The 144179-nt window shown below is 41.6% G+C and overlaps 1 protein-coding gene and 1 long non-coding RNA gene across 4 annotated transcripts; one reads left to right on the plus strand and one right to left on the minus strand.

The window, feature by feature from the left end:
* Nucleotides 1–5408: 5408 nt before the first annotated feature.
* On the minus strand, nucleotides 5409–15695 carry LOC116493043. 3 transcript variants are annotated; one of them, XR_004253713.1, is made up of 5 exons: nucleotides 15370–15695; nucleotides 13988–14194; nucleotides 12227–13222; nucleotides 10809–10961; nucleotides 5409–6119 (listed from the first exon to the last, which is right to left on the minus strand). It is a non-coding gene; the product is annotated as an uncharacterized LOC116493043 (long non-coding RNA). The 3 variants fall into 3 exon arrangements; XR_004253712.1 differs by lacking the exon at nucleotides 5409–6119 and having other exon boundaries at nucleotides 7454–10961; nucleotides 12227–12476; nucleotides 12860–13222; XR_004253711.1 differs by lacking the exon at nucleotides 5409–6119 and having other exon boundaries at nucleotides 7454–10961.
* An 18659-nt stretch (nucleotides 15696–34354) lies between these two features.
* On the plus strand, nucleotides 34355–70318 carry WNT7A (Wnt family member 7A). The gene is made up of 4 exons (XM_032193933.1): nucleotides 34355–35015; nucleotides 35901–36127; nucleotides 47022–47293; nucleotides 66762–70318. Exons 1-4 carry the CDS (start codon nucleotides 34945–34947, stop codon nucleotides 67239–67241), a joined length of 1050 nt encoding a protein of 349 aa, XP_032049824.1. The 5' UTR covers nucleotides 34355–34944; the 3' UTR covers nucleotides 67242–70318.
* The last annotated feature ends 73861 nt before the right edge of the window (nucleotides 70319–144179 follow it).

The raw sequence follows: 144179 nt of genomic DNA on the forward strand, positions 1-144179 counted from the left end.
ACAAAACAGCGGCGTTATCCAGAAAGCTGTGAGGTCAGACCGTTTCATCTCTTTGTTGCTCTGATCACTGAAAACAAGGCCCCATCCTCCCTTCTCATATTTGTGAAGTAAGATGGGACAGCACACTCGTGAGACTTTACCATATGAATTCTAAACTTTTACGGAATTGTCAAGCACTCACAAAAGCTTCATTATTTACAGAATTTCTCAGAATAGAAAAGTGTATTTACAAAGGCTGAAAAGACTTCTCTGTGCGCATGCACACTTTAATATATCCCTGTTTTACTGATCTTGTCAGAACCGAGACACAGAAGGTATCTGTGTTTAAAGGCTGTTTTTAAGCACATTTTCCTCCTTGAACTTTTACTAATCCAGAAATCTGGCACTGAGGTTGAAGGACCACCTCTCCTCCTCTGAGAGACTACTACATGCCCTACAGGCCCTGCATATCCCCACAACATCAAGAAACTCATCAGGAATATACCTCAAAAAGATACTTTGATTAATTAACAACACACTGACATAACACTTCCAAGTCAGATTGCTTCCTTACAATAAAACCAAAAAACAGAGGAGTAGAAAGAAAAACACAGGAACTTTGAAATAGTGCTGAAAGCAAGCTAGAGGTTTATCTTATCCAACTGTAGAGACAAGTAACGTGAAAACAGGAATCACCTACGAGGGTGGCAGGTGCAAAAGACCTGTCTCAGCCCCTTTTCAGCAAGGAGCAGCACAAACTCCTTCCTTGAGGAGCTCAGGGCAGGCAGAAGGGGTAGGAGGGTGAGGAAGCGTGACTAAATGCACCATGACTGGCTGGGTGTGTCCTGGTCACGGGGTGTCATTTATCAGTGAATGTTATCAGCACACCAAGTAAAACATCCGTTCTGATGCTTGTTCAACCATCTACGCAGAGAGATTATAAAAACTTGACGAAAACAAAGCCCATCGGGGCCGTGAGGGAGAGGAGCTGCTGTTGAGCCCCAGGGGGCTGCCAGCAGTGCCTCAGGGAGAGCCACCGCCCTCTGCACGCGCCAGCCCCGGCCCGCGCCAAGATGGCGGCGGGGAGGCCGGGGCCGAGCGCACAGCCTGAGGGCAGCGCCGGGCCCGGGCACCGCCCGGCGCACCGGGACATCGGGCAGCGCGGCGGGGCCGGGCTCGGGGAGGCGAAGGGGAGGGGGCGGCGCGGCCCGGCCGGGCGTTACCAGGGCCCAGCGGCACCGCCCGGCCCCTCCCCGGGCCGCGGGGCCCCGAGGCCCAGCCCCGCGCTGCGCCGCCGGGGGGCGCCATCTTAGGGCTGCCCCCGACCCCCTTCAAATAAATGGCGGAGGGAGGCGGGGCCTCTGCGTCCCGCCGCCCAATGGCAGGCCAGCCCTCCGGGCGGGGGCGGTGCCGCGCGGCTCGCCGCCCAATGAGCGCGCGGGGAGGCGGGTGATGGACGCGTCGGCCGGCGGCGCCCGGGGGCGGGGCTCGCGGCCCGCCAGCCAATGGTGCGGGCGGAGCGGGGCGCGTCGCGCCTTCCCGTGGTGCCCCGCGGCGAGCGGCGGCAGGAGCGGCCGCGACTCCATCCGGGTCCCGGCGCGGCTCCGGGTCACCCCGCCGCAGGTACCGGGCGGCGCCGCGGGGCGGCCATCGCGCCGCGGGGCCGGGCGGGAGGGGCCGGGGAGCGGCGGGAGCCGGGCCCGGGCCCCGCTGGGCGCTGCGGGCGGCGGAGGGCCCGGCCCAGCCGCGCGGGCCGGCGGGGGGCGGGGCGCGGCGCCTCCCGGGGCCTCCCCGCGGGGGGGGCGGCTGCGGGCGGGCCCGTCCCCGCCGGCGCTCCCCGTGCCCGGGCCGCCCCCGCCCCGCGCCCCCCGTCCGCAGGCCCCGGTGGCAGGCCCGGAAGTGCCGCCCCCCGCCGCTGCTGATTGGCGGCCCGGGCTGGGCGCCCGCCGCCCATAGGCCGCGGATGCCGTCAGCGCGCGGGTACGTCACTTCCGCTCGCAAGGGCGTGCGGGCGGGGGGCGGCGGGGGCAGGTCCGGGGGGGGGGGCAGGGCCGGGCCGGGGCCGCGGCGCCGAGCGGGGAGGCTCCGGGCCCCTCCCGGCTCCGGGCCCTCCCTGGGCCTCGCTCGGGTGCCGGGGGAGCGCCGCCTGCGGGCCCGGGGCCGCCGCCCGCTGGGAGCCGCGGCTCGGGGTGAGGCGGGGCGGAGCGCGGGGCGCGGAGCGGCCCCCGGGGATCGGCGCGGGCAGCGCCTGGCGGCGGGGTCCGTGTAGTGAGCTGGGGCCGAAGGTAACGGCGCGGCAGAGTGCCGGGAGGTGAAGTTGGCCCCGCGTAAACAATGACGGGTCCCCGAGGGGTGTTTAATACATAGAGCATCGCGTTCCTGCTTCCAGTTCGTTCTCAGCCCCAGCTGCCAGGGGGACGTCGCTGAAGCAGTTGTGTAGCTGCGAGGCTCCCCATCTGCAGAGCCGACCTGTGCTGCTCCAGTGTTGAATAGACTGAACTTAGCCCGGGGCTTACCTACGGGGACTCCTCAAACTTCCCAGTCCAGGCAGCTTTATGAAATAATTCAGTAATTCTCTTTTTTTGCCCTACAGTAGCCATCTTCATGAAGATGGACTTATTAAACAGCTGTGTGGCAGTTTATATTTTTCTAAATTGTTGGTTGCAACTTCTCTGCTGCACTTCTCACCAAGTGCCTTGGAATGCAACATCAATTTCTGTGGTCACGCTAAGAAGTTATTTTGTGTAATAAGATTAGAGACTTGGCAAAAAGAAACAAAGACAAATCAAATTACTTGCTTCGTTTCCCTACTACTGCTACTAATGCCACCAAGGAGAATCCTTGTTTTTACCTTCCTTTTGATAAATGAGTTCTGTGTCTTCCTCTGTTGCTTAGTAGTGGAAACGTTTCATTCCTAAATAAAAGGCTCCCATGACTTATAATAGGCAATAGCTAATTATATTAGCAATTAATATAACACAGTATTCTTGAAAACATTATGTGCATTAGCATCGTTATTTGTTGAATTCGTGTACTTATATTAACATGCAAACTGTAAGCCAAACAAGTTGTCTGTAACATGCTCTCTTAATAGGTAAAAGGGATTTTTTCCTTAATTGCTCTTCTTTGGGAGAAAACTGATATTAACTGTTTGGGTAAATTGAAGCAGTATCAGTTAGGTCTATTTCTTCCACTTTTTTCCCCTCAGTAGCCTACATTCTGATAAGTTAACCTGCCTTGCAGGAACAAAAGCATAGCTTACTTACCACTAGTAAATGCTAAGAGACAAATACAGTGAATAAATGCACGTCTGTGTACTGATGAACGTACACTCGTGTTTGAAGCAGGAAGAGCTAAGTGATGGCTTCCATTGAGAAATGCCTTGAGACCTACGTGGTGTTGGCAGTTGTGGCTAAACCGAGGCATACTCACTTACATATTTGTATTGCCAAAGCACTGGCTGACAAACATACATTCAACAGGATTTGTGAAAAATAAGACGTTTTAGGGTAATCGTTTTCTTACTGTGAAGTGTTACCTAATGTTACTGAGGCTTTAGCCAATGTTCCCACTATTGTGCAGGGAATACTGTATGCTGAATGTGAAACATGAAAATGATTCTTCTGTCATGTAACATACTCTCAGTCAACAGGATCCAGAATTAACGTGTCTGCAAAAGGTGAGGTCAGTTTGCATACTGTAAAGAAATTCACTGGCTTATTTTTCAATAATCTCTACTTCCAGCATCTTTATGTAGATAAATGTGCATGTATACGTACTTACAAAGTATTTATAAAAGCTTAAAAGCCTCCAGAGGCTTTTCTTTAGTCTGGTTTGTCAAGTGAAGTAGTGCTCTGCCGTGGTGGTGCCATAGTAAGTAGTCAACCTTTTTTCTGTGCTGGAGCACTGATTATGCACTGATTTAGACAGACTACATCTGCTTTTTTACTTGTCTTTATTAAACAGTAAGCTACTTCTCCAATGTGATTACTAATAGTATTTTTTGAAGTGTTGCTGTATATGGATACAGCAAGAGGCAATTTGTGTAAGTCACTGAAATACGTTAACGGTACTTATTTTTGACTAGCATAGAAAGAATTAAACTAGGCCTATGAACCATTCATTTATATAGTCTAAGTCCAGAACTAAAGAATTACGATCACTTACATATAGATGGCTTATTACAGATGTAAAAATTTGAGAAGATGCTGCAGTTTGCGTTATGTTCATTCTTTGTTCATGTTCAAGAGTTATTAATCATGATCACAGACTTTACTTTTCTGCAGATTTGCTTCATTCCGTGCATGAGCAGGGACTTCAGATTTCTTTCAAGCTATGGTTTTTGGATATCTATATTCTTTCTGTAACTGTATGATCAGAATAATAAATGAAAATTAAACATAATTGAAAATGGAACAAACCAGTAATATTTCACGTTATAATTATTTAAAATCAGGATATTTTATATTAAAGCAATTAAACATAAGTGGGGAATGTAGATTTTGTGAAAATCTTTGTCTAGTGTCTCAATCAGGAATGTCAAAGATGTTATTGATGACAGAGGCATTAATCTTATGCTGCTGTATGAAAAATACAAAGAAATACTGTAGTGGATATGAATCCTTTTCCAGCTGTATTGACTTTGCTGCTGCTCATGCTTAGAGTTTGAGCCCACCTATATCTTAGTATAGCGGGCACTGGAACTGCTCGTGTTCTTTTCTCCCCTCTGTAGAATTTGCCAGTTCAAATGAGTATTCTGGTATTGTTTAGTTACACTTAATCCATTGTATTGCTGCTTAATTGACTACTGCGTCCAAATAAAGGAACTAAATTGTAAGTTTTGGAGAACTCCTGAGAAGGCCTCTGGCCTTCGCTTGGCAAGGCTTATGTTCTGATTAAACAATGTTTACTTTCTTTGTCAGTGCCTCGTTTCACTGTAGGTGAATTTACGTGGCATAACAAAAAAACCAACGCCCTTCACCTGTTCAGTTTCAATCTTCACATAGTTTTATTTTATTTTAAGCTTACAGCTTTGACTTTTCTGCTACATTTAATTTTATCTTCTGAGTTTTAAAGTTGAAATTAAGCATTAGAATCAAAGTCTATTGTAACAAGCCACTTACGCATTTACAGTTGCAAAATGGTCTTTTCATTTAAGGAGGTACTATAGCATTCATTATATGCCTCAAAGCATCTGTTTATATCACGTATAGATGTCAGTAAAGGATAGTTAGGGTAAGAAGTATTGGTTTTACAAACATGCTTTCTGCTTTAGGTTATTTCTCCTGTGCTGTGAATTGGACAAAATCAAGTTAGAAGATAAAGAATTCATCAGGAGTTTTTTTCCTGTACAGTTTAGGAACGTTTCAGAGGTTTCAAGCACATAGTTCAAAAAAAAAAACAAAACACACCAAAAACTTAAAGTGTGCTTCAGAAAGCTAGAGCCCATTTAGATTCTACTACTGTCACTTGTCTTGGATGCAAATGGCAAGATGAGCACTGTATTAATAAAAGGAAGGTACAATCAAAATGCGAATACAGAAGGGTTGACTTTAGTTCACACTAATTAAAACTTTAATTTCAGTAACTATGTGAACTTAAACTCTTTTGGAGAGAGCGATGATGTATGGACACAGTATGTGATGGCACCACAGGGTCGGTGGAAGGGAAGCAATTCGAAGCCTAGTTAAGTTTGTGTTACTCACACTGTTGTATCCCCAGCCCCCAAACCAGTGAAACCGACCCAGGAAAAGTGAGTTGTAAGTCTGGGTGCAGCCAGCGGGGGAGCTTGATGGGCAGGACCATGGAGAAGGAGGCAGAAATGCACTCACCGAGAGTTGGTGCGAGCTGAAGTGTAGCTCCAGTGCAGACGATGAAGTTAAGGGGCGAGGAAGCGGTGTTAATGCTTGTAACGTAAACGCTGGAGCTCCATCGTGTGGTTAGAGCAGAGCACAGGCTGGGGCCTCAGCCCTCGGCTGGCGGAGGCAGCGGCAGTGCACTCGTTTGGCAGCAAACGCAGTCGTCCCTGTGGGTGCTGTGGGAAACTTGCACAAGTAGTGGTGTTCTTTTCACTTTCACTGCTTCGGGGATGTTTAAATAAAAGCACACGGTGACTGGAAAAATATCCTTTGGACACAGCGCTGCAAGGGAAAAAGAGTTAATTACGTATTTTTAAAAGCTAAAAAAAATTAATTGTCTAAGTGTTCATTGCTGAAGTACAGAATGAGCAGGTAGTCAGCCCTGAAACTCCTGCCTGTATGCTTGGGCATGATGTCACCAGCAGGGTGACTTCAGCAGCAGGGCTGTGTGCAGGAACAGATTCACCTCAAGCTAAGATGATACCAAGTCAGTAGAGGCTGTGCCAGGAGTATAATTTATCCAGTGTGCCGCACCTCAAGGTTCTCTGCTTGTGTGCCTGCCAGGAAAGCATGATGTATCGTGTCAGGGAAGAGGCATACAGCGGACCTGCAGGGAAACCTGGCGGCTCCCTTTCCTTGAAAGGACAGTGCAACTTAGGTGATAGGGTTTTTAGAAACTGTTAGAAATAACCTGTGTGTTTACTTCTTATAAACCCCAAAACGTCAGGACCATCATGAAGCAAACCACTAAGAGCTAGACTTTGTGTGAATACACTTTTAATAGACAATTTCGACTAGAGCTTGGGTTCTTTTAATTCTATACCCTTCTAGCATTAAGGGAATTAAAAATAGTAGGTACCCTATCTGAGTGATGTCAAGTCAATAAAAGTGCTTTTCTCAGGTAGTTAAAAGACAGGATACATGATGATCCTTCATAAGGCATATCTGTTACAGAATGAGGTTTTTCTAGTGCCCTGTGTGCACTTTATAATCAATCTCAAGCCAGACTGCTGTATGTAACAACAGGTTAACAACTGGATGTCATTCAAAATATTTTTTCAAGGACATTTATGACCTTAAGGAACACATAGCCCTTCCAGACTGGTAATAGATGAACGGCTCTTGTTTCAGGCAGCTGAAAGCAGACAAATGCGTATGGATTGAGGAGCTGCAAATAAGAAAATGTCATGGTGGCAGTAGAAAATGATTTAAAATGTCTTATAACAGAACTTGATTGGGAAGTCGTACTGTCAGTAGAAATAGACAACTACAAAACAGAAAGGATGCATCTTCTCAAGTTGGTTAGGTTTTCAGCTAACTTCTATCTAGAAGTGGTGAAACAAGAAAGTAATCTTAATGCCTTTCAGGGTTCATTTAAAAAAGGTAACTCACAAGTGTCATGCATATTTAATACATTTTATATTTTTGGCATACCTTGCTCTTGCTGGGTGTAGGAAATCAGCAGCTCCGTCTTAAAGTTCCACCTGAAATTAAAGATCTTGGACTTCATGGAAGCATTGAGTAACGAGCAGCGAGTCGATGCTCCCTGTAGCTAGGCTCAGCGCACTGAGGTCTCAAGCAGGCTGTGTTTCCCATTTAGGAACTGGATCTTTACATGAATTTTGCAAGTCAGTTGAAGGTTTAGGTACAGAAACAAGGAACTATGAAAGGACTGCCAGCAACTCCATTGAATATTTGCTTGACAGCAGGACCTCTGCCTGAGCTCACAAAAAGGATGTGGTATGTGCCAGTGCTTCATAGCCATTTGACTTTGTCCCACTGCTACTGTTCTAATTTATTTGTTTTGGACATGGGGACCAACTGCTTGTGTCCATCTGTGCATGGTAAAGTACCCGTTCCAATAGGCATGTAAGTCAACAAAAGCCAATAATGGGATTTCTAACCAGTTACAAGCAAGATATTAGGAGTGATTCACCAAATTTTGTCGTCAGTATTTGTCTAAAGGTTTCTGGAGTAAAGCACTGAGGGGGTTGGAAAGTACTTTTATTTTTTTTCTCCGTTCAAGGAATAACGTCATCCCTTTGTATATTAATGCATTGGATCACGCGTTGTGTTTTTTGGCAAGGACATTAACATGCATTAGGAGCTCTTGTTCTATCAAGGCTTTGTTTGATGACTGGTCTGAAAACCTCAGCTTAGAATTGGGATGAAGTACTAGTACGACACGTATTTAATGTTTGAAAAACTGTGCATTTCTGTAAACACTTTCAGCAATCTTATAAATTACACTGACAAAACGATCAGTTTTCCTCTTCAGCTCTGTTCTCAAGATGTCCTTGCTAAGAAGGGGATTGTAAGTCACACATCAGTCTGGCAAGTATTTTTATTTCAATATTTTAAAATCTTTACTTCAAGGTCATGTTGAGCTATGGTAATGTAGATGGCTTTAAGGTTCTGTTGGGGCAGTGAGAGAAACGCATTGGTTTCTGACGTAAAAAAAAAAAAAGTATATTTTAAGTGGCCTTTTGGTAAGGCAGTTTAACAATTAAGTGTCAGAGTATGGGCCTTAATAAGTTTTGTTTATAATACAAGAAGCCCTGTGCACAGAACCATACGCCATTTCAGACTAAGAGAAAAACCACAAAACACTATTTTAGAAAGTACGTGATTTTCTTTGAGCTATTAACAATCCTAGATTTTATTACTTTAAAGTTCTAAAGAAGAAGAAATTTAGGTCTGTGTGTGATGTTTCTGATAGGCATTGTTTTCTAACCTCAGACGAGAGGTTACATCTGTGGAACACTAACAGTGCTTTTCCTGTAACAGAAAGGTTTGATGACTGTAGTTGCTGTAACTACTACAGCTTGCTAAGTGTCTAGAGTTTAATATATTAAGACCAAACAGTTGGTAAAATTTTGAAATTAAGTAATTTACATTTAAGATAACTTCATTGCATGACTGGGGAGAAAGAGGAATGTTTTTTCTGTAATCGGTATCCTCCATTGTAAATGCTGTTTGCAGCTGTCTTAACTTGTCTCTGTTAAAGCAACGATCTTCCGACGTCACCTGTGAAGATGCCTGCACTGTGGGATGAGGTAGTAGGTTGTATAGTTTTAGGGTCATACCCACAACTGGGAGATAACTATACAATCTACTGTCTTTCCTAAAGCGGCAGAAAGTCAACAGTGGAAACACTTCACTTTTAAAGTTCAATGTCAGATTCTACTGAGCTTCTGTACTTGGATTTTTTTTTATAGGAGAAATATTTCTGCAGCACCTACAGGTAATTGCATTTAGATTTCTGTAATTCTTAGAAAAATCTAGGTTGTCATTCTTTAGAGGAGAAAAATTAATATAGAATAAAAATAAAAATAGATTGATTCCTTTAAGGTTGGGTAATCAGCTACAAATGATTGATGTTCTGATAAGTTGTTCTTTAACGTTGCTAAATGAAGCATCAAATATCAATACTCTTCAGAATGAGGCTATGGTTAGCTACTTCAGCAAAGATCTTAAGTACACGCTTCTCTGTCAGAGTGAGGTAGTAGATTGTATAGTTGTAGGGTAGTTATTTTACCCTGTTCAGGAGATAACTATACAATCTATTGCCTTCCCTGAGGAGTAAAACAAACTGCGGTCCTTTGTAGTCATTCGTTTCCACGTCGAGTGAGTAAATATAGTTTTGTTGGATAAGTTCTGGGTTGTAAAGTATGAAATTAATCCTGTAAATTCTGTCACTGATTAACAATCGGTATGGATGGTGCAAACCCTAAATGGTATTCGACTGCTGTGACATTTCTTCAAAGGTGAGTGGCACGGTGCTGACAGGATATTGAAAATGTATCTGTTACTAGCTATGGAGTGGAATACCCCACAGACCAGAAATTATTCTAAAACAGTTTGGTGTTTAATCTAAAAGTTCTGGTGGCTCAGGCACGTACACTGTGACTTGAACTGTTTTGAGACCCAAATTCCTGTAATGCATTAAAATTCCACTACTTCACTTGTTTAGTAGATGTTGGAAGGAAAACTTATAGTTATGCTTTATTAATATGTCTGCTTATTTTTCTCTAGCTCTTCTAGCAAGTGAGACTTAAACAATGTAATACAAAGATTCAAGTGTTGAATGGCCAAAACTCACCCCTGAGCTGTTTAGGAGTGTAAAACTATGAAGTTCGGGTGCCCAAGATCCAGAATTGTAAATTTTCTCTGAAGTAGTTACGTTTTTATAAAAGAGATTTAAAGCTTACTGTATTCTTTTTTCCCCCCGTAAGTCTTAGGTGTACTCAAGTCTAGCTGCTTCTGCAGCAGAGTGAGCAGCTAGTATCTTGCTCTAGCAACAACAAAAGAAAAAAGCATGAAAATACTTTTGGGACTGAAAATCTAGCATAGTAAGAGAGAAGATGGAGCCATTCAAGAGTATTTAAGCCAGGAGCGGTGAACTGGTTAACCACTTAGTGAACAGTGCAGACTTACAGGACATGCCCTGGCCTAAAAATGCAGGAGACCAAAAGCAGCTGGTAAGCTAAGGTGACTTCCCAAAGAGCTGCTACATAAGAAGAACTGCAAAAAGGAAGCATTGGGCTCCTAGGAAGAGGTAGTAGGTTGCATAGTTTTAGGGCAGGGATTTTGCTCACAAGGAGGTAACTATACAACCTGCTGCCTTTCTTAGGGCTTTATTATAACACCAGGACCATTTTGGCTCCATCCTAACCTCTGCAGCTTTGGCATGTGAGGAGAAATGACCTCTAAGCATATTGAAGTTTACTGAAACTGGTGTGTCAGCATAGTTGGTACCGAACTCAAGCATAATACGGAATTCCAGCTAGCAGTACGGGGAAATATTGCATTTCAGGATACCATTTTAGCAGCATTAGGGTTGTGATAGCCTGCAAAGAAAAGGCCGTGTTTGGAAGAAAACTCCAAGAGCAAGATCGAATTCCCTTACAATGAGGACAGAGGTGTTACACACTTCTTAACAGAGTTGAAGTACTAGAACTGGGTACTTACGAACAGGCAACTTTCCTCTGACTTTGTGGATTTTAAGTTGAAAAACTGAAGTTTCCAAGGATTGACTCACCACTCCCTTGAAAGCTGGTGGTTTCTAAGCAGGTACAGGCACTCCCGATAAAACATGCTCTCAGACATGGATTACTTCCAGTCCTACAAGAGAGAAATTTTCAGTGAGTGAATGATTGCATGGCCATTATGGGATTGTAAGTTACGAAGTAGTTGATAGCTTTTTTTTAATGTAATTACACTGCAGTGCTGCGATGGTTCTGGTAGGGTTTCGTCTAGACACCCTGTACTGTAGGATGTGGAAACTATGTTAAGTGTTGGACATCCTTACAGCATTGATATATTAGGCCCACATCAGGCAGTATTTAAACTTCTGACAATAAGACGGGATCCTAGATATAAACATGTTAAGTATGCTTGTATTGAACATTCGGTATGAATTTACTTGTACACATTTGATTTACTTAATAAAGCAATTTAAGCAACTCTTATAGTGAACGGACTTTACTTTCTCCAAAATAAAGAACTGAATTTTACAGGAAAATAGTACCCATATTGAAATAAAGTCAAGACCACGTTTAAAAAAATAAATTAATTGTGATTAAAGTTAAAGTGATTAAAGATAATAAAAAGCCATCATTAACTGTGATTTTTGATAAAGAGGTTTGGTGTATACAGGATGTCACTGCTGGGGAAGGGGGGCGTCCTTACTTAAAACAATACTGATGAACATGCAGGAACTTGCTTGCTCTGGAGCTGGTTTCTGAGCTTAAGTTTTAATTGCTGCTCCTAAGTCTGGACGTTCGGGAGGGTGGTGTCTACTGCTCTTAAACACCTCATTTCTTGTGTAAATACAGTTGGTAAGGTGTCAACAGATATGATTTGGGGAGATACCCTGAAAAATTACTTTTAGCATTACAAAAAACTTCAAACTTACAAAACTTCAAAAATAAAATATGGCTTTGATCATAAAGTGTTAAAAGCAGAACCTCTGTTCACAGGGTCCCAAGTGCTACTTAAGCAAAAGTACCTGAATTTTGTCGTTAATGTCTGTGTGCTTTCACAATATATTGTGATAAGCAGATGCTGGAGAGAGATACTGCAGCATCTGTTCTGCCATATCCATATAGTCCCTCTCACACAACACTGTAAGCAGCCTTGATCGTGTCTCCATGGAGGAAGGCAGTAATGCTCAGTTCATTTAAAAAAATATCAATACTGGATAATTAGTTTTTTATCTAAGGGTGCTAACCCAGTTCCATCTTTCCACTAGTGACTGCCTTACCCATGACAGGTACAGGCATTTACTTCCTTGTAATTGGAAGCAGCATGATTAAGTGACAAGGCTCAAAGCAGAAAGTAATTATGCTGTGGTTTAGCACTCGTATAACGATCAGATTGTTTCTTACCTTGACTATCCGCAGGCTCCACCTAGTAAATGGCATCTGTTCAGCAAAGCACATTGTTTGCTTTTTTCCATGTGTATATTCAGAGAGGGGTCCAAGGATGAGGTGGCAGCAGAGAGAATCCTTCCACTAAAGCAACCATGGTTAAAGAATGCACAGCAAACAGTGCAGAAAAGTTTGCAGTAGAGACATGTTTACCACCCATACTGAAGGAGTTGTGTCATGGTGGTCTTGGAAACATTCCAGTAGAGCTCTGAAAATAGAATACTGCTTCAGTGCTGATCCGCATCCCAGGAGAATTATTTCTGTTCTGTGCCCTTCCATGCAGGAAGGTGTGCTTTCAAATCTTCCTGATAGTATGAAACCTGAGACCTGCTGAGATTTCTCTGTAAGAGAAAACAGGACTAGCCAAATGTTCATGTTTCTAAATGGGACTCTGAGCACTTGGTGCCACGCTCACAGCCTATTAGCTTTATGCATTAAAAATGCTCTCCACTGTGCTGCGTTACTCAGATCTAGGATTGTGGCAGACACCTGATTAAAATAATGTCACAAGAATTGCTGTTTGTCGTTTCTATGCTTTACTCTATGCAGAAGGTAATAGAGCTCCACCATAGGTACATACAATAGTTTTACCATAGCTCAAGAGGTGTTCTGTGCTGGAGTTCTTCTGGTTGGCAGAGGGTTTTGCGTTCTTAACCATTAGTTCCCCTTTGTGCTTTTGTGTCCAGCGTCCTTCCAACCAGAGGGAACAGATGCAAAGAAAAACCTCTTGCTGTCAAATGCATATAAAGAGATGTTAGGAACACACACTTAGAATTTCCATGTTATTTATATTTACACTGCTGGATTTCCAAATCCGATACGGTGGCGATTTGAAATGCCATACCATCCTTCTTCCAAAAGGCTGCTCTTGCTGTCTCTTTTGGTAACCAGCAGACTGGACTCCTCAACAGGTACAGACAGCTGGTGCAACATCTCCTGGTTTTACAAAGTAGTCTGTATAGAATACGTGATATGTGCAAGAAAAAAAGAAGGAAAAGGAAGAAAGTCTCAAATGTACCAATTAAAACAGACAAGTGTGTCAGGTTCAACTGAACTTCAGTGGGAACATTCCCCTGAGTTTCCTAAACAAAGTTCTTCAACTCCAGAAGCATCAGTGCCTGGCTTGGCTTTCAGACCCCTGCTAAGCTTTGAGTCCAGCAGATGAGACAGCTGGATTTAGTCAAGAAAGCAGATTTCATCTAACATGCTGTTGTATATTTTATGAAATCATTCTGGGAAGATGAGCTGTGATAGGAATTATTGGAAGCATCAGATAGCAATGCATGGTTTGTTGCAACACAAATCAGATTTGTTCTTATTGCATGTATGGAGTTACTGAAATTTGATTTTTTTTTTTTTTTCCTACTAGTTTGTTTCAAACACTTAAAACCACTATGTGAAGAAGGTTTATATGCACTGGAAAACTAAACTATTCTATTTCAGGCTGTTGTATAAAAGCATCCTTAAAACAAAGCTACCGCAAGTCATACTGCTGCTAAGGACTGTATTTTGGTGACTGAAATAGGAGAATGTTACTGGAAAAAAAAACTCATTGGACATAAGAACTTTTGTATAAATGTTGTTAGGCTGATTATTTTAAAATTATGTATTACATAGCTGATTATAAACCAGAGCAGAGAGAAGGATCAAATCTGCAATTCCAAGTCCCAGTTCTGTGAGGGGGTTCAATACTCTGTGCATACAGTACTTTATGCTTACCTTCATACATGGCCTTATACGTCCTGCTCCCTTTTAATAAGGTGTCCTTAGAGAGGTATCTGTCATCGCAGTAGTCCCAACAGCTACCCACAGACTGCTAGGTGAGACAGTGGTAAATCGATCCTGGCATCCTGAAATACTGTCACACGAAGCCTGATTCACATCTGGACTCTTCAGTGCACAAGTGGTTCCTCCTGCAGAAGCTGCCTAAAGTGAGGAGAGGGGAGGAGGGTAAAGAGGAGGGATAAGAAAGCAAGGTAGAGTCTGAACTTCCCAACTCCTACGAAATTTGTAGGAATGTCAAAGAGCTGGTACTGTTGACTAACATTCTACCCATTTAAGCCATGTTTGATGCTGTTAGGACCCAGCGTATAAAACTAAAATGTATCTTTAAACCAAACTGAGCACAAAGTTTTTCCCTAACACTTGACTTTTTTGACCTAAAAAAAAAGTGAAGTTGTTTTTTAGAGGTTGATGTAATATGATCCTGATTATTACTTCATCAGCTGGCATACACTGCCTAAATTGCTGTAAAATATATGCGGTAATGAAAGACGTGATGCATAGCTGCTGAAACAAATGCACAGAACAGTTTTTCCTCAGCTCTTCATGTTTTGAACAAATGCAATGTACTTCCATTTTCCATTAGTGTTTCAAGTTAAATGCAGTTGCCGTGAATAGCATAGGAGAGCCAGCAGTTAACTCTACCACTGCAGAGCAAATAAGGAAAGTCAACACGTCTGACTAATCTCTTTCTGTTCCAGTGGTGGTGGCAGTGATCAAAACAGTGTTTCTACTGTTCTCTGCTCCAGGCCATCACTTCTGTACTTTCAGATGCTGTGCTGATACAATAGTCTCAAGCTAATTCATATAGAGAAGTGAAAGAGGTAGGTCAAAACTAATCAGCACAATGGGGGAAAAAAGGTAGTTTAAACAGTTGGAGCACTAGGCATGAGAATAAGTAATGAATAAATAAATAGCGTGTGAAATTAACTAGAGTATACAAGTACCTGAAGGATGCAAACGCATTGATTGAAGAATCGCATTAGGATGCGATTAAAAAGTTTCAGCTAACTGTCACAACAAAAAATTGCCATCAAGTGTGTAAAGCTCTATTGCGGACATGCTTTACGTGAATGAATTGCCAGCAACAGGCTCTGGAAAGCTATCCTTTGACAGGAACAGGCATGTTTGATTCAGCTCAAGTGCATGGAAATCCTTCCCTTAATCTCTGCACAGGATTTCACATTGAGCCCAAGCACGTTTTTACTAGTGATTGAAAGGAGGTGAACAGCTAGCTCATTATTATGCAAAATCAAGTTATTTAGATAATAAGAGATTAATAAACATTAGTGTATATATATATATATATAATTACTCACAGATAGGAAAAGCTCCTTGTTTACTGAGTGAGTAGTCGAGCACTGTGAAAGCGGCGATGTGGAAAAGCAGCGAGCTGTTGCCCAGATTGCCCCTGCCAGGCTCTGCAAGCAGCCATCGTGAGCCTGTGCTGGGGCTGTGATGGCTTTCGGATGTGGTACTGCCTGCAAGGAGCCTGACCGCCTCTGCTCACCCTGGTCACGAACAGTAAGGTGCCCGTTAGTAACAGAGTTAATTATTACAGTATTGTTTGTTCACATCAAAGTGAATTAGGCTATGTGAAATTCCCAGAAACACTTCAAAAATTACTCCTCAGGTGTGCAATGAAGATTTTCCTCAAACAAACAAACAAAAAAAGCAAAACAAACAAAACCAAAACCAAAAACAACCACCACCAAACAAACACTACTTGTTTTCTAATTTGCATTTTCTCTGGTTGGACCTACATCCCCCCTGGATTACCGTGACTCAGCACGCTCCATTGTGTTTCTGCATTTCTGAAACAGAGCCAAGTAGTTCCTTCCAAAGATTACCTTGTTAAAGTAAAAATATCCGTTGTATTGCTTGCCCTTCAGATCTCATTCAGTGACTGCAGATTGTGGTACTTCAGGTCAGGGCAATGCAGTTTTCCAGTCAACTTCTCTTAAAACACAGAAACCAGAATTCCTTCACCAATCTTCCTTACATTGCTTTTCCTTCGTGTTTTGGAGTAGCTCCGTGGTCCCATGAAATCCATAACCCATTTCTGGATCTACATATTGCACAGCTGTACACAAAGTTTTCTACCTTTGCCAATTTGTTTCAATGCCGACTCACAGAAGGATATCCCAGGCATTTTAAGACTGCATTTATATAAAACTGTGACAGTAATCAAAAATAAGCTGCTTTTGAATAATATTTAGAAGTTTTAGGGCAACTAGCCTAGACAACAGTGTTCAGGAACTAACTTCCAAAAATAAAAATAAAAAACGTCTGAAGTGCTAATCAGCAAATCTGGTAATGAACAACAGTATGTGGTTGATCATTGCATAGTCCCTCTACAATCCAAAGTTCCCTCCATCAAAATCAGCAACAGAAAATAATCAAAAGCTACTCTTAGATTCAGTACAAATTGGGTGGATTGGGTAGATGACTACTAGACCTCTCAGTTGCAAAGAGACTTCAATAGCAGAAGTGAATTGTCTTAGAATTGCCACATTTCTTTATTCCTTTTGTTATTTTCAGACAGATCAAGAAGCAATAAAATATGTGTAGATCCTTGATGTGCCTTTTTTTTTTTTTTTTTTTTTTCCTGCAGTGGTTAAAACTATGTTTTTAAAAAAAGTGATCAGCAACCCAAATAGGTGGAGATTTCTGCACAAGATAATTTTTAATTATATGAAAACATAGAAAACCTGAATGACGGGTACCTTTGCATACTTCCATACAACAACTCCGCCATCTGTGTTTCAAGCAGAGTTTACTATGTCTGAGTTGGAAAGGGTTCAGCATGCAAAATACTGAGCAGGCTAGCTTTCAGCAAATAGAGCACAACAGTTGTTTACAAAGTGGAGTAGGAGTCTGTAAAACCAAACAACAACAACAAAAAAAACAACAGAAGAACTAGAGGGCATAAATACGGTAGGGCAGATTTGGGCCTTAAGTTCACATTTTTCTTTTCCCTCAGAAATGAAGTTTATGGATTTTCTCACCTCTTGCACATTTCAGGCTGTAACTGTGCCATCAGTACAAGCAACAGACCTCAACTTTCCACCCCAAACACATTCATTGCCTGATAGATAAGCCATGACAGATATTTTTCCTACAGTAAAAAAAAAAAAAAGTTAAAAAACAAAATGTCATTCCATAGGACTGAAAAATTTGATTCTCTGCAAGCTCAAGAGTGTTTAAAGTGTACACATGGAAAAATAACGTGCCCTTTAGATGGCATACTACTCAGTAATATTTAATGACTGCATGTATAAGAGAGTTTCCCTCTTAAGGATGATTAGGGATTTAGATCTTGCTATAGGCTCAATAAGCACATTTGCAGTATTTATAGGTAGCTAACATTTTCGTCAAATCTGGTACATGGTCAGGGAAGATGGGTTAAAGACTAAAAATAATGCTCTTTCTCTACCTTCACTGCTGACCTGATGAGATATGCCAACAAGATAAGGTTTTGCATCATCATCTTGTATGTAATTTTATTTTTTTTTAGGGCTGGTAAGGGAGTGCTACATTTGCTACTTCATGATGAAAGGATAATCCAGGCACAGCTCTATTTTTAGTCTGAGAGCACAACACACAAATGCCATTTTTCCAGAGGTGATTTGTTTCCACATTTATGCTGATGGCCAAAGCTTTAAAAAAAGAATTATGGTTTTGTGTTCTGAACTCCTGCAACAGTTGCACACAAAATCTTTCAAAGTACTGCATTTCATCTCTAAATAAAACTTATCTGCAGCTTCTGGTAATATTAGCCCTTTTGAGTGTCATCAAAGATCAGTTAATTCCAACTGAGCATTTTGAAAACTGCTGCCTTGAGGCAAGTACCCAAGCAAAATGCTATTTTCTCTGCTGCCATGTGCTTCATTAGCATGTGCGTATAATCAGCTGGTGGCCAGCCTGACACCATCTGATATTTAAGTTGGGTATGCTGAAGATGCTTCTTCTTCCCTGGCTGAAAACCATGAAATCACATTTAAGATACTGCAGAGATCCAGTGACGTGGGCACTCTTGTGTGAAATGAGCATGACAATGGCCCTGCATGCAAGAGTTAATGAAAATAGAATTAATAGCACATTAAGTTTGAAAATCACTAGCTGTGTATATTTATTGCATATTCAAACCAAAATATTCAATATATTTGCTTGAGACCACAGACAAAAGCAGAAACTTTTGCTCTCAGTGCAGCCCAGTGAGGCTCAGCAACATCCCCATCCCACCTGCCACAGAACTGCCCCCAGCCCCCTCCCCAGCAGTTCTTCGCTGGCCATAACACTGGCTGTTTGCATTGCATAGTCGTAAAAAAATAATATTTATTTTTAAAATAATATTTTTTTTAAATAATATTTTTTTTAAAAGGCTAAATAGATCAATACGAGATGTACCTGTACAGGGTGAATGGTTTCATTTTAATGCTGTACAACCCAGCTTTGATAGTTTGGGCATTGAAAGAAGCACTGCTGCCCAGGAACTGCTCTCTGAAGTGCTGCTCCAGGACTGTTTGTGCCAAAAAAAGGTGTTTAGATACACTGAAACTGATTCAAAGCATTTAACAGCTTTTGCTGTCAAGTAAGGATTACCAGATTGGTAAAGAGTACCAGATTGAGCCTGTTCTGCCACGAAAGCCTCAATTCTTTGAACCATTGCTCTGAAACATTCAGAGAAACTGTAAGTGTAAGCATAGGCTTGTGGGGGAATTTTCAAAACAAATCATTTTGGTCACTGTTTATGTTAACTTTTTTTTTTTTTTTTTTTTTAAAAAAAAAGGAAATGTGAGGATAAAAATCACTAGTATTTCACTTTTTTTCCCCCCACTGGAAAAAAAGATGAAGAGGTTACATTTGTAACGGTATACCATAGAATTAAGGGCAGTAAGACAGCCATCGCGTACAAAAGAATTTGGGATTGAAAATAGTAACAGTTATGAGGAACCACCCCATCCCATTTATTCTGCATGATCCCACAAACTCAGCAGTAGGGAGTCACTGAACTAGACACAGCACCTCACACAACACCGTGGAGGGAGGGAGTGTCACACCTCCCATGGTTTATGGGCTGGCAGTTGCGGTAGGACAGCTAGCTGGACTCGCTAGGAGCGCGGTACCAATCGGTTGACTGCTGCTTGCACAGGTTTTCACTCTGTGGGCATCACTGGGCGTGCTGCTTGTCACTTCTTGATACCAAAAGCTGTACACCCGTGTTTGGAGACAGCTGTTGAGCTCCACCTGTGCAGGAAGGGTGCACGGTAAAAGCGTTTTACTGCTAGAGTCTATTGATACAGGGATGTTAGAACGCACTGCCTAATTAAAAAAAAAAAAAAAAAATGAAAGAAGAAAAGCAAAGAGTTTTAATGCGAAGGAAAAAAAAAAGAAAGAAGGAAAGTTACAAGGACAGGATTAAATGGAGCCTTAAAACAACAAGGCCACGTGTGGCAGGGAATCCCCTCAGGATTCACAGGATGAGGGTGGGTGAAAGCAGATGGGCAGGGGCACAGCTCAGAGCAGCCAGGGGTGCACAGGAGGGCGATGGCTGTGCAGACTCCATCCCTCCCTGCCACCATCCCCTCAGGCACCGCTTCTGTGCCCTGCGAAGGAAGCCGAGATGGGACAGCTCCTGTTAGCAATGCCTGCCCGCTACCCAGCGAAGTGGTCTGCGCCCAAGTGGGATGTAAAGCAGCTCACCCAACAAGCAGGAGCGGCCAAGCCCAGGCCCTACGAGTGGTAATCCTGCCCGTCGGGCATATTGCCTTCCTCGCAGCCTCTGGGCCACACAGAACTCATGTCAAAGCCTGCACAGGTTTATGTTCATGTTCAGTAAGAACTGATTCAATTTGTGCCAAAACCTTTCAGGATTCTCCCGCCCCTGTCCCCCCATGAGTTATGTTTCCTCGAGAAACCACAACCCTCTTCAAGTACCTCAGAAATGCACCATAAGCATTCAGCCAATGCTAGATGATAACAAATGAGGCAAATTACATGCCAGGATGTGCTGGTGATAATGCTTTCCACCAAAGACAGGAGCAGGGAGGTTTTCCAGCACAGCAGCAGCCCGGGGCGGCCCTGCCCTGCTGCCCGGCGGTGTCCTGTGGGCGACACAGCGCGCCGAGGCTGGCCAGCCCAGCGGAGGCTGACCTTTAAATCCATCGCTTCTTGTCTGCATGCCCAAGAGGAAGTCACATGTGTGGCACGAGCCTGACCCAGAAATATTGCAGGCAGTAGGATATTTTGCGCGAATAAGGAAGGGCAGGGTCTGCAAGATGAATCACTGAAACAATAATTATCCTGAGGAAAAACCTTGGAGGGTGGATTAGCTGTGATAACTGCCCTTTCAAGGTAACAACAATGCAAGCCGTCAGCTCTTCTCAGCTGTGAGGAACAGAAAATGCTTTAGCATAGACCATAAAAATAAGAATTATGGAAGTTTGTAAGAAGAGATTGGCCAAAGATGCATCCTTCACTTCCCAACCACTCCAACTTCAGCCTGCGATTGTTATACAATCTGCAACAATAATTGCTCCCAAAATTATTTTTAGCATGCCAGTGGCTTTCAGTGCAAATAAATAAAGGGACAGACAGTTGCTATAAAGGCAGGAAATAAACTTTAGAAAGTACTTAGCTTTTGGCGAAGCAGGGCAACTGGATTACACAGTTCCTGAGTGTGCATGATACTCTCAGATAAGAGGAGCTCCGAACTATAGTTTTCTTTTCTTGCCCCTGCTCAGCCCAGCTGTAGTGCATCCATCAGAGCTTTGCCATTGCCCTGCACCCAGGGCAAGCACCAGAGCCCCCCACCACAGGGCTGCAGCACTCACCCATGTATCGGGTGCGTTGCCCATGGCTGTACCAACGTTACAGTGATGTGCGGGCACAGTGTTTGTGGCAAGCAGCTCCCACCAACAGCACCCGCAGTGCTCTGAGGAGCTCAGAAGCATCCCAAAGAGAGGCAGTAGCACAGAGGGAGGCAGGACACGACCCCACCAGACACACGGTCACTGCAGGGCTGAGGTGTGGGAGCAGGGCCAGGCAGGAATGCTGCCCAGTGCCCAGTCCCAACACCGGTCCACTGCTGGTCAAGCACTCACCACACCACGGGAGGACAACATAAAGGCCTTGTTCTTTCTCCCACAAGAAAGAATAGTTAAATTTGTGTTAACAGGCTAGCCTTGACACTCTGATACCTTTACTAAATACTGCTGGCTACCTCAGTGTTGGTCAGAGCCCTAGTGGAGACAAAGCTTTGCTGCTGTTTGCTTTTTTCTACCATTATCTCCCTTCTGTCTGCTTCAGGACCAGGAGCTGCCCCAGCCTTGCCTTGGCTGTGCTATGCTCCCCACCTGGGCACTTGGGTAAATAAAGCAAAATTTGGAAGACAAAAAGGCAGGGAGTCCATGAAGGATGCCAGGCTGCTCTGTCTGTGCACGCTCCTCTCTGGACTCAGGAGAGGCTTCTCCTCGCAGGCAGCCCGTGCTGCCGAGGAACACCCGACCAGCTCACAGTGGGGTGAGCCGAAGCACTGCTCTTCTCCCAGTCCAGCTGACCGCATGCCAGCAGCAAGCTTGAGACAGCCCTGGAAAGCAAAAGTGCTCTGCCGAGGGGGACACAGAGCCTGGAGAGGGTGCTTCCTGGCACTGCTCCCTCTCTCCCAGATGTTGAGGGCTCGAACTTGCCGTTACCACAAAGTTCTTGTGCCCTTTGCAACAGAAAGCCAATTTGTGAAGTAATTGTAATAATGCTAAAATAAATAAAGGCATTTCCTTGTCCCAGCTTTACATGGATGCCTTTCCATCTCACTGCTCCTGGATTATGAGAAAGAGCAAACACTATGCTTGCAATTCACCATCGCTAAAACTATCAGCAGCTTTATGTACTTCCTTCTCAACTAGGCAGCCAACATCCCTTCGTTTCTCCCCACAAGCCTTCCCCGAATGTCTTGGATGCCTGTTGTCTGGAGACAGGTCTGTCAGCACTCGAAGGGTGGTCTGGAGGGAAGGTGAGGTCAAGTTACTTAAACATCCTACTGGTTTATTTGCTTGTTTAGCTGTACGTGGAGTTCCCTCCTGACCACTGGAACATCCCTCCCCTCTGTTTTTAATTTAAGGTTTCACAGAAAGGTTTTCATATTTTTATATCCCCCAAAGCCTAAAAAAAACTCTTTAGCCACAGCCCTTCAGCTTGGACTTGGTCATGCCTCTCAGCGACAGAACCAGAGTCAAACATGTTATCAATTTGACCAGATCGGTTTCCTTTATGGTGGAGTTGTTTTCAGCGCTCTGTGATGTGTACTACAGAAGCCAAAGATATAAATGATCAACTGGAAGCTTGAATTAATTTTTCCTCATGTCTAAATTAGGAGAGTGAGTAATTGCTGCAGTAATCACAAGCAGAGCCTGTTTATCAATGCCAGTGAATAATTGGCTATTAAACAATAGTGCACTTTGCCTTTGAAAATTCACAACACTCTAACAGGAAGCACGCTGCCAGTTTTATATTAGCCTGATGATTGATGAGAGGAGTGGCAGGATTACAAACGCAGTTTGGGGACAAGCTCTCTGACATGTCTCCCCCAAAATCATCCCTATGCTCGAATCGTTATCCACACTGAGGATAAGCACATCGTGGGCCTAGATTACAGCATCTGAAGTCAGAGGGCTGAAATAGCACACATCTAACTGTAATCAATCACTTTTGACTGCAGGCAGCCAAACACTGTACCTAGAAGCCACAGGCAGGAGCTGCCTCTTGTTTTCTGTTTTTGTACATGTGTCTGTCTGCCACTCGGCCATTGCTCTGACCTCACCCTTTGTTCATAGCAGCATCTGGCCCCGTTATCTTCCTTATGCTCTTCCATTTTCCGTGCCAAGCCTATCCTCTTCCCACCATGCCCCTCATCCCTTCCTTTGACAACCCTGGATCGAGTCCCTGTCCTCCTGGTGTCCTGTCCTTCCCACCCAGCTATATCCACCCCTTGCCTCCACTGAATTTCTTTCCCCTCCTGGCCATTTCTGGGCTCACCCCAGCCACCCGCAGCTCTCAGGACCTCACCTGTGCTCCCTTCCTCTCCTGAGCATCTTCCTTTTTCTGAGCTCCCTGGATCAGGAACAAGTTTTTCTGGGGGGGGTCCCTCCTCTCCCCACTGCTTCCAAGCACTTTCTCTCTCCTTATTTGCCTCTTCTACTCTGTGCCCAGCCTCTCCTCATCCTCCATTCTCAAGCCAAAGCTTTCTCCTTGTCCCCAGTGCCCACATCCACTCTTGGTGGTGTCAGGTTCTGACTCGATGACCCAACCAGTTATACTGCCAATTCTGCCTGCTTGGGCCTCCAAGCTGGCCTGCAGACCTCATCGATTCTTTCAGTCACTCTGAAATGGTTAATCTGCTGTTTTTCACCTACTACTGCTCTTCCTCACCTCTCCACTTTGCAGATTCCTGCTCTGATCACTGCTCAACCAGACCATTCAATTAGTTTTTTTCCTCTTCTGTTTGCAGACTTCTCCTCCCTGTCCTCTTCTCAATTTGGAAATTGCTGCTTTTCTTTCAAGCTTCATTCCACTCCAGTCTAGACTACCTACCCAGAGTTTGGCCTACTGACTACTCATTTCAATTTTTGTTTTCTTCCTTTTTCCCCCCAAAGCTATTAACACAACAAATTCATTCTTTCTGCCTCTCCTTATTGTCCCCTTCCCAACTAAGCAGCTGTAAGATCCACCTGAGTCTGAAGAAGTACATCTGCAGCTCTCACTGATGCAAATTCTGACTTGTCAACCACTTGCTTTTCCTGGCTCCCCTGTTCTCTCTAAGTGACGTATTTTCCTTGTCTCTGTGGTAGAGCACTGGTCTGTCCTCCCTTAAAACAGGGCACTCTCACTTTCCTTCACCCTTTCTATTTTAATTAGCCTTAACCATTTTCATTTAACATGATATTCTTTATTTTCCTCCTCACTAGTATCCTTTAGCACATCCTTTCCTTAAAATGCACCCTAGAATCCTTGATTTTCTTCTCACTCTTCTGGACGCCACTCCATCTCATAGCTTACTGCTGTTCATACTATCTTGATGTTCCTTCAGAAGCTCCTGCCCCTCACATCTTACCCAAACTTCTCTGGCTAATATCTGTCACATCTTCTTACTCACACACTTCATCTTTATCCCTCTTCATTTACTGTTGATCAAGCTCTTGAGATCTTGTTCTGCATTCTTCTGGATTCTGGACACTTGCTAAGGGGTCTTTCTCACCAGGCTTGAACAGATCCTAGTCTCTTCCACATGGGGGGAAAAACAAACAAACAAACAAAAAACTCCATACACAAAGTCAATGACTGCCTCCACAGAGATAACTTCTGGTTTACTGCTCAGCTTCAGACTTGTCCCCTCTTAAATAAGAGTTATAAAATAATTACAATAAGAAGTATCCATCTCAGAGGTCATCTCTTATTTAGACCTACATGTAACTCAGGTTCTTCCTGGCTGAAATGAGGCTCATAGCCATGCTTCCATCCATCCCCACCTTCTCGCATTGCTGACAACATGACACCCCACAACAAATTACAGCCTCCAACTCCACATGAGGTTTAATTCTCTTGAAGACTTCCTGCATAGAATACTGAGAAGTGACAATTATCCACCTGGCTGAACTGTCACCACATCATACCTTGGTCAGACCGCCAGTTTCACTCTTGCTTTGCTCACACCAGTCCAGTATTCTGCAGCAGATTTGGTCTCCTCACTGGCATTTTGACATCGCCTCATCCTTTCACATCCATGTCATGCGATCAATCTACTTCGCATCAAGCATAAGTCACTTGTCTTTACTTTTCAAATAAAAAGCTGTTGTAATGATGGTCTGCTGCATTGGTCTTTATGCCTCACCATCTTATTTCCAAGGAAGCATCCTTCTTTCTGGGTGCTGAATTTCTGCTTAGGACTCCCTATGAATACTTGCAGAAGCACTTTGTTCTTCTCCTACACTTCTTAATGCTGCAGTGTCCTCCTTGCCAGCAGCTGCCTGCCATACTGACCAACATGGTTCCTTTTTTACTCCTTTATCTTCCACACTCATCTTCTACTCGATAATGTTTTTTTGGGATGAAATCCATGTTCTGCATTTGTAGATGACACTGCAGAATGCCATCCTATTGAATAGATAGGTATGGACCTATCAGGAAGCCCTGACTTGTGGAGTGTTGCAGTCTCATCCTATCACATATCCTTTATCAAACACATAAACCTTCCTAAGGTCACTTCGGTCTGCAGCCCCTGCTCAGTTCAAGCACAATGCTGACACCTGTCAAATGGCCCTTACTGTCTGGTCCATGTGAAAGGCATTTCACAAGAGCTCAGCATACTGCTGAGCTGCCCATGGAGTTTACATGCACTTACACACCCCAGCCATATCTCCCAGAATGCTTCCCAGGAACACATCAGTGAAAGCTGTTCCCCTTTCCAGGCCTTCACTTGGCAAGCAGCACAGCAAACACCCTCACTGACAAGAGCACACACTTGAACCAGACCAACGAGAACACAGGTGGAAAGCTATTTTAACCCGATCCACGAGTTAAGGATATGTCTGGAGGTCATTTCCAGCTCAGAGAGCAGACACCAAGTATTCAGTTATCCTCTGTGTCTATATGGAGGCATCGGATCAGCACATGAAGATTATCAGAAAAGTTAGCAATTTTGGTAGATTGGCACTAGAACTACTAATTCAAGCTGATGAGTGTCCTCACCTGGCTGTTAGAGAGACAACCCCACCTCTGGCTCTGGTCTCAGACAGCGACATCTGTGTGGCAGCACAGGAGGACAAGGCAGCATTGCTATGCCACCCTCTAAGTGCACAAAGAAGCATTAGCTTCCTGTGCCATGGCTATTCACCTGGCTTAAGGCAGCAAGCTTGGCTGAAACCAGTGAAGGCAGAACAACCAGAACCCAGTCAGAGAGTTTCAACCAGTCCCTAAGTCTCGTGGTCTAGCACTGATTCATCTCCGTGTTACAGCTTCTCAACCGTATCAAACACGTGAAGACTCAATCAGTTGTCTTTGCTATCATTAGACACTCAACAGTTTACAACTATATATTTTATACCTTTAATTTATTTACTGCACAGTTACTGCTTGGGAACAACTGGAAGACTGAGTGGACCATCGTGAAGGCATTAGCAGGCCTCTGCTCCACAGAAGTGCTTGAAATGTCTGTGCAGGCAACATTCCCAGAGCACGACCTAGCCTATTCAAGCATCTTCCACGAACATGCTTTTAGACAGATCAGCTAATCTTGTTTACATGATTTAGAGTAAATGTTGAATGCAAACCTATTTTGTCTTGCAGACATAAATTTCTGTGCATAGGCAGATAGGAAGAAGTTCCTAACTTTGCAAGGAGATAAAAAATTATTAGTAAGAGCCCCAGTAGCCACAATACGATTCCCTTTCGTAGGATCCAAAGAATCCCCCTGAAGCTCTCCTATTAACAAAGGCTGTTTGAACAAGTTGGCTGAAAATAAATAAATAAGTCTAATTCAGTACTTTTCCTTTTTTTTAAAAAAAAAAAAAAAACAAACCTGCAGTGCTATTTTAAGAACAGTTTTATGGTTACAGTTTAGGCAATGGCTAAAACGGAAGGGAGAAAAGTTACAATATATTTCATAAAGTTTATGTGCCTTGCCCATAACTGTCTCTCACACCATGATATCACCATGCCCTCCCACATTTCTAGTGACATCTTGACATCAGCCTTGTAAAAAAGCATTTGAAACCTTTGAATGGGGGGGAGGGGGAAGGGAACTTCCTTCTGGAGGAGACAGGTATTCAGTTCTATTATTTTAATTAAAGCTATAATTTTAGTAAGATTAGACTCATTGCTAGCAGTGATAGCTTCAAGATTTCTTCTGCTGATTGTCAAATTTACAGATGCATCCAAGGTCAGCCTTCATCAGAACAAAAAGTAGACCTGCGTCTTTCTGTGCCTTCCTCTCCATCATTCCATCATTCCATTTTCTCCACCCTTTCTCTCCTTCCTGCCATGAACATGAGTTTGCTTCCCCTGATCTCCACATGATTTCCTCATGCTATTTGTTACCCCTTCCCATACACAATTTTTGTGACTCCGCCCTGCGCACATTCAGGGAATAGACAACACCCTTGTTGTCCACGCTGCTGCTCTCCACCCAGCCACACGTGCTATCTGCTTTGCACATCACTGTGCACACAAGCACTCTGTCCAACAAAAAGCCTGCCTTACTTTTTGCAGTGACTGGCATCAGGTACAGCTCCGTCTCACCCATCCCCTCAGCTCATTGCCCCAGCACTGTGAACAGTTGTCAGAGCTCAGCATATTCTGTGGCAAATCACTAGCATCCAGCAGGTTTTGTTACCTGAAGATATACCAGCAGGACTCACATATTCAGCACTGGCTGGCTATGGCTAACCAAGATGCGTGTTTGACATCCAGTTTTACAACACATCTCTTATCCCTCAATGTGTGCTGTTGCTACTCCACCTCTCTGTAGACCTGGTATTTCCAAAGCTGTCAAGTTCTCCTCTTCCTTAGCATCATCTGTAGCTCTCTGGAGGACTGTCACATTTGCTGGATCACATCCATGGTGCTTAAGACTTTTCTTTGGCAACAGATAATCTGCTCTGCCAGTTCATCATTTTACATCTGTGTCCATTAATAAATATATAAAGGAAATGTAATTTTTACCTTAAAAAAAGACAAAAATGGTATTTGCCTAAGTGCACATTCTGACAAACAGGGAGTATTATTTTTTTTCCAAATGCAACAGACGCCCCACTACATTTGATATGAGGGTAGAATCAGGAAAATCTCATAGAGAAACTATGCAGGAAAGAAAAAAAATAACAACAAAAACGTCTGGATGAGTAGCATCCCTCTACACAAGTAGCCATGTTTATACCTGTCAGGGGACAAGAGATCTAAAGAGAAAAAATGCCCTGTTGTAGAACTGGAGGTGCCCGAGTGGTGGTGCAACTGGCACCCAGTGGCACTTCCACATCACTTGACCACAGGACACACAGACCAGTGGGATTCATGTACTTAGCTCAAAGCAACTGACAGGATATGCCTGCTTCTCCAGTCCTGCTACTGCCATTTCAGATTACTGCTCGAGAGCAGCTTACTTCACGTGCATTAATCATTAGCTCCTTCTGTGGTATGTGCAACAACTGCAGGGTCCAAACTCCAAGCCGTCAGGATGGTCCCAGGGAGCCGCAGCCCATGGCGGCGTGCAGCCTGAAGACCGATCTGCTTTGGGACGCAGCCCCCACCAGGCCTGAGGCGTGCACACACACCTGAGGGGCAGAGGAAAGTCCCCGAGGTGCAGCAACAGTTACCCAGTCCTTGAGACTGTGCAGGGGGAAAACAAACAAACAAAAGAACAACTTTGAGAAAGTTTCAAAACAGTGGATAAACAGCCCTTGAGTTCTACTTTTTTTTTTTTTTTAATTATTTTTTATTAAACACTCAGCAAGGTGAGGATCACGTCTTTACCTGAGGAAATAGCCTTGACTAAGTCCCCAAACCTGAAGACAGCTTTCTCCCCAAACATAGCTGGGTGCAAGGCAGCAGTTCAAGCTTAGAGCAGCTTCACCAAGGTATTACTTTGCCTTTAATGTATTCTTTTCTGCATAGTTGGATTCAAGAGTTCAAGCAAACCTAAGCTTTGAGAAAACTTGGGCTTCCAAACTTTAGTTTTAGAGCTCCTTCAGCCACATCCAGCTCTAAAAACCAGCAGACACCACAGAGACTACAGCGATGAGTGCCTGCACACAGACACAGCTCTACACTAAGTCACCGTAAAAAAGCGCATCGTCCAAGCTGGTAGACTCTTAAATCACAGAAACATAAACACAGCAATGTTTTCCTTACCCCTAAAAACTTCCAGCAGTTTCTAATGAACCAACTCCTGCCAGCTCCAGCTCCTCTAAAGCTCTGAGCAGTCAGTTACTGTCTGTGGAAGCTGCAGGTAATTAGCTCCCAGGTACACCTGCCTGCCCGAACCACTGCTGTCTCACATTAACCCCTGAGGTCACCACCAGCCTGGCTCCACCTGGAGCCCCCTGCCCATGGGTCTGGGGATTGGGGTTTCCCTCCCACAGGCTGCAAACCCCCTTGAGCGCCCTGCCCTGAGCTCGTCAGACCCAGTTTTGCATCACCAAGCCCATGACGGGGTGACCGATCGCAGGGCACGTGTTGCCCCTGTGCTGCCACGAGCGCTCCCAGCCAGCCGAGACCCATCCTGGAAACCCAGCCCGGCAGTGAGGGCAGCTCTCGCCCTTCCTGCGCCCTGACCTGCTGCAGCTTCTACGTCACCGGCTGCTCTCGGAGCAAAAACTCTGCAGCAGGCTTCTTAGTGCTCGTCTGGCAGGCCTGCAAATGCATCTGCAAACTGAGAAGTTGCCAGTGATACGACATATTGGGGAGCAGGTGAAGAAGGACCCAGGAAATAAACTGCCTTTGTGAATGTTATTTATATTTATTGTGTATTTTCAAGCGCCCTTTTAGGAGTTAGGAGATTTGTAATACAGGGAGCGTTGGTATATTAAGCTCACATTTCTGCTACTGAAAGGACTCTCTAGTCTGACTTTTACAGAGCTGTTTTGACAACAAAACTGTGCAGCTATGATTAGCCTGATAAAAGGGAGCCAGAGTTGGAGTATTGATGGTATGTGCATCTAGGATCTAGTTACAAAATGGGCTTTTAACCACATTCTCCCTTGTGAATTCATGTTATCAGAGGCCATCTTAAAGAAAAAAAAAAAGACAGACAACCTTTCTTTTTTGTTTTACGTGGATATTTTTCTTGTGTTTCTTTATGTTTATGAAAAATGAGACATTACTAACCTTGACCAGAGCCACACACCGAGCAGACGGGCACTGTGCAAACTTCCCCCCATAGCTTCACTCACCTCGCTTGGTGCAGAGAGCAGGAGCAGCCGTGAATCCATTCAGCTGGAGGAAACCACAGGGTCCAGTTCTGGCCTTGTGAGCGCAGTCCAAAAGTCCAGAAGGATTGCATCGAGACCTACAGGCTTTTGGAGCTTCTTATTCTTTCTAAAATATAATTTATTTTGAGAATATATTTTCAGAGCTGATTAGCTAGCCTACTAAATCATTGCACTGCCTAACCCCAAAAAGCAACCCTGACAAACAATTAACAATAGAAACACCATTGTGGCAACAAGTGATGGATGGTTCAAGGGTGTAGCTTGGGCCTGGCCTTTGTTCAGAAGAAAGTTGCTGCTGCTAAATAAAGAATTGGGTAGTAAAAGGTGAGAGTGAACAGATCATATCTAGAATAAAACTATTTGCTCTCCTTCAGGGTATGTTTCCTCATAGCAGCAAGCATCTCATGAGAGGCAGGCAGGCCCCATCGCTCAGGGCGGACGTGTGACAGAAACTGCTGCACACCAGCCCTACTTCTGCACAGCCTGGGACAAAATGCTCTCCCAGTTTCCCCTCTTCTGGGTGGGTGCAGCACGGCGCCTGCTTGGCTGGGCTGTAAGCCGGGCTGCCTGGTCTCTGCCCTGCGTGCATTCAGGACGTGGTGATTTCAGGCCTGCAGAGCCCCCAGCCTGGCTCTCACCTCCCTGAGTCTCTGCAAGAGCTGCCCCTGGCCCCCCAGGCTGCCCCATACCTGCTCCGGAGGCTGCTGCACCGGGAAGATCCCCGGGGGTGGTGGGTCTGAGTCTCCCAGATGCTTTCAGCTCCCTCCCTTGTAGAGTCAAATGCATTTGGAACGGGTCCGCCACCGTCTGATGGTGTTGGCAGCTACTTTGGCTTTGTGGACTTGCAACAACTGTCTAGGTTTTGAGACCGCAGAGTCCTTTTAAGTGCTGGATAAAAGGACTGCATTATCAAAAGGAGAACATCTGGCACTGTAAGAAAGTTCGTTTCTAAATCCCTACAAGAGCACCACACAGCCCTGGTTACGTTGGCTTAAAAAAACAGGGAAAACTCTGACTTCTACCCATTTGTCAGTGCACCAAATGATAAAACCTGGGGGATCCTCACCGCTAACAGAAATGCTGGTTATTGCTTCCTTACGTTACGAAAGGAGCAGGCTGGTTCTGACTGTCCGGGTTCAGTCCCAGACACAGTGCTGGTCGGATACTGCTAAGAGCTGGATTTTCACCTGCAGACAGCTTCTTGTAGGTCGGGAGTGCTGGGATTTCTTTTTAACCCCTTGAAGACCATGGTTCCAAGTTCATTTTAATTTCCAAAGGCAATTTCCTGATTCCTACTTTTCTGTCATGAATTTCTAATTGTTGTGTCAATTTACCAAACATCCTGTAACTCTGCTATGCTGTTAAGAGAAATAGAATAATCTGTTGTAACGTCTCACTCTGATTTTATTGTGCAGAAATTAAAAAGTAGTAAATAGAAGGACAAAAAAGAAAGCTGGGTACGTATGGACTGTAAAACAGGTGGTAGGTAAATATTAGTTACTGTGGACCACCATAAAAACCACATGGTTGCAAGGACCATTTAAGGTCTACAAACATTTTAAATGGTAATCAAAATGTTTTAGAAACTTTGCCAAACTAGACAAACTACCTACCTGTAATCTGCACTGGAATGTTATTTTATGTATGCTGCACATGCGCATGTGCACACGCACACACACGCTCACACATATCTAGGTCACAATTTTTTTAGGAACAGAGTAAGAAAAAATCATTGATTAATTCAGTAAATTATTTATCTTTTTTTTTTTTTTTTTTTTTTTTTTTTTTTTTTTTTTTTTTGAGGAGGAGGAGGAGGAGGCTTTGCCGTTTTCTGCTCTTACTGAACCTTAAGACAACAATTTACTTAGCCTTGACCTAGCCTATGCTGTGTTAAACAGCCAACCTGTTGAAGTCGGTTCAGACAAAACGACCATAGCTGCAGCACCAGAAATACAGAAAAAGCAAAACTGCAGCCTAAGGAGCTCACAAGCAATGCTTGGTGTGACAGATCACTATATCAGGGAACGTGGGCTGAAATTCTGAGGCACATTTAAAATGATATCCCGGTATTTTTGGTGTTCAGAGGCTAACTTGGGGAGTGGATTTGTTCTTTGGAGAGCAGGTTTTGTTTCAGAATGGGACTCCTGAGCCTGTTTTTGCCCATTTCTGCTCAAGGGCTATTGAAACAATGTGACTAATTGCACTAAAATCAGCAGAAAATGCAGCTCCTGTGCCTATCCACCCCTTCTCTCCCCCTCCTCCAATCTGCCACTGATGCCTCTTCAGTAGCAGCTCCATGGCCCACTTGCAGCATTTTGCTTTGCTTTACCCTAACTCTTAGGAGCCCGAGTGGTGGATGAGGGCGTCATTGTACCGAGCAAAAAGTGCATACCTTCATTCTCACTTCTGCACGGGCAAAATATGTGCTTTTGTGACCGACAGGAGTGATAAGGCCACCTGGAAAACATCAACTTGATGTGCAAGGGGGACAGTGCACGGAGCACATCAATGTTCCCTTACAGAGCTGAGAACAAACGTGTGTTATATTGCTGCCTCATGCTGCGCGATCCCTCTGTGCCTGAACTGCTGGCCTGTACACCTCAAAGACCCCGATGAACATCTCAGTGGGGATTTGCTGCCGTTCCCTGACAGTCTCTGGCTATGACCCACCTGTTCGGCTGCTTCCCCACACGCACAGCTGCCGCGATGCCTGTGCCGGTGCGCAGCGCCAGGTGCCTGTCCCAGCACGATCTCAGGGCTGGGCTCACTTTTGGTCTCAACACAGCGTGTTCCTCGCTGATCTGAGGAGATGATAGATAGACAGATGCAACTTGGAATAACGCCTTTCTGCCTCCCTCTCACCTCTTTTTCGGGGTGGGTTCCCTCCCACCCCAAGAGGCTGTGTGCCCTAAGCCTGGGATTTACTTCCCATTCAGACATCCCCGCGGCTGCCCGAAACCCTCAGCAACCTGTGCGCCCGGGGCCGCCCCTCGCTCCCCGGAGGCCGCGGAGCCCCGGGGGAGGCCGCGGAGCCCCGGGGGCCGCCCGCAGGTGCCGGGGCCGCGGCTGCCGCTCCGCGCCGTGCCCGCCAGGTGTCGCCGCGACAAAGTCTCTGCGGGTGTCGCCGGGCTCCCGGCCCCACCTGCCAGCGGCCGGGCGCCCTCCGCCGCCCCCAGGGGGGCTCTGACTCCAGTCCCCCCCGCCCCGGCCCCACCGCGTTCCGCTTTCCGCAGGCGGCCCCGGGCCGGCAGCCCCCTCCCCAGGGCGGGGGCTGCGGGGCGTAAAGGTGATGGGAGGGCAGCCGGTGTGCCGGGAGGCACAGGGAGACGAGGGGAGAGGGGCACGGGGGGACGAGGACGGGGAGGTAGGGGAGATCCCCCCTCCCTGCCCCTATTCTCACCCGCGACAAGGTCGCCAGGACCCCTCTGCCCCTCTGCGCATCCCGGCGGCCGCCCCCCCTTTATCCCCCCGGTTTGGGGCTCACCGGGGCCGCCGCTCGACCCGGGGGGCTTCAGAGCGGCTCTCCGGCGCGGATCCCGGGCACGTTTTATTGTTTTCTTTTTGTTTTGTTTTCAGCAAAACACTATCAGCAGAACAATTCCAGCACCACACCCCTGTTATCATTTAGGTAACCTCCCTGTTTGAAATATTTCAAGTGGATAATAAAATAGTCATCGTATCCGCGCAAATTCCCGCAACGCGGAGCGGGGATACTCCTCTCGACCGCCCCCGGTGCCCCCCCCGCCTGTGCATCCCGTGGGGCCGGAGCCGGCCGCGTCCCGCAGCCACCTGGTCCCGGCCCGTTCCCCGCTCCGCCCCTCGGGGCTCCACGGCCCCATCCCTGGCCGCGGCAGAACCGGTGGCAAAATAAGTGGGGAAGGCGCTCCAGGGGAGCGCCGGCAGCGCGGGGGATTTTCCGTGCCCCCGCCGCCGCCGGGGATGCTGCGGGTGCCGGGGGCTCGCCCCGCTCCGCCGGCTGCTCTCGGCTGGGCAAAGCCCGGGAGAGAAGCGGCACGTTGCATGCGGGGAGGCAGAGCCAGGGGAGGAGCGTCGGGGCCGGAGCGAACGCATAAAACCGGCCCCAGGTGCTGCGCAGCCCCGGGAGCAGGCGACAGCCGCGCCGTTCAACTTCGGTCCCCTCCCGGTGCCGGCCGGCGCGCAGCAGCGGTGCTGGTCCCGGCCCCGGTGCCGGTCCCGGTGCCGGTCCCGGTCCCGGCACGGCGGCCCCATGCCGCCCGGCACCCCGGGGCCAGCCGGGCGCCCCGTCGGTGCAGCCCCGGGGGCGCCCCCCGCCGCCACCCCGCGGGGTCCCCGCCGCTTGCCCCCGGGCCGTGCCCGCAGGAGGAGCCGAGCTCTCCGCCCGGGGGGGATCGCTGTGAGCCTCCTCGCCGGCAGGTGATCCGTTTGCCATTTCTTGTTACCCTGCTTCCCACCTCCCCCGCCTTTCTTCCCCCCCGGCTGGACAACTCCCTCCTTTGGAGAACACGCCCAAGTAGCTGAAGAAGAGAGAAAGGGAGGAAAAAAAAAAAAAAAAAAAAAAAGGAGAGCGAGCGAGGGAGATAGTTAACATTGAACCTGGGGGGAGCGCCCGGAGCCGCCGGCGCTCGGGAGGATCCCGCAACCCCATACATCGCCGGCAATAAAGCGCTACGTGTGACAGGCATACAAATCCGGGCTAGAGGGAAAAAGAGCAGGCGAGAGGGGCAGAGCCGGCGGACGGGCGGTGCGGAGAGCCCCGGCCGAGGGCCATGGTGAGCGCCCCCGGGGGGTCCCCAGCGCGCAGCGGCGGCGGCGGGCGGCGGGGGCTGCGGCGGGGGCTGCCCCGCTCGGCCGCGCTGCCTTGACCCGGCGGCACCCGGAGCGCACCCCGGGCATCATTTCGCATGTTGGGCTGAGCCACGGCAAGCTGGGAATATGAACAGGAAAACAAGGCGCTGGATTTTCCACATCTTCCTGAGCCTGGGGATTGTGTATATCAAGATCGGGTAAGTAACTTTTTTTTTCTTTTTTTTTTTTTCTTTTTTTTTTTTTTTCTCCTTTTATAACAATTGCGCTCTCTCTCGCTCTCAGCCCAACCTGCCCAGACGTGTTACTATTTAACTCGGGAAGTCTCAAAAAAAAAAACACCACCCGATGCTGGTGATCACGATTATTTTTTAAGAGACAGGTAGAGCCCCCGCGCCTCACCGACCCTTGGGGGCGCAGCCTCCGCGGGGCAAGGCGGCCCCGGCGATGCGTGGCCCCGGCGGGGGGGACACCTGGGGGCAGGGGGACACCCGGGCTTTCGGGGTACACCCGGCAACTGGGGGGGACACCCGGGACTGTCCGTAGCCCCTTCTCCGTGCCCGGCTCGGGGTACCGCGGCCGCTCTCGTCCCGGCCGGCTCACGCAGCCACCTGCCGCTGGCGACCTCCGAGCTCCACCCCCCCAATGCCCCTGGGCCACCGAAGGGACACAGCGGGTGCCCTCGGGTCCCCCTCAGGTCCCGCAGCATCTCCGGGCCGGGCCAGGTGCGCTCGGCTGCGGGGAAAGCGGCGCGGCCAGGGGCAGGGGGCTCGGACTCTTGCCCTCGCTCCGTCTGCTGGACGGGAGGCGAAGCCCCCCCTGCCCGCTGCCCGTGCCCGGGCACGCACCGCTGTTGCCTGCGCTTTCATTGACGAATGAGGAAGTTGGGTCCCGTTTTGGCAGGAGCCCACGTGTTCCTTATCTCTGCTCGGGCTGCGGAGGGAGAGACAGGGAGAGGGAAGAGGCAGGGGGAAAAGGCGGCTGCTTGCCGGGGGCACCTGCCGGAGCCGTCCCAGCGGGGTGCTGCCGCATCTGCCTCCGTGCCGAGCCTCCCCCCGGCCACCTTTGGTCTCTTGTCGTTGCAGGGGATTTTCCTCGGTGGTGGCCCTGGGAGCCAGCATCATCTGTAACAAGATCCCGGGGCTTGCACCCCGGCAGCGGGCGATCTGCCAGAGCAGGCCCGACGCGATTATCGTCATCGGGGAAGGGTCCCAGATGGGCATCAACGAGTGCCAGTTCCAGTTTCGCAACGGGCGCTGGAACTGCTCAGCCCTGGGAGAGAGAACCGTCTTCGGGAAGGAGCTGAAAGTGGGTACGTTGCCTCTCTGCTAGCTACTGCCGGCTCTCACCTGCATGACACTGAAAAGGGGCACACGGGGGGCCACGGGGCGCTGGGAAGGGGCAGTTTGTGCACGCCGCCTGTGTCTGCGTACTTAAGGATGTGAACAAGGTTAAAAGCAGCGCTCAGAGACTGAATGCTGAGCGGGGTTTGCATTACACGTCTGTGTGTAGAAACATAACAGTGATACTGCCCGATGTTTGTACCTGTTAGGATGGAGGTCCAGCAGTCACTCACCGCACAGAACAGTTGCTCTGCAGTAACTGCTGTAGTGACCCCTCTCCCACCAGGAAGAATGGGTGAGCTGCAGTTTGAGATGTCAGGGCATTTACAAACAGATTGTTCCAACTAACAGTCAGAAGATTCCATTTCCAGCTTCCATTTTTTTGCAGTACAAAGTATATTGAAATTCTTAACTAAACTGGCATCAGTAATGATGAACACATTTGAGGAAATGGAACTGAGGTTGAAACTCTCATGCCCTTGGACTGCGGAACACACAGTAGTGGAGCTTACTCAATGTTTGTTGATTCCACAGCACTTAAAGAGAAAGGAAAAGAGTTTTCCAAAGAACGGCATAACAATTTTTAGAGCCGTAGTTGAAAGCTGATCACTCACAGTACGCCGTTCCTTGTCCAGAAAGTGAAGCTGGGACCTGTGGTTTCCAGCCTTCGGGTCTCTCTGTCTCCTCCCCATCTGGAAGGTAGATAGGAAAACCACGAAATCAGTCAAACAATGCTCAGTGTGATAAAAAACATGGGTGTTTCATGAGAACCCCAAACAACAGCTATGACTGGCTTCCAGCTTATGGGGAAACCCTCTGGACTGGACTGGCTTCCAGGTGCCATTTAGTTGGCACCTAGTACCCCATTCCTCACATTCTCATGGAGAGAGACGGTGTTGCCACTCTGCTTGGGAAAGCCCAAGAATGCTTGGCATTAAATGAACATCATTTTATCACGTGTGCGTGTTGATATGCGTATTTTACAATAACTTGAGGTATTTAAGGAGCAGAAAGAGAACAAACCAACCAAATTTTAAAGTCCAGTGTGAGTAACAGGTCTTTCAACACCTTTGATAATCAAACACAGTAAGTCAAGTAGGGTACGTGAAAACCACACTGCGCGACATTGTGAAACACCTGAAAATGGACCCTTTACTCAGATTAGCTCATTGTTTCTATTCCTTGATCTGGGCTGTTCCTGTCAGCAATCCATGCAAGTGTTTGCCACTTATGTCAGTGAAGAGTCCATTTGGATGGCTGACAGGTTTGGGCTCATTTAGCCCAAGAGTAACATTTCCTTAAGCACAAAATGTGAGAAGGATTTCTTCTCCAACAAATCATAAAAGTGCAGAGTTATTGTGGTCTGTTGTATAAACATGCACTCAGTTCTTCTACCCCTCCCAAAATTGAATTATTTAGCTAGTGGGTTATATTTAGGTCCTTTTAAAGAAAGTCAATATTAAAGGAAGTAGACTTTGATCTGTCTTTGAGGTGATAACTCTTAATACGTTCTATCTACCCATTACGATGCTAAGATGGATAGCGCAAATTCATCGCTGGTTTCAGAACAGAATCAAGTGTTGAATATCATCCAAATTATAAAAGTTGTTCAAAGAATAACCAAAAACTTCAAATTTAAACAGCTTTGGCATTTACATTTAAAAATAACCTTCAAAAAATCACACAGGTTCTGAGATCAGCAATAGTATATCCTACATGCATGTAAGATATGCAACGGTGTCTCAAGGATAAAAATACTCAGGCCCTCAATCGTCATGAAATACTACAGTGTAACTGCTTGGTTCAGGTTGTCACCTTGTTCCTCTGCTTCTTGTCTATCGGCATGTACAGAGACCTAGAATATCTGACACAGCTCATCTTTCTGTGGCTGTTAGGAAAAAGCACCTTTCCTTGATTTCCCTCTCCTCCCCTAAGATCTCTGTGTAGAGTTGTGCTCTGGGTTACCATTCACAGAACAGGGACTAGTACTTGCTTCTGGTTAAAAAGGTAACACCCGCATGCCACAAAGCTAGAATACAAATGTGGTGTCCAGAAACAGGAGATCAGGCCAATATCCCTTACCCTAAACAGGAGAGAGTGTGGCAGGAAGAGCTGTATACCCTATCAGATGTGTTTGATGTTTAGTTTACAGAAGAACAAACCGGGTCACCATTAGGGTAAAGATACTGTACCCCCGCCATTTTTTTTTAATTAATAGCAACAGATCTAGCTTCTCAGTCCTCTGACACAGCGTGTATTGCAATATACTATTCAAACAGCAGTGCATTACTACTTCTATAGTCTTCAGAGGCTGCTTATATTTCCTGCTCAGTCGCATCCTTACAGTGATACTGTGGAAGCTTGCAGGGCACCTTTGTCTGGCCACGGGCGATGGAGTCGGGGGCTACATGACCTCATTCCTCTTTTCCTGTTAGGCGGCGGTGCTCGGACTCGAGCAGCACTGCTGTGTTTGCTCTATGATTAGGGGATGACTTCAGAATGACAGTAATGCGGCTTGCCTTGCTGCTGCGCTGCTGAGCGCGTGCAACTGGCAAATTCTAATATCAATTTGGGAGGATGTGCTTAAGTAACTCTTATGCTAATAGGATTTGTGTGTGTTAGCCCATACAAATAAGTTACCCTGGATACCACATATTCTTGGGAACTATTTCCCAGCCCATGATTTTGATGGCACACCAAGCTAAGTCTCTTTGAAAACAGGTTTCATTGCTTTTTTACTGGGTGATCTAGTTTATGAATGTTGTGCAAATGCACCCAAATTATTTAAATTCTCTCTTTGACACTGTGAGGTGATTCAGGAGGCCTAATTTCTCCCAGTGGCTTTGCTGACACGAGGTTGAAGGACCCTGTCACTCTCCTTTCCTCCTCTCTTTTTCTCTTTTTCCTTTTTTTTTTTTTTTTTTTTTTTTTTTTTTAAACATGGCAATAGGGCTTCTAGCCTTGGGGAAACACTTTGAAGTCTGTAGAAGGAAAGAATCAAACAAAATTTTCCTTTTCTTCTCTGTAGCACGTGTGGGTACGTATTTTAACAAATTTACATTTAATCTGTCTCCCAGTGATAATATAGTTGTAGAACTTGCAATCATTTAAACTCATCCATGCTTCATACAGCCGATTCGTGATCACACACTGAGTGTCCCAACTCATTATAGCCTGCTTCCAACTAGTGCACAGCATATACACTGGTTCTTGTGTCATTTTATCTGGTTTGTCCTTCAAAAGAGAGATTCTTCCCTACTAATATGCTGTGGATATCTTATCGTGACAGCTGGTGACAGTAGTGCCAATAACATGAAGAGAAGTAACAGTAAAAATGACATCAGTTTACTCTAGGCTTGGTAATTATAGAAATTATAAAACTGCAAACAAAATTAACACAAGGATTTTTTTTTTTTAGACAATTCTGTAGAAACCTTATTAATAATGTAAAGTCACAAAGAGATTTTTTAAAATAACCATGGATGATGCAACATGGCAATTATGGACACTTTTAAAACCAGACACATTTGTTACGGTGGTCAGCACTTCTGTTCCCAAAGCCAGCCGCAATCAAAACCCCAGATTTTGAAGCAAGATAGGCCGAAGAACCCCCACCCACCCCTTGTGCTTCAAGCCTGAACATCCGAGCAACCAGAGAAGCCTTTGACAGAATCAGACCATCAGACCTGGGCTCTGGTGGACCACAGAAAGAGCAGGTGCTATGGCAAAGCGCATCCTGCAGTGTGCAGCCAGGTGATCAGCAGGAACTTCACCGGCTGTGGCAGTGATAAGCCAAGGTACTAGCAGGGCATAATTATCTCAAATAATTACTTCAGGATGCCCATACTTTTCATGGCATCTAGAGGGCAAAAATACAGAGCTGTCTTTTTGTCACAATGGAGCTTCACTGCCACTATTCAATGAGACTCATAGGAAAAAATTCCAAGTAGGAATAATACAAACTATTTGACTGCATCTCTACAAAGAGATACAGTGAAGTGGAAACTCATTTCAGTGCAGATCTCTGAGAAGAAAGGCAGTGCAGCCTTGCAGAAGCTGTCATGGACCCTGCATGGGAAAGGATGAAGGGGGTCATCTGAGGGCTTCATGAAGACATGTAGTGGTCCCTGAAGAACATTACAGCAAAACTGGTTTCAGCCAAGTATTCATCCAGGTCTTTCTAAAATCCATCACTTCTTGGTTTCTTTTACATCAACAGCTTTTCAGTATAACCCCCTTAATACCTCCACCCATCTGACATTATTCATGCCAGTAAAGCTGAAAGCAAAAGAAAAATCCATGTGAACAAACTGCCCTTAAAAATTCTGAGTGCAGCAGGCAGCCCAGCGCTGTGCACTTGCCTGGACTCAGGGATCACTGCAGATGTATCCAGATGGACACCTTAGAACTGAAGAGCTTGTTAACTTTCTCTTATATGCTCCAAATTTAGCTCTGCACTGCTCACTGGTCCAAATTCAACAGTGACTTACTTTCCCTATATTAAAATAAGCGTGAAGGAAGAGGGGACATTTCCACTCTCACTTATTGAAACAAATGACAACCATCCCACAAGCCAGCCTCTAACAGGCTTGCTCAGTAGCTACCAGCTGGGAAGCATCTCCTTTGTTCATGTGCATAGAGAACGAGTTCTAGCTCGTTCTCCTGTGTAGCCTGGTCTGGCCTAGCTAACAGATACATAACACTGTAAAATCTATTTTTGTTATTGTTATAAAGACAAAAAACTTTTGAAAAGATCCCAGTACAGGTGTGTTCAAAAAGGGGTTTCCATGTTCAATCACTGTCTAGAGCTTTTTGATTTTAAGTACTGGTGTAGTCTCTTTTGTCAGGTTTTAAACAGTCTGATTCTCTCTGAATTACAAAATAGCAGACCAGGGAAATAACCACAGGCAAACCAACATGAATATGCTTGTCGTTTTCATATTGCACATGCTCTAAGTGGTGCTGCACTATGCAGCGTGGCCAATATCTAAAAGAGAGAGCGATAAATTCTGATCAGCATTAAGAAAACCCTGAGATATACAGAAAAGAAATACTGCTGTAATTAACAGGAGTCTTGTTATCTACTCAAATAGGGCAAGCATTTGCATTTCTGTGCTAAGTTTCCAACTCTTACAACCACTTTTCAATGTAAATATCTTGCACAAGAACAGTTATTTGCAGGCAAAAGAGAGGCTAGGCTGAAATATGGCCTGAACATCCAAAACCCAGCATGCTGCTCTATGCCAAAAAGTCAATCTTTCTAAGCAGGGACTGTCACAGTAAGATAAAACATTGCCCCAAGGTCACTGTAGTTGGAATTCCCATCAGAAGGTTTTCATACCTGCCTTCAGATGTGTCTTGTGAGTACATGTTTCAGAGAAACAAAAAGATTACATTTCACTAGAGAGATAGAAGAGCTCTCTCCTACTGCAGGGTCAGTACGTGGGCTTTTCCAAAGAAACGTACTGGCATGGAGGGATCAAAGCCATCTGAAAAGGGGAAACCATCGTTTGAGCTCCAGAATACTTACTCTGATTTTTTTTGCAGTGTATATACATTGAGTAGTAACTTTACAAGCTTAAAGAGGGTATTTAAAAAAAAAAAAAAAAAAAAAGTCACTATATCTGGGCTGCTTTCTGTTTAAGAATGTCCTGTGGTGATGAAACAGTGACTAACCCCTCAAAGTCTCAAATGTTTTTAGAGCAACTCTACTAATTTAATGTATGGGTGCTAATCTTTTCAGAGAAGGTACTTCCATGTTTTATAGGGAACAGTCGTTTTTGTTTCAAGACAGTACGAACCCCTCAAAGCTCTGAGCCACTACAGGGGCGGGGGAGAAAAATGGAAGGGGGATATTTCAATGATTTTTTAAGCAACCATTTTTATTAATCACACATGCTAGGTTAAAGAAAAATTACAAAACAAAACAAAACAAAACAAAAACCAACCAACCAAACAAACAAAAAAAACCAGTCTCCAAATTAAAAACAACTCCAAGACCATACATAGTCTACCAAGAAAGGAGACGGCACACCCCAAAGTAGGCAGAGGAAGAGTTCTGTTCTTCGTTCTAACTAGGTATGAGTTATGACCTCTACAGAGGGATGTGAAGTAATGCTAGCTGTGGCACATAATTGGCAAGGTACGTTGTATTTTCCATCTTTATATTTTCACAATCATATTTCAGCTCATGTCACTGCAGATAACTCCCTCTTTGACCCTTTGGCTTCAAATAGCAGAAAATATAACCCAGGTTTTCAGGTGAGATAAATAGAAATTTGTCTTTTTCATTTCACAGCTCAGTCAATTTATGAGAGGGGCCAAGCTGTTTAGCAACATGCTTAGATCCTGAGAGGTACCAAATGGCTGAGCACTTGTTGCCTTCCTGAAATCAAATCTGCTCTGTATCTTGCAGGCTTACACCCTGTTTCTAATGCTCCACCAAGTTATTTTGCTTCTTCTTAAATCCAAGTTCTCATTTGTAATCAACACGAACAAAGTTTTTAATAAATTGTTGACATTTTCAGATTAAACTTAAAAAAATTAAGGTGGCTGAATTAATACCAGGATGCAGAGCCCTCCTTGCAGCCAGTACACAGGTACTTGCTGACCAGCCAAAGCCCAATCCTGCCAACACTTAAACACAAGAGCAAAGATGTTCACGTGATTGCTTGCAGGATTAATGCTCCAAGCTATGTATGAGTTCCATATTGTTATGTTCAGTGACAGGGGAGCCACCTGTGCTGGTAATATTTATGTTTTCACTTACTTGTGATAATCTTCACCCTTGCCCTCTGACACCCCATGGTGGTGGCTGATAGTGCAGATCTCAGTGAGAGCACTTGGGATTGTCTTGTGCTACCCAGTGCAGGGGCTAAAGACAGGACTCAGTGCTGTGAAGGACAATTTGCATGGGAAGAATGGAGTTGCAGAGCTGCAGGAAGTCAGGGATGCCAAGCTACCCACCATCAAAGCAAATAGAGCTGCAATGCACTGCTCCATGGGGGAGTGGGCATTTTTTTTTTATTTATTTTATTTTATTTATTTATTTATTTATTTATTTTGCCATGGGCACAATGCATACATTATGTAAGTCCAGAAAAAAATAGAAAGAGCAGGGAGATATTTGTGTCTGACCCGCCAAGAAAAGCCTTTGTGTTCGTCCAGCACTGAAGCACTTGTTTGGACTGCTCTGGATGGAGGAGCAGAGCCAGGCAGTTGTCAGTGCCCACACCCTACGGCCCAGCCAAGTGCTGAAGGTGGCACTGGTGGCTTGGGAGCAGGGGTGCCACTGCCCTGCCAGCCCCAGTGCACCGAGCTTGAACATCACTTCTGCTAGCCCAGTGCTTATACCTGGGCACGCTGCCGTGGTTGGAAAGTCCTGTTGGATCCCCAGCCTTGTAAATAATGGGAGCAGGCTTTGAGAGCCTGCCAGCTCCCATTCCGATGCCCCTAATGCTTGGAGTTCAGCTCAGGGCTGTGCTCAGCCTCTGCTCAGTCCAGACTATGGAAAGGCCATGTTGTTTAGGAGCTGAAGGCACAGCTCTCACAGATGGGTTTGGGGATCCCCTTGTTCCTATTTGCTTTCTCTGTCTTTTCATCAGCTGCTGCAAGGCTGACACTAGAGGTGTGATACTGCCCAGCACTTGTGGAGTATCAGCAGGGTTCACCCTGCAGACAGCAGTGCAATAGAAGGGGCACCTGTAAATGAGTTGCACCTCCATCAAATACCAGGGGAAGTACACATCACAGTTCTCACACAGGTGTAGCCACCTCTCACCTTCCTCCACATCTCCTTTACATCCCAGGCAGCCATCCTGCTTCTTTCTGACAGTTTTACCCATCACAAGTGGTTTTAGGTGCACCCTTGTATGGCACTGGCTGGAAAAGCCTTCACAAAGCACTTACATTGAATCAGCATCTAGGATCATGGTGTGTACCGATCCTCCACAAAGATAAACAGATCTGTTGTTATATGCATTTTGAAATTATTATTTACTTTCTAAATTATTTTTTTAAATAATTTTTAATCCTTCAGGCACTTCAGCTGCCTGCTGAAATCAGAAGAACAGCAGTTATATTTGTAATCTAAAAGTGGCAGGAAAACACACGTTTTCATGTTTTCCCCATTTTGTTAAAAAATCTTATACTGTTTTGGTATCTAAAACGGCGCCAAAAAAGATGTTCATAATGAACTATGCCTACCCCTACCCTACGTGCTGACACTTGTGTGAGCTACAGAAGCTTAAAAAGGTGAATCATTTATGGAAAGCAGATAGCTTAATGCAGACGTGACAAGCCTGTGCCACTTTATCAATACTGCACAAGTGCCAAGGTGCTTCCCACCTGGCTCGACTCCTCCAGACTCTTGCTTTGTTTACCTTGCAATCTACTAACTTCTAGTTTGGAAAAGCTGCCACACTTTTTCCTCAAGCAAGACCAATTTATAAAGTAAATTGTGAAAATATTTTAAGATCAAGCTTGATAATGAATTCTGTTCCTGTCTGTGCTGTTTTTATATCCTCTATATTACATTTTGCTTCCCTCTAAGAAAAAAACAGCAGCTTCGTATTTACAATGTAGAGACTTAAAATAGTCTCCCGATGTTTTTTTACTCTCTATCTTGAAAACAACTTGTGCTAGATTAGAAATCATCTATCTGAAGGAAAAACAGAACGAAATGCAAATTTCTACTTATATATATATATATATATATATATTTTTTTTTTTTTTTTTGGTGCTGTCCCACTCTTGCTACTCCATGAGACAGAAACCTGGCATAAAGCATTGACTCTTCAGGGAGGAACCCTCTGAGTGGAGAAATTGGGACTACTTATTGCACCCTCCCCTGTTTATTAGGGCATTTTTCATAGTGCTGTACTTAAAATAGTGAGGATGTAGTTGAGGATAAGTTGGAGAAGGACGACTAAAATGCCCTAGCTGGTCCCTGTGGATTCACTCTGGGCTGCCTCTGGTCTCCCCATGCAGCTGGCACAGGGGCACGGGCACACAGAGTACTACTCGAATACACTTAAAGCCAGTGATTTCTATCCCACATGCAGATTTTCATATAACCCCCTAGTTCTATAAAGCCTCATATACAAAGTCCACAGTCACAACAATTCAACATTTTATGACTGATTTTTAACAAGGGAAATCAAGAAATCCTTTGAGAGCATCTAGTTCTTGACTACAAGTTCCATTATAAGCACAGTGCATGGCGGTGTAAATGGGAATATTACCTCTGCCAATAAAAGGGCACGAAGTTGCCTCTTAACAGATTTTGAGTGTCATTTCTTTTCCATTTTACTTCCTTGCCATAAGAAAGTGAATATTTTTCATTAAAAGAACCTTAATGACAAGTACAGAAATTCAGAATTTCATATATATGAAAGGTATGTGGCCGATAATGAAGTGGTTGTAAGATTTCTTTTCTGAGTGATTATTTTTGGTGAATTCCAATAAACAGCAGAAATGTGCTTGTGCACAGATAGCACACTACTGCCAGCAGTTGAAGTCTGCCAGAACTCAACTGGCAGGTGTTTGGAGAAGGGAAGCTGATCTTCCCTTTGCCCTGTCCTAATAAGAGGCTGATCCTGACTGTATTGATAGCCATTGGAGAAATAAGAGTAGGGGTAGATTCTTAGCCTGTGACATCTGGCAATTTTCAATGGGCTGTGAGATATCCATTAGCAACCTTTGCAAACCTTGGTGTGTTTTGAATGGACCCTCTCTGAGCAGAACAGCTTCCAAAGGCCTCACAGATCCCATAGGCTCCACACATGGGAAGTCCACACACCAGAATGCATGAAAGCTTCAAGAAAATCAATTAAATCATAGACTTAAAGTGAGAATCCCTCCTCCCCCAAACAAATGCACACCTGCCTTTATAGCCATATTGCACAGAATAATACTGGCTTAACCACTTCCTCATGGCCCTCTGGTGAGGCTGTTACTTCACCTGGATTTTGGCATGATACTTACAAAAGGTCAGGTCTATTATTTTCCCATACTTGGAAAAATTCTGAGATAAAAAAAAAAAGCTATTTCCTTGAGTCTGTGCAAATGTCAGTGTTGAAAACAGTGTCATATATGACTTGAAAAACATGCTTCAGTTGAGCTAAAGTATTTTCAGAAAAATATTTTGAAAAATATTTTCCTGTAAAAACAATTTTAGTGTAAAATTAAATTTCTAAACAAAGTCATATTTCTGAGCTGATTTTGAACTGATTTTTGGAAACTGGTTGTTTTAGCAATTTCACCCCCCAGCTCCACCTATTTTCTTCTCTTCCTTCTTTCTTTCTTTCTTTCTTTCTTTCTTTTCTTTCTTTCTTTCTTTCTTTCTTTCTTTCTTTCTTTCTTTCTTTCTTTCTTTCTTTCTTTCTCTCTCTCTCTCTCTCTCTCTCTCTCTCTCTCTCTCTCCCTCTCTCTCTCTCTCTCTCTCTCTTCCTCTCTTTCTTCCTCTCTTTCTTTCTCTCTTCCTCTCTCTCTCTCTCTTTCTCTCTCTCTTTCGTTCGTTCATTTGTTTGTTCATTCGTTCGTTCTCCTTGACCTAAAGCATTTGCCACCTCTCCTTTGTTATGGATAGTTTAGTTTGACTACTTCTAATACCATTTGGAAATATATACATGAAGTTGTCTAAATAATATTTTATCTCCTACTGCCTCATGGAGAGCTATCATTCCAGACAGTGAACATCCACAAAAATCAATACTTAGAAGAGTAGAGACCTGCTTATGCTTGCAGATTTACAGCACTTCTAATAATAGCCTTCTGATGTTTGCGCTGCAGGAACTTGCCTGTCTTTTTCTGACTCATGTCACCATGCTGCACCATGCATTTACAGCACTGTTTTAATTTCAGGTAGCAGAGAAGCGGCGTTCACGTATGCTATCATTGCTGCTGGAGTAGCCCATGCGATCACGGCTGCCTGCACGCAGGGAAACCTGAGCGACTGCGGTTGTGACAAAGAAAAACAAGGACAGTACCACAAGGAGGAAGGATGGAAATGGGGAGGCTGCTCTGCTGACATCAGATATGGGATAGGGTTCGCCAAAGTCTTTGTGGATGCCCGGGAGATTAAGCAGAATGCGCGGACGCTCATGAACCTGCACAATAATGAGGCCGGGCGGAAGGTAAGTGCCCCGCTCCCTGCCGTGGCCACCCGTGGCCTGGCACCGGGCCGGACCCCATGCCCTGAGCCAGCGCCGATGTCCGCACGGTACCGTAGGCAGTAGGCACCTTTGGAAGTTATACACACTTGTTGGGCCATCTATCCGTCAAATATTTGTCTAAATGTTACTCTTTGCGATTGTAAAAAGAAAAAGCAAACAAACATTTTATCTGGAAAGCGAAATGGTTCTGATGACAAAACACTCGCCTGCTACCGTGTGGGTGAGTGGGATTCCCGTCAGGTTCAGACATGAACTTCTCACTCATTTGAAAAGGGATCATTTTCAACCCAACTGTTTAAACCTCGTTCTTTGTGTGAGGACTACCTCTACAAGGAGAAAAATACTTTAGCAAGCTGACTGCAGACTGACTCAGTGTTAGGCACGGGGCTGATCGCTTCGCACGGAAGCATTCCCGCCCCTTCCCCATGCCTGGAAGCAGGTAGCTGCGAGCAGCTACTGCTGGGGAAGACGGGTTCAGCAGCCTCCAGTACACACATTTCCTGGTGGCTCTGGGAACCAGCTGCACCGGCTTTCTGGTCAGAGGCTTGCTGATGGTTGGGGTGCTGCTCTGAGGCATGCAGGTTGGGCTGTGCTGCACACCTCGTGGCAGCGCCAGGGCCGGCGGCTCTGCCTTGCCCCACCCAGAGCAGCCAGGCAATGGCTGCATCCCTGTCCAGCACGGCCTTGAGCAGCGAGCATGGGAGTCACCCTTTGCTGATGGCATCTCCCCAGTGAGCGCGCTTCCTCCTGCTCTCCTAGCTCTCCATTCTGCCTTCGCCACTGTTCGCAGTCCTGTGCATTAATCCTCATTGCAGCATTATGTTAGTGTGACTTAGAAGCAAATGGGAGAAGGAAGTTAGGAAGAGCCATTAATTTGTGGATACTATTTTTGTTGTGGTAATTACCTGTAGGCTCTGAGACATCTCCACTTAGGTTCATGTGCTGCAGCCAAGCAGATGGTATTGGAGAAAAGCCATTTCCAACCCAAAAAAAGACTAACCTTTTCTTTTTTTGTTTCATGCCACGGTAGGAGTTTTATAGGTCAGATTATGGATTTTATACTGCCCAATATCCCAACTGCCCAGGTCTTGCTCTCTGGTGCAAACATGGTACTTCAAAACTGTAGCAGAATTAGCACTGAACTCTGAGCATAACTCAGGGACTGACCTTTAATATTTGTGAATCAAATTATCTCAGACTCACTGACTTTATTACTTGGCTTCTGGTAGCACAAAGGCGCATACTGAAGAGCCTGGTAGGACATCAAGGCCCACAGTCTGCTCTGCTAGACAAGTACAAATCCACAGGAATGAATAACAGCATAGGAGTTTCACCTTTGTGGGAGAGCTACTTTCCTGAAAGGTCTGGTTTTATTTGGTAGGTGACGTCAGTAAAACATTCCCAAGAAATGACACACCAGCCTATGAGGACTGCAAATACAGATGGAAGTAGCTTCTGTCTTGGAAAATTATTTCAAATGTGATGCTCAAAGATATAGACAAAAAAAAAAAAAAGTTTATTTTAGTATTTCATTGTGTCTTTGGCTCCATTATCTCCCATGTATGGAGTAGGGTGGAGGAGGCCCTGGAGGTGGCTGGTGGGAAGGCAGAGTATTCAGCAGCCTCCCTGGAGGACGTGAGCTCCTTGTGTTTCTCACCTAGATGTGCACAATTTGCTGTCCTAAAAGAATATGCCTGGAAGATTCAGCTCTGCGCATTGTTATCTGGGAGAACAGTGGCTGTGCTATCTCTGGCGATCTGCCATTTCTCCAGCAGGCTCAGGAACTGTTCTGATCTAGAGATATTTCTACGCTTCTTCCTGCATCCCTTACAGAACAAAATTACTGATCTTTGTTCGAACAAATCTCTGTTGGAAATCTTCAGGGAAAAGAAAGAGTAACATGACTGAGAAGAGGCATGTTACTCCACCAACCTGCAGAGAATGAATAAATGATGTTTTTGCTAGAGACATTCCTTTCAGGCTTCGCTCTCATGTGAAAGATCATACTATTTACAGACAATTGGCAGAGGGAGGCCATTACAGATATTTGGCAAGCTGGGTCTCACAACCTAACCCTTTCACAACAAAGACTGTCTTGTTTTGAGGTGGTACTCTCCCTTTTGGAGCAATATGGATCTTATCAGCCTCTGCACAATCTATTCTTGGTGGCTTTCCTCTGGGCTATAAATTCTTGTCTAGTTTTACTTGCCCATGGCTAGGTTTTTGATGATATTTATGCACCTAGGAGACAGACTGGCACCTATCGGGCTTCTAAAAATAAACTGGATGTTCAGTTCTCATTGATTTGTTATCTTCACCTGTAGGCACCGCTACTTTGTTCAAAAGTCTGCCCCTTCTGCTTCTTTGGTCTTGAAATGTGAAACAACACCCTGTGCTGTGCCCCAGTCCCCCCGGTGCTCACAGCTGACCTGTGAAAAGGTACTTTTTAGAATGACTCTAGATGCAGGTAATTCAGGATGCACCCTGGTGAATCAAACACATATTGGTATCTAGTAAAAACCAGTCAATTCATCTGTCCCATCTTGGTGAGCAAGAGATGACAGACTTTACTCTGCAGTAGGAGATGGTCTTGCCAGGGAAACTGGGCATGGGAAGGACTTCATAGTGTAAACCAGCAAAGAGACACCAGGAAAAGCAATCCAGACTTTTTGGAGGTCTCAATTCAAGACTTTCCACTTTAATAGTCTTATTTTACCTCTGCTGTCCATAGTGTCAACAACTGTCTCTCTGAACCTACTGAATACCTGACCCTGGCAGAGCAACAACATGAGCATCTGCCAGCTCCGAGAAGTTAAATGAAAATTAGCCATGTCAAGCGTGGAGGATTTTAGTGGCCATTGGTGGAAAAAAACAAACAAACAAACAACAAAAACCAAACCAAACCAAACAAACAAAAAAACAAACATGTGGCTTTTCCCTTTCCTGAAAGCCTTCTAGAGTAATGCTGAAAATGTGCTGGTGCACACGCTCAGGAGGCAGCGAGCTGGGCTCCCACCTGGCTCAAAGTGAGCAGTGTCAGCACCCCCAGCAGCTCTCACAGCCAGACTAGGGCCAGAGGTGCCAAAGGCTCCTGCAGAATGAGCACCCTTGGTGCCTCCACTGCTGGGGTGAGGCAGGTAACAGTTTTCCTTACTGTTATAAACCAGACGGGGCTCTAGCTCTCCATTTCTCCCCGTCTAGGGCCAGCTGCTCTCCCCAAGCCACCTGGGCTCTGTTTTGTAGCACATACGCATGACTTCAGACTTCCCCAGCCACTGGGACGGGAAGGGGCAGAGTTCAAAGCAGGGGTTGCATACACCCTACAGAACTGGCCGCAAGCAGCCCAAGAAGCCTCACATCATTTGTCAAACCTACTGGAGAGCTGCTATTTCTGACCTCCAGAAATGGAGTCTATGGTGTCTTTCCTCTTTGAATTAGTATTTCCTGAAATGCTGATTCACTGCAGGAAGAAGCAAGCAGTACAGGGAGAACAGGAGGAGAATTCATAATAGCTGGGTCAGAAAAGAGAGATAAAGCTTGAATTAATTTAAAGGCATAATCCTGATTTGCCCTGCAAACTTCCATGTGAGGGGCTATAATTGCAAGACTGAGTTGTCTGTTAGCAAATTTGTCTTCTCAAGTACAAAGTTAATTAAATTACTGTAAGTAACACAATAACGTATGCCTGAGAGATATTTATGCTCCAGGAAATAAAAATGTTATTCTTCCAGTTATTCTGTTAAAATAGCAAAGCAGGTACTGAAAGGCTCTACCTATTTTGGCTGGATACTTTTCATTTTGACAGCACGGCAAGGTACATGACCAGATTGCTCTCTCCTCTCTTTTCCTCTGTGACATTGAAATTCCACGAATGGCATCTTGCATCAGCGTTACATCATATTAAGTATAATGCAATATTATGAGTCATTGTTATAAATCATGGGCACAGGCTGCATTAGAAGGCTTTTGCAATTCAAGAGCACATCAAGGTGGATTTTTATTCAGCATCTCTCTTTGGAGGCATACATAGGTGCACTAACTTTGCAATGCATCTTCACCCTCTGAATCTGCAGCATTTCAGCTTTCCTGTTCAGCTCGATGGCTTGTAGGAGTGCCAAACATGCCTAACAGGGTTGCTGCAAATACCAAGCAAAACTACCAGAAACCAGAAGGTGTTTCTAAAGTGGAGCAAGCAATGGTCATAACAATCTGAAGTGTTTAGTATTTTATCCTTTAGGGAAGGCTACAATAATGTTGAGGTGAAACACGGGCACTTGGAAAACATGGAGTTCAGGAGTTTTACCAAGCCATTCTGTAAAGCCTACTTTTCTGATGCTCAGCCTTTTTCTTGCTAGCATCCCTGACCTCAGAAGTAGATTGCTGCCACAGAACTTCCCTGCTTGCATAGTGTGAGATCACCACGCCACTGCAAGAATTTAACTGTCCTCTAGAGGAGACAGCTATTTCTGCTTCAGGATACGTTTTCCTTTAACTAACCTATTAGCCTGACGACAAGAAGCAGAGCAGAACACAAGCTCTTGCAGATGAAACATTTGAAAGGCTGTAAGCGCTGGCACACTAGAAAACAGGCTGATAAAAGAGGCTACCAAGCATTTTATCATTTTCCTGAGTATAGGAGTGAAATTCTGGGGGTTTATTAGTTCTGCCTGAGTTAAGCCTCGATGTGCATGAAAACATGGCCGTGCTCCTGCTGGTGCCCAGGACTGGGTCCAGCAGTGAGGGAGGGCAGCCTGGGGCTCTGGGCTGTGTCCAGGGCTGGTTCCAGCCTCCTGGGGGCACCTTGGCAGCCCGGTGGCTCCAGGTGGGAACTCTGTTCCCAGAAGACAACTAGGGATGCTTAATGCCTGGCTAGTGCAGTGCTAGCAGGGCACGGTCAGTATGCCAGGAGGACACAGTCCCGCAGTAGAGCCAAATGATTCCTACTCACATCCATACACCAGCTGAATTTGGCCCCAAGCGATTTCTGCATGCAGAACAACAGGCTGATAGTAACCAAAACCATGCACTTCTGTATTCAGCTGCCTCACAACTCCATCAGAAAGATTGTCTCTAATGGCACATACACACCAGAATAAAGCTCGCCCGTGTCTGGAGCTGCTGAAAATTACCATAGACTCCAGAGAGTCTAGGAGACCAGCTTTGAGCAGAACAGAACTGGGTGAGGCTGCCCTGATACTCCTGGCACCAGCAATCAAGTGATATTATAGCATCAGCAGCACAGCCACGTTTCTTGACGCCCAGAACCTAACAGTGCCCTTGCAATCATGCTTATTATTTTCCAACTCTTTTTCGCTTTTTGTTTTGGCACAGCCATAGGAATGTTACTGATTTTTGTATTCAGAAGCTTCTACTTTTTAATGCGAGAGATGTTCTTTAAATGCAAAACTGATGAATGATTTTCCTCTTTATATTTGGATACTAGCCTCTACTGAAATGATTGCAGCTGTCGTACATTCCTGATTTAGAGTGGCTAGAAGTTGGAAAGTGTTTTTCAGGAATAACTTTCCTTGTCTAGTCACAAGTTTGGATCCTGGAGAATGAAAGACACCCAGGGCTGGTTGTGATGCCCATGTAAGAGCTTGTTCATTTACATCCAGCTCCTCTTACTGCTCTCTCACTGGATCTCCAGCATCAACAGGTGTGTTGAGTACATAACAGCAACATACACAACACTTAGCACGGTGCTGCACCTGCAACATACAACTGCTTGAGCACTTTTCAAGGTTTCTTGCCTGAAGAAAAGTCCAGAATTAGGCTCCCTTAGGCAGAGGAGGAGCTCAGACTGTCAGTGGGTAGATGCCCACTGTTGTTACTGGCAGTGGTACATCTGACAGACTTCAGCTACAGCTGTGTTTAGTCCTCTGATAGATGAGGCTGCTAGACACCTTAACATGGAGCTTGATGGGGGATAATGGGGCAGAGCAATGGCACAAATAAAGAGAACAGTCAGTAACAGAGATGATGCCAAAATCACCAGCAAAAATAATCTTCAGCCAATGCAACACACAGCACTACTACTCACAAAGCAATAGCAGTCTTAACAACAGCAACCACAAAATGCTGCTCCACTGCTAAAATGTCATACAACATCTAGAAAATCTGATGTTAGGTGCTCCAAACGTGTCTGTTTAGAAGGTCCTAGTAGCTAGCTTAATTAAGCAATACAACATTTTGCCCAGATTAGACCAGAAGGAGAAGGCTTAGGAGAAGGTTTGCACAAGTGGCCTGCACATGTGGCCATGAATGGAAGCAGTTAGTAAAAAAGCCTGCAAAACATTGCAAACTAACATGGTTGTAAGGTACAGGCAAAGGGAAGTGCCGTCCACTTACAGAGCACATTATCTGAGGTTGCCCAGTCCTGTCCCACCCTATGGCTGCTCCTGTGTGTCACTGCCCTCTTGCTCAAAGGACCTTCCTACTCTGTGAGCACCCCAACCCCAAGGCCTGGCACCGCAGCAGGGGTTTGGTGCAATTCAAAAAGGCAAGTTAGCTGCAGCAAAGTCTTTCCTGGCAGCTTCTTCACCATGCCTTTGCTGGGGGGAGTGGGATTTCCAGAAAGGCCAAACACTGAATTTGGAGGAAGTCCAGCTCCCTGAATGGGAAAACTCCCATTGAGGTTGGTGGGAGCACAGGACAGAGTTGAATGATTACAAAAATTGAATCCCTACTGGGTGTTTGCAGGGCGCGACAAGATGCTGCTGGGCAATTTTGCCGGGTGTGAAAAAAAAAATACACATCTGTGCACTCTTACAGTATTTTGTTTGTATTTGAAAGGATCAAAGTTTTATTTTATGGCTTTCCTGTGTTTTTTAGATAATAGTCTTAAAACAAGACCAAACTTGAGAGACAAGCTCTGCATCTTCTCAACAACCCAGAGTAAAGATAAAGGGAACATTAATGTTAGTCTAAATTATGAGAGGGAATTGGACTGCACAAGAACTGTAATCCGCAAGAAGGAATTTTCATTCCACTTGTCCTCCACTTTCAGCTAATCAGAAATTGTGATACATGGTCCTACTTGTATTTTGGCTTTTAACTCCCTCTTATATCTTATGTGGTTGAAAACTGAATTCCTGATTTACGCTGAAGATTAGGGAATGATAAATGCTATCACTTACTTGCAGTTGCAATTTTAGAGGATTCTGACATTATAGGCCAAACACTCATTTCATGTATATGATTACCAGAGCTGACAATCCTTCATGCTGCTGACAAAGATAGCTGGGACTGAGGGCCAGGGTCTGTTAATAAATAACAAAGATCTCAAATTCCAAATTTAGTGTCATCCACCTTTTAGAACTGAAATAATTAGATGTTTGCTCTAATGATTAATTTGCTCAGCAAAGCCACTGAACGGGGCCCACATTTTTGGACATTTTCTAAGGTAATTCAGTCTTTCACTTTGGACAGTTAGCAACATTTCCTACTGTGCATACACCTGTCATTCAGAACTCAGGAAGGAACATCATCTAGACAAAACAGTTGCTGTATAAGTTATTTGGGTCTCCCTGAAAGACTCGCACTGTTTGTAGCACCTTTGGTTGAGACCTTTGGTAAAGCCTTCAGTCTATCACGTTGCAGAACAAAGCCCTCATTTCTTAACAAACATACTAATTTGAAACAAATGCAGTTGTCAGAGTAATAACTTTAAAGCAAATACTTGCTGTGTTTGAGTATTGTAAAATTTACGCTGATCATGTAATAAAAGTCACGACAAAGAGAAAACACAGCATCTATTGGCCTGAAGTCTGACCCGTGAACACAGCTTTTTTTCCCTGTATTATTTAACTTGTATTTTTCAATGTTTTACTGAGAAATTAAATCAGAACCCATTTAAAAAAAAAAAAATCATGACTAGATGTAGGATTAAGTTGTTGACAAATTTTCAGAAATAGCTGATGAGCACAGTTCTGCTGCTCCTGTATTCACCAGATGACATCTGTCACACTTCAAATTTAATTTTCCAAATCTAAGACTGATTTACTTGCATAAAGCTGGACACTTCTGTCTGCATATTTTAGACATTTAAAACCACAGAAAACAGTCACTGGCCAAGTTAGCAAGACACTAAAGGCCCAGCAAGGCTATTCACTAAGAACAATCTTCATACACAAGCAAACAGTGTTTCTGCTACACAAAGTTTACACTGAATTATGCTGGAGAACTTGCACAATGCAGTCTCATTCATTGCATCTCTGACAAAGCATACCCATTCACACTACACAGCTGTAGGTTTATGTGGTTGCATTTCTGTGACCCTGCTGTGTCAATGGGGACAGAAGCTGGAGTCTTCTGTACTTAACAACCCATACCTCTAGAGTGCAAGCTGAAAGTATCTGCAGGAACATTTCCAAGAGCCTTGCAGTGATGAGTCAGTAACATAAACTCATATAGCTGGGCTAAGTAAAGACACTTGGAACAGTGCATAGGACAGGTTTTGGTAAAGATGGAAGTTAAACCAAGGTTTGGTCCAAATGTTATATTAGACACTTGGTGACAGAAAACTCTGAAGTTACAAAGCCCTGAAACAATCACCGAAAGCAATAATTGCTAGCGTTTGCTGTACAAATGGAACAGACTTTTGCTTTAATGGAAAGAACTTCCAGGTATTTTGAAGTAAACAATTAAATAATCGATTAAATAAAGAACAACCTTTTAGTCCAAGGACACAAACAAGGCCTGTTTTGGTACTGGAAGAGTGTAGCATGGATCTATTAAAGGATGAGGGTTTCAGGTAATTGCACAGAGGATGCTTGGCTCTGCATGGTCAATTAGTGCCAAAAGGCACTAGTATTCATTTGCATTAGAACCGGTTATCGAAATGACCCTGAGCCTTCTGGTACTTAAAAGTGAGCTGCACCTAATGGACTGCATTTGCTCCCCTGGGACAGACAGAAGGAAAGCATCAGTATTTGCAAACTTGAAGTAACATCTAAGCCAAAATTTATTGCTAGTGCTCCAGTTGTAGGTTCTCCTTGTAGTGTCAGCTGGTGGCCTACTAGGGAAACTAGCCTTGCCTTAAGCATACTAGATCTTATACTAAGTATAAGACCACACACAGTTATGAGTACAACTACGTATGCTCTTACAAGGCTACTCAAACATGAGTTTTTAATTGAGTCATAACATTCTGTTATACCTTTGGGTATATAAGTCCTGCAGCCATGAAACTATTATCTATTGAGATGGTACAACAGTTAATATATAAATAAAGAAGTTCAATAAGGAATCAAAAATATGTGTCCAAAAGGCTTGGATCAAGACCTCAGTTATAAAAAGAAAAGATTAAACAAGCAAACAAAAACATAAACAATGCAACGGTGGGGATGCCCTCCTACAAAAGCACGTGTTATTGCTGATGGCAAACTCTTTGTGAATTGCCTGAGGTCTAACAACATGAGCATTCACACTGCCACATTTATAGGATCTGTCTCCTCCCTGTGATCTTTTATTTTCACAGAAGTTACTTCACAATTTCTACCCTTTGTCATATTTGGTTGAAATTACTAAAAAGGTTCAGCTGTTACCAATGGGACATGAGAAGCAAGTGGGAGACAGACACCAAGTGAGCACTTAAGCTTCATTTTTTCTGGAAATTGGTCTGAGAAGTTTGCCTTGCTGTAGTTGCACCAAATTTAGGCTAGAAGGTGTAATCTTAAAATGTTTCCCACAACATTACAGATCCAAATAACTCTACTAAAGAATAGCATAGCATTAAGATTTTTTGAATTCTATTTAATGGAGTTATACTTTATATTAAGGTTCCCTTAAAGGGAGGAATAAAATTAATATCTGATTAACACATTAAATGTGCTACAGACATGCATGGTTTGTTATTGATGGGTTTATGAACAAATGAAGCTGGTGCTTACAAGCTGTTGTTACAGGCATCCTATGACCTTCTGAACTAAAGACCTACAAGACCTACAACTGATTAACCCTTTGTAAAAACATCAGTCTTGATATTAAGGCTCAATTAATATAACATAAGTGGCTTATTAAGAGGAACTATTAATGTAATTGGATATTTCTCCTTAACTCATCTATAAATAGTAAACAGACAGATTTCTTAACAAAGAGCAACAGCTATGCCTGGAGAGTGAGCTGGCTGAGGGGAATTACATCCATCAATATGACACACCCTAAATGTGAATTTCTTTTAATACGTGATTGCTCACTTGTAAAATGAAAGCTTCAGCTATTGCTAAACTACCTGTTAGAATGAAAAGAAGAAAATCTAATATGCCAGGTAGGCAAGACACAAAGCCAAGGAGGTTTGCTTAGACTACACTGGGCTTTATATGTAAAATTAGGAAATTTCACATTCTTCGGTATTGGAGGAAATGTTCATTGACAACAGGCCAGAAGCTCTGTGTTAAAATTCTTGGCCTGTTCTTGGGGCATGCTAATCTTGGCAGCTGCTAGGCTACAGAGATAGGCTTTGCTGGTAGGATCTTATCTCTGATAAGTGGAAGCTATTTGAAAACATGGAACTGCGGATCTATTGTCCCAACTGCAACTGGAGGGGGAAAACTCTTATGTATGTAACTTAATTTGAAAGCCATTGTTATGGAAAAATGACTCCCACAAGAATATCCCAATTCTTGTCATAACCAAAAACATGATATTTTATTATCATGTGAATATTTTGACACAGAGATGTCTTCCTGTGAACCAAACATGAAGGTAACTGGTGCTTCTTTTTGGGGGAGTCTGAAGGAGTTCCTGAAGAAGTTAAGCTAGGAAATACTTTTTTATAAAGATGGTACTGAGACATTACTGTAGAAGTACTTTGAAATCACCTGAAAAGCTTGAGGGAAAGTAAAAACATCTACCGTTTACTAAAAATGCTGTCTTAGAGAACTGAAATTTATGTTTTGAAGCACGAGAAATATTGCATACTATTATTTGCTGAGTACCTAAGGGTTAACTCTCATGGTGTGGTATGTAACTAAATGAACCTATAATTAACTGTGTGTGGCTATTGGTTAAAATGTTTGGAAGCGATATGAAGTGATATTATTTTGCAACTAGTGCTCTTGCCAGCACCTGGCTTTATTAGTTTAGGACAAGAGGTGTTTTCTGATGAGTTGTCTGGAACAAGTAAGGCTGTTCTTTTGGTTTCTATCACACTTTGGAAACTTTTCTCTCGACAGCTCAAGCATTTGTCAAATGCTCTACCTGGTTGCTCCCAATTCTTTACTATACAATGCCAGCACCACTTCATTTGAGTGTTTCACTACCAGTTTGGAGAATTACATGGAAGATGAAGTTTAGTGGGAATGAGTCAACTCTGTACCATCCTTCACTGTGTACATTAACTATGACAAGGATGGATTCGAGTTGTGTCATTTCCTGTTTTCCCTACCTTTTTACCACAGCAGTGAAGTATGACTCAGGCTCCATGAGACAGCCCAAAGCAAAAGACAGCATTGACATCCCTGCCTAGCAGAGCAAGGCTGTAACAGAACTTGAAGAATAACCCACAAGACTTTAACCCATTGTGTTCTCAAACTGTGAAGTGCAAATAAGTTATAGTTCACATTACCTGGGAATACCTCCAAAGTACTTCAGAACTAGCATGCTAAAATATAAACTCTGTGCGCAATGTATTTTTTTTAAAGCACCTCATCCTGCATTTTAATGACAGCTTGATTAATTGAAGAACAGAATATGGATGAAGATCACCATCCCAAGATCAAAACTAAAGCCAGACTCATAGGATATAGGACACTAGGAGAACTATAATGACTTTGAAGAGGTCCAGGCCTGCAGGTATCACTGTCAAGCTTTCATTCACCTCATTAGTCTCTGATCCATACACTGAGCTCCTAGCCTGAAGTAGAATTAGGGAAAATGGCATTTTTAACAATGGACATTCATCATCTTTATAATACGTGATACAATACTGCTTCAGAGAGGCCTTGTTTCAGAAGCAACAGTATTTTGGAGTGATTCTTAATTTGTGACTAGAACGTAAGGAAGGTAGATATGATATAAGAATAAATTTTATGTTGATAACATGCCCAAATCCAGAAAAATTGCTGTCTCATTTTCTTTGTAAATCATCTTAGTGTCAGTGAACATCATGTTGTTGCTTCATTTCCAAAACACCTCGATCATCATTTTTATTCACTTTTGGCATGAAATACTGCCCAATATCTTTTTGGAGAGGAAGATACGTACTATAGACAACTCATGTAGTGATAAGAAGGTGAATTAGATAACGCAACCAACAACTCTATCTGTAATTCTGTAACACCATCATACCCTTTTCCAGTCTATTTTAGCTTCATTCTACAAAGTACCCAGATAGACTAGACATGACTATTCAGTATTTCACGAGCTATAATCTATCGTATCCACAGTGTCAGTTTTGCTTGGACAGCAGCAAATACTGATCCTAGATAAGTTTTTGCTTAATCTCACAATCCTATTTCAGTCTGGAACTAGGAAGTCATACTTTCACTTATACAAACAGGAAATATAAATTAACTTGTTGAATGACCCTAAGACAATTCAACTATATTCCAATAATTGTAGGTGAAAGCATATTAAAAAATATATATTTTTTTCAGAACTATTTTTTTTTCAATCTATTTTTTGACTGATTTTTAAACTTCCTACGTGATGACACTCACTTGGCCCTACATCGATCCAGTCTAATCTACATGATAATGGGTCTCCCAAGAGTTATTTTTTAAAAAAGCAAGTATTTTATCAAACACATTGACAGTTATGTTTTCAAATTATTTCAATTTTTTTTTCTGTTAAAATATTTGCCTTGCTTTTAAATAGAAAAATCTACAGAAACAAAACGCAAGTCAGACCAGTCTTGCAGACAGACGCACCAAGGCACCAGAGCAGTAACCACCCAGTAAACTCTCAAGCCAGCTTTCAAGTAAAGAGTGTTTGTCATTAGCAACTCAGAAAACAAAAAATCCCACACTATGAACCCCCAATCTCACAACTTATTTTCCAATAGTGCAGGAGGAACATAATATTTTAAGTCCATTTCCTGGTATAAAATCTTATCTAAGCATTAGTTTGGTAATTCATAGTTGAGAAAAACTTTTATAACAGTATTTCCTGCTAACAGAAGGAAAGGTGGGGAAGACAGTTTTGTCTTACACAGATACACAGAAAACTTTGTCACAAACCATATCCCTTAAGAGCATGTGAAACTCAACCTGAAGCTCACGGTTCCAGCTCATGAATTAATGGTTTCGTTTTACATTTTGATGACCATAGAGAGAGACAAGGGTGCAGGTACTTTCTCTCTGGGGAAAACAGGAATCTGTTCATGAGAGATGTAAAAAGGCAAGGAATCCCACAGACTACGAGCTTGTAGCTGTTATCAGATACGACGCAAAAGGGAGGGGGTGAGGGAGAAGAGAATACCTGGCATGAGATCTGCTTTGAGGAGGGACTGTCTGACGTGGCAGTGTAGATTTCTTTGTGTATCACTCCTTTCAAGTCCATATCAGATTTTGCTGAGCTATTAACATCAGGTGTTGCCACATCATGCCTGCTACCTCTGCAAGCAGTATATTGATGAAGATAAATAAAAACTGAAGAACCTTATTTGACTTTCAGGTGGCCATGATTAGGTTTGCAGAAGTGTCTGAGAAAAATATTGAGGAATGAGCAAGCAAGATACTCCGAGCTGCATACATGAAATCCCCTTTCCTAGTTACATTTGCAAAGCTGAGATGGTTTTGGCAGAAGTTTATCCTGGGAGCAGCTACAATTGGATATAAGGTTTTCTCCTAGAACCCCTCAGTGGCAGAAAGCTGAAGGAGTATGACACCTTGTTTTATTACACATAGAAGTTCCTACAGTTTGAAAAAAGGCAAGAGCCATGCCTTGTGGTTTAACTTGAGAAGAGCATTATTATTTAGTATGAGAATCTGTCTCATTAAATCTTTTTGTTAAAAAACTGTGGTCCCCTTCCTATCCCATGTCCAAATGTTCTTCAGACTAACAATTCTGAAAACGTCCTGTAAGATTTGTTCTTCTACTGCTGCTTGTTTTTTGGTCCCCAAACTGTATTTGGTCTTCTGCCCTTTAAATTGAGTAATGTGACTTACCAAGGGAAACAGAAGAAAATTAGTTTACATGTGCTGAGGATAGTACATGAACAGTGCGACTATACTGAAAAACTATTTTTTCTTTACTCATTTGGTATATTGTGAAAATAGAAGCTGCACTTGGAAAATAGTTGCTGCATATGGTCAGGTTCTTTATAAAGCTGAAATAAAGGACAACTAATATTCCAAGGTAGAAATAATAATGATAATTATGAAACTTATAAAGAACGGTAAGGAACCTCCTGCTTTGTGGCAGCATAAAGAAAAGTCTGAAATATGGCACAAAAGTTAAACTAATGAGAGAACAATTTCATGAACTCTACATTTTTTTAGAGACTTAGAATCAGATTTCCAATTAGTTAAATTTTGGATATCTATTACTGAAGGTAAATGTTTGTACTCTGTGCAACCTGGGATGTTTCTAGCATTCTGTCATTTATCAGTATTCTCTTGTCTATCTTTGCAATTAGTCCTTAGACCAATATCTTGCATGATCTTCTTTAGACATCTGTTTGTAGGAAAACACAGTTGTGATTTGATTGGTATAGGTCATATGCTATGGTGATTTCCCAGCCATTTTTTATTTGAAACAGAGATTTTTTTGTAATGGTAAAAATGGTTTAACCTGCCAGTGGTAGTAGAATTTCTGAGATAGTCAGGACTCGCACTGCTCAGCATAACAAATTTGTTTGATGCTGACTTCAACTTCAGATATTGCTTTTTGCACAGTTTTACTAATGAAAAAATGTGAGGAAGGAACATCATTTAACTGTGCTTAATAAGGGCTTCAAAATACATTCAACTGAAATATGAAAGATTAGCTGGACTGAGTCACGCTTAATATGGGACACAAGCAGTTCCAGACTCATCCACAATTAGTTTGCCATAGGATATCAATGCAAAATATGTTATATTTCTACAAAACACTTTTTACAACAGCTCTATTAATATCGTTAGCAGACATCCACTGATGGGAAATAACCTTTTCTGTTTAGATATGTCTTTCCTAACTTCAGATTTGCATTTAGGTACTTTTTCAGTATGCTGTTTCTTACATTACAAGTTTTCATGGGGTTTGTCTTTAAATGGCATCATTTCCTCTTTTATGCTCTCTCATGTTAATTTTTGTTTTCAAGTCAAAAGGCACCAGGTATTATTGCTATTTTCCTATTTAGTTTCAGAGTTCTGGTGTAAGAGAGTCCCACAAGTTATTTAAAAGGTAGTATCATTTTGAGATTACTGTCACACTTGAATAAAACAGGTGGCAGTGTAATTTCCTATTTATTTTAATTAGAAAGAATTAGTCTTTATTACATTAGCTCAAAATAATACTTTTACGAAGTGAATCCTTTTGCAAAAGAAAACCAAGCAGCCATCTAACATTTTTCCTGAAGTTTGAGGAGCTTTGTCTTATAGTTACAATTGCCTTCTTGAAAGTAATAGAAATCATAAATCCTCGTCTGCCACAAGTTGAATGGTGCAGGCTTGCCTCTCCTCAATGGCCTCTCCAGCCCACAGAAATGTTGTGACCACTCTCCAAGTCCTGCCTTGTTCTCTGTAACGAAAAATTCACAGCTTTTAGCCAATGGTTGTGTTTTCCCTGACCAATAGCAGAGGACTTTGTGACCATGCAAACAACCTCTGCATTTGGCACCTGAGCCTGTGCAGCTCACAGGCTGCTCAAAGGGCTCTCCAGGGCTATAGCTTGCCACCCTCACGTGATGCACCCTACACATTTTCTGCAAAACTAAAGGCAAAGAAAAAACATGTTATGTTCCTTATGGCACTGCCCAAAGGTACTATATCTGAAGATAACATCAATAGAGAGAGCCAGAGCAAGTTCTCTTCACACAAACTATTTCCCAGAGGCTAATGGCAAAGGAGACACAGAGAAACAAATACCGACAGTTTACTATAGGAACTCAAAGAAAAAGTGGACAAAGTTAAACTAACTCCAGCTCTTTGTTAGCATCTATTCTGGTTCAGAGCATTCAATGGTGCATATAGATTTACTCTCCATGGCTAATGGAGCAGGATACGGTCTTTTGGTAAGAAACGGCGGACCTAGATTTTACATTTTGTGCTCTTCAAGCTCTTACATTTTAGGAAAATCAGTCTATAACATATATAAAGTTTTAATCTAATGTAAAAAGCATGAGCCCAAACTAAGCAGATGTGTTGGAGTGATTTTAGCACAGTGCAATAGAAATGCAACTCCAGTAGGGCAAGAGAAAATGCAGTTAGCCAGAACATCTTAAAAAGCGCTATCCTAAAGAGAGAGAGAAATTGAGAGAGAGAGAAAGAGAACAATAAATGTAGCACAGCATTTAAAGAAAAATCTTTCTCATCTATCTGTCCATCCTCTGCCCATACTTTCAAATGTTTCTGGTGATCTAAAAAGTACCCCTAATACTTGGACTTAACTAATATTGGTCAAATGTCTCATCTTCAGGCAAAGCCAGATGTTTTTACCCTAACTGCTCGTGCCTGGCCTTAGCTGAGTGAGGCCAGAAATCCAGATTCTTGTCTGGGTTGGAATCATGTCACCCAGAGCAAGAGGCAAGTACATGACACGCACCATTGCTGAACTGCTCTAGCCACTTGCTCAGCTCTTTCTGGGGGAAAATATTCCTTGTCTTAGAGATCGCTGTCTGTAAATGGGATGTTAATGAAACAAACCAAAAGGCAATTTAGGCTATTTACACTTCAGAGAAAAGCCCTACCTGGATAGATGACACTAAGTCATGATGTATTTTGTATTAATGTTTCAAGTCAATCTGGCGGTTCCTGATGTTAGAAATATTTTGTTGCAAGTTTGAACATCGTACCAGATATAAGGCCAGCCACTTGAATGAGAGCAGTGATTGAATTAAGGCTGAGAAATGTATCCCTGGCTAGTTTCAAATTAAAAAAAGAGAGCTTTTAAAAAAGTACAAATGAGGCTAAAAGAATTTATGTTATTTTTCCGGTTTCTGTGCTATAACTCCTTTTCTGTCTCCTCATTTATCTTCTAAGAGTACTACCTTATGAATGAGTGAGCAATAAAAGAAGTATGCAGTGGCTGAGAGAGAAACTCAAGATAACAAGATAATGCAAAATGTAAGCCAAAGTTTGAGCAGAACTGCAAGTTAAGATGTAGATCTGAATATCAAAGTTTCTCACATTTCAGTTTTTGGAAAGTCACTGGATGGATAGTTTGCCTGAAAATTTAATTTTAAAACAGTAGCACAAAATGTGACGTAATATAGGCTAAGTTCACACCTGTCAAAACCTTGGACCTATACTTTCTAGGGGTTTTAATCTCGTCTTCAGACCACATGTACTGACACATCAGCAATGGAGTAAAATAAAACCAAAGCCATTTAAATGCTTTTGAAATCCATTTTTTCATTTAAAAATGGCAGAGAAGGAACAGTGAATAAAAAAACAGGTATGAACTATCCTAAAGTTAGGCAATAGCAATTATTGTGCCTAGATGACATGTGAACAGCCTCAAGACCAAAAGGTGTGACAGTAATAAGCTACTACATGCAGCCTCTACATTGCCTGTTTTAAGGCTTTCACAAGTAGGATGGAGTTGTGTTCACCAGTGTTAGTGTGCTACATACGATCTGCTGGCCACATAAGCTCAGAGGTACTCTGACTCCTAGCCACTCAGTCTCTTATGCTGAGATTTTAGACCTGAAGTCCCAGCGCGTGTCTAGCCTTTGAGCTGGACCCAACTCCTTCAGGGCAGGCTGTCCTGTTCAGCAGCAGCTGGTGTCTGCATGGTAAGCTTTCCTAATGTCCAAAAACAAAAGTGGGGCGTTGCAGAAAAGGGTTAATCCAAATTTCCACATTGCTGACCTCCCTCCAGCCTTCCAGGCTGCCCAGGTTTGGGGTTGCACAGATCAGCTGAGGATTCTCAGGGGAAAAATGATGTGGCCACTCCCTGAACCCAGATAATCCCCCAGCTGGGCTTCCCACTGCTGCTATCTACCAGGCTAGGCAGAATGTAATCAGAAGAATTATTATTATCTTTTCAAGCCAATACCAGTGGGAAATTAATTGCTGGAATTATTCTATCAATTAGCAATTTTTCTAGCATTAACACTGTAGCTGCTAAGTGAGGTCAGCTCTAGTGCTTGGGTCAGACAGCAGGGACTAAGTTGGTCTCCAGTGTTAGTTGGCAAGGACTGGGGCTGGTAAAGAAAGAGCAGGAGAGGCTGAAGTTTCAAGGGATGTGAAGGCTGAAGGGAATATGAAGCTCGTTATCATCAAAAGGAAAGCAGTGACAACTCAGCCTTAAATATAAGAGGACCCTACAAAGAAGAGAACGTGAGACAGGGTGGAGCCCAGATGATTGTGATTGAGAAGCTTTTGTGGTACTAAGGAGGTGGAAATTTTTTAACCAGAATTGATGACAAAACATGAAAGCAATTCCTCCTCTTTACTCATACTCCTTATGCTCTAAGACAAAGCCATTTTTTTGGCAGAGTAGCCCAGGTATTTTGTATGCTCCATTACCCATGTGAGAGAGGAGAGCAAAATGCTTTAGGAAAAAATGGAAAGATTGTGGTATACTGTATATGTATGGCAAGGAATGTAAGGCTGGGGTGTACTGAAATAATACTTAGATTTCCAAACTGCAGCATTAACTTGCAACACTTAGAACAGATGATTGCATAACTAAATAATAGTCTGCTCTACACTGCTGATTAATGTGACACCAACAGGAGGATAGAGTTTATCTGCTTGTTCACATCTTACACCAGCTTATGCCATTTTCAGGTCCAAGAACAGAAATTCAATTTATTTTGGAATACCTATTTACAAAAACCAAGTTCTATTATCTATTATTGAACTTTCAAAGCATTCTGCACGTGGCATTTTGTGTAAAGCTGCTACAGTAAAGGTGTGATTTTCTGCCAGTTCCTCATTTCACTGCCACATGCCAAAAATTGGAAAACAGATGAATCTGAAGCACTGTACAAGGCAAGGTGAAGAAAAGCTGTGGTTAATGAAGATCACAATTTACACTTGGTCTACAGTCTGTGAAATTAGGCGCTCACATTCCTTGTTTAACTCACAGTGCAAACTTTGGAGGCAGAACTTAGCTGACACCCGTAAGCATTTGCTACCTGGGACAACAGCATCACCAGGCAAGCAAAGCCCATAGCTCTGGTGGGAACCTGGCCTGTGCCTGGTGACAGCTAATGCTGGAGAGCAACCCTCTCTGTAACTGTTATTCAATATGTATCAGATAAACCTCTTTTTATTTTTTATTTTTTAAGTGTTTAGTTTTATTAATGCATCATTCTTTGTTCTTCCAAATCCAGATTCTGGAAGAAAACATGAAGTTAGAGTGCAAGTGCCATGGGGTCTCGGGATCCTGTACCACTAAGACATGCTGGACAACCCTGCCTAAGTTCCGGGAGCTGGGCTACATCCTTAAGGACAAATACAACGAAGCAGTTCAGGTCGAACCAGTGAGGGCAAGTCGCAACAAGCGTCCGACCTTCCTCAAAATAAAGAAGCCACTTTCTTATCGCAAACCCATGGATACAGATTTAGTGTACATAGAAAAATCTCCCAATTATTGTGAAGAAGACCCCGTCACCGGCAGCGTGGGAACACAGGGGAGGATGTGCAACAAGACAGCCCAGCAGTCCAACGGCTGCGACCTGATGTGTTGTGGGCGAGGTTACAACACGCACCAATACTCGAGAGTGTGGCAGTGCAACTGCAAATTTCATTGGTGCTGCTATGTTAAATGCAACACATGCAGTGAAAGAACAGAAGTATATACCTGTAAATGAGTACGTGGCTGGGCAGGCTGGCTGTGTCCCTGGCTGCGAGTACATTTGCACATGCGCTCAATGTACCTACACGAGACCGTAGCAAAGATCTGCTCTCCCAGAAGAAACACTGATGAATGGATCCCTGTCTTTTCTTCTCATGTTTCATTGCTTATGTGGATACACATTTCAGACTCTTAAGAAAGTCAGCCAAGAAACAAAAAACACCCCCCTCCCCGCCCCCCAGCCCCCTGACACACAAAACAGAGAGAAGAGATCATTCAGTTAATCTGCACCTCTGAAGCAAGAAGCATTGACTGCCTTGGGAAGAGACACCAGTGAAAAATCTCTGAACATGACAATGAACTTGGTTTGGAAAAAAAAAAGATGGTCAAAAACTTGTGTGTATAAGGAGCAGGGTGGGGTAGGGGAAAAGTCCTCAGCCATGGGCTTTGCACAGGATGGGATGGACAGTGCCCCATCGTGAAGTGCCCATGTGAGTGTGCGGATGACACAGATTTAGGCTTCTACACTTCTGAAAAGCTTCTGCCGGTCTTGCCCATCTTTTCACTTCATACCACTTGCTACAGCGAGTAGAACTGTTGACATGTTCTGTAGACACTGCTTTATCTGCATTTTGTGTGTGTGTGTGCTGCAGATTTAGCACAGGGATTTGGGACACTTGGGCATAACAATAGCAATATTTAACAATTTATTCAGATAAAACTAATATTAATTTATTTAATTAAAAAGAACTCTACCAACATTTTTGGAACTATTCTGCAATTAAAGTAGATAGCTTGCTTTCTTTGTGGAATAATTTTGTAGAAACAGCAAGGAAAAACTGGAGTTGTATATATTATTCTTAACTAGGATATTTCTACTAGTTGGACTTGCAGGATGTGTTCTACAGTACTAGATGTTTAAGTGCAAAAGCTGACATCTTTATATATATGTACATACACAAACACACTGTTTTTTTTGTCGTTTTTATTTTTTATTTTTCCTGTTTGCTGCTAGTTGTCTGGAACAAAAGTCAAGTGGTAGGGGATGCAAATCTTTACCATTTTTTTTTTCTTCAATTAAAGAAAGAAGCATTAATAAAATCTTGTTTGAAATATGTCTAAAAATAAGAAACTCCAGACAAACTTCCATCTTTTGGAAAATCAACCATAGGATAAGAGAGTATATTTTGTAAGAGACTATTTTTATATAAATATTTTATTTATACTTCGTCTGCTTGTTCAACCTGTACTTTTTCTCAAAACAGGCATACAATTTGTAATTCTTAGGCTATTTAACAGAGAAAGGGTAATTAGTTTGTGGACACAACAGCAGCAAGCTGGATACATTCAGCTGCAATTGGTGGATGTGTCAGAAAGCAGATTGAACTTTCTCTCCGGATGTGTGTACAAACTGGCTCTTTTCCTGCAGTTCATTTTGCAGAATATGCAAAACAAGAACAGGGTATGTAGCATCAATCTTGTCACATGGCTTGAATTCATGATTGGCATTAACTGGATGCTCATTTATCCCATTCAGGAAAAAAATCCAAATTAGCTTCCCACATGCATCAGTCATTAAACTCTGGCATTATGACTAGCAAATGTGCTGTGTGTGCTGTCAGTTAAACCTCTATATTGTGTTACTGTCAAATTTGATTTTAATCACTGAAGACTGTAGACTATGACTGTAACAACTAGCATGATACACGTCTGATTCTCATAGATAGGATACAATGCTTACTTTTTGTCCAGCTCTTTTTGGCATTTACATTATTCTTAAAAGGCCAGAGCTCAAAAATCCCCCCAAAACCCACCAACAACCCACAATCAAAAAACAAAAACAAAAACAATAGACAAATGTAGACTGCTCATTTGTTTTTCAGAGCCCAGTTAAATCTTCTTGTGTTCCCTTTACAGTATTTCCTTTTTCATCACGGCTAATTTCTCTGGATATTTGAGGGGCAAATGTTTTTTTCTGATTTTGGATTCATTCTGTTCCTCCTGCTGGATTCTTTTTTGGCTGATAAAAAAAATAATCCAAGTTTAACATCGTCTTTCATTGGGTAAGAAAGATGACGCGGAGCTACAGATGATACTGTATGTTCTAACAGGGACAGACCAGATTCTTCCATTTCCCCATGACAGGACCTTATGCCTTTACAGAGGCATCAGTAAAGGAAACAAACCAGTAGCCAGCACTCAGTGCATTCACTGACTCCTCTAGATAAGAGCAAGCATTACAAGCAGTAGGCAATATAGATATATCTTAGGTCCAATCGTCTTTCTGAGGCAAAACTCCTACCTAAGGCTGCGAAAGTGGAGAAAACTGTCAGCAAACTTTCTGAGAAAAAGGCATCCAGAAGTACTACAAGAGATGCTGCAAAGTTTCAGCCTGATAGCCTGACCTTTTGGAAGCTGCCTGAATGTGCTGCATTTTTTCAGACTCGTTTCTTGCATATGTTCACGTAAGAACACAAGCCCAAGCAGTACCTGATCCTGCATAATTAGGATTAAATATACAGTTTCTTTGCAGACCTGCCACTTAACACATCATATAATTTTTATGTAATTCAGACACCAGCATGAGATATCAAAAAAAATTATTAACATAACTTACATTCGAAGGTATGACTTGTCAATATAAAGCAATATAAAAGCAATTTTTTCTTGGAATTGAGTCACTGCTTTTAGTTCTTCTAAATACCACGCATTGAGAAATGACAGGACATAAAATGTAATGAAGTACATACAGTATGGATGTTAATTACAACACTGTGTTATGGTTAAAAAGCTCAGTTCTAACGTTTGACTTTGGAATCCCTCCCCCTCAGTTTGGATTTTTTTTTTTTTTTAAATTAGTGGATATAATATCATCATCAAAAGTGTGTTTTCTTCACTGGTTATAGGTATTTTACAAATTATTACTTTCACAGCATGTTTTACTATAGGAAACCCATCTGTACAATTTCTGCTTCCCATATATTTCAATATGCAATGATGTGCAATGGCCAGTGATCAGATTAATTCTTGAAGGACGAATATTTTTAAACAGTTTACTCATATAATAAAGAACTGGATGTGTGGTAAAATTAATTTGGTACACACTTGCCTAATATTTTACAATACTGCTGGTGATCTGTGCATTACTTAGAGAAAATTTCAATTCTATTGATAATTGAGATATCACTTTAGGATAACAATAAATTATCTATTATTTACCTATAAATTAAAGAGCAAGGAAAAACAAATGCTGCATTCAACTAGAAAGTATTTGGAAATTTGGTTGCATCCTCTTAGATAAGAGGAATATGGCCCATAAGAACCTGCCATGAGTCTGGAGTTAATTGGCAATTCCCTAAACGTGCTTGGATGGCACGAAGAATAAACAGGAGAGGGTGAAAGATTTATGATTTTGTAGATATTTTACCCCCCAACAACAGTTTGTTCTTTGTCCTCAGGGATAGAAGAGCTCTGTTTTGACTTGGTGAAGAACCACACAATGGGACTGAAATGCACACAACTGCAGAACAATACAGCTCTCAAAAGAAAATATATCTTTTCATCTCCACTAACCAAGGGAAGTGCTGGATTGCCGGTCACATTAATAACCTAGCAGAGGCTTTTAAATGAAACATACATTCAAGAAGCAGGAAGAGTGAGAGGAGTAGGAAGAGTAAGAGAACAAACATAACTACAAGTTGGGAAACTTATTTACAAAATCTCACTTCCTTACTCAAACCCTGATTCATGGAAATGATACAGCTCCACATTGGGATTTCTAAGCAAGTTTTAAGGATTTTACCTTTTGGCCTTTTTTTAAAGGAGAACTAACTTGAATGCAATTAGCTTGAATACTTGAAGTATCTACCCAAAACATGAATCAGTCAATGATTAAGTTTTCTTTGCCATGTATGCACAAACCTAATGGAGATATGTCTTTCAAAAGTGATCATTAAATGAAAATCATCCTTCAAATATATCTTAAGTGACTCATTTGGTTAAGTTATTGTAAGGGTACATAGTTACTCAGAAAAGGAAAATAATGGACAATCATCATATTATGCAAAGCTGTTAATGAATTAACTTGTGGATTACACAACTGACCACACTTTAACAGCAATTTGTTGAATACAGAACCATCAGAGATGGCAATCAGGGTGAACATATTCACATGATTTTACATTTATCATTAGTATAGATATCAGGAACGATGCACTGTGAATATCCACAATAAGAGTATTTACTAATACAGTCCCTTACTCCCAGCTTGTAACCCAAGAAGCCAACTGGACAACAAGCCCTCCAGCTCTTGTGGTGGGACTAAACTGCAGACTCAGTGGTTTACCTGCAGAGTCAGGGGTGGCTAAAAGTGATGTACTGCTGCTGTCAACCAGCTGGGGTACCACCTGGGTCAGTGCTTTAACGTCCCAGATTGAACCAGGTACAGCAATTTTATCACACAGTACAGCAGACAATGAAGTTCATCTTATTCCAAAATGGTTATTCATAGTTATTAACCAATTCATGGTTATCTTGAGTAGCTCTCACCATGAAAAGTGACCTAGCTGGCTAACCTAATTTATGTTCTTCTAGTCAAAATCATACCAAGAATTCCTCAAAGGCAGGCATCTTACTCTTTAACAAAAAATAAGAGAATCATTCTTCTGGAAACAAACAATAATATGATTAAGTTTAAATGTGTACTTGGATCTCAAGGACTCCAGGTGTTTGAAGAGGGATACCAGAACTTTGTGATTCTCTTGCCTTGTTCTGAGATGATACTGTAAAACCTTAAAGGCTTCTTTTGGTGCTTTGGAGTTTTAGGGGAGAACTGATTTTTCCCTTTTGTTGTTACATAGTCATAGATTCATCAATAGCATATACTGTAATTTGCAACTGGGGGGCCAGAATCAACTTCCAGAGAAATCACACTTTTAAGCACAACCAATATATTTACTAATGGTTCTCTCAGGTTCACATAATTCCTGGCCTTGATCTTGTATTTTTGTCAAAGAAGTTGCTGTATCAAACTCTTGTTAGAGAGTATTCCTGCCTTGTAATTGGATTTCAGATCCCTGGGACAAGATGAGATTGTATTTAATTTGCGGAAATGTTTACAGGATTGCATGCACAAAAAACAAAAATGAGATGAAGAGAATGGTGTCAAAACTGTACCAGTTACCTGTGATCATTAGCATATAGCCAAATTCTCTTAGTTCTAGTAACCTTAGTTTTTGTATTTCCAGTGCTAGCTTGTATCCTTTCCCCGTACCAAAAAATAAGTTGTATATATCATACCAGATCTACAGTTAGTTTTGTGGCTGTTGATACAAACAACTCACTAGCAGCATGTCACAAGCCCCAAACTAGCAGCATATAAAACCTTGCCCACTTGTAGTTTTTAAGAACTCACGGCAGTTTTTCCTCGGGAACACTGTGTTACACACAACTTTCTGTTACTGCAGTGCTTCACTTTTTGCTTTTCACTAGCATGCTTGCCTGCAGCACTTACATTCCTGTTATTTTATTCTCTCCCAGTACTTGGAGTTTTAGCTCTCCATAGTGTTTATAATCTCTCTGATCCACCCCCAGTTACTGGTGGCTTGTGTATCATGATTTTCTGTCTGCACGTGAGCTACAATACAATAGAGAAGCAGTACACTCAGCACCAAAATCATTCATCCTCTCACAATGCACCTCTAATTTTTCAGATCAATAAAAGAAATCTAGAATTACTCCACATCCGATACACCACGTCCCCCTAATTCACCATGTAAGAATTACTGATAAACCTACACTGGTAGTTATTTAAAAGAAAGTTGAAGAGTGGACCAGAACAAGTGTTCTGTAATTGGCTAAAGTTTTATAATGAATTGTAGCAAAACCTGTGAAGGGAGTGCTAAGTTTTGTTCTCTGTCAGGCAAACCCATCAATTTAAATGGGACTGCACAGGAATTGCACCAGAGTTGATGCTTAGTTTTGGCCCTGTAGTACCTACAGAATAAATGAAATCAACTTGAATGATAAAGAAACCAATGGCCTATTACAGATAGGGTGCAGCCCAGAAAAACTTTGGAAAACAGAAGAAGCAGATAGGAAGGAAAATCCCAGAAAACACCAGTGCATGAAAGGCTCTTTACTGAGTCTACCAGGGAAAGCCGGCTTAGCTGAATGGATAGATTTTAGCACAAGCTCAGGCTGCCTAGTTGTCACACAGCTCATCGTGCAATTGCATTTGGCTCAAGCAAAAACCAAACATCTATTCCCTTGAGTCAGCAAAGGGAACTTTTTGTGAGTTGCTTCTTGTGCTTAATTTATTTCCTAGAAATTTTTCTTTTATAAGTGGGCCCACAGAAATATATACTATGGGCTATGCAACTGTCCATATATAGCTGCATTAGAAATTATTTCAGTTTGATCAGAACTGTTTTAAACTACAGAGGCTATTAATTAGAAGTCAACAGACAAGGACGGAGAAGATGCAGTACAGGCAGTAGTGTTTGACCATAATGCCATCACACACAACTGAAAGTGTGTAAGTTATCACCACAAATGTTGTTTAAGCATATCTTAAAAAAAAAAAAAAATCAGGATAATTCCTTTTGGCCTTCAATAATGCTGTGGTGTGAAGTTGTACAAATATTCGGCACTAAGCCTAAGCCTGGCCTCAGTCAGCTGCTATTATCCTCATAAACAGACAGGAAGTCAGGACACAAAGCACAAGAGGGTTGCTGGTGGGCAAAAAAGGAAGTCTGTGAAAGAATTAGGACCATGGCCCAGATTTCTCAGCTTTTGCCATGCTGTTTTGGGGAACTCAAGCAATGTCTGATTTGCCTTCATTTATAAAATGCATACCCAGATTTTAATGTTTTAGAACAGTATTCACTGCAGGTAGTAGGCTCACTGCACGTTGTATATAGCTGAAGCGAGGAGACTCCTTCCTCTTCTCAGCCTCATTAAATGTTAAGCACACAGTAATTAATATAGCCTCCACATTAAGTATGAGTCATACACCAGGGAAATCATAGAAACCTGGTCTTATGTTTTGTCTCCTTAAGTCAAATGATTAACAAAGATGTGTGGCAAAGCAGCTAGTGGAGAGCAGGCTTTTTAAGCCAGAAGATGTGGAGAGCAGTGCCGCGGCTGGTACAAATAGCTTCTGGCAAGCTGAAACTCACTGCAACAGCTGTGGGCTCCATAAAGCAGGGAATAGTTTCTGTGATGCTTCATCATTGAAAACAAACAAAAAAAAAAGTTAACAAATATTCCAATGGAAAACATTTAACAGGGAAGTGCTACTGCATGGTGTTTTCGTCACCGAAGGAGGGGGACGTGAGGTGACTCACTTGGGTCAATGAGTTGTGCTTGCTAAGTACAAATTGTGAGACTGAGAATAGAAGCTAAAAAATAAATAAATGGATTAAAGCCTTTCTGAGAAGTTAGAACAGTAATTTATCTGTTTCTGTCTCTCCTTTTGTACTCAGCTTGGGTACCAGTCAGAATATTTTGATGCTTGCCCATCTTTAGTTGCAAGCCACATGAACTGAATTCAAATGAAGCAGTAAAGAGAAAAACTTCCCAGAATGTATATTGTGTTTATTTAGGCCAGACCAGCTTGGACGAAAATGCAAAATCAATCAAAGCCTAAAAGGAAGCTGGCAAACCATCAGTGCCTCAGCACATCCTCGCTGAGCCTTCTTCATGAGAAAGGCAACAGTGAAGGGCTGAGAAATTCCCAACATTTATAACATAATGATGGTTTATATTCCAAGAAGATGAGTTAAGGTGATATGCAGACCTTAACTGATGACTACACATCAGAGGTGTCATTTTGATGACTTGTTTGGGCAGGAGTGGTAGTGGCTGGGTGATAGATTATTCTCTCTTTATCCTGCCACAATGACATCTGCTTTATTCACAGATCAGCCACCAGTTGCTACAACAACGCCAGCGTGCTTTAGAAAATGTTGTTGAGCTGCTGAGAGAATCTTGGCTACCCATTAGCGAAATGTTAACTATGCAAAACCAAATAGCATTTGGTTTTGTTGTAGGAAAGAAGTCAATGCTCTGCAATAAGTAAGAATGTCAAGAAGAATTTACATTCAAAAAGTAGAGAGGAGTTTAACCCATGATATCACCATGATTCAAAAATCCCCCTGGAATTCATTAGTGAGACATTAAGCCTGAAGAAAAGAGAAAATAAATAATGAGTTTTAAAAAGAAAGAACAAATACACTTTCCTCTGAGCAGCTTGTTGTCCACAGCATTTTAACGTGTCCGTTACCCCTTCACTTTTCCTGTTCATTGTCTTGGATTTTTACACAGTAATCCTTTGCTAATAGGGTTTTATTTATTCTTATTTATTGCTTTTCTTCCAGTTAGCATTTAGGAAGATGCTAGGTGCTGCTAAACCTTGCTAGGAAACTGGCTGGGCTGCCAGTAAAGTCCCTAGCTCCTGTTTCGGAAGGAGATGAGAGCAGCTTACGCTCCAACATATTCCTTAGAAAGCCAATTACAGGAAAGCATTTGCTGGCATTTCTGGGAGGAATAGCTTTGTCCTCCAGCCAAAGGACACAGCAGCATGCTTGAGAGCCAAGCAGTGAAGGCCGTGCCTGAGGAAATGGGAGCAACACTGGGAGCAGGTGAAGTTCCCCGTGAGAAGTTACCGATGGATGCTGTAGTGAAGATGTATCGCTAAAAGCACTGCCATCTCCAGCTCCTAAGTTGCTGCTTTGTGAAAGATGAATCTGAGCTGCAATGTTGAGAGTGAAATTCCTCTGATTTCTAGGAAAGCACTGCTTGTCATCTCCCAAGTGATTCATGTCAGGCTGCCTGCCGCTGACAGTGCTGTTAATATATGTAGTATGGCAGCTAACACAGTGAGAGGCTTCCTCTGGTTCCAGTCCCGGCTTTCTTTAGAAATAGAAAGGGTCTATCTGTCTTGATCATAATTTTTCATCCACCTCAAAGTTAAGTGAATATAATTCTTAATTTGTTTTCCAAATGACTCAATTTTCTTCCCTTTGTCTCCCCAGCAAGATCAGATCGATTTTACAATGTGTTGTACTTCGAATTTAACTTCATTAAATGTTTATAACATTAGGAGACTAATGACATAAGCAATGTCTGTTGTATTTATAGGCTGTATGAAGAGAATGAAGATCTGAAAGGACTGAAATTCAGATTAATTCCATGAGAACTAAATTAAACATCTATTCTCATCTGTAGAGCACAAAATACTACTATTATTTCAGGGATATCACGTTATTTTAACTGCAAGTTTATCAACCACACTTTCTGTTGGAGTTAGAAATCTAAAACCAGCTCATGGTAGATCATAGGGGTATTGTTTTTCTGTCACAGTAAATAGGTCCCGAACGTTAATCTAATGATCTTGTTACATAACCGAGCTCAAGAATTTTTAAGCTACTGATTACTGGAAGAATGTATGTGGAAAACCCTCAGTAGACATTTTTGCTATATTCTAAGCAGCTACAGTCCACCACCCTGTAGTGACTTACTGGGTGTTATGGGCCCCAGTTTGGTTATGTTTTAAAAGGCATTTTCATATTATGAATGCAAAATCACATTTTTAAAGGAAGAACGCACCTGTATTTTGTTGCTTACCACCCCTTATCCAACTACCGTATGTCAGTTTCTCCTTCTCAATCCTGAGCTTTCTGTTTCTTTCAGAGGTATTTGTGCTACAGCTGGTAGCCTTCATTGCATGGAAACTGAAGGGAGAACACAAACATTAGCACTGATGCTGAATTAGCACTAGCTGAATTATATTCCAAGATTTTTTTTAAAAAAAGAAATTTCTTCAAATTTTTTTGAAGAAAATTTTTAACTTTTTCCAATGCTTTATTTATTTATTTTTTTTTTAAGTTTGCAATGCAGTCAGAGCTTCAGAAGTGGCAGTTGAAAACTGTGTTCAGAAACTGGGAGCTGGGGGAAGCCCCACCTGATACCCATGTCTGAGCATGCTTCTCTGAGCTGGGAGGAAGCATGCCCTAGCACTGCTGCTGCAAGTGCCCAGGAAACCAAGTACATGAAAGGAAAGCAGGGGTACAACAGGGGATGAATGGGTAACTTAAAGCTTTTCAGCACAGTCTCACCATAATTTCCCAATACTTTCCCAGCTTTGCACAGGAATGCAGGCAGACATCCTAATGTAGCTGAACAGCAGGTTAAGTTCAGGTTTCAGCTGGTCTTGCATCCATCTGGAAGGAGCATGGGACTCAGGGCTCTTCTTTTAGGCCTGCTGACGTTCAACACCAGCTTCAGCAGCACATCTACCCAAAGTGACTCATTGAGGGTTTAATCATTTCAAAGACTAAAGTTCTCTCTCAACTTATAGAAAGAACACAGCACAAAAGGTCCCTGTGTATCACAGGTACGGCAAGCAAAGAGGAAGGCAATATTCGCCAGCATTGTTGTCATGACTACAAATTGAAATCCCTGTCTTCCACACGTACTGTATGCAATCTGGGAAATATCCAAAGAGCATCCTTAAAAAGCCACCAGTGTCTGATGGCAGCCTGGAGTGAGAGGCGGATGCGCCAGCTCGACCTGGCGCCACTGTGCTCGGCGGGTGGCACACGCACCCAGCCACCTCTTCAGCTGTCCCCCACGGCCATGTGCCAGACTGGCAGTGAGGGCAGGTTCCTTCACAGCTACCCAGCCGAACACAGCACGTATCCCTGCGACCCCGCGGACTGCCATTTGGAGCTAATTACACCCTAGGAGCTTTATTTCCTGAAAATGCATATTGCCTTACCAAGAGGTATGGATAACATCTTCATCTGCCAGAAACAGGATTAGTTTTGACAGAGTTATGTTTACAAACATAAAATTTATCACTTTTTTCTTTTTTTTTTTTTTTTTAATAGCACCTGTGTACACCTGGAATGAGACAGTAGCTAATGATTTATGTAGGACAGTAACAACGGCTGCTTTTGCTGGAACTGTGCCATAACTTAGTGTCTGCTACTCTGCCCTATTGGGTCAAGACAACACATCAGTCAAGTAAATCACTTAAGTAAATTATTGAGAACTTAAATTGACTTTTTCTACATAATATGTAATTACTTCCTTGAACCAACATTCCCTTACATCACTGATCTAAAAAGCTTTCTATTTATTTTTTAACTGAATATTGATTGAATTTATATTACAGCCAGCATGTACTATTTGTCTGAAGTTCGGATTCTAGCGAACAAACTTTCCAACAACTTTGTTGGCCATTCCTTGTGCTTCCTCGCCACCCACCTCACCCGGCACAGACTAAGAGCTGCACTTCTGCCCTCCAGGTTCGCAGCACAAAAATGAGCCTGATGCATCTGCTGAAAGCTACAGTACCAAGACAGTTGAAATTAAACTGCTGGGAGACTTAGAGATGCTGAAGCTACATCAGCAGTACAGGGAAAGATGTAAGACAATGTTACAACACAGATTTTTCAGCATAATGTTGCAAAGCAATGAGGATTTTTGCTGGAGTGAGCAAGCCAGTTAAATCCCAGAACAGAGAACTGTGGGGACTGCAGAGATCGGGACTCCTAAAAGCCTGCATCTGATGCTGACTGTACCTGCACCCCATTACATGTCTAGAAGTAAAACCTGACATGTAGTTATTTCTCATGTCACTACAGAAAGATGTTCTGGCAGATGACATTCTGCTCTTCAAGCTCTTGCCCTTACTTGAAATACCATGTCCGAGAACACAACACTGCAATACTGTTAGGGCTCAGCAGCCTTGAGTCACAGAAACATGGCCAAATCAGTTGCTCTACCCAGACATATGACCCAGGATCTACAATGTAAAAACAATTTGTTTAATAGGATGTGGGCCTGTATCACTGGAATTACTTCAAATATTAGGAGGAAAATCCTAAGTGCAAATATCCTTCCTGTCAGGTAGTTGCTTTGTCCCGTCTCAATCATCCCCTCCAAAAATCTATAAAATCACTCAGTAAAGTATTTTTCCTCCTTCAGGAGATGATGAAATGGAAACAAATACCAAACATTTTCAGAAGTGCTTACATGCAAGTCCAGGGGAGGGCAGGAACATACTCAGGGCTCAAAGAAGGAAGCTTTACAGCTGAGGGAGTCTCACAACAAAACCAAGCCACATACAGGGGCTCATTCCCTGGGCTGTCTTGTGTATAACTAGAAAGTCCCTTAATTTAAGTTGGTACTGTGGCCAAGTGATCTTGGACTGTAGGGTACGTTTGGCTTTAAGATGGGACTGAGGAGGTGGCTGCCAGTCCCAGCAGGAGACCCAACCTGTCAGCGTGCAGCATTTCATACTTCTGAGTCAGAATCGTTTCCGGTTAAATTTGGCAGAAGTGGTGAATATAATTCTCTTAGTATTTTATTAGTGAGATGGGAAGTTAATGGGAAAGGGCAGCTAAAAGTACTTCTGCTAAGGCTAGAAAATACATTAAAGTCAGCTCTGTCGTGGATCACACCCAAGGTCACAGGATTCAGTCACAGGAATTGATCAGGGATATTTACAACTCAACAAATTGCTTTAAGCAAGCGTGACATCATGCCCCACACTATTTACCAGACGAACTACATAGAGGGAGGCTATAAAACAGCTCATCAGCCTGCAAGTAGGTTAGTGTGGTTGGTGAGAGCTTCCACCAGGGCAAATACAGCCCAAATCTCCCAGCCCAGCACGCTGCACAAAGCTGCAGCTGCCCAAACCTACAAAAGCAAGAAGGGTGGTGGTTGAGCATACACATTCCTGAGCACTCTGCTGGCTGACATTTCTAGCAAACCTTTTTATTGAAACGTGAGATTACAGAAAACTGCTTTCTATTTAATGCATTTAATTGTGTTTTAATTAAAAATAATTTTAAGAAGCAAGGTCCTACTTGTATCTGTTGCAACAGCAGAAAGCGAAGCCTCTCAGCACGCTAGCTGCTGCCAAGTCAGCTCATACCTGTACCCAGAGCACCTCTCATGAGCAGACACTTGTGGGCACTTGGACAGAGTTTTTGTTTCTCTCTTCACCCCACATACCCCTTCAAATTTTATGACACAGAAGGTGAGTTTTATGCTGAGTTAGTTGAATGTGTCAGTTCAGACAGACTCCACAGAATCCTAAACCAGAAGTCATTCCATAATTTGTTGTCTAAGACACAAAGACACACAGCTGGAGGACCAACCCCCCCCCCCCGCTCTGGTGGGACATGCAGCGGGAGTTGTCCTTCATACACAGTCCAGGAGAAATCCAGAGACACAAGCACTTGCCCACCCACAGACAGCGTGGAGACGGAGCTGCCTTTGTCTCAGGGTGCCAGCCTGGCCTGGCAGCTGAGGGCACTGCTCTTGCTGTGCCGTGCTCCCTCTCACACTCCCAATCCAGCCCCAACACTGTGCAGGTCCTCTGGAGCTGTGGGCTGAGCCCCAAGCCCCCGCTGAGCTGGGCACAGCTTTTCCCTATAAAGAGGGTGTTTTTTTTCAGTTGCCAAAGGAGGCAAATCCCCTCCCATGGAACTGCGTGTGCTTAGAGCTGCTGGGGGACTTCGTGCTGGTTGGTTGGGACAAATGGACATTTCCTCCTTTCTATTGGAATCTGTCATTTTGTAATGCATCACATTACACACTAAATTGGATGAATTGGATTTTTTTTTTTTTTTTTTTTTTGCTAACCTTTATGAATCCTCGAGTGATCCGTGAATGGGATCAGCAAACAAATTTTGGCCTAGCTCTCCAAATCCTGACACACGAATTGATTTCAGCAGGACACATTAAGTGAATGATGGATCTCTGCCAAAAGGGCATGTAGGATTTTGCAAGGGGGAGGGGAAGAAGAGGGAGACATTGCCTTCTCCCTTTTTGCTCCCTCTTAGCCAGTCTTGTTAAGACAGGGCAAAAGCACTTTAATTCATTACTCTCAAAGCAAATTGTTTTTTTTTGCTACCCTCTCAGAAGCCCTTCTACTTCTGGGCTCACCCCACTGATGCCCTCCTCCAAGCTCTCACAGTGCAGAGCAGCACTGAGATGCCTGCTGGCTCCCAGAGCCCAGCCCCAGAGCTCCTCCACCCAGATGTGTACCACGTTTGCTTTCCCACTGCCAGCTCTGCGGTGCCATCTCTGCCACTGGCTTCCTAAGGCTCAGCTGACAGCTTCTTAGCACATTGAGGCTGGCAACAAGAGCTGGGCTGTTGTAACTACTGACAGTAAAATCACAAGCTCGAGGGAGCTTGTTCCTCTCTATTCGCAGCTCTCCTGAGAATTTTTCGGAGGCTGCAGTTATTGCCCCGCTCTGTATGCCAAGCCAGAGCTTCTGATGCTAATTTGTTGGCACCGCAAACTCCCACTGCAAACGACAGATTCCATGACCTTCTTCAGTTACAGATAACACAAACTACAGTTATATTTAAGTGGCATATTGGTTAACCTCGGTGGCTTGCAATACTTTCCTTTGACTCAGTTTCTATCATTAATAGGGTTACATTACAAAGGCACCTTGGAGTTTCTCTCAGGGAACTCTAGCCAACAAGCTCACTCTTGTGAGCAGCTTTCTGCACCGAGCTTGTGTTTTAGCCAGGCTGTGCATTACAAGTGCTCTGAAATACCAGCAGCGATGGAGAGATTAGCACCGACAAAATACCCAATGAACAGGTACTTTGGCAAAACACTTTCACAATTAGATATACCGCTGTACCAATGACTGCTGCTGTCACTTTCAAATTCTCCGAAAGGATTTGTGGGCAGAATCACCAAATAAATTTTGGTCTCATCCAGTGGCACTGCTGCATAAAAAAAAGGCCACCACCAACAGCATAGGACTGGGGTCAAAATTTTTGTCTTCAAGAGCAAAAGACACAGCTCTGTCACAAAGAAAATCCCCGAAACCCAGCTCCTTTTGTATCAGTATGAAGAGCTGTATTTTGGGGGCGTTAAGCAGTGTTGCATTGTGTAGTGAGAATTCAGCTTTTTCACACACATACAAATGCATTTCAAAGTTCATGCCTGACATTGAGAAACCCTTGAAAGCTCATTGCTATTGATCATTAGCACGGCCGTGCTAGCTGCTCCTTGCTGCGGTAGCAGAACATGCAGCAGCTCTCTGTGGTAATGCCATTAGGAACCTGCCTCAAGGAGCTGTAACGAGTGATGTGTCAGGAGAGCACCACGCATGTGCTACTTCTGTGTTGGATAGGAAGAATGAATGCCTGGTGGTGGGGAAGCCTCCCTGAGACCTTCCACAGGGTGGTGATGATTGGCATTTTAGCTGCACATCAAACAGACAGCCTGAGAATCGAGAAGCAGTGAGAGAGCCAACAAGGAGCAAGAACTCCTAACCTTACTGGAATGACTTGGGGAGGTCCTTTGGTAGCTCTTCCACTCCTAAAGCCCTCCGTTTCCACATCCCTCCGTTGAGGATTATCAGTTTCATTATTACTAAATAAAAGAATGATCCTATTTATATTCATCTAATCAAATAAAATAAGAAACAAATGAAGATGCAGAGTTCAGGTTGCTGGAAAGAGAGACAGGTCCCACTGGTGGATGCTAACAAGTTGCAGAACCAAATGTACCCCAAGCACACTTACAGACACGCTGTTCTTCTGTCCTACGCCCCCAAAGCCTATTTCCTGTTATCCTAGCAGACCTACCTTAATCAGCAAAACCTTGTTTTCACAAGAAAATCAAATAATAATTTCTCCAGCTCCGCTCTGTCCCAGCAAAAGAGTAGTGACAAATGGAGCAAGTCAGACACCAAAGGCAACACTGCTCCTGCTTCAGCCCTAGATGTGAAACTGGATAAAGAGGTAAATCCCTGAGAATTCTTGTTGTCATTGACATTCCAGTCACCTTTTCTTGGATATATGCTTAAAAATGAAACTCTGATGAGCAAAACCAGTAGTGTCCACAAAGTGTATTTCTGACCACAACATGCTCTTTTCTTGGGCTTTTAGTCACTTGAGAGAGAGGATTGATTTCAACCAAAAGCAGAAGTTAAAAGAACCATACAGATTTTTCTGCTCTCCAGAAGACATTCAATACCAGAACAAGATATTCAGTACCTCTTAAAGTTGATGTCATATGGTTATATCATATCTATAGCTAGTATCACCTATGACAATCTAAAATCTACACAGAAATTTTAGTGGAAAATAGATTTTTTTTTTAACCACTGGTGGTGGTGTGCACCCATAGTAAATTTAGTCCTGAATGTTGTATTGCTATTAGCTTGTATGCTAAGAGTGGTATCATCTTCATTACAGAAAAGCTATTTGACATCAGAGTCCATTCCATGGCACTAGATCTCAGAAAGTTAGCATTCTTCTGAGATACAGCACAGGAGGACCTGCAGTAAGTAGGGATAAATGCAGCACTTACGTCAAATGTATGCACAGTTGTTGGATTACAACAGTGTTTCAGGACATCAGCAATTTGTTTAAGCACATACTACAGAATGAGAGATATCTCAAAATGGAAGAGTATGGAGAAACAACTGGGTCCCAAACTTTTTTTTTTTTTTTTTTTTTCCTTAAACAAGGTTGTTCTCTTAATGTTCAGTTAACATAGCATAGAACTGCTGCTGAAAGAAAAGAAGGTGCAGGCAGCTTCTCACTCCTCAGATAACCAAGTTCTAGATTGTTTACTTTGTTTATATATACACATAGAAGAATCTAACAAGCAAATAACCACAAAGAATAAATTTCTCCCTTTGAAAAGCTGAGAACAAAGCTGAGAACAAAATTAATGGGTAGCAGCAATCCATGCAAACAGATTGCATTTACAACTGGGATTCTCATCCATTGCTTTCTATTCTCCTCTCCATTACTGTTGTATTTCTTCCTCTCCCCTTATTTCTTCATTCTCCCTTGTACCATCTCACCATTCACTGCCTGACCATACCGAACCAGGCAAATTCAATTCAGTAAAGATTCTGGATAAACAGATAACTGGTAAAATCTGTTCTTTGTTTCCAATATGCTGTATCTATGAGTCAATGACATGCCAAAACTGTATTAGACCTCCTAAAAGGTGATATAGTTACTTAAACAAAAAGTCATTATTGACTCAGCTACACAACTGCTTACTCATCTAATTCCTTGCTAGCTTGCTCAAGAACATCAATTATTAGAAGGTTATTCTTATCTGTCTTGGTTTTGGTACCAAGATTTTTCTTTGGTTTTCCAGGGACAAGACTTCTGAAATTCTGTTCTGTCTGACTCGCATCTTGTTGAAGGTTATGAGCTGGATTTATGCAGTTTGAAGTGATGAATGGGGATTGGGTCATTTCATAGATTAGCATTTCATACGTGTTCAAATGAGACAACCAACTAAGATAATTTCTGCAACATTCATTCCTGTATGTCTCAAGCAAAGAAATACTACAACTCCACTATTTCACAGTAAGGCTGAGCACCCAAATACCTCTTCATCCCTCCACTGAGATTTATGGTCATGCAAATGATACGTCTTATTATTACTAAAATAGCCAGCACCTTACCTACATATTTACAATACTTACACAATATTTACAATATTTAAACCCACATGGCAACACACCCACATCACAACATGAGCAATCTTAAACAAGTCATTCTGTTGGGAAAGATTTTTTTTTTTTTTTCCCTTTTTGAGCTTCCTGGAAACATTTATCAACACCAATATAGTTAAGGAAAGCATTCTGCTTTCAAACATGCCAGGTCAGATCATGCTGCCAGTAAACAGGGTACTTGGGTGCAGTAAGACCCAGGAGGGTATAAGGCTACCTTCAGGCTACATGACAGCAGGGAAGTGCAGAGCTATGACAGTTAGAGGAATGCAGGAACAAATACAGGAACCCTCCCCAGTGGCTGAGTTACCCAGTTCGCTTCCCCTTTTCTTCCAGATGCTAAAGGTGACAGGCATCAGAAGGTCCTCTGAACTGCTCGCTGCTGAGTCACTCAATTTCCAGACCACAACAAAGAGAGGGAGAGCACACTGCTGGCTGCTCAGTTGTGTGCTGTAGGAAATACCACTGACCTTTGTATTTGGAGCACCTGCAAGCAATATTGCCACTGTGTACTTCTCTGAAGCAATCCCTGAGTCACAGGCCCCTGCCTTGGCATTCATCATTCCTGGCAGACCCCAACAGCTCCTTCTCCCTTGCATGCTGCTTCCCTTCTCCACCTTCTTGAAGGCCCAGACATCCTGAGCTGTTTCTAGGCTAGCCCCATTCCCTTTCCATAGTAGTCTTAGCATGGCAGGTACCTTCTTGGATTGCCTGAGGTATTAGTAGGATAATACTTTGAGGTAATTAAGTTAAATTGATTCCCTCCTTTTTCAGCTATTGCTTTGGCGATTAAATACATTAACTAAAGAAGTCAAAGACAGGTAGGATTACTGAATGACGGAACGTTAACAAGTGCATTGTACCTTAAATTATACCCCAGTAACTATTATAATTTACATTAATGTATTACATTGAGGACTTTCTCCTAGTAGATTTGTATGTTATGAGATAATTTTCTTTCTTCAAGAGTAGTATTCATACCAATGTAGGAGAGAAAACACATTTATTCCTTCTGTGGGTTATTTGGAATAACTCTGTAGTCCATTCTTACAATTGCTTATTAAAATATGAATGTTTCAGCTCAATTAAGTAGACCGAAGTTTCGGAGAAGTTTGACCAACTGAGGAATGCAATCAAGTGACGTTCTGCTACATTTAATGATGCAAGAACAGTAAATACCTCCTCCCTCCCCCCCCCCCCAAAAAAAAAAAAAAAATCCTCACAAAACACACAGTATTAAAAACTAAAATTACAGCCTCAGTCACTAAGGCATGTATTATACAGGGAAGCTGAATTCACACAGTTAAATGTCATTACAGGATAATTATACTACTGAGGTTTGCATTTTTGTGGTGGGCCTATTATTTCATGATTTAGAACATATTGTCTCATACTCTGAGCTATAAAGCATTACAAATAGGATTTACAAGGTGGGTGTTTCACTTTATAAATGAAAACATAGCTGTGAAGCAAGTAACATGAAGATCTGTACATCCATGCAGGAAGAGTGGAGACAAATACCTTGTAAGCATGATCAGCTGACTCCCATCAGCCTACTTGTTCAGGTTACAGAATTCTTTAGCAGAAAGAATTTTTCACTCCCTGAAAACAAACAAACAATTCCCCCCCCTACTCAGTGAAATGCACCTGCATTGGAAAATTGTCAGTATTCTCTATAAAGGGTAAGGTCAAGTCTGAGCAGTGAAGAACCATGACTGCATCAACAGCAAGTTCAGCAATTTCATTTTGCAACACCTTTGTGTTTACCTAAATATATCTCAGTACCTGCTGGCAAGAGATTCGTACTAGACTGCTTAATTATGGTCATTCATACTGATGTGCCAGAGTTGCAGTGATCTGGACTGTGCTCTGGTGTGATGTAGACCCACATATTTGATATAATTCCACAGAGGAGCCGAAGCACTTTCATTTAACACCTTCTGTGCTTGTGAGTTTGAGAAAAACATCCAAAATATTAGAACAGCACAAGAAACTCTTTGAACTCCCCAACCCAATTTTTGTAGACCAAGTTAGCACATAGCCATTTCACAGTTTTCATCTGTCCTGAAACTGAGTTGAGCCAGTTGAGCAAAAATTCTGAAGCTGTCCTTGATATTGTCCTGCATATGAACGCGTATCAAGTCCTTGACTAATGCTGTTGTGAACTAAAGATAATTCAGATTCAGGCTGGGTGTTTTGGAATGCAGGATTTGGCTCAGAACAGATTATCTTCCATCATTTAAACACTTAGGTCTTTTCTTGGATTTCATTGTCTTTCCTTTGCTCTGATTTAGTCCAGGAACACAGAATGACTGGGTCCTTCGCACTGACCCTTCTGATGGCTCCTTTGCCAAATCACTCCCTATTCACTCTGTCACTTGTGAAGCCATTCAAAACCTCTTTTGATCTCGATGGCCACATGCATTTCAATGACAGAAACCTCCTCCAGCTTGTTCCCCATCTTTCAGCTTCCACCTAGACTCACACTAGCTTACAATTCAGAAGAGTGTTGGTGACAGGAAGAATGGATCTTTTCTGACTTTACACATTTTGCTGAAAATTCTGAGTTCCATCAGACAAAAACAAATGAAAAAATTTACAATTTATGATGAAACAGGGTAGTCTTTGTAGAAATTCATGGGTTTTCACCCTTTAAAAATTCCCTAAATATCTTCAAGTTTTCCCCACAACACGTCATTATTCATTTCCATGAAATCTTTAACATCGGTGATCAGTAACTGTCAAATCACAATAGCATCTGAGATATTTTCAAGGTGCTACCTACAGTCTCCATGGAAGCATTCTGCTGGCTTGCCACTTGAGTCCTGTCATGGTTTAAGACTGCATTACAGTTTGGAGACTAAATGGATACCAAAACACTCTAATCCCAGATGTACACAATTTTATGAATTACACTACTCCCCTTTTCCATGGGAGAGGCAATGAGGTCCAGGAAGGGGGTCTGGCAGGTCAGTGTAGTGGCACCAGCTATGCTGAGTGCAGTCTTGGGTTGTGGGGTTATCTCAGGGTTCTACCACTTTTCTTTTTGTTGGAAAGATTGTCCTAAATCATGATGCAGGATGTTGGGGTCCCTCACAGACTCTCAGGTTCTCCTTTCTGGTTTCCCTCTGAACTTTCTCTCCCAGCATTTCTGTCCCCCATATTCTCCCCCCAGATTATGTAGTTTCTCTACTTAGAGGATGGAGCAGCAGTCTTTTTGGTGGCTGAGCTGTTCAAAGCATGCTACTGTATTCCAGCTTTGTTAGTGGTGGTAGTGTTCACAATTTGCTTGTGCAGAACACTTCTGGACAGGGTTGCACTTCTTCGTGATGAAAAGGTTGTTTGGATAGTTGACATATTTATTTCCTTGAGTACACAAACACTAATCAAGGTTCATTCTGTTGTTCAAGAGAAGAGGTTGGTCATATCTGGTCTACCTTCATTGAAACAAAAAGACAATTAAAGCTAGTGGGGTTATGTGGACAGCTATGCTAAACAGGTCTAACTCATACAACTGCTACAGATCCAGAACACCACCAGCTCATCTTCTTGCTCCTGTAAGCTTTTTTTTTTTTTTTTTTTTTTTTTTTAAAAAAAAAAAAACAAGTGGATGAATTTATTCAGTCTTTCACTATGTAACTTTTGGCAACATCTTTTTATCACAGCTAGCTTGGAGAGTTTACACTCCATGCTATCTTGGAGCCTGCAAGCTTTTTTTCAGAATTCTTAGATGAAATGTTCCCCTGCCAGCTTGTGAGAATTTCCACAGCATTGAGCTATCTCTCGTTTGTACATCACCCATAAAAGGAGGCATGTTTCAGAAATGTTTTATTTGACCAGATTTCATATTTAGAAACTGCATCTGTAATTTTGCTGCTCCTCTAGTTGGAAGAAGCTGGGATAAGGAGACAACTACTGCCTATATAACCAAACCAAAAATTAAGATTGTTTGTGTGTAAAGCACAGAATAAGGTATCAAAAAGGTATCAAAACGGTATTTACTTTGACTTAAGCAAACTTCCGTCAAGTTGTCACTAAAAGCACTTCCCTTCATTTTGTGTTACAGGGATTTGGTAACAAAACTGGAGCAAATGCACATTACAGTGAAGAATCAGAATGTCCCAAGTTATTAACTGGTGTAAGACAGATAAACTGATTTTGCCAGTAAATAATGCATATAGTTTACCTCCTCTAAAATGAGTGATGTGTGAAAGGAAACCTAAGATTTAAATTCTAAATTCCATGAATTGTACAGATGCATGAATTTGGTGCTCAAAGACTGATTTCTAGAAGAGCAGAAGCCTTCACACCATGTAAAACACAGAAGTCCCACTGAAAATATATGCATTCTGCCTGCAAAGCCCCACGTATCAAGATTTTAGTGAAGGTAATTGCAAGTCGTGACTGGAGTCAAAATTAATCTGCTAAACTACTTTTCACATGTATTCACAATCTGTGCAGTAGCAATACCAGACCATTTAGAGCTTTTCAAGTGAGCAGTTAACTGACTTGTATTTGTAAACACTTAAAAAAGATTCTTGCAACTTAAGGAAATCTTATTATGATTGGGGAAAAATTCCTATCCTTTCTCCTCATACGAGGCAGCCAGAAAACTTGAATGCTTTAAATTCCTTGAATTTAAAGGAGCTTGAGATGTGTTTTGAAATAATAAATGCATTTCCTCTTCCTGTCTCTATTCCCGTTTACTTTGAATGGCTGAAGTAACTCTAAAATGTTTTATACTTCACAGGAAGATCAACAACAAACAGATACACACAGAGAATATCAGAATTCAGATTCTGTTTTTCCTTCCCTCCCTCACTGCTTCCATTCCCTTTAGAATAAAGGTGGCAGGGCCATCATGTTATCAAGGAAGTCCAAAGCACACCAATATTAGATGTGTATGCATACAGGAAAGAAGAAACATATGAAAGGAAATATGTTTTTCACTCCTTTTTGGGGTAAAACCCAGAATTTTTCTCTCCCTGTGGGTAAGAGCAGACAGTCTTGGTGTATGTGGTGGCTCTCCCCCAAGAACCTGAGCCTTCATGGGGCTGTGTGCTTGGAGAACAGAGCCATAAACCATCCTTCCACATCCCAGCCTTTTGTCTTGAATACATGGTTACTGAGAGCTGAAGGACCGGAAAAACCTTTTGGTACTGTCTAAAATTAGCACATCCTCATTAGAAGTTTTTTTGAATACCTTAAATTCTAGTGAAACAAGGTGCAAGCACACTCAAGCTATTCAGAGCACCTGGAACAGCCTTGGATGGCCCAGAGCTCAGCACCCGGTGAGGCAGCGTGCTGGAGCACGGCGTGCTCTGCCCCAGGCACCGCTGTGCCCGCCGCCCAGCAGCCGAGCTGTTTGCTGAGGCCGAGAGCGCCGTCCCCAGAGGAGTTCTCATTCCTTGCATTTTTAAGGGAAGCAATTCTGACACTTAACAGAGGCAGAACCAGCAGTTGGTTGTTTCCCCTCTTCTCGTCTACCAACAGGTGACTTTGAGCTGAATTAAAATGGGACTTGGAATGAAAAATAGCCACTTTTGCTCTGCAGTCTCTAATTACTCAAAGCCATTAAGAAGCTCCTGTAGAATGGAAAAGCTGCAGTGTTATTTTCATTTCTCTTTTCCCTTGTTGGTAACCTACACACAGCATCTGAGGCTCTCTCTTTGTGCTTACTGAGCTGGATCTGTAAAACATAGTCCATACAACACATGCTACCTAACGAAGCTGTTTGAGCCATCTGACACCCTTTGAGATTTTCTCTCCTCTCATTTCTTCTCTTTTTAATTCCATCTCAGCAAATGCTAGAGCTCTGGCTGAATGCAGGCCCTTCCCCTGCAGAAGCTGATTGTAGCAAGACTTAGATTGCCACCCTTTCGAAGAAAAATGCCTCTTGACAGCTCTTTGGAGAGAAGGGGGAGTTACGTGCAGGGGTGACACTGGCAGAAAGAGTTGGCTCTCACTGTTTCTTGAAACTGCATAATGAATGAAATGTTTAACAGAAGAGGGGATGTAGGGCTGGCAACACGTATTAGTTAAAGGGCTTTTTGAAGCCATCTGTCCACCAGCTTTAGCCACTACTGAATGAAAATTCGTTTTGAAAGCACAAGGGACAGACACTCTAATCTTCTAGCTCTTCATCCTCCACTGCAAGCCAACCAAAGGCACTTGTGAAGCTCAGGGAAGGAATGCAGTCCTCAGCGAAGGGACAACCACTTTGCAATCATTTAAAATTTTGATGCTGACAATACTTACATCAGCCAACTGTATTTATAAATACAAAGTAACAGTAACGACTGAAATGATAAAAATCAGCTGCATAAGAACCAGCCACCCCTTAAGTGCAAATTTGCAGAATTTTAGCTAAATCAGACAGCTTCAGTCTCTTCTCCAAAAACAAAACTGTGTCAGTCAAGAGTCCTGACTCTTAGCTCCTCTCTTTAATCACTGAACCAAAACTTCCTCACTACAGCTGGCTATGCTGATGCTCCTTTCAGTGGTAGCATTCTTAATGATACATGCTCACCTCTACTTCTGCATGGAATGAAGACAGAACAATCCCTATATTGTGGGGATATTTTGTGGTATTTACTCTTCACAGAGATCAGAAAAAATAAAAAAAAAGCTACTAGATGATGGGTGTAAAACCGAGATTACCAACAGCAAACACACGTTTTATTTAAAAATTTTTGAAAGTACCAAATGAGTATACATTGCAGGTGTAAGAACTCCCTACCATCCCAGTGATGAGCAGGCAGTAGGAAGCAGTGATCGTTTCATACACAACAGAACGAGACAGCTCAGTGACTCTGATGAAACTCTCCATGCTTGAGACCAGCTTCCTACCCAATGCTTTACACTGTTGATTAAACATAAGCACAAGAGAAAATGAAACAACTTTAAACCACTAACCATACATTGCCAAATGTGGGAAAATGACGTGTTAATTTATGCAACAGGATCTGAAGAGCAATGTAAAAGGAAAGAAAACCATCCAGGCAAATGTCTTGGGTACGCCCTGGCCTACTGGATCCGTGCACCTGGCAAATCAGCAAACTAAAGCAAACAAATGTGGGAAGTAAGTTCATGTTTCTGAAGAAAAGAAAATAAGACAATTTCCCTCGCCCCCATTCTAAGTTTGCATTATTATACTTTCCCAGGGCTATTCCATGTTAGTTGTTACCATCATTCACAGCCGTTGTTTAGACAGCTTGAGCAGTGGCAACAGAAGTGAAGTAGATATTTATGCAGTTGAAAGTATAGCATACAAGTGCATCTTTGGTCCTAATTTCAGCAGGAAGAGACTATACAGAGGGAGTTAAAACGGATGTAATATTGAGGGGAAAAATAAGCCCTTGAAAGTTTTGTCCCCACATATTTAAAAGTAGCATTCAAGCAATTCATTGTTAATGGTACCTCACTGGTAAGGCTGTGTGGTTTGCCATCTGAAACCCAAATAGCTCATACAAAATTATAGCCCAAAGAAAAGGCTGCAGATCCCCAGCCCTGCTAAAAGAATATTTTGACATTGGTTTGCAAAGATGCAATTTGTTAGTTACAAAGTGTTTTTGGCAAGAAAAAATAAAGTGACATTTGGAAATGTTTGCTCTGCTCTGTGGGCAAAGCTGTGAGAAGCTGTGTGTGAATCAGGTACCTGCCAGCTCTGTGAACCAGGGGCTGAGAGGCATTAGAGGGAACCACGAGTGGGGATCCAGGGGGTCCCACACAGGTGGAATGCAAGCCAGAGGCAATGTCAGCAGGAGCCCCAAGGCGACCAAAACCAAGACAGTGGTGAACAACCAACTTATCTCCCAGTCACATGGAAAGCTGTGCTAATGGACTCCAGCAAATCTGCATTCAGGCTTGGCTGGAAGAGCAGGAACAGAGGGAAGGACCTGTAAGATTTTAGAGGTCTGGAGGGCTGATGCTGGGGAGCAAGCTGCACAGCAAACAGGAGCAGCTAACAGGCACAACAACATGCCATTACCATTGCTATATTTATTACCATCAGAAAAAATACTTATCTGCAAAGCACAAAATTATTGAAGAGCTTAGTCCTTTGCTGTGCTTAGAGTACCTAATAATTACCAGCCCTTTCAAAACAGTAAACTGCAGAGAAATAAAGGAAAAAGGACCTGAAGGAAAATGGCACCCTCTCCCCATTCTACCAGTGACATTCTAGCCCAAGTAGATGTGCATGCAGAAGACTAAAATTCACCACTGAAGGAAAATGGTCACTGACTGGCAGGCTACTTTCTCCCCTGCATTTAATTTAAGCAAGGCTGAACAGAACAGGTTAAAGCATGATGTAATGAAAGACAGAATGTGCTTTGTCTGAATCGAAATGGAGTTTGGATAAATAGCCACATAAAATGGAACATATATTTCTATTTATTTGAAAAAAGTATCTGCAGACTAAAATGATTGAAAGGTATCTATATAGGTCTATTTAAAACTGAAGAGAGAGGCAATTTGAAAAATAACTATCTTATCTGCTAGCAAGCTGATAAGGGGAGTGATATGACTGAATGCTGCTTTTGTTTAAAAGCAACCGAAATGATAAGAACCAGAATGCTTGCAGAGATGTGTGGCCAGACTACATTACTAGCTGGACACCACTTAAAAAACCCAACCCCTAACTAAAATGGCAAATTACTCACTTGGCAAATACAGAAACATAGCCCCAGCTTGTGCCAACTCCCAGTCCCAGTTCCACTGAGGCACCTGAACAAAGCCCTTTCATAGGCAATGTAATTTAGGCTACCAGAGGTAGTCAGGATGCTCAGGTGTATAAAGGGGCCTCACGGAGCACCAGACAGAGACAAATTCACATGGAGTAAGCGAAGCACTTTGCTGGCATGTGGACGTGGGTTCCGGAGGCTATTCCCAATACAGAAGACAATCACTGGCAGGTAATAAAGGAGGCATTTATGCGATATGTCAGCGGTTAGTGCAAAGCTTAAAAGAAATGAGATCATGTGGCAAGATAGCATTCTCTGCCTTTCCCCCAGGGAAAGGAGCATTACTGTTATTACTATAAGCCATTGTTACCGCTACTTCTTTGAAATAAAATGTGACACAGTATTGTCAGCTGATACTTGTGCGATCGCAGCTATCATAAGTTGTGGTTTCCAGAATATTAATCTCCAGTTATGCTTCGCAGCTACCACACAAGTGTGCAGCACAGAGACAGACAGATCCCTGGAAAATACATAAATAAATAAACCAGCCAACAAGCCCCAAACAAGATCCCCCACCCTCAGGTACTGCTTTACTTTGAGCTTTCAAAAGCTAAAAACAAAAGGGACAAACCAAAGTAACAACAGGTTCATACAACAAGATTCACTTGGCATCATAGGATGGACAGTATAGCTATAGTAATTCAGCCCAAGAAGGACACCAGAAATCCAGAAATCCAGATTATCATGCCCCTTTTAGTACAATGCTTATCAGAATACTTTTTTTTATTATTATTATTATTTTCTATATTTTATATAGAAAAATAGCTCAGAATAATATTTTATCTGAAATGCAGGTCTATTCACTTATTGCAATGGACACAACAAATACAATATGGCTCCTCTTAAGATATGATATCTTGAGCAAAACAACTTCATTCCTGTTTCTTAATACTTGGAGACATTTAATGAACCTTGACATCAACATCAAAACATCTGAATTCACTTAAAATTTCAAATTAACTTCCATGATATCCATGAAAATTTTGTTTTTCCTTTAGAAAAGTTTAAAGGAAGCATATGTATGGCAACTGTACTTAAAAAAAATAAAGTCAACAGATAATTGAAGAACTGATGAACGCCTTCTGAGAATGAACTGTTGCATATCTACTAAAAGGCTCAGTAAACCTCTGAACATGGGACTTTAAAACCAACCCTGTCAGCATGCCGTACCATGGGTCACTTCAGCTATGGTGTAGTTACATCCAACTAACAGTAAGGTGGTTCACCATACTAAAAAGGAAAATCACGTGAACATTTGTATTTATCCCGCTGACTTGCTTTATTTTATATATTTATTTTTTTTGGTAAAAAAAATTACATTATTTATCAAATGGAAAAATTTTTTGGTTTTGGATTCTAGGCCATGAATCAATGAGGTGCTCGTAAGGAGTACTACACAGAACTACATTTACAAACTATGGGAAGAGCACACTGCTTATTTTCAACATAAGCATCCAGAGCAGAAGAGAGTGAGTACATAAGAGCATCAGAGCTACGTAATAGCACCAGAACAGTGTCCATTAATAGAAAGTTTCCCACAAGAATACCAGGCCAGTTCAGTAAAGAGATGGTGTCTGGTTTCTCAAATCCTTAAGATTTAATTCTGCAGAGACATTTTCAAAATCCACATGATTACTATTTAGCAATGTGTCAGGGCTGGTCCCAGGACAGTATTTATCAATAATAATATCCAGGATCACCCTAACTACAACAGCTTCATACTTCCATCTGTAAAAGTCAAAATACGGAAAAAAGGCAATATGCACATTCAGTTTCATTTCTCCTCAAAATACTCTCTTGCTTCCCTGAACTGTGCAGTTACACAAGAGATGAGCAGAGAACATCTACAGTCCAACAGCAAAATGAAAACCAAAGTTTATTTCCTTACTCTCCAGAGAGAAAACTACTGCATGAGTAGGGAATGTTTCATTTGCTACAGGATCTTACAGCTGACAAACAAATGTAGTGGCACCAAACTGAACTAAAGCTGAAGGGAAAGCAGACCAAAACTTCTATTTCCACCTGCATATATTGTACAATATTACACACAATAAGGCTCCATAGAATTAGGCTTTTATGTATACAACCAACAGCCCCATTTTTCTAAATATATGTGGCCATAGTTTCCTCTCAGGAAAGCTTAAAATCTGAAAATCAGGTGTAAGCACATAGAAGGATTGAATTGAAGAGCTGGAGACATGTTTATACCACATTCACACTGAAAATAGCTAGCTACCTGCCTAGCCATCTTCAAATCATCTTTTTATTATAGACGTCTCTGCAGAAGGGACCAGAAAAAGGAGATAAACTTGTACAGAGTTGTGCTGCTTGCACATGTAACATTTTCCAGCAGACAGGTGCAGAGGGGCTTTATCAAGAAACAGTCAGGTTGCTGATGGGAAGCAACACAATGCTATAGTGAAAAGATTATTTTTGTTGATCACTTCAGTTTTTACATTGCTAACTTGAGTCTGAAGCACTGGAGAAAACTGGGATGTAATAGAAGCACTTCAAAGCAAGTGAAGTGAGAGGTAAATTGCATTACAATGACAGAGAAAAGTATACAGTACTGTGAAAACGAGATGGGAGCAGGGGAGGTTTAAACTATGAACAGTGTGAAAGTGGGTGAGAAAAGACAGAATCCTTGATACCATTTGGAGATCTGGAGAATATGAAACAGGTAAGGAAATTCAAACAGTGAAGGGTAAGGGTTTAACAAATAGGCCAGCACAGTAAGGCTGTAATGTCGGATCCTGATGTAGCAAAGTTAACAGTAGTAATGGTGCAGATTTCGAGTGCGGGACATGAACTGGATTCCTGGGAAGTGGGACTGTCTAGGCTGAAGCTGGGAAAGTTAAGGAAGCCTACCTTGGACAGAGGAAAGGAAGCCACTGGCAAAGCAAACTCGCTCACTCCTAACAGCATAGAAGCACAGGAAGGAGATGCTGGGAATAAAGCAGAACTAGGGAAGCAGGCTGTGAGGGGTGAAAAAAGCATGGGATGAAACTCAGAGTAGAACAATACTGTAAGAGTAAGAGAAGTATAACGATGAGGCAAAAACTGCTAATGTTCTTCATCTGCTGGAAAGGAATAACGTTGAAAATGCAACAACAGGCACAAGTAGCAAGCTCTGCAATCCAAACTAAAATATCTTCGGCAAGTGACAGTATGCAGATACAGTGGGTATAATGCAATATTGCCAATTTCTCAGAAAAGTGCGTTTTGTCAGAATTTCATACACTAGCCAGCACAAAACAGACACTGCAAATGCCCCATACTGAGCTTCACAAAAGTTAACCAGGTCTCAGCTGGCCTCAGTCCCAGCAGCAGGATGATGAAAGAATTGTTTTATGGTAAAACTGCAGATGTGTTTCAAGAACCAGTGCTGCTGTGATCCCCCAGGTCACCTATCTTTCCACACTGGAATTTTTCTTTTTTAAAATGGCAGTGCCCAACACAGTCCTTTCTGACAAGAACTAATGATATTCTTCTTCCACCCTTGGAAGATGAGTTTCCTGGACACCAGTTTGTAATTGCACAGAGCACAGGACTACAAGAGTATTTTGGCCTCTAAACAAAAAATAATTTTCCCTGACCCCAAGCAGCAGAATTGTTTCTGGTATTCCAGTGAGAGTTTCAGACCCTATCGCTTATCTTTATGAATGTGATGACCTGATCTATAGATAAGACTAGCAATTTGAAAAATAATGTTTATATATATTAGATCACAATTGTGCAGACAGAAGCTATTTTTTTTCCATAATGACAATGCCGTGAAATGCATTCTATGAAACCTAAAACATCACCCCTAACAAAACACAAATAAAAAGATCATGATCCCTAATTAAATGGAATTTCCTCATTGATGCAACACGTACAGATGCTCCTTCTATCTGATCTACCCCCGATCTCAAATGTCATTAAATGTGACTTTTATTATCCTCCTGGTTTTGGCCAAAACCTGCAGGCTTTACTTCTAAGTAATCAAAGAAAGACTTTCTGGAAGAGCAGCTCTGGCACTGCCCAAAGATCTAATCCTTCAAAGCTGATAACCATAAATTGTTGAGGTTTGCCAGAAATTACCTCTAAATCTCTATAATCCCAAGAATAAGTCCCAATTTCTGTAACATGTCAATAATGAATTAGAAAAATAATTTTATTATTTCTGGAGTCTATCTCCACCTGTTAAATAGAAAACAACAACAAACCACAGCAGAGTAAAAATCAGTATAAATACCACTTGTTACTTCTTAAACCAAAATACTTAAAACTTCCTTTTTAAGGATATAATCCTGCTAAACATTAAAAACTGCAGTTTTGAAGAGAATTGGAAGGCTAATATGGAGGCCCATGAAGAAGATTTTTCCTAGTCTCCTACAAGAGGCTAATTGACCTTGATTTTCATTATGTTTTCAGCTTGGGACATATAACTCACTTTGTGGTTAATTATCTTGCACTGGAGTCCGTGACAGTGGTTTGAGCGTAGAGTAGTGTGAGAGTATGTGGGTATAACCAGATCCATTAGAGTCGCACTGAGCACAGGAGCAGACCTCAGCTTAAGAATTTACTAACTTACCCCGTATAATAACTATCAGTATGAGGCTGGTATGGAAGGAGGAAGGGAAAGATCACTTTTTTTCCTTCCCTGGAAAGTGCCCAATTATAAATGGATAGCAGTGCTAAGGTGAGATTAACCTGAAATTCCTGTATAAGGAAATTCCTGTATAAGGAAGGTTCTTGTAGTATTGTAGGTTTTTTAGTCTTTGTTTTGTTTTTGGATGAGACCTTGCCCAATTCTATAGCCTTACCTGCCCCTAAACTCCCCTTCACATTTTGCCACTTTGTAAATACCCAGGCTAACCTGCAATAATTAGTGGATACTTTAAGATTTTATTTTATTTTATTTTATTTTATTTTATTTTATTTTATTTTATTTTATTTTATTTTATTTTATTTTATTTTATTTTAAGATGTGTAAAGTTAAGGATGTGCTGTTGTGCTGTTTCAGAAAGATGATGAGCAAGTATTGGGGAAAGGGGTAAGAAGATGCAAAGAAAAGAACTGAAAGGTATTTATGGTGCAGCAATTGCAACACTGTGGACAAGTCTTGGCAGAGAAGTCATAACAATTAAAGATAATTATAATTGCATTTCCCATATAGTGAGGAAGGTTCTGTAGTTTAATGTAGATAGTGGGTAGGGCTGAGGTGCATACAACGCCCTGGAGAAAAGAGCCAACCTCTGCAGGAGTGCATATTCCTTTGGTAAAATTCAAAGGACCTAGGCAGAAGCAGCCCGTTTCTAACACAAAGTTGTGCCCCAATACTGCTGTGTGATGAAACTGGCTAGATACTGATAAAACTGATCAGATTTGCTCCAGCTGAGGTGCTGGCCAGAGCTTGGGTGGCAGCGTGGTGATCTTGGCCCCTCCTGAGGCGCTGCTGGGTAGGGGACAGGATCTGTCTGCAGGCCCGCTGAGGAGCTGTCCACCACCAGCCGGGCTGCCCATGCCTTCTGCAGCTGCTCTTGCTTTAGCGGCCTCTCCGGCAACATCCAGCTGCCTCCTCAGGTCCAGGTGATAAAAGGCACAGGTTTCTGTCAGAAAAACAGCTCTTGGGTTTCACTGTTGTTCCTAATGAGAGCTTCCTCCAAGGTCTTTGGTACCAACTCACTGTCTTGTGTGTTCCAGAGAACACATGGCTTCCCAAAATAACCAGGGATTTACTCTGCTCTAAATTGCTGTTATTATTTAGGACTATAAAAGCTCAAAATATATATTCCCTTCAAAAGAAAGAAGACATAAAAGCCACTTTTCACAATGAAGTATTTTCCAGCCACTGCACACACCGCAGGTTCAAGAGACTGAATCTAACAGCTATTTGTTCTCAAGCAGGTATGGTCACTAAAAGTGACTTGGGCAGCTGACATCCTTTCTGTTTGACAGGAGAATTTCCCAGATGACTTCTGATTTTTCATGCTGTCATTATTCACCATGGTTTGCAGTCTTATGAACCAAGGGAAAGAGGGAGCAGGCTGTGCACAAATCCCATCCTTCAGTGGTCTTTGCCACAGCAGGTGCCAAGTTGTCAGGGGACGATGGGTGGCTTGGTCCTTGGATCCATGTTTAACTGTTTGTGCTTGAATTAAGAGGAAGGCTTTTTTCAACTATGCATATATTTGTCTGCACTCTTCCTGAATTTGTTCCAGCTGCAAGAGGTTAGCAGTAGGTAAGTACAAGTATATTGCTAATATTTGTGCCAAAGTGCTATTTTCATATCTGGGTAAGATTTCACCCTGAACGGAAGATGTCCAGCTCCTGAATGAGTTTCACTTGATATTTTCCAGCAGCCAGGCAGGTGTGCAAGTTCCTGGAGAGGCTTTTTGCTGCTGTAAGAGGCAGCAGGCTCTTCCCATTGCACACTTCTTTGCCAATTCAACTCACAGCCATGAGACAGCAGAGTCAGGCAGGCAGGCAGCCCTGTGCTGATCCCACTGAGCTGCAGTTTGCTGTCTCCTAGGAGATCGAATCCTCTATTTCCCCCTCTACCTAAGGTTTTACTCTGTAGTCTCAAGGAGGATTCATTCAATTCTGTTCTGCAAATACTCTGAATATGCAGTTTGCAGTAGCTTTACCCAAGTCTGAGATAAAACACTTGTCCTGTTTCCCCTGGAATTTAACTGAAGTATAAAAAAATTGTACAAACATGACCTGTGACTGTATAAATATTTGCCCATATTTGGTAAATGTTCATATATATAATTTCTAAAATGCTCCTCTTACTATGCTAATTTCCACACTTTAAAAATAAATATCTTTCCTGCCCACTATAGTCACACTGTTATAGGAAATTAGTGTTTAAGCAGACTTTTTAAAACCAACTTATCAAAGCACATTTTGCAAGTTCACTTAGTTTTGAGTAAACTCAACAAATTTTGAAAGCAAACATCATTGGAGTCTGACCAGTTTTGGAGTGCTGAGGAAAGAGTTATTTTCTATTTGAATTTTAAAGATCAGCCAAAGTCTTATGTTGGCTGCCTTGTTCTGCAGTCTTTGAATCCTCTTAGGAAAGTCAGGGATACCCACAAACAATAGAATTAAAATCTGTCTTTAGGACTGGCAAACTATTCACAGTTCTGTCTAGCTGCTTAGCATAGACTGTGCTAGGCCTCAAGGAGAGAATAGGCCCCTAAAGAAGCAATAATTTTCAGATTGTTGTGTACAATGCAGTGATAAAGCTCCCTGTCACATTTTTCTTCCCAGTTACTGAAGTTCCCATTCAGATGAATTGTCACAGCTTCTTCAATCCAAACAAGCACCCTTCCGGCCTTGTTTGCATTAAAATGTGATAAAACTAAAGGTGACTTTAGCACAGCTGTGCAGAAAAGTGGATTAGGTCAAAGTGACAGCGTTTGTTAGGGCCTGCCACAAAGGTAGTTCAAGATTTGTCTAGAGCGTTAATGTGGGAGAAGCAGAAGTTTCTTAAACCCAGACATTTGTAATAAGGCTACAAACAAAAAATACTATTTCTTTCATCCAAACCTAGTTTTCCCAATGGCAGTAGGCCAGCCTGTTGACCTGTTGTCACAGAAAAATTCAGAGTGGCACCGCAAAACAAAGTGCCTTGTATTCTCTGTCATTCTTGCCAGCCGTCATGCAGAAGTCGAGCGCTGCTGTCAATAGCACAGCACCGAAAGGCAAGGGCCAGCGCCCCGACAGCACGCTGCATCTCCAGCTCCTCCAGGCAGAGAGACGCTGGCTCCAGAGCTCTGAGATGGGTTCCTCAAATGGGAATGTGTTTTGTAACACTTCTTCAGAGGGAGAAGTAAGGAGGGTCTGTTCTTCTTATCAATGCTTCAGCAGTGGACATTTTCACGTTACCATCTTTTGAGCTCCCATTTCTATTTTATTTTATTTTTAAGGGAAAACCCCACCAAAGCAAAAAGCCATCAGAAATAGCACCCTTTGCATGCCACCTGCTGGCAATTTTTTGTATTTGGCTAAGATGGGGGCAGAGCATAATTCTCTCCATGACAAGAAACACAATGTCAAAGGTTGGCAGAATCATCAACGACAGTCCCATGTCCGAGCACATGGGGCTATCTGAGTAGAAGCAGGAATAGGCCACCAAAACGCACCTTCTGTCCACAGCTCTACCATTTATTCCTTCAGCTCATTGACAGATCCTAACCCTCAGAGACAGACACAGAGGCATGCTATTAATCTTCCCTGTACTCAAATAAAAACCCTGAAGAAACACACAAGATGTCACTTTGTTTCAAGGGGGTTTGCATCTCAGGCTTGATCTAATGCACTTGCACTGGTTAAGGGTGATAGAAAGTGTCCATATTTACGGGGTTTATTTTCGTGCAGACATTACAGTCTGTAGACTGACATTCATTATTTCTGAGCCCTGCACCAGAGTCACTTCCAGGAACTGTGGCCCTTCAGCAGGGGCAGCCTTTGCTGCAGCACACTGCTGCATCACACAGGGGCAGCAACAGCTCCAGGGCAAGGGAGTTCCAAGCAGCAGTGAAACTAAAGGAAAAATAATAGGGAGTGTGCTGAGGACTCTTAGGTAAGCTATGGATGTGAGGAATTTCTGAAAGAGCTCTACACCAGTATGCCAGACCATTTGAAATGGTCTCCTTTAGCAAGAGGTTAGGCATCTTTCAAAGATGGGCATTTAATATGATCTTAGGCTATTGCACCTCCTAGAAAATGATTGCTCTATCTACAGAATTAAACATGTGCAGTGACAACAAGCCTAGCTACATTGGTTAGAAGGTTCAAGAAACCACTGTCTTGTGGAACTGGCTATCACAGGAGTAGTCTCATAGAAAATGCAGAAGAAACAAAATCCACTCCTGACAGGGCTTAGCAACCCCTTATGGAGCAAGGAGCCTATAAGATAGGTCTGACTGGGGTGGGGTTGACATTTTTGGAAAATGTTCAGGAATTCCAAAGGATAGAACCTCAAACAGATGGCAAAAATCTGACTTTAAAAACTAATATATCCTGGGAGCAAGCATGTCCAAAGCCGAGCTAGATAAGAAGCCAGCTGACATTTGAAGAGCTCTGTAGCTTGGCAGATGCTCTCCCAGCTAACTACATACACAGCACTGATCTAGAGATGTAAAAAGCAACACTTTCTGGTGTAGCACACGAGGGAACAGAGCGCAGCATATGGCCCTGCTAAGCAAGACCAAGACAGATGAGACACCTTGTATGGCAAAAGTGTCCAGAGTGCAATATATTTATCCACTAGCCAAGGAAATTAAACCCAAGACTACCACTGACTGGGGGACTGCACAGCTACTGTTGCATTTTCCTTCAGCTCATTTAAGTCTTTGTAAACACTAACCAGGCAATCCACAAGTGCAAGTGTGTGTGGATAATCTCAGCTTTAACCCAGGGAACGTATCTGTAGGTACCCAGTTGGCATTCCTGGTTCCCCTTTGAAAACAGCTTGGTGAGGTCCCTGGAGACCCCCATGCCCACAGACTGATGCTGTGCAGCAAAGCCCAGGGCCTGGGGGGGCACCGGACCAACCAGACTTCAGGTGGCTTCTCCACAGAGGTGCCTCAGTGCCTCAGTCATTCCCACCTCTGCTTCTGCTGATGCATGCAGGGGAGCCTGCCGAGGAAGGGGCTGTCAGGCTGGCCTCTCACCTGACTCACGGTTAGTTCATGGCCAGCAGTGCTAATAAGGTTATGCTAATAAGGACAGCTAGCTGGGACCAAAACACAGCACAATATCTTACCAATGCTCTAAGAAATGAAGTGTATGAAGACATTTTAAGTGGAAATTCACTAAGGCAATATTGCTACAGCACCCTATACAATAGTTTAAAAGGGTTTCAGGCCTCAAACGGTCACTTGTTTGGGAAATTTTAAGACTAGATTAGAAAGGATCAATATCATTGCTCTCATTTGTTGCATCTTATGATTTTCTCTGCTGAGCCATCATTCCTTCACTATACAGGCTGCCACTCTGACAGCTCTGCTGTTGGTTTTCCATACACAAAGAAAAAACTGTGGAGGTATTCATTTTACAATAAAACCCATTGGACTATCATCCTTATTGGCTTTGCACAAATGTACTTGGAGGCTGGCATATTCCAACTTATTGAAAGGTAGGGATATATATCACTGCCTTAATTTCTTAAGAACTTTTAAATCTCCATTATTTTTCTGGTAAGAAAGCCATCTGAGCTTCTAAACAACAGATCAAAAAGATGTTTTTTCTTATTCAAAAAGTTGGTGACACGAGATCCTTAAATTGTGTTTAAGAGGTTTTAGAATTTAGAAAATGTATGTTCTCATTTATAGAGTCACCTGAAGTAAAAAGGCCGGGTTCAAACGCTGAGCATAAAGGCATACATGTGTTGAAGGCATTATGTGGATCTGTCAGTGTACTTATACACGGAACATGCAGTCATTCCTTAGTTGCAACAAAGATAATTGCATTCTTTCTGAATAGCACTTCTCAATCCTAAAACATACTCTAAAAGCATTTGGTATAATGACTTAAGGAGTTCATATCACACCACACCCTCAAAAGAGCCTGAAGAGATTAAATGCTGTTTGGCCAGGGACGAACCTCGCGGTTCCTGGTTGGAGGCAGCTTGCAGGAGACAAGCTGGGAGACGTGGGGCTCCCTTCAAGTAACCGATGGGCGAGAGCGCTGCCAAGAGAGGCAGCCTGGGGCCTTGCAGACGTGAGGCCTGTTAATTGCCAAATTTGTGAAAGCAGGAGAAGCCTGCGTTACAGAGAGAAAAGGTCCCGCTGAACCTGCTGACACCTCCCACCAGGCCCTGCGCTGGCTACTGTGAGAAGACAACACTGCTATGGGTTACACTAGCTCTGCACTGGCTTTTGAGCGGGCATCGGGAGCATGCAGGATCCTCAACTTCACTGGAGCACCAGGCTCTTCCTTTGCCCCCCTGCACCCTTAAATTTTCCCTGTTACTTGGCTGCTAGCAAAACCCTTTTGAAACTTCCCTGCGGAAACAAATGTGTGTCACTGCATCATTTCTGACAGAGAACTACAGGCATCTTACGCACACAGAAAGGAAATCAGCCAACTTACGCCTACCTATGACACAGGAAAATGAGTGCAAGTTTCTGTAGGAAGGGCAGTATTTCTGAGACCTAGCTAGTCGTTGTAGCTAGTACACTAAATGTTTGAGGTCAACAAATGGCCTTCACCCCACTAGCAGAGAGCAGATGACTTCTCATCCCCCTCCAGCTTGTCTGATGCCTGCAAAAAACTACTGAGAAGTGTGGGAAGGAGGAAAAGGGAAAAGATCAGGAAAGTATATCCAGGTTGTACGAAGATGTGTTTTCAGTATGATAGCGTAATCAGGAAAATAATGATTCAGGTCTACCGTGAAGATAGCACAATGTTGTTACTTTGCTAGTTAGCCTGGCCAGGTAGACAGCCAAGGTGTAACCATCACACAACCACAAAACAAAAAGATGGTCCTTCTTTGGAAAATTGATGAAGTCTGCACTGACAGGCATGCCCTGTACTTTAAGAATAAGCACAAGGATCTAGGTTTTGCAGTTTAAAAAAACAGGTTTTCCAGACTTATCCCAGTTACTCAAAGTCCAAACTCTGCCTATAAGCACCATATAATATCCTTAAAAAGAGCCTTACTCCTTGGACTGACCTTTAATTTTGTGTTTATTCAAAATAATTTATTTTTATATCAATGCACACACTCTAAATACTATAAGTACTTCAATGGCACTCCCATTTTTTTTATCCTTTGGGTTCTTAATAATTATGACCTTTACTATGCACATACATACTCTTGTTGGAGGGATTTTCACCTTGTTATAACTACATTCTCCAAAGCAAGAGAATGAATTTATTGTCTTTGCTGACTCTTGCCTGTTGATGCATGCCCCTAGGTCAGTAGTACACATGAGCTCTAATCACACCGAGATGACGTTAGCTTAAGTTTTTCCCAACCTGAAGGCAAATGCCTTCTTCATCATAGAAGTGTGCTTTCATTTCAAGGCATCCAAAGTTAAACCTTCAGGCTTTGGATTCAAAGTAAGTGCATTAAGCACATAAGAAACAATTTGGTGCAACAGTTGGAGGATACACGCTATTTAACCTGTAATCAAGACTTTTCCTTCTATTTTCTCCTAAGAAAAAAGAAAGAGACAGAGGAAGAGAGAGAGAAATGCAATACACTGTCACAGATGCAATAAATGAAACCAGTTCAGTTTAGCTTTCTGTTTCAAGGAGTGCATTTTTATGGAGTCAAGTGAGGCAACACTTCACTCTAGAATAAACACAAAGATGTTTTACACGCATTTTACTTACATTACTTTACTTCCTTACATTTACTTCCTTACATTTACTTTACTTCCTTAAGTTGGAAACTAAAAATGTCTTTAATTTTAATGATTTGAGAATTTAATAAATTATATTTACTGTCTATATCTGTCTGTGGCTCTCAGCGTACTCACTTTCCTCAAACAGAATGCAAATGAAAATCATAGTGCAGATAGTGGTATCCATAGTTTCTTTGTTTTTGGATGCTTGTCTCAGGAGGCAGAGTACTGGCCACAAAACAAGTCTCTGCTACCTGGTAGACCCCCAGCAGGTTTCTGAAAAAAAAGTCATACTGTTTTCTAGGAAGTCTGAAAAGACAACTCAGTGTTCAGTGTGGTACACAGATGAACTATGAGGTAAGGTCACCCCATCTCCCCTCTGTACAACTTGTTAGCTCTTCGTAGAGCTCTTCACTGCCTCACTGCTGCCTCACATACTTGCCAAATCAGTATAAACACACTCCAGAGGTGCCCAAGCACATCACTCTGAAGGGCTGGTATTTCAAGAGGAGCCCTGATGCCTTCTGTCACATTGCAGAAAGTGGAGCAAGAACAAACTGTTGCGTTTTATATACCCGAGGTATGCAAATTGACCACAAACAGCTGGCTGAATAGAAAGGCATCACATGGACACACACACATGCACACACATAAATACAGAGTTCTGCTTTTGATTTGGCTGGTGACTTCTCTTCCTGAATGCTTCTGTTCAGCAAGTATTCTCCAAGAACAGTTCTAATAGATCCTCCTATGCCTTTGTTTCCTTCTATCAAATGATTTGTATATCATAGTCAATGAAATCTAAGTGCTGAGAAACTTCCCCCAACTCTGATCTTTAATATTAGTGTCAAAAGTACTGCAGCAATTGGAAGCACACTGATATATCCAGCTTTGAATAGCAAACCTCCTAAATGGCAGTCCCAGTGTCTCTATCTGCTGATTTCAATCAAAGACACTGTAGCTCACCAGCAACAAGAATACCATTTCCATTAAAAGTTTTAAAGGGACAACTTAGCATTTCAAATAAACTTCAAGGCATCTGAAACCTCTCAGAGTACGTGAAGATCCTACCAGTATCAACCAAACTCTAAAACTGATAACTAAGTCCAAATGGCTGTTGAAATCTCACAAGACACAACTCAAATTTATTTCTTCATATTATTTCAATTTGAGTATGCCGGCTAATTAATAGGAAAAATAATTGAGCAATAATACAGGCACATACTAGCCCAAACGAAAGAAAATTACTTATTTGTCTGGAGCCCTGGCAACTAATTTAGACATTATTTAACTAGAACTTCTTTCAAAAACTGCATAAAAGCAGAAGCAATGTAGTCACAGTTTTAAATGGTCTTTCTGTATAATTTACTTTGTTCTAATAACCTACAAAAAAAAAAAAAAAAAAAAACAACAAGTTAATAAAAATGCAAATACCACCTTCAATGGCTAAATGGAACTACATCATCACTTACAGAGGATCTCATAATTCAGCTGTGCACTGTGACTACTATACAGACCAGTAATTAGATAATTTTCAAAATTTGCTTTAAATCTTAAACTTTCACTTTATAGTAAAGAAAGAAGAGTTCTGTGCGTCTTTTTTTTTTTTTTTTCTTTCTTCCCCCTCTACTGTCCCAGCTTTTAATTTCCTTCCAGAGGGTGGAGCACACATGGTTCTAGCTGCAAGTCATCACGAGAAGTGTCTGAACAACAGGAAACTTGAATCAAGTCTACAATTCTGTATTCAAACTGCCAGCTGAAGAGAATCCCTTAGTTATTTGTTACCACCCAGTCATCAAAACTGACTATTGACATGCCATAATTAACAGAACAAGTATTACCGCCTCGAACGTTACAGTTTCTTCTGGCATTTTAAAACTAGGTTTACCATGTCATCCATTCAAGCAAGCCAAGTCACTGTGAACTGAAGGGGTAGAGGACTGGGCACTGGCATGGTGGGGTTGGCATAGCCTTATGCTGCAACGCAAAATTGCCAGAACCCCTTGTCAGAGCCCTACATAGTGTACTTAAAACAGAAGTCAAGCAAACACTTGGAGAAAATGTACATTGAAAGCGACTAACCTGAGGAAGTGGCAAATGAGAGGAATTCAGGGAATTCCAGTTCTATTCTTAACTCCCTTTGCTGGCTCCCTCAAGTACTGTTCAAAGATGTTTCAGAGGTCAGGCAGACTCCTTCAAACTTAAATCACAAATTTTCCATGCTGCTGTGCCTCTAAAGTTTATTGAAAATGTTAAGTGATAGCAGGGAAACAAAATCCTGACAATGAACCTATGCTAGAAATCCAGTAACAAAGAAGTATGGTTGGACCAGATGATCTTTGAAGGTCTTTTCCAACCTTAATGATTCTATGATTCTATGAAATAAAATCCTAAAGAGATATAGAAAAATGTGAAGTAATATCATAGTCAATGCTGTGAAGAACTCTGGTATAGAGCATATTCAGCAGTGTTCTTTAGTTTAATGTCCATTTCAAATTAAAAAGGCTTTTCTCTGCTCTTAGTTTATATGGAATACAGCATAATCTTTCCACCACTGATGAGAGATTTGCATAAGCTATGTTAGTAAGTGTTAGGCTGACATTACACACTTAATTTTAAAATCTGTAACTGAAGAGTAATAGTTCAGCAGGCTGAAAAAGCCAGAGTACAACACAGACCACATGCATGCAGTTCTGAGAATGACCAAAGGCCAACGCACTACCTTAACTTGGGAACAACCTGTAGACTGTTGCACAACTCATGTTTTAAACCACTGTCTTCCATACTTGTGTATTTCCTTGTCAGAGAACTTAAGGACGGCACTTGCAGAAGAAAACATACTTCAAGCTCCATGAGGCTTGAGATCAATACCTTCTCTACAAATTATCCTGATGATTTTCTAAGATGACATAGAACACCCATAACTATTAAAAAGAAAGAAAGAAAGAAAGAAAGAAAGAAAGAAAGAAAGAAAGAAAGAAAGAAAGAAAGAAAGAAAGAAAGAAAGAAAGAAAGAGAGAGGTTAAAACCTCAAGAGGATGACAGCTAAGGGATCTAACCCTTGAAGTTGTCCAGTGTTCAGGAGAAGCACTCATTAGATTCCTTAATCTGCAGTCTTCCCTTCCTCTAAGGGATGTAGAGAGAATCACTGTGAAGCAACTAACAGGCTGATTATTGGTTGTTCAGTCTGCTCTGTCAATTTTTACTTTATTATCATGTAATTTATTTATTGTTGGTTTTATTTATTTATTCATTTATTTTATTTTTAAGGGATACTTCTTATTTATTTATTTATTCTCCCCCGCTTTTGATTTTTTTTTGTTGAATTTTTGTGTTTCATCGCATAATACATTGACTAGCTACTTAAAAGAGCAAGCAAAACAACATTTGTGGGAGATAAAATGATATTCAGTAGACCAGCTGAAGAAGTCAGTTTTAAAACACCAAAACCCTTCTCTAAGTCTGAAGACACAGAAGCATTAACTTTTGTATCTCAATACAAGTTGAAAGCAATTGTTCCAAAGGAAAGCAGCTAAAACCTGCACAGAACTGAGCTGATGAACATAAACATGCTGAATACTTCAGCACATATCCAGCACAGGACACCAACAGGCCCTTGAGAAGAAATGACGTTATGTAGTGCTGAAATTGCCATAAGTGCCGTATGGCTACAAAAAAAAAAAAAAAAGAAAAAAAAAGAGGATTTTAATATTTCTTCAGACTTCTGAGAATAGCCTATATGAAAAGAAAACACTATGCAATAATTACTGAAAGACTTAGATAAAGGGATTATTACTTAAGATCTTTTGATTTAATAATCAAGGTAAAATATGCCAAGATTTGTAAATCACCTTTCCTGTGCAAATGTATGATTAAACAGTAGAAAACTGTATGTAAATAAACAAAAACTAAAACAAAGCACTAGAATCTTTTTTTTTTTTTTTTTTTTTTTTTTTTAAATTTTCACTCCACTGTGTAGCTCATGTTTCTCGTCTTCCCAGACAAGACTCAGACACTTTGATGGAAATATTCTAGGAAGAAAAAAATAATACAATAATCTGCTAAATGGCACAAAAAATGCTTAGTTACTTTCACCTTTGAAAATTTGTAAGTTTGGTCAAAGTTCTACAACAGAAAACACAACGCTAAGATAAAGGCTGTGCTAGCCACCTAGGAGCAGCCTCCTTACCTCCAGAAAAGACATTTAATTGTGAGAGCTCACAGCTCTCACAATTTACACAGCTAATTTTTATTAAAAATTAAATTACACAGCTAATTTAACTTTGCCTGGAATGGCAAAGTTTGAAAATTATTAAATAGGCTATATGTAATAGTAAATAGACTAGAGAAATCTAATTTTTTTCTTTTAGAAGTATGCTAGTCACCAAGTGTAATTAAATTCATTCAAGTTTTACCTCCTTCTCACAAACAGGAAGGTGACCAGGTACACTTTGTGCAGCCTGTACGCTCCCTCCTGCACTAAAGAGAAGCACTTGCTATGAAATATAGGTGCAGAACATTACAGGGAATTTGTAATCAATATAAAAGCTGGTTGCTGGCATTTAATGCTGTGGTACAAGCCTGCATGAAAATATGTTGGGTGAGGTTTGGCCTGCTATTTATTGACACTTTCCAGGTGAGGCATTTTGTCGCTTTTGTGGCATAATATAAAATGAAATCTACCTATACTGTCAATTTTGCAGTTTACTTTCTTACCATTAATGTGATTATTAAGCACTTATAGATTTTACTACAAAATAATTATTCAGAGTAGAAAATGGATAGTTATTTGCGATAAGGTTAGAAGAATTAGCTTTCAAAATCCTGCTGAAACAAAGCTGCTCAAAAAAAAAAAAGTTCACTGAAATGTAATAATTTATTTCTATCCTATATAGTTCTATAAATATGGTCCATCATTATGTGCTTCTTAAATTGGGGGGTTAGGCTTTCAAAGCACTGGGTAGGGGATTTAGCCACACAGTTTCCATTAACATCAATGCCTCACTCAGCACCGCTTTGAAAGGTTACCCGGGGCGGTGATCCTTCTCTTATTGCACGGGGGTTTATACTCCCAGCTCCTCTTAGTGTTATGAAGAATTAAGTTTGTCTCTTTTCTGTTCCCTGATCAGAGAATAGTTTTTTGTAACTTCTGTCTGATAATTTTCTAAGTCCCAAAATTAAATGGCTGTTTTGCTTTAGGGAAAGGAGGATCAACAGGCTCAAGGTTTTCCAACCTTAATATCCCTCTTCTTAATGCTAAAGTGTGCAGAACATAGATTTTCAATATTGCTGTTGCTAAAAGTTTAATTTAATTAACTCTATTCACATACACACAAACCAATTCTGTTTCACAATCCTTAGCCAAAGCTGCATGTCAATCTAAAAATTAAATAATGGAAAACAGACATTTAGCTTAGTTTATATAACCTGACAGTGCTCCTATCCTTCCTCTGTTTCACCTAGTGTCATCTTTCAGTGTTCCTCTCTAATTTTATTTGGAACAAAATAAAAAGATTAAGATAAAATAATTCCCAAAAGATAATTGCAAAATGATTTATGTGCAGGTGTTAAATTATTTCTGGCATTGATGTTCCATAGAGTGCAACATTACAACATTATGGTATTCAACAGAGCATCTACATTTGATAATCCTGCTAATCATCAAAAGACACTGGATCTGAATCCCGAAGGCAATGTTACGTTTTGATTAAATTTTATCATCAGTGATTCTGTTTATGGTTCACCAAGGTATGAATTTTCTTTCACATTCCATTGGGTTTACTGCTTATTGTGTTTGACTTGGAACACAGTCAGTTCAAGCTTTCCATAAGCCACCAGTTTTTCAGCTACTGCTTTGCACTCTTCAGACATACCTAGTAATCCTGAAACAACTGAACAGTTTTTCAGTGTCTCTTGTTAACAAGCTCTATTATCATAAAGATTAAAAGCCATAGTCACAGACAAGATGCCATCACAGGTGGCTCAGCAAGCCCTCTGAGCCACATGAAGTTCTCCTCAGCTGGCTCCTGAAGAGAGAGCTCAGTCAGTAAAAAAGGTTTCTAAAATTGTATTGCCAAATGGTAGAACAACTTGTATAGCAGCCTGTTAGCATATATTAATATTGTGCGTATCACTACAAGTTGTGTAGTAATGCTTGAGAGAGCTTGTTGTAATTAAACTCTGCTCCTACGGAATCTCAGTCCTGAGGCTTTCTGATTTGTAATTCTGCCTTCATGGCTGCACAACCAATTTTCTATTCTTCAGCCACTGCAACACAGCCCCAGGCTGCAGTGTCTTTCTGCGCCAGCCTCGCAGCAAGGAGAGCACACGGCAAGCTTCACTGTAACACTGCATGTCCACCTGGAAGAGCCACTGCTCCTAAAAAGCAGCTTGGTGCCTGTGGTTACTGCTCATACTCATTCCAAATCAAATCACTGCAGTTTCACAAGGTTTCAGTGCCCCCCCCCCTCCCCAAGCTCCTGTCCTTCATGTTCCACTCAGCTTGATATTATGCCTCCTCCTACCGCTGATTTTACTTACACTCATGCTATTTATACACGGTTCAGAACATACTTGGCAACTATATATACACCAAGCAGACTAGAATGTACTTCTCCTCCATCCATCTTGGAGTGAATTTAGGAGATTAAAAGGAAAGGAAGAGTCTTGCTGATAAGCTAGGATGCACAACTAGACATGTGCACACACTCAGAGTAAGTGAATATTAACAATTAGCCACTTAACAGCAGCAATTCTTTTAAGCAGAATCACATTAAAGCAAACAACAACAAAAAAATTGAAATAAAACAAAAAAAACCTACCACCAACAAAAAATACCCTCTTTGCCCTGGGGAGCTCTCCCATTTTTTGAGCTAATAAACAGAATAGCACAAACCCTACAGACTGCTGAGCTAGCTGCCAGCTGCAAAGCAGAACTGCTATCATGTATGTAGACTAAAGGTATGCTACTGTCCCATCACCTCTCTGCGTTGGACTACTGCAACTGCAGACACACACCCCAATCTGCATTTATGCCGTGACAAGTAACAGGAGCAGGCTGTGCTCTGACAATTTTTGCGGACATGCTTACTTTTGATGTGTCACAAGGCAGCAACAAAACCTCTGGCTAGGGGCAGGTGAGGGGAAAAGGGAATGTTTTATTCTTACATTTACACACTTCTTACTTTTTAAGAAATAAGATCTATTTTATTTTTTGATACAAGAAGAGTTTTGGTATCAAACAAAAAGAATGAAAAGGAAGGAAAATGCTTAGAGAATGAAGAAAAATGCCTTCTAGCACTACAGGTTAAAAAATGAAAATATGACTATGAATGTTAACTTTATTTTCAGCATTCCTCACATTTTTTTTGGTGATAAATGACTTCACATGTAGTTGCCTTCAGGGTTATATCCACAGCATTGTTTCAAGTTATTCTAAATAAAATTTAAGGTGGACACTAGAACATGCTTTGCTAAAACCTAATCTTTTAACTGGTACTTGCATACAATCTACAGTTGATTCACACATGGAAGAAAAACAGAGTGAAAAGTAATTAAGGAAAAACTTTTGTTGTAAACAAACCTGGTATTTCCCCTTTGCCTACAAGGGTATTATTTACACATTTAGCCTTTCCTCTATGGTTAAGAAAACTTAAATAATATATAGTGAAAAGGTGAATGGTGAAAGGAATTCAGCTACTATGGGAGGACTAGAATTTGTGGAGTAACCTCGATTCTTTCCTACTCACAAATAAATAATGATTTCTTGTAATGACTGAGTAGCTTTGCTTACAAGAATAAGGCAGAACTGAACAGAGGGTATGGTAAGAGATTCTCATATTTCATCGCAACTAATGAAAAATACCAACTTAACACCTGTAACATTCTACGAGTCAATCAATGGGGGCACACAGCCAAGCAGCGTGGGGGACTTGTCATTAGTCTTTGTTTTATGAACTTGTTCAGTTCTACTTAATTGTTTCAGAGGTTCAGTTTAAAATTCACACAAATATTTCTTTATAAAAAAAAAAAAGAAAATAAATAAACAAAAAGTTTGGCATTGGCTCTGGCAGAACTTTGGAGTTGGCACCCAACAACCTCCAGTACACCAGCAGCTAATTATTTTACTTGCAGTTATTTTGGTTATAGTTGCACACAGGTGGGGGGAAGAGAGCCTAGGATTCCATTCACTTCACAGTAATTGCTTTCTCCTTTAAGAAATATTGGGGTGGCAAGTGCAAGAGCAGTTGTCTTATTTTTTCCCTCTGTGGAAGGGGTGGAGATTTCTATTACTGAAAACAGTCATAACTCACTCTAACCCATCTTCTGACTCCAGTGAGAAAGTTGGTGCCTACCAAATGATTAGGTTTTACTTCCTGACCCTAGTATGGGTTACAAATAGGTAATGCCCACTGCACAGCAAAGGTTATGACCTACAAACTTCAGTAGCCTGGAGTGCCTCGAAGGCAGTGGTACTGCATACTCCTTCCCCCAAAGCAGACAGATCACAGGCCACTATTTCTCATGAAGGTCTCACAGTATCTTAAGTCCCCTAAAGTACTCAGACATGACCTTAATCTGACATGGTCTGTACACAGGGTTTTCCAACTTAAGTGAAGTGGTGTTCTACAACTCTGGGCAGGTAACCCAGTTGGCAGGCAGTGCTGGTTAAAGCTCAAGGGCTGCCAGCATGCCCAGTCTCGGCAGAGGCCTCTGATAACGCTGGTACTCCAGCCACACTGTGCAGCAACAGCCCTCTGTATGTGACCACTTCCACTTGGCTGGCTCCGACTGTGGCGGGGTCATCTGGAAGTGAACCCTACCAGACCAAGACCAAAGCTGTCTCATATATTTCTCCATTTTCTACAGTTCACCACCTGAAGTAGCAGCATTGACTTTTCCAGAAAGCTCACAGAAAATAACAACAAAAATCCAATACTCAGTTAAATATAAATCCTAAAAAATAAATAATAACAATAATATAATAAAACCTGAAATGAACAAAAAAAAACCAAAACCACGCATCACTTGTTCCTCAATGTTGTACATAGGAACTTACTAGAACAATACTGGAAGACTAACAGATGTGCCAACTGAACTTAAGGGCATGTTAACACTACAAAAAGTCTGAACTGTGCAGTCTGGTAAACCTTCTTTCATTTCAGTAGCTTTCTCTACAGCTCACCCCATTGCAAGCTGTTCCATCTATCTGTTTCTACACACTGGTGACACACACACACGCACAAAGATGAGTTCTAACCACAAAAGGATCAGGGTCCTTGTAGAAGTTGTCTTGGGATGTTGATGGTAAAGGGAAAAAAAAAAAAAAAAAAGGAAAAAAAAGATTGGAAGTGGAAGACCCTACATAAAGCAATAGCAGAAAACACTAAACAGTAAAAAGCCAGCAAGGTTACAGGCTTTGATAGATGCTCCCTGGAGGCTTTTAGCATTGCTTTGTATTAGTTCTCAATCTGTAAAGTTAGCATTTTTCTATTTCTCCCTAGAAACTTTCAATGAACAAGAATACCTTACAGCACATACTGAACTCAGCTGGGCTACATGTAGCAATGTCCACTTCAGCTGGAAGATGCTGTTCCTTGTCATGCCAGGGCAAGATTTAACGCATGTGCTCCACTTGAAAGAACAACATTTATATTAACTCAGTTTCTTCTGGTTTCTTCACATGTAAAACAGATGACAAACATTCCTTCAACTGGGTGTTAAAAAGCATTTCCCCAGAACTCCAAGATTATATGTTGTCCTGCAGATTTTCTCATGATTTCCACATTGTGTTACAGTCAACAGAACATTATGATGGTATGTCAGAGAGAACTTCACCACAGCATGTTTTATTTGGAGTAGTGTACTTGTAAAGCTTAAGTAAGAGCTGAAGGAAATGATGACATCAACTGTTGATCAGCTTCTTATCAATGCATCTTCTCTATAAATACCTCTGCATTATTTTCTGCACGTAGTGCAGATTTTATATCAAAAACAAAGCAAAATAGGAAAAGAAGAGAGAACATACAGTAAACAGCAAGCAGAAGCTGACAGACCAATCTGAACTTGAAGGATTTGCAACCGCTTTATTCTTTCTTTGAACTCTGCTGGATCTTTCCACTCCCTTTCATGCTGCTTGCATTGCCAAATGTTACTCCCAGAATTTCAGTGTCAAGCCGAATCTCTGCTAGGAGATGCAATCAATGCAAGACCCTCTCGTCAAGAAGAACCAGTGGAATTAACCTACCAACTGGAATCTCAAAGTCAGAGGACAGAACGGAACGGTTTTTATAGAACTTAAACACATGGATATGCATGGCAAAGGAAAGATCGAGATGTCATTAGGTGGAACTGCAGCTGCAAGCTACTACAAGACTACTAGTTTGGTTGTTTTTCTTAGGTCACAAATAATTTACATGGAAAAAAAAATCAAAAGCAAAGCGAACACACTTGAAAATGCAAAATCTTCACTGAACACACTTGAAAAAGCAGCTTCTTCAAGTAAGCCAATGCCTGTTTGGAGAAACAAAGTATGGATTGTGGAGCAAGATGGCAAAATTTTATCTCTGCAGGCTGCAATGCTTCAGAGGTGAGCTTTACTGCTGACAGTAGGAGAGCAAGTATAGATTGTTATCTTTGTAGTAATGGAAGGAATTACATTCATAGCAAGAAGTTTGGGAATTCATAAGAATATTATTCTTGGCTTAGTTCTTTTTGGTGACAAGAGAAAAAAAAGGAAGAAATAGCCCTAGGAACAAAGATCCTGGTTTTCTCTGAAAAGATTTTAGTCATTTATGGTTGTATTTAGTCAGTTATCTATGAGCACAGGAGGGACAATGATTATGGGATGAAAGGTACACTATTATGCTGTTTATATGATCTGTCTTCTAATTATCTATATTGAATTCTGTAGGTAATTTTCTGAAAGATGATGCTTGCTTATTTGAACAAATTTAGGAAGTCCTAAACTGCTTTCAGGCAGCTAAAATCACCATGCTGCTGGACATTAGTGAGTTCAGTTGCATCTCCATTGCTATGTATATCTGAAATCACATTTTGAAGATGCCCAACACAACCGGGTACTTCTCTGGGAATGCAGCCCCTGCCAAGGGAAATCCTAGCTCCTGGGTCATGTAACAGGAGGTCTAATGCCCCTCCTGAAAATAGCTGGCAGCTACTGGCTTCAAACTTACAATAGTCTGATTGCTAATGTAGAGGTAAACTAAGAGTCAAAATGCAAACTAATATGTGAATAGAAACCCCTATGCTTCTCTGCCACTTTGTATAACTTGAAAACAAATTGTTAACTTTACATAATTTATTTTGGAAGCCACTGTAAAGTTGTTTAATTGGTAACCAATCTTTTCAGGAAAGACTTAGGTCATAGCTGGAAGTCTTGTTCTTAAAATTTTTGAAGAGTTGATATTTGTTTTAATGCCAGTGTAATTCTGCACCTTGTTTAACAAGTTCTCCTATATTAGCATTAGAAAAAACCCTCACTTATTAGCTTGTTATGTAAGCACAAACAAACAAACAAAAAAGCCCTTGATGTGTTGACAGATGACACTTGTAGTTAAAAGAACATATTGAGATAAACCTGAGTCAATGGCAGACTAGAAAAGTGAAAATATTTATTTGCTTTCAATATATAGCATTATCAGAATGTGTTGGGGGGGGGGCGGGGGGGGGAGGACACAAGTCATAACTGGCCTGCCCAATAATCTCTTTTAGATATATCAACCTGCAACTCTCACAACTGTTTTCTATGTGCAGAAATGTAATGTCAATTGTTATTTTTTAGTAAAAAGATTGCAAAACAGATACAAGATGAATGAGACAGTGAATAAATACAGTGGGGATTGCTGAATCCCCAGCATGTGTTGCAATCAGTGCTAGAGCTGGACTTTTATGGAAGTAGCAGTAACATGTAATGCAGCTATGACACCCAGCAGGCAAACCTACCAACCAGCAGCCTGGCAGAGCTTGTACGTGTTACAACAAACAGCTGGCTTCAGCTCCTAATCACAGTAGGACTTACATGAAACTCTTTGCTTGTTTTGCTCGAGACCTCACAGTCAGGCTGAAAAGCGCTGAAGATTAATTGTATTCTGAAAGAAGAGAGTGGCATACAGGGCCTCCTGAGGTCCCTTGCATTACCAGTTGCCTGTGGATCTGCAAAGGTGAAAATTGACTTTTGCTTGAAATCTGACATTGTTTGAGGTTTTTACTTATTTATAGTTGGCCTCATGTCTTCCTCAAAGTGAAAATGAGATGTTATTTCTGGAATAGGAAGAAATTCACTGGCAAGAGCAATACAAATGCAGGGTCTTCTTTCCTTTCAAGTCAGATTTCTAGCTTGTAACGTAACAAGCACAGGTTTTAGTTTTGCTAACCTGGTCTTGCTTAGGAAAACTGCAGATGCAGCCTAAGGTTTTAGATATAGGCAGACAAATTGCCCTCACAAAAGTGTTCAAATATTTATTAATATTCAAAAAACAGCACCAGTAGATGGTGCTGAAGAATATGTGGCACAACTCAGGTGATTTGTAGCACTGATACACGTGCACTACCAATGGCTTCCTCTGACACCTTTTTCCATGAATACCAAGAGAAGTCAACAGACGTTGCTTCCCCAGTACCAGAGTGGACAATGTTGGAGCAGTAGACCACCATCACCATTAACATGATACAGAGCAGCATGTCACAGCTGGGAGCACCTCCTATGTTCCAGGTCATGGAACCTGGGCTGTATGCGAGTCTCAGCTATGAAGTAGAAAATGAATGAAGTCAGGATATTGCAATAGTTGTCATTTTATTTTTTTCAAACTACTAAAATAAACTGCCACCAAAAATTGTTTTTGTTGTTGTGGTGTTGTTTGTGTGCATGTTTTGATGGGGGTTGCGTATAACGTGCCTACAGAAGCATCACTAAAAAGCATGCTGAAGTTACCACGCTTCATCTGTTGCACACTATCAGCGTGGGATGAATTCAGGTATGAAGCTGGTACATTTCAGGCCTGTCTTCCATGGACAGCATAAGAAGAGGTGCCAAGAACTCCAACATAAGCAAGCAGTAAACCTGCCTACATATAACTGATGTCTATCAAGTACAACTTGTAGCAGGAGCAATTTCCTCTGAAAGAATAATAGTTATTATCAGGCTCTGTAACATCTTTTTCAAAAGTATATTTACAGTTAGAAGACAGTTTTCTTAAATTTTTCAACAGAGCATCCTGCTGACCCTCAAGGAGCCATGCAGCTCATCCCTGTCACCAGGGCACAGCAAAATGGTTATTATTCCTGGGAAAGTCAGTTAAGGTCTTTACCCAGGAATTGGCATCATCCTCTTCCTGTGTTTTTACTCTGGTGCTTTAATTTTAAAATCCTATTGTAGACAGAGTCCTAGGTATAACACACAACTTCACTGAAGTTGACAACTAGAGAAACCTGCACCACTTTTATTCAAACATTTATGAATTCAGGCATTCAGTTGCTTAAGTTGACAGCTCTTATGACATCTAGACTCTAAAAAAAACCTCACGTATAGAGTTCTTCCTGTGCACATTTATTTACAGCAGGCTTCAAGACACTTCTTGTATGTTCAATGTCATCTGCCAGTCAGGATTTTTTCTAAGCAATGAAATATCTGCCATCATGTCATCAGTTTACATGCAAATCATGTAGTCTTTGGCTATGCATCAACTGGGACCAGAGTCCTTCTGCTCAAAAAGCTTTTTATATTTTGCAGAAGGAATATTTCATTGGCAGTATTACATCTTTATTTAACCAAAGCATTTGCTAAGAAAGCAAAAGATCAGAGAAGATGTTTTCTTTATATCAGCAAGAGAACTTAATCTCAAACCTTGTACTATTTCCTAGTGACATTCAGCGTACAGTGACATACAGCACAAGGCAAACAGCTAGGATGAAGTATTTCTTCCATCAGGCCACACTGTTTCTATTTCCTACAGTACCATCTAGGTCCCAAAAAGTAATTCTTGTACTTCCCCTCCCCCCCCCCCCCCCAAAAAAAAAAAAAAAAAAAGACACCAAACACAACTAAGGTGTTTTTTATTTATTTATTTATTTATTTTTTTTTTTTTTTTTTTTTTTTAAGCTTCCACTCACTCACATCTTATGAGGTAGGATTTTTTTTTCTGAATTATACGGTTAACTCCTTCTCTGTTTTGGGGGGTTAACTCACTGAGTACCATCTATAAATGCACGCAATGACTCATACTAAAATATGGTGAACCGAAAGCCAAACTTGTTTAAAGAATCTGGTGGGGGAGAAAAGAGGATGGAAAGAAGTGAGACACAGAGAAACCTGCAATTATCAATAGGATGGATTTTCTTCCCTTTTTGACAGGGATAGAGTTACCAAACCTATCATTACATAGTCCTAATTACATATCTCTGCAATAGATCACTCAGTTAAGGAGAAATATCTATTGACTGGGAAACATCACTAATTGTTCCTTTTTTGTTGGCATACTATCTGATTGGGGTAATTATAGAGCTGCTTCCCCATTCTCTTTTGCTCTGAAGACATATTTCTTCACAGATTGCATAGAATTTAGCATCCTGAACCTCTTGATTTTAGCTTTTATGTTCCTCTTTCCTACCTTTCCCTTGGACAGCATGTTTTCTATATTGCCATCAAAATGACCTATAGTAGTGTAGGTTGCACATGCATGTGAGGCAGTCCGCTGCAGCAGTTTCAGCACGCAGTCATGCTGTGAACTGTAAATGATACACAAAGTCTTTGCTTTCAATTGTTATGAAGTTCTTCCACTGATTATATGAAAGCTTTTGACTTTCAGAATTATCACCCCTACCAAAAAGGTGGAAAAAAAAAAAAAAAACAACACAAAACTTTAGACCTATTAAGTAGCTTATCTCTTTAATATAAGTAGTTGGCTAATTTGCTTTGATACACTGAAATCAAGTTTTAACTGTCTGGGAGATTTTTATCTATGGTATGTCAGCAAATTATTCAGCAAGAATCTGCAAACATAGCTATAGCTGCCACAGCACACACTCTTAGCTAGGTCACACAGCACATAAAAGCTAGAGCACAAAATCCAAATACAAGCACAGAATAATGTAATAAAACCCTTTAATATCAGGATTTAGGTTTTTACTAACAGATTCTTACACTGAGCCCAATATTTTGCATTTCCCTTTCACATACAACTTATAGAATTGTGAGTGAGAGACCCAGCAGTGCTGCAGAGCACAGTCTCTCTTGGTAAGTCATTGCTGCCTAGCCTGACAGTTCTGTGTCCACCATTTATTGACAGATGGAATTAAGATAAATTCAATCTCCCGACATATAAACTATTCCAACTGCACTGCTTCTCACCCTAACTTGCACAGACTGTTTTATTCAAACTGCAGACGCTGATCTTTATTAATACTCCTCAAGCCAAATGTTCTGCTCTCCTGTCATGTTTTAGCTCTAATTCCCCCTTCTAAAACAACCTGAACAATGAGGTTTTTATTTATTTATTTATTTTACTGTAGAAATTAAACAATTAAAAATCTCCAGCACTCTCTGGAGCCTGAACTGAGATTCAAAGTGTATCTCTGGAAGCCACTATTCCTCTGTACAATCAGAGCAGATACCATGATTTTCACAGGCTTCAAAGGCGAGAAACCAGAGATCACTTTTACTGGTATGGGAGGGCTTTTATTCCAAGAAAATATACCATGAGAAATGAAAGTTCAGAAGTCACTTTCTCTTTCCCCTCATCCCGTACCATGGTCTTCACAATGATTTCAAAGAAAAATCTTCATCTCTACTATTCTGCCTTTATGATGCAGAGTTGTATCTTGCCCAGGTGCTTCTGTACAGATATATATGAATGGAAGCAGCAAAAAATAAATGAATAAAGAGCTTGGTTTTGTTAAGCAGACCTTAAAATCAGATCCAAATCCAGTCTAGTCAGTGGGAAGACTTTTTAGTACCTCCCACAGGGGTTCTGACCAAGTCTCAAGCCTGAGTTGTTCTTGTTCATTTACAGGGCCTATTGTCTGCCTAAGAAATGCTGTAAATTCTCCAAGCATCTACGTAACCTGATGAAATGAAGTTCTTTTATGAAGATTTGTATCTTTGGGGTAATGAGCATATCACGTGATGGAACCATTGCCCTGGTTACTACAGGAATTATTAAATAACAGAGCAAATTGGTATGTAAACAGTAACACTTATCTAACATATTGGCACAAAAATAACTGCTGATGAGTGCATTCCACACACTTCAAAGACCCCATCCAGCTCATATGTACCTCCTTTATTCACTTCCTATTCCATAGTCCAGTGAAGTACTTCTCAGCATCCCCAAAGACTCTGATAATACCAGCATCAATACTATTCAGGGCCCAAGGCATCTTTTTCCTTGGACCAGAGCTGAATGCCATTTAGACATCAAACACATGGAAATAGTGTCAAAGTACCGCATCCTTTATCAATCTGATGTCAACAGCAGGCAATTCTTTATCAGATTAAATGTTAAAATGAGAAGACGATTGCTCAGAAGGTCAAATAACCGAAGCTCATTGCCCCTCTTTGCTAGCATTTTTAATAAAGTATTCCTGGTGTTGAAAACAATGGTCAACAGGAACACAAATTCCTGTTGAGTGGAAGGGTTTTTACATTAGAGGTTGAACCGTGAGTTCACTGAAATTAATATGGTACCACTACTGTCAGCAGGGCAATAGTCACTGTAGGAAATAAGTTCAGTTGTGAATGCTCAAAATTCACTTCCACACAATGTTACATACGGAAGCAACTACATACTTTAAGATGCATCTTTTTCCATAAATAACTGTGTAAATGCTAGTGTGTGCTTCTAGTGCTTTACACAGTGGGTTGCTGAGCTGACATTTTTGTGTGATACTGAAAGTGCACTTTGTTATTCCTTATTTACCTTTTTTTTTTTGTGTGTGAAAATCTCCTACCTCTGTAACTATCTCATACATTACAACATGCTTTTTAGTTTTGAGATTACCTGTGCTTTCAGTAGAATTCATTAGCTTTCTTTTTAAGATGTTGGACTCGATGATCTTGAGGTCTCTTCCAACCTAGACCATTCCGTGATTCTGTTTTTTCTAAAAACGATTTTTTTTTTTGTGTGTGTGTGTGCAAAGCTTCAGTAAAAGGCTGTATAGCTTCATAAAGAAGCGTCTCAACTGCCAGAACAATGATATTCTACAGGATAAAACACTCAAGTTCTTTATTAATGGATTCTGAGAGAGAAATATTTCCTAAAAACGGGACTTATCTGAACATTGAATTACTCTCCAACTTGGTCCTTTCTGAAGACACCTCCCTTCTAAGCTTCCTTCTAGCAAAAAGGAAATTTGTCTGAGTATGAACTAGTACTACATAAACAGCCAGAGAAGCAAACATACTGATGTCCCATTACGTTCTGTGATGACTGTACACGATGTCACAACCAGACACAGCCACAGCTGCCTGGGATGGGAAGGTCTATTCTCCTGAACAGGACATGACATGATGTACCGTGCCAGCCAGTGCTAAAGCCCATTTCAGCTTCACAGAAAAGCCTGCACTTGATTTACAAAACAAAGGTACCTAAAAAAAAGAACAAACCAAACCAAAACACAGGACAAAAACAACAAAAAATAAGACCAAAAAAAAAAAACCAAAAGCCAAAAAACAAACCCCAAACTCACAACTGAAACAAACAAAACAGCAACAAAAAACAAACAGCAGGAGATTTATTATAATACATCAAAGATATCGTGAAAGTTCTCAGTGCAAGCTCCACAGGAAACAACAAAAAAACACCCTATGGAAATCTGCTACAGCTATGTGTACATTCATGGTAGGAATTTCCATAAGTGACTTGTAACAGCCATTTCCGGGCACTGACAACTCCACCTACAAACTAGTTGTGCACGCAGTTAGAACATTATTTCTGCGTGTTTCAATGCACAAGATAAAATTATTACGAAAGTGTGGTCCTTCACTGTGCTTTAACCACTGGTGTGCCTATTTGGTGCTTGTTCTTGTTTTAAACTGTGGCATCAAGAAAGATGTTATCTTTTTAACCTGTTACAGGAGGGTTTGAGAAACTATATACTGTAGCATGTAAAAGTTTAACAACTGTTATCTTGTATATGCAAAAGTTGCACAGAAAATTTAAAGGTGAAGCCCAAGTTCAGACTAACTAAGATGTTTATTTCAACTGGATAAATTTAGACTGATGGGGTAATGAAAGGGGCATTGACAACCACTTGTGAGCTCCTTTAACATATCTATTTTCAGGAAATGTAACATCTGGTGTATACCACATCCATTATCCTATCTGTCCAACTTAAGTGCACACAAATAATATATGTGCATGACTGATTTCCCTGCTGATGTCTTTATTATTACTTTGAGCAGATGAAATCTAGACTAGTCTTTTACTGTTACATTTTGTTTTCTGCATTCCAATGTCAAATTGCTTAATTATGTGATATTTGGTCACACTCTCCAAGCATTTCTTGCTGTCATTGTAGTGTCCAGTAGTTAGAATAAAAAGTGGAAAACCAAGACAAAGTGCAGTAACCAAGATTACTTCAACTGAAAACTTATCAGCCCGTAAGTGCATTACTTAGAAAAACTATAAGCAAAATTATTACCGATTTGTCAGGACACGGTAGCTAAAACTAGAAGCTGCTAGAAACAGAAGGACCCATTCTGATCATGTATCCTGACCTCTTACACCCCCCTTGCCCTGAACTCCACCCGCTTATCTCTGCCTGCAGCCTACGACTTCTGTTTGTGTTATAAAACTCACCTCAAAGCCATCCAAATGTAACCAAGTAACTTCACTTGCCATAGAAGCTGTTACAGCCTGGCGTGATAGTACATCACTGGAGCAGCCTATCAGCTGTGGTCAGCATAAGCTCTTTCACATCAAACTTGATGTGTTAAAAAGTAGAAGTTCCTGTATCTAGTAGAGAATATAAATGATCCTATCTTTGTCCTCATAAGCAATTTTCTGGATGGAGAGAGACAGCCTTATACATAAGAACCCCAGTATTATTAAAGCTGAAAAAGGCACTTTTGCTCTATGGACTTCATGTTCAGAGCATATCAAGTTCTACAGGACAGCGTTTCATACCCTGTTAAGACCCTTAACATAAAGAAAACAACCCCCCTGCTCATCTTGCCTTCCCTAGTAGTTCCATGTTTACCTTTTGACAGGAAAACAGCTTCTAGAAGAACAACTGATTTTGATTTATGTGATGAAAACTGCATTTTGCCAGATTTCAAAGCCTGAGACAAACTCACTTTTCATTTAAAAGGGCCTCTACCACAATACAGCCTGAGAACTGTTTTACTATTTAAACTGAGGACAAAAAGAGCAGTTGAATTTTAGATTTGGCACAATCAACTAACCAAAAAGAGCAGCCACCATGCTGCCACCAGGATGCTCAGGCCCCTGCTGCCCAGTCAGGGCATCTGGGGTCCTACGTGGGCACCTCCAGGCTGCGAGCAGTATTTCTGAGCAGCAGGAGGGTGCTACAAGCCCAGCCCTGCCACTGATGGCTTGCAGAGGACACCAAGCTGCACACTGCATCTTGCTGCCTGCTGTAGCACACCAAGGGCCTCATTTGGCAGTTCCACTCCAAAAAATATAAATAAATAAAAATCCGATTTACAGATTAGGACTACTACTTTAAAAGTGCTTTGGAGGCCACACACAAACCTAGAGGCAGTATAACGAGAAGTAAGTGACAGGGAGATGAAAGATTTCAATAAGGATTGAGAGCAGTATAATTTTGAATCAGTCACACCAGTCATTTCTTGGCCATGGAACTGAGTGCCAAAAAAAAGAGAAACAGAAGCTTGAATCCTGAGTGTCTGTCAGACCCTAACATTTGCAAACAAATCTTTTGAAGCAGAGCAAGGGGAGATGGGCTGCTAAGAGCAGTAGTAAAAGATCGTGAGTGTGAGGTGCCAAAGGGCTGCTGCCGTCTGTTCAGTGAACTTCACTCCCTGGGGCTGTGAACTGCCATAATTCTAATGTGGCTTCTACAGGACCAAGGGAAGGAAAAGAGCATATGGGGGAAAAAGGAAGAAAAAAAAAAAAAAAAAAAGATGAGAAAAGGTGGATACAGGAGCTCTGTGCCTTCACTTTTATCTGAGATTTACTGCATTCCTGTTCACGGGGACATCCCTTGCAGTCCTTGCATCCTCTGCCCAGCACTCAGCTTGCTCACTAATTCAGGCCCTTTTGTTTGTGGGAAAAGAGAACATATTCTTAAACAAGCAGAGAGAGATGGATATCAAAAGGATGCAAGCAGCATAAGAATGCTGTATATTGAGCCTCTTCTCCAGTAGTTATATGCACTGCCAAGGAACAAGAGGAAGCAGAAGGAGAGCGCTCGGCCATGTGCACACTGATGCTTTAATTTGATACAAAGCCAAAAGTCAATACCCAACAGAATGTTCCAGTGGGCTCAGTAAAAATACTCTGCCTTCCAAGCACCTGAGGTGTGGGAGCTTCGAGTCACATCCATGACAGCATAATAATAAGGACCGCTGACACCCAGCCTGTTCTCACCGTAGATTTACTTTTCTGCTTCAGAAAAATCCTAAAACATTCCTTTCACTTATCAGCTGGTGAAGCCATGAGTTACATTACTCTATTTTTTTTTTTTTTTTTTTTTTTTTTTTTCCTGAGACAGGCTATGAAATTCTGTCCTGAAACAGGATACACTTGATCTCTCAGGGTAGACACACACCTCACACCACATCTTTCTTTAAAGGATTGAGAGAGTGAAGAAACAAGACACAGAAGAAAAAGAAAGACAAGCAAACAAAGTAAAGCAACTCCTGTGGTGCCAGAAGTTCACTCTACCCACACACCTAGGTGCTTTGGGACAGGACTCAGAAGCTCTGAAGGACAGGGCTGTCACTCCTCTAGCTATAGCATCAGTGACAAGCCAACTTAACAAGAGCTATCTACACCCGGTCCACTTCTGCAGATTAGCAAGATGATACCATCCATCACCCACCTACAAGGTGGAGACATAGCCTTCACTTAACATCCACGGCATCATAATTGACCCAATTTAATTTGGTACTGAGAAAAGGTATATCTCAGTGCAAAAATGGAAAAGCCTCTCTCAGAGTGGGAGAGAAAAAGTTCCTTTGCTTGTGACAAATCACTCCATGATGCAATCTGGTGTCATTAAGAAAACGTCAGACACCAGGTACACATGCAGACAAGGTAGTGAAATTCAAAATTTCAGAATGCCAAACAATGTCTTCATCTCAGTCCTTCCCTACAAGTAGTTATTTTGACAGTACCCACAGTGAACTATTCCAACTGCCTATACCCTCAGGACTGGAAAGACTTGTGTTGCAAACTGGCCGTGTATCTTAAATCTTCTTCTAGTTTTTCCAAAACATTGGGTCTGTGTTGTCTTAACTCTTGAAATCAGGAGTCTGGAATCTTCAGTGAAGATATATCGTTGTTCTGGAATGCCATAAGTTCTCTTTATGAACTCATACTGCGTAATCTTCACTTTATGAATTGTTTTCATTGTCCATTTAAACAATTAAATGGCTGTTACATGTTTCATATAATAAAGAATAAAATTAAAGACTGATATTTGAAAAATGGATCACAAGTGTCCAGGTCCCCTGACATTCTTCTTCTTATTATTTTTAAAGTGAAAATAGCTTGAAAAGTGCTTTAGGAACATTATTATCTCTGCACAGGTGAAATGCTGCTATAAAAAATGAAAAATCAACATGCACTGAATGAGGACAGAAGGTTTCAAGAGAACAACACTGGCCAAATACAGAAATAAATGTACATGTATGTCATTAAAAAAGGATCTAGTATGGATGCACAGCGAGCAAAAATTCAGCTAAGTCTCCTCACCTTAATGAGCAACATGCAGAGAATTTCATTTTGTTTGCCTCAACAAGATGAAGGGCAGCACATGCACAAAGAGGATGCAATTCTTTCAATCTAGACTCTTTGGACTCTGTGCATCTGAACTCAAAATGAACAGATGACCAGCTTTAAAGTGCAAGTACGTACACAACAGTTGAGTTTGTATGCTGCTGCAGCATCCCCCATAAAAAAACAGGAGGATGAATGTTAATATTTCAAGACACACACAAAACCACACCAAATGAGCATGTTGAATACTGCTCTGAAGGAACTGTTCTACCCCGTCCCACCCCCAATCACTCTTTGTGTATGAAGTTGCCATGGTAATGATAATTATTCCTGATCAGCAGGATACAGTAATTATTGCAATAAAAGTCACGTAAAGCTTGTCACTACATGTGTGAGACAGGGATTGTCTCTTCAATTATGCATCCTTCTTTGCCCTCCCCCACCTCTTAAGGTAGGTTGTTGTTTGGTGTTTTTTTTTTTTTTTTTTTTTTTTTTTTGCCTTTTTGTTGCAATTATGTGGTTAAAGATATGAAATTCAATTATTTGTTGCTAATATGAACTTTGCAAGAGATAACTGGCAGTTGCTAGCAGCTTTTTGGATGATTCTAAGGAAGAAATCCCTGATTATTTCCACAACAAATGAGGTAAAACAGAATTTGATTTGAGAGAGTAAATTACAAAAATTAAATGGCTTAATATTTCAAGAGTGCCTTTAATAGTTGCCTAAAGGTTTTGCAAGCAGTAAAAGTCTTTCAAAAGTCTCTCATGTTTACTGCTTGATGCTTAGGTCATGGATGCGATATTTTAAATAAAAGAGAAAGGTCCTTATACTTCCAGGTCTCTTGTTGGCTGTAGTTTCATGCTGGATGAGTTTGCAGTCAGAACCAATGCAGCAGAAACTGGTTCTAGAGCAGCACAGTGGATCTCAAACTTAATGGTGGTTGCTCTCACTGATCAGCAATACAACAACTTCCCTTAAGACCTGTTTACCTCCCTATTTGTCATTTTAATTGGTAGATCTTTATTTTCAAAGTAGTTGCAAAAATGATATGATTGATGGAGAGAGTAACACGATAGCAATATTCTGAAGACATCCATCATGAGCTGTAATCTTAGATATAACTATACATTGAACTGTTCTAGAAAACAATCTTTTCCTTCGTGTGCTTATGTGCACGTACAGTGCTAACATACACATTTATACAAAAGCACTTTAGGATATCTGTTGTGTTTTGACCTGGAATAACCATCAGTAGGCTGAGTCATTCTTGACTAGCTTTTGGGTGTTTGATGCTCTGGATATAGCTTACAAACTGTGTCATGCATACTGCCCAAACTTTTCTATTTCTCTTGAGACCATAAACAGCATCCCTTTCATTATCCCCGGATCAGGGAGAATCTATCTAAATTGCATTTTACAATATCTTGTTTCATCTCTACATTTTGTAACTACTTCAAAAGAAGTAGAGGGAAAACAATATCACACTATTTTCAGAAGGTCTTATGTTGGACAATAGCATAGCAGAAATCAATCAGCATTTCAGTAATGCAAACGTTTTAAAGAGCAGAAAAAAAGTGTTTATGCTAGTGCAAGATCTGCTGAACCAACAGGTTTTTAAACACTGCCTTAGGAAGTTAACCATTTTTTTTTTTTTTTAAAAGAAACTCTATGACACAATCTTTTGTTATACATCTATATGACATAATGTTCTGTAGTCGTTAATATGGGACTAATCTTACAGGCATCTCATCTGCTCTCAATGGAATGGGAGTGGGGCCAGATTCTTAAGTATGCAAAAATCCAAGAAAAAGATTTATCTGTCTATCAGCATGTATTCATTATGCTAAAATTATTATTTGCTCACTATCAGCATAACCAGCACCTCAAAATGTATGGAAGTTAGACAGCCTCTGTCATATAGGCATGGCGGATTTAGGGAAAAACAAAACACATCCAAGAACTCTGCTTGCCTCCATCCTTTGGCAAGAACAAACAAAAGTCAAGACTGAGAAGCTTGCAGCTTGGTTTGTACAGGGCATGGAAACATTTTTTTCCCATATTATCAGAGACTATGGAAATGGGTGTTGGCAAATTGCCTGCCGAATGTTTTTGACAGGTCTGCTTGGTTCATGCATTTGACCAGCTGCAATTTCAAGTATGATAATTACATGGCTCTCTCAAAGCAGCATAAACTGGCATTTTAGATGAGAATCCTTGAATCAGGATTCATAGGCTACTGTCAACTTATCATGAGCTTTCTCTATGACCTTGACCACACTACTCAGGCTTAAATTCTAAGTCCAATAATTTGAAGGCTTTGACAAGACCCCAGATCCTAGTGCTGACTCAACTGTCAAGTGGAACAATGCCCATGTCCTTCTTGTCCTATCAAGCACCTTAAACAAACAAACAAACAGCAACAACAAAAAAAACAACAACAAGTGTTCATAAAATACTTTGGAATCACTTAATTCACAAACTATCAAAGCATGAATTCAGAATAATCTGAACTAATAGGTATTTGTCTTTTGGGCAGGCTGGCCATGAGGAGCTTCTGCTGTAAATGCAAACAATATTTTTCAGTTATTTTCCTAAAAACTGAAGCTTCATTTTAAAAATGTGCTATCTCTGTGAGATGATTGCCACCTCAAACTGAAGCCCTTCCATCATTTTGCTGTTGGTAGATCTCTCAAATTGCACCCTGAATGTCCTGTTCTCTGACAGTTTAGTTCAAGAAAAACAATGTTTTTCTTTGTGAAACTAATAAATAAATATATTGCACACACACAAATGCCTCTCTTACACCCCCAACACCAGCCCCCAGGACTGGCTGGGCAATTAATTAACTGCAGCTTGACTATCTTACACTCCCCACCCCACCTTAATTTCTAAATTTTCCTTCCAGTGCAGCCTATAGAGGGTGGTCAGTGTTTTCCTTTCTATGTGAAGTATGCAGACCTCTCTGCCCCCAACAAAACAATGTTTCACTTGTTCACCTTCTGAAAAGAATGGCTGGAAGATGCACCAGCCTTCCACAAGGAGATCAAAGAGCTGCTAAGACATGCTGGTCAAGTATTTCCCTTTCATCTGAATATATTGTTTGTGACCGTATCCCATTCTTAAAGGGTAAAGAAGGTTTCTAATCATTGCAGAAAGAGCACTCACAGATGACAGCATAAGAAAAGGAAAGATTAAGAATTGCTTAAAAGCAGACTACTATACAGGAACAGGTAATTTGGTAATTAGGTAATTTGGAAAAAAAATGGATATAGTCTTGGGCAGCACCAATAAATAGAAATTCATGGAACATAAAATAAATAATCATTAAGCATTGATGCTTTATGGTATTACAGAGGTTGCTTTATTCCCAGTATAGGTATTATATTGTTAGGTGTGCTATTTGTTGTTCATTTCCAAGAATGAACACTGCACTACTATAAAAAGGACTTAAATTATTTGCAAAGCGTATAATAATTCTGCATAATCACCATATTCATAAAGCAAAGCAGTGCAAGAAGATTCACCTCTCTTCTGATAGGCCATAGATAAGTTACAAATGAAGCACAGCATGGTTCAACAAAACAAAACAAACAAACAAAGAATTTAAAGTTGATTCCAGCACAGCTTTTCTTTTAGGTCTGCAATTCAATTTTAAACCACTGAACTGAATTTTATCCAGATTTCACTTTGTTAAATCACCCTTCATAACAAAGCAGAACAAACTCCATCTGCAACTCATTTGTTAAGGATGTCCTTTATCCTTAGAAGACATCCAGTAAGATTCCTGTAGTCACAACAGAAAGGGATAAAGGACTTATTTCCCATTTTCTAGAGCACCACAGGACTGAAGGAATGACCAGCAAGGGGCAGCCCCCTATTCAGGGTTGGGTAAGGCTACACGTGTTTAATCACAATACCTTCCCACTGCAATACTGCTGGAGCAAACAGCAAGGCCCAGGAGCAAACCCTAGTGTTGTCCTAGCAGCACAAGGTGCCCAAGCAACAAGCCAAAGTGGCAAGCCTGCCACTTCAGCCCCAGTTTTGGATGACCTGGCAGGTGACATTTGCAGAGTTCTGTGACATCAAAGCGTTGCACTGCAATATATTCCACCTCTAAGAACTCCATCTCATTCAAACCCAATGAGCGGTTCACGTGCAGCAAATGTACTGAACAAGGGTTTAGAGGAAGGGCTGCTGCATGCATGACTGCCCCAGAAAGGGAGGAGGTAAAACACTTGCTATTTCCTAGGTCCCCTGCGGCCAGCCCTGTTCCACAGTAAGGCTGCCAGTAGCCTACAGCTACAGGCTCCTCTAGGTTAGGGAAGCTCTGAAGTGACTAATCAGTGAAACATGTTAATCTTGAGAAGCAGATGGACCTGCTACGTGTAGATGAGCTGCATTGTATTTCTGTCCTACTCTGTTTTAATATTAATATTTTCGCTAAAATAAAATGAAAATAAGCAGTATTAAGTGCAAGTATCTCCCATACAAATATTTATCTAAGGAAGAAAAAGTGTCCTTGTGTGCAACCACAGGTGCACAGACAAACACTCAACACCAAATTCAGTAAAATAGCCTTTGGACAAAAAATCGAGCCGTGTTTGGACAGATGGCTTTTTTTTTTTTTTTTTTTTTTTTTTTTTTTTTTTTTCCCTATAAACGCTTCATTTTATTTCTATTGTTTTTTCAGGGCAGGGTGCTATAGTAAGAAAAAAAAAAATCTACAGCACCCTTTTTAGTACTTCCCATGAATTATACAAATAAGAGTTAACCACAGTCTGCAAATAAAACGCAAGGTCACCGAAACACTCAAGGCACATGCTTTTTTTGCAGAATATGTATTGCAATAGACAAAAGCTGTGGGAGTCCTGCTGGCAAGCTAAGAAAATGGAAAGCCTCAGGAGTCCAAAACAGACTTAAAAAGCCCAAAAACTGTAAGATGTATGTTTGAGGGGAAAAAAAAAAAAAAAAAAAGACTTCAGTAAAAAGCATCAGTGAAGTCTAAATATAAATAAATAATTTTTTTTTCAACTACTGTAACTAGCTGAGGCAAGTTCCTTGGTATGTCTTAACCAGGAAGATTAGCTATGTACTAACTCGTGCCTACAAGAAGAACATTGATAACCAGGGTTAGGTGAGCTGATTTAGATAAAGAACTGACTTGAACCTCTGCCCAAGGTTTGAACCCAAGGCTTGTTTTTTAAACCAATATTGGGAGGTAATTTTTTCTCCTTTTAATTTACCCTTGCTTTCCCTCTCCAAAACTTGCTCTTCTCCATTCCTGGAAAAAATCAGAAGATGGGCTAGGATCTCACATCCCAAGAAAATCTTTTTTTGTGATTTGACATGACGGTCCCGTAAATCCTGTAGCTTCTTTGAGAGATCTCACAGAGAACAGAGCCCAGACATGTTACTTGAAATCGCTGGTCCCAAATCACAATGCCCCCTGTGTCTCATTTTCTGCTTCTGCAGTACCCAGCTAACAATAACTTTATCACCAGGGAATCTTTGGATAAGACTATCACATAACATAAAAGGTGGGAAGAAAAGGAAGGTTTTCAAAACACATTAAATAGGAGATCTAGGTGATATCACATAAGAAGTCATTTTGACACCAGCTACATCATACAAAGACACAGACAAGTGCAGCCAGTGCTCTTGCTCTCTAAGCAGCGCACTGTGACAGCAAGCCAGCTAAGGATGAGTTTTTCCTGTTGCCACACACTCTCCATTGCCAGTTAGAGTTTTTCCCCCTTTCTTCCAGTATTCTGTACAAGCTGGCAAACACCCATCTTTAAGAAGCAAGATGTTTATACATGTGAAAACTCCAACTACCACAAATTTTGTGATGTTAAAGCACATGCACTTGGCAAAGTGATAAAGACAGTTTTTTGTTTTTTTTTTTTTTTTTTTTTTTTTTTCTCTGTGCTTAAACCCCATAAATGTTCCCAAAATAACATTGTTGGATTTTTTTTTCCCCAGTGACTTAGAAAAGCATCATATTTCTGCTACAAATCTATTTTCTCAGTTAACTCAGTGCCATCAGTAGACAAAGCAAAGATGTGTCCTTTAGCACAATATTCCAGCTGCAAAAGTTGCCAGGAGCAAATGTTAAGTAGTTCAGGGAGGGGATGTACCGGGAACAAAATAATTAGTTTAGGATTGTTATCTAGTAGATCCTCATTTACGGCAACTCACATTTTGGAGATGACCCATGTCAAAAGGCTTATCTACATTGTCCTGTTTAAACCACCCAAAGCAGACTCACCATCCATGAGTTTATCTACCAGCTCTTTGATCTCTTCTCCCAGTCTTCCCAAGACAGCACCTGGCTGTTAGAAAAATACTATTATATCTTTATTATCTCAGATTTTCTGTGTTACAAGCAACTCCACTGTACAAAACTATGTTTTACTATACAGGTGACAAATGATGCAGCCCTCCCACATGTTCAACAAGCGGGATACTGGGTCTGATGAGCAGTGCAGACAGTGCCTGTTGCCATGTGGTAGGGTACATCACATCTTACAATGGACACAAATACAGCCTTGGAACGAGAGTGAGACTGCAGCATAAGGCTGACAGTAGGAATTGCCTTTTATCTGGGTTTCTTTCACTAAAAGGCCTTCCTCCCCAGCCTTCTCCTGCTCCTTATCCCACTGGCCTGGTGCAAGAGGACCCAAGCAGCACTACCACGCAGGGCTGTGGGCTGAGAAACACATCAGCTATTGGAGCTACCTGCATAAGCCGATAAGGCTGACAGGAGCAGCAAAAAGTCATCGGTGGGGATGTCACCATGAATGATAAACATTCTTCCAAAGGAAAAGAACGAATAAGAGCCTATTCAATGTGAAAATGGCAATAGAACATGCTTATTTTCAAAGGTTTATATCTCTATTTTCCATCTTGGCTCAGAGTCATTATGGTAAAATTATGTTTTATGGTTTCTTGAAAGGTATTTGGTGAATTACTTCAAGCATTGGCAAAGAAACAATCCACTAAGCCAAATTCATTCCCAAGAGTACTTTGAGTAATATTTGCAGAAAAACAACAGAACACCACCTCCTACCTCAGTCACCCTAAAATTGCTCTGTTTGTGGGGGGAAATAAAGCTTGCATGCAAAAAGGAAATAACTACATTTGAAGAAATTTCTAATCTACCTAATTCTCTTTGGCTCTTTTATAATGAATGCTACTAGCAAGATAGCTGCTTTTTCAAAAGTTCTGGGAGGACAACTAGTTCAGAACTAATGCAAGAAGAGTGATTCCTCAAAAACATCTCTAAATATTTTTAAAGTATGAAGATTAAAGATGAGTGAATGATAAATAAGTTTAGGTGGGAAAAAGATACAAATGAAAGCTCTCTGCATTGTAAAGCATGCCTCTGGGAAACCTTTTCAGTGATGTCAGAAAGATTAAGCAATGGAATGGGAGTGGAACATGGTGTTGACAGGACTTTGTTTGGCCACCTAAACTTCACAAGAAGTTTAGTTACTTTGCCGATTCACAAAATAGCTTGGTAATTATATGGGAGTATGAAAGCTGGTCCCATGTTACAGGCACGCTGATCTTCATGTCAGTATGAAAAGTTTTCTGCAGCTAACAAGTTGCACTGTTGTTCTCTGTATGCTCTAAATCCTAAAACCACTGAAAAGGCTCTGGTATTCAAAGATCCTTAAATCATAGGGTCATGATATTTGCTTCATCCAAAAATTTTAAGTAAGTTGACATTTTTAGTGGCTTCTGTAGCCACAACATTTTCTGAACTGTAGACTACATATCAAAATAATGCATGGAGCTATTGCACATTTGAAAGCTTTCTTGAAAGCATTTAATCATATAGTTAGTCCAAGCACTGCTGATGGACTCCAGAATCACATGCGGAGTGCAGTTCTTAACACTCTCCTAAAGCTGCACTGTGTGTATTTTGAGAAGACAAAAACTTATTTAGTATGTGAACATACACTTACAAAAATCTATAAAGATGCCACTCAGGCATCAAATATCTATTTACAGATAGCCTTTTTTCTAAAGCCAAGCAGATATATCAATAAAAAGGGAAAAAAAAAATCCTTAAATGAAGTAGTCAGCCATTCTTGCTCAATTATTCTTTAAATATTTAGCCAATATGAAAATAAAGGAAAGACCAAAATATAGGATAATCTAAGTTAACACAAGGCCTAAATTTTACCTGCATTTTTCTGTTTCTCTACCAAGACATCAGAATATGAAATATGGTTTAAAAAATAAACACACTTACTATATTCTCAAATGAACAATGAACAGCTGAAACAAGCCCTTCAGCCCATTCTTTTAAAATGCAACTAATGTGTAATCCTTGTAACACTTAAGTCATTTGAATATGAAAAGACTTCAGGCTAGAGGTGCTAATAAGAACACCCCACACTTCAAATTTAAACAGACATGGCAATTTGTATTTCAATAAGACAAAAAAAATCACTGCTAAACCTTGAGGAAAGAAATACCTTCACTCCTACACTGTGTCCATTTACAGTACTTATATGCATACATTTGAGCATCACTAATGCAAGCCATGCTTCAGGAAGACAATTTAAATTGCCCTTCAAAAGACAGAAAAAGGAACATATCATTAGCATGACACCTCTACTCCTTTTTAATGCATGAAAGGTTGGTTTTGCTACATGAAGTTACAGGTAGGTGTAAATGAAAAAAATACATTCTTTACTCAGTGATAAGGAAAACGTGGAAACAGAAATGTCAGAGTGACAGACTGTCTTCTGCTTTTTCTCACTTTTGAGATCTGACAGCTTCAAATTAAAGCTACATTATAATAAGGTTGGAATCCTTTGCCTTTTGGGAATGCAACACACATATCTGCCGATGCTTTAACAAGGAAAAAAACTCATCACCATCACTGCATCTTGGACTTTCATTTCTTGTGAGCCTCATCAATGTTTTCTGTTGTGCCAAAGTGAGTTTTAACTGTGTGTGATGAAAATTTTTGTGGTATTACCTCTTCTTGAGCCAGGCCTCATTTCACTTCCTGTATTGAGAAGGTATTGTAAGAAACCAAGGGTAAGTTCTGGAAAAAAAAAAATCCTCAAGAAAATACAGTTTTGATTGTCTTGATCTTTTAATCTGATTAACTGATTACCCAGGTTTACCTAGAAGTCAGTTGGAAATCCAAGTCAAGCACTCAGTCACTGCTTCTTTCATTTATTAACCCATCAAATCCAGCTTAATTTAGAAATAACTACTTTTAATAGCATCCTAAGAAATTTGTCTCAACAAAATCATGTTTCTGAAGTATGTAGGAATGTTTTAAGCATTTATACTATATATATATATATATATACACACACACACACACTACATATACACACACTATATATATATATTTATTGAATGTTTAAGCATTTCTAATGCTTTAAGCATTAGAAATTCTCACTACAGGATACTGGAAATTTGGAAAAAAAGAGTTAAGAGCATAAATTGCAAAGAACATATCACCACTACTCATTTTTTCTCATGTTGTAACCCAATTGATATAGCTTAATTGTTTTATATTTGATCATTGCAGATTCAGTGCCCATTTTTGCTGGTGCTGTTTGTGGAAGTCACACATCCCATTGTTGTTCTTGGGAAAGGAGGATAAGACTGTTGCTGTATGAAAATTAGTGCAGGTGGTTAAGTGAACACCTCAAGCAATTTCATGGAATACCTCATGAGCTTCCAACTCAAGTTTTAGGCTACAAAGGTGAATGATAAACGTTAGTAGCTTTGAAAATATTCTGCAGAAATAAAACCAGCACAATAAACCCTATACATCTTCTTGTGAGGTAAGACATGGAAAAATTCAGACTTGTAAATTGATTCTACTATCAGCTTTGTTATAATATACAAGTTCCTAAATTTATTTCTCTCTTTTTATGTATGCATACTGATTTGATTATCTGCACAGACCTGGGTCAGAGATGCAAGAAATTGCTGCTGTTTTTTGTTGTTTGTTTGTTTTCCCAAAAGAGAGCTTTTTTTTTTTTTTCCCCCTGCAACTTTTATGCTTTTGCCACTGTTCAAAAATATCTTCTAAAATCTGATGTAATAAAGACAGAATTACATCCCTAAGCTCTCAGAAAGATCAATAAGTAAGTTAATTTCCTGAGTGGCCATAGAGCTCCTGGTTTCTAAGAAAGGAAAATGATTACAGGACACAGAAATATGGGCCTAGGGAGAGACAGTTCCAACAGCTAATCTGATCCCTTGCAAATGTAGTCACCTGTAATGTTAATGCTAGGTAGCATCCCTTCTCCCTTCATACCACAGCATACTTGCATCTTAGAAATACGAAGCAAGGGTCCCATGCCTGGAATAACACCTTTTGAGACCAAACGTGGGGAGAGAAGGGGAAGAAGAAAGGACAGCAGGTGAGGAAGAGACAGCTGGGTGGTTTTGCCTCCCACCTCCCATAGCTTGGTCTAGTGCAATACAATCTCACCTGCACCATACAGCAGCCAGACCCCTCCTGTTCAGATTGACTGCTTCTGCCCTCATGGACACTTATTTTCACGCCTAAGAATAACATGCTAAAAACAGAAGTAATCACAGAGAAAGGTAAAGATCACTCAGGTAAGCGGTCACTCTGGTATCCTCATGCCAGACCACAGAAAAGTACACACAGGGAAGTACTCTAGACAATGAGAGGACTGTTACACCCTTTTTATGAAGATATTCCTGGGCTTTCCCAGCCCTACAAAGACAGCTCTTCTTCTTCATCCTCAACTAAGAGCCTGGTTAGGCAACCCTTAAATGGCAAACTCTGGCTGGGTCTCTCTCTCCTGAGAGCTGGACTCAGACCAACTGCAGAGAGCAGCCAACACATCGTGCTGGTGAGCTCAGCCCTGTTCTCAAACAGAAACAAATACCACCACTCCTGTGACTAACCAAGACCTACTGCCTACCTGTTCAGTGACACTCTTGACTCATGGGAAGGCCGCCCCAGATACTGCATGTGCTACAGATTGCAGTGACCATTCAGAAAGCTTTCACAGCTGAAGTGCTGTTACTGTCAGTCTTCAACATGTCTGCACTATCACTGTTGTCTGGCTAACCAAACACAATACTTGTACACACAGCTATCACCAGATAGAAGACATCAGTTGCGTAACTGCAACCACAACAGACAGAACTCTCGCTATTCCATTTGCCAGTAAGTTTCCCATACAAATTTCAACTTCATGTACAGTAAAATATGTCACCATAGCCATATTTTCTTTATTTTTTTTTTTTTTTTATTATGGGGAATTTAATGCAACTGCCAACAAACTGTAAGCTACTTTCACAGTTAGAGACTGTCTCAGTTCAGCTGGCTCTCAGCAACACGCTGTCCTGCATGTCAAACGTTTCTCAGTGTTTCTTTTCTTTCTAGAGTAACAAAAAAAAATGAAGTAGCATAGGTCAAGCCTAGTAAGATCTCCTTAGAAACACATTTACTCAATGATTATTTCCTAGCTTAAAGCCAGAGGTCACATTTAAGCAGATGCATCTAAAATGCACAAATTCCTCCCAGTTCCCTTATAATCATGGAACACCCTACCCACAACAAACAGGTATTTCCTACTCTATAGCTGATTAACAAAGCTTGTTATGTCATACAGAACTTATACCTAGGTGTTATTTTCCTTGAAGCCACATTTGTTGGCTGACACAAACATTCATTTATTCAAATGCATAAATCACATATTTCTTTATGTGATGTGCTCCATCTAGCAGGTCTATGGTTTCTTTTATACTAAGTACATGCAAACTGAATGACAAAGTCTTGGTGCAACTCCAGAACTTCCCGCCTGTCCCAAAGCTGGGGAGGGGGTAAGAAACGAAATACTACATCACTTTCCTCAGTAGGAATAGCCCACAGAGTTTGTTGCTTGACTCTTTGAAAGCACCTGGATTTCTAGCATCTAGAGACGCTGCTATACTGTCTTTTTAGCACTGCTGGTATTTCTTGTTAGAGGAGCAAGTACTCCGCCATCCCAATATATCAACACATCATCAGTTTTTCCTGCTCAGAAGTAAGAGCAATCAGTCAGGATGTTCAATGTCTTGATAGCAATACTGTAATATTAGACTAAGGTACAGTCACAATTTTTTTTCCCCAGTGCTCTCAGGAAGAAAAAGTTGACTCATTGCACTCAGCCAGATATTGCTCCTTGCCTCCTTTTGCTTCCTGCAGCTATCATCCAGAGAGTATTCACTGATACCAGCCTCTTCACAGCCACCTTTTGTTTCCCTTTCAGCTTAGAAGTTTGTTTCAACCTAGAGCAAAAAGCAGCTGATAATAGTATTTTCTCCCAAAATAATGTAGTGGCTTTGTAAACACCTGCTAAACAATTGTTAAACAAATACAGACCATTGCTTGCTAACTAAACCAATGATTTGGTTTAGTTATCAGTTTTCACTTTTGGAATCACCCCGTTAAGGTTTTTGATACAGGAGGTAAAATAAAGTCCAAAAGTAAGTCCAAAGTAAGTGAGTAAAGTGAGTAAAGTCCAAGTAAGTGAGAATAACACTGGGACTCATAATGCAAGCACCTAACACAGAAGACCTTGAAACTCCTTGTCTTGTTTGCAATCAGAAGGTACTTTGACAGTATCTCTCTAGTCTGGTACCCTACAGCATTGCAGCAAGCAAGGAGGTGTGAAGGGAGAGTCAGTAAAGGAAAATTACTCACTGCTGGATATGGAGGAAGTCTTTTTTTTTCCTTGCACTGCAATCATTAGAACAATAGACCGATAAAGACACCAGGCTTCACATAGCTTGCGTAACACCCAGTACCCACGAGTCAGATACTGGAAAGAAAAAGTGGAAGAGTTTGTTTCTGCTGATAGTTATTTCACATCTGGTTTTACTAAAATCCAATTCTAACTTGGGAGTTTTCTGGAGCACCCAAAATTTGTCTCATTTGTCCTTAGGAGGGAAAGCTCTAGAAACTGCTATCTGCATGTGTGTCAAGGAGAGAACCTAGAGACTCCCCCCAAAAAAATCAAGTTAAATTTAAGGTAACAGAGCTCTGCACAGTTGTCTTAATTTTCAGATTTTAAGGTTCAAATGTAGTAAATCAAAAGTTCTGAAAGCAATCAAATTCACTTCAATGGGCCTTTAGTATAAAAGATAACATGTACAAGCTTTCCTAAGCAGCCTAAAAAAAGACTGCATTAAAAGATGGAACAGATACACAACTGTGCTCACATATTTTTATTTGTGTAACATATGAAATAAAACAAGTTACAGCAAAGCATGAAATTTGATGAGGATTCTACCTTAAGGAAAAAAAAAAAAATGTCTTTTGTAATAACAAATAGTTGGAACCAGCGCACTGCTCTAGCGACATTGTTCCCTGCAAGACAAGTCTAAACTGTTCAACATTATGAAAATGCTGCCTATTGCTTTGTACCAGAAAATTTATTACCCCCAAATCATTTACAACAGACAGCATGCATTCCAAAACTGATTTGTTACTTTAGGCCACAACAACTCACTTTCAAAGCTTAAAGAATCCATTATACTGTGCAAAGGAAAGGAGCAGGAACAAGACACATATTAGAGATGAGTTTAAGAGGAATTCCATTAAAAAGTTCAGGCTGAGGAAGCCTACAAACATGGCCATACAATTCATTCCAAGTGTTCTTGGCGCAGGCGACTAGGGAAAAAAGATGGAATATAATTTTTATTTCATGAAGTGTGCAACCATTTGTCACAATTTCATCAACCTGCTTTTTGGTTGGGAGAAACAAGTGAGTTAGAGAAGTCAAACATGATTAACACAGGAACATTTCTGCCTGGGAGATGTTATTACCTGCTTACACCATAAGCATCATTTATTTTACTTTGCTGCAGTACAGAACATAATACATATGTTCAGCACTACCCTGCTTCTATTTTTTTTTTTTTTTTTCTTTTTATAGGCAACAATAGGCACTTGGGGCAGGAGGAGCTATTTGATTAAAATGCCTTAGTCCTTTTCAGGCTAGGGATGCCACTGCAGCTTAAGAGCAGCCTCCCTGGCCTAAGATCAGAGTGTGTTGCACCTGATGAGATAAACCCAGCTCAAGCAGAGTAAGAAGTCACGGAAATCACAAAGAACCCCAATCCTGTGAGCTCAGATCACGCTCAAGCCCACTGTCAGGTCACAACGGGGCAGCCTTTGCTGCTGAAAGAGGTTGATGCTGCTTGGGGCACGGGGGCACTGGGCCGACCTGCAGCCGGTGACATCGGCTCAAGGGTTGGCTGGTGCTGGACTCGACTGTAGCATTGGGCTGAACATCTGCATGTGAAGATCAAAGAACTAATGCAGAAAGCTGAGATGCAGAAAGTTACTTCCATACTTTGATTTATAGCCCCTTTAATTAAGAGACAATTCTTGGGACTTTTGTTTTGTTTTAATCACTGAAAAATTCGCATCAGGAAGAGTCTTTTTCTGTTAAGCTATCACAAAAAAGTGAAGGGTAACAGAAATATACAGCAGTGACGTATCAGTATTTTTAAAGTCCTGTATTTCTTTGAGCTGTAGCATATCCAAATAGCTAGGCTATTTATTTATTTAAAGCCAACCTAGGCTTTAAATCACCTGTAATTCTGTATGACCAAAATACAGGGAGCTGCTTTGAAAAGAAAACAAATCCATGCAGCACAATTTTGAGTAACTGACGGTGCAGGTAACTGGGGTGTCTGTAGGTGACAGTGCTCTTCCCTGCTCAAAACGTGGGTGTTTGCAACTTACTTGTGTGGTCACAGCCTCGGGACTGAAAGGAGACCCAGCACCACACACTCTGGCTCGCTGCTCTTGCAGAAAGACTTCTCACAACCCTGCTTGGGCCTGATCAAACTAAAAGCCATCTGGCTTCCTTTATCTATTGTCACTCTGCCTGGAGTCACGTTCCAGTGGTTCATTCCATAATTGCTACTGCAGGATTTTTTTTTTTTTTTTTTAAAGACATTAAAAAACCTGCATTTCCTTCAGCTTAAGTAGTCTTGTCTTTTGCTCTATCCCAAAACACACATTTTGTTTTTCAGTTTTTGCTCGGAAGATTCACTTGCAGAATGAAGTATTAGGTAAAAATAAATAAATAAATCATCATTATCAAACATTTAGATTATTTCCTAAAAGCCACCATGAAAAGCTGGGTCTTCAATGGTCTTCATCCAAGGGAAATTACCAGTGGCCTTCATGAGTTCATTTAGGCACACAGATTACACCATTAAGTTAACTGGGGACTTTAGGAGTTTTAACTAACTCTGTTACAGGCAAACATTTACATTCAATAAGAGCCAGAGCGGCTTTCAAATGAGCTTGTATCCAGCTCCTCAGTAACTGTAAGCAGTATCCAGCCCCATACAAGCTGGTTTTTGCTTCCTTACAGTAATGCTACTTCTCAGGGAAGATAGCTTATTCTCAAAAAAAAAAAAAAAAAAAAAAAAAAAAAAAAAAAAAAAGCCTTGTTTGTTCAAAATAACCTATTTGGACTTTTGCTTCTGGGTGAACAGCGCATGTGTACATTCTAAAGACTATTTCTAAACAAGGGCAAGTTATGAACTGTAAATTGATGCAAACACAAAGGAGACAGTCTAAGCCCAGAACACTGACTCCCTGAGCTCTGTGAATATAAACATCGTGATTCAAGAACATACATCAACACAAAATGCTACTAGAGAGCATGAAATCCAAGGTAAGTGTATGACCCTGACTTCTGATTTCCAGCCAATCACAGCATAAAAACCTCTGCAAGTTCAGATGAGGAAAATGCAGTAACACTTCCAATAGAAATCAAGCTTTCAGTTCTTTCTTGCAATTTGTAGTGTCAAGTACTCCACGTACCCCCCCGCCTTTAGCTCCGTGACTAATGCTGAGCTGCAGTTTGTAAACTGAGAGTTGAAAGAACATGTTTCTAGTTTCAAAAACAAACAAGTTCGTAAAGCTTTTTTGCTTTTATATAAGCACTAGCTTGCTGACGGGTAGGCGGGGATCAGCACCACACAGTGCAACAGCAGAAGGATCAATCATCAGCCTTTGTTGCACCAAAGCCTCACTAAAGCTAGGTGTTGAAAGTGCAGGTTAAAAGGACAACTCTTGAAGTCCTGAAGGGCTTTCGATCCCCCCCCCCCCCCCCCCCCCGATTATTATTTCTGGTCATTTAGTACTGTAGTAGAATGAGGAAAGCAAGAAGATTTAATTACTACCTTAGAGAAATTATTTAACAAGACCAGTGAGAAACATCCATCGTTCACCAGTCAGCTCTGACTATCAAAAGCTTTGTGCTACTGTCTCCCTTGGCCCCCTCTGATAGCTTACGGCCACATCCTTGTTAAGGATGTATGCACAATGCAAAATTTTTACCTGCATGTACATATGAGCATTG

This window comes from Aythya fuligula, chromosome 10 (assembly GCF_009819795.1).
Source record: "Aythya fuligula isolate bAytFul2 chromosome 10, bAytFul2.pri, whole genome shotgun sequence".
Taxonomy (NCBI): domain Eukaryota; kingdom Metazoa; phylum Chordata; class Aves; order Anseriformes; family Anatidae; genus Aythya; species Aythya fuligula.

What these genes read in the sequence shown, in the direction of transcription:
- WNT7A (XM_032193933.1), top strand. Translation starts at nt 34,945, where the DNA reads ATGAACAGGAAAACAAGGCGCTGGATTTTCCACATCTTCCTGAGCCTG. An exon ending in ATTGTGTATATCAAGATCGG is followed by an intron (nt 35,016 to 35,900) that starts GTAAGTAACTTT and finishes TTGTCGTTGCAG; the next exon opens with GGGATTTTCCTCGGTGGTGG. An exon ending in CGGGAAGGAGCTGAAAGTGG is followed by an intron (nt 36,128 to 47,021) that starts GTACGTTGCCTC and finishes TTTTAATTTCAG; the next exon opens with GTAGCAGAGAAGCGGCGTTC.